The 144179-nt window shown below is 32.5% G+C and overlaps 9 protein-coding genes and 1 long non-coding RNA gene across 13 annotated transcripts; 5 read left to right on the plus strand and 5 right to left on the minus strand.

Annotated features, from left to right (window-relative positions):
• Positions 1-19281: 19281 nt before the first annotated feature.
• Positions 19282-22511, minus strand: LOC132725314 (uncharacterized). The gene is made up of 2 exons (XM_060710421.1): positions 22312-22511; positions 19282-21988 (listed from the first exon to the last, which is right to left on the minus strand). The coding sequence occupies exon 2, from the start codon at positions 21547-21549 to the stop codon at positions 20329-20331; it is 1221 nt and encodes a 406-aa protein (XP_060566404.1). The 5' UTR covers positions 21550-21988; positions 22312-22511; the 3' UTR covers positions 19282-20328.
• Positions 22512-33901: 11390 nt separating this feature from the next.
• Positions 33902-47521, minus strand: LOC132725315 (UDP-glucose 4-epimerase-like). The gene is made up of 10 exons (XM_060710422.1): positions 47220-47521; positions 46211-46345; positions 45824-45921; positions 44936-45049; positions 44080-44256; positions 43205-43385; positions 40003-40088; positions 37907-37984; positions 37060-37174; positions 33902-35176 (listed from the first exon to the last, which is right to left on the minus strand). Exons 2-10 carry the CDS (start codon positions 46329-46331, stop codon positions 35064-35066), a joined length of 1083 nt encoding a protein of 360 aa, XP_060566405.1. The 5' UTR covers positions 46332-46345; positions 47220-47521; the 3' UTR covers positions 33902-35063.
• Positions 47522-47786: 265 nt separating this feature from the next.
• Positions 47787-65608, plus strand: LOC132725317 (DNA ligase 4-like). The gene is made up of 20 exons (XM_060710423.1): positions 47787-48110; positions 50544-50621; positions 51708-51809; positions 52301-52516; positions 53030-53122; positions 53401-53505; positions 53778-53884; positions 54750-54895; positions 55178-55379; positions 55876-56012; positions 56413-56558; positions 58778-58945; positions 59684-59821; positions 60634-60780; positions 61534-61651; positions 62062-62194; positions 62716-62848; positions 63423-63517; positions 64029-64181; positions 64545-65608. The coding sequence occupies exons 1-20, from the start codon at positions 47922-47924 to the stop codon at positions 64690-64692; spliced, it is 2754 nt and encodes a 917-aa protein (XP_060566406.1). The 5' UTR covers positions 47787-47921; the 3' UTR covers positions 64693-65608.
• Positions 65609-67577: 1969 nt separating this feature from the next.
• On the minus strand, positions 67578-72303 carry LOC132725318 (adrenodoxin-like protein 1, mitochondrial). The gene is made up of 6 exons (XM_060710424.1): positions 72115-72303; positions 70024-70078; positions 69612-69718; positions 68377-68464; positions 68017-68069; positions 67578-67703 (listed from the first exon to the last, which is right to left on the minus strand). The coding sequence occupies exons 1-6, from the start codon at positions 72266-72268 to the stop codon at positions 67600-67602; spliced, it is 561 nt and encodes a 186-aa protein (XP_060566407.1). The 5' UTR covers positions 72269-72303; the 3' UTR covers positions 67578-67599.
• Positions 72304-73877: 1574 nt separating this feature from the next.
• On the plus strand, positions 73878-80755 carry LOC132725302 (uncharacterized). Its single transcript, XM_060710403.1, has 13 exons — positions 73878-73976; positions 74377-74424; positions 74962-75041; positions 75966-76037; positions 76229-76331; positions 76698-76789; positions 77368-77433; positions 78038-78143; positions 78391-78534; positions 79177-79306; positions 79494-79636; positions 80019-80133; positions 80564-80755. Exons 1-13 carry the CDS (start codon positions 73961-73963, stop codon positions 80688-80690), a joined length of 1242 nt encoding a protein of 413 aa, XP_060566386.1. The 5' UTR covers positions 73878-73960; the 3' UTR covers positions 80691-80755.
• A 6407-nt stretch (positions 80756-87162) lies between these two features.
• LOC132725305 (uncharacterized) lies at positions 87163-87944 on the plus strand. The gene is made up of 2 exons (XR_009625029.1): positions 87163-87283; positions 87719-87944. It is a non-coding gene; the product is annotated as an uncharacterized LOC132725305 (long non-coding RNA).
• Positions 87945-88312: 368 nt separating this feature from the next.
• Positions 88313-92469, minus strand: LOC132725304 (serine/threonine-protein kinase mos-like). Its single transcript, XM_060710404.1, has 3 exons — positions 91825-92469; positions 90541-90729; positions 88313-89290 (listed from the first exon to the last, which is right to left on the minus strand). The coding sequence occupies exons 1-3, from the start codon at positions 92287-92289 to the stop codon at positions 88736-88738; spliced, it is 1209 nt and encodes a 402-aa protein (XP_060566387.1). The 5' UTR covers positions 92290-92469; the 3' UTR covers positions 88313-88735.
• Positions 92470-94155: 1686 nt separating this feature from the next.
• On the plus strand, positions 94156-103102 carry LOC132725319 (uncharacterized). Its single transcript, XM_060710425.1, has 5 exons — positions 94156-94416; positions 100383-100509; positions 100996-101126; positions 101419-101548; positions 102347-103102. Exons 1-5 carry the CDS (start codon positions 94269-94271, stop codon positions 102360-102362), a joined length of 552 nt encoding a protein of 183 aa, XP_060566408.1. The 5' UTR covers positions 94156-94268; the 3' UTR covers positions 102363-103102.
• A 4471-nt stretch (positions 103103-107573) lies between these two features.
• Positions 107574-118915, minus strand: LOC132725320 (uncharacterized). Of its 4 annotated transcripts, none has more exons than XM_060710428.1 (2): positions 118810-118915; positions 107574-113323 (listed from the first exon to the last, which is right to left on the minus strand). In XM_060710428.1, the coding sequence occupies exon 2, from the start codon at positions 110262-110264 to the stop codon at positions 107700-107702; it is 2565 nt and encodes an 854-aa protein (XP_060566411.1). In that variant the 5' UTR covers positions 110265-113323; positions 118810-118915; the 3' UTR covers positions 107574-107699. The 4 variants fall into 4 exon arrangements, with proteins under 4 accessions (XP_060566411.1, XP_060566412.1, XP_060566410.1 ...); XM_060710429.1 differs by lacking the exon at positions 118810-118915 and adding an exon at positions 118686-118790; XM_060710427.1 differs by lacking the exon at positions 118810-118915 and adding an exon at positions 113523-113689.
• Positions 118916-142427: 23512 nt separating this feature from the next.
• LOC132725307 (uncharacterized) lies at positions 142428-143507 on the plus strand. Its single transcript, XM_060710407.1, has one exon. The coding sequence runs from the start codon at positions 142428-142430 to the stop codon at positions 143505-143507; it is 1080 nt and encodes a 359-aa protein (XP_060566390.1).
• Positions 143508-144179: the final 672 nt, after the last annotated feature.

Genomic DNA, 144179 nt, shown 5'->3' on the forward strand with positions numbered 1-144179 from the left:
GGGACAAAGGCAGCAAGAGCTATTTCTGCATATTTTGACCTATTTCTTTGTTTTGATTGTAGATGCCGTTTGCAATGTGTAAACATTTTTTCTTTGTTCACTTCATAGTATTTTACTTTAAAGTACATTTTCAAAATTTTCATAAGAATTAACATGAAGCTTTAAATAATGTAATACATATATATAAAAGCTCATTTACTGGAAAACTTACTTTAAATTATTTGTCACCATAGTAACACGAAAATTATCATGATCTTGTGTACGTTAGTTAACAAAAAATAACTAACTAACTTAATATCCACGAGCGCAATAAGTGGAAATATTTTTCTATCAATGTAAACACTATATATTCATGACAAAACGATAATGATTACTTCCCTTTATCTGTAATATAAATAACAAGATTTATTATTATACAATACATTATCTCAAACCAATGATTATTTATATAGACTTAAATAAAGTTATTCACACTTGATAACCTTATAAATGACATTTTGAAAAGAAGAATTGAGGTCTGATATATAACGTATTGTGGTTTCTTTAATGATAAATATACATTCATCAGCTGTTGCTGACGTTTTCTTCGTTAAAGACCATTGGTTATGATAGAGTAATGCCGAATGGTACATTAAATGGATTAATTTTCTGATACAAAAAACGATTCTGTAATTATGGACAATATTTTCTTTTAAAAGTATAAAGCTTCGTGTGGGGGCGTGGCCAATATGTTAACGGGTCGGAGTGGTAATATAAGAATTGCTGGTCTCGTGAGTTCATAGCCCCTCAGGGCAAGCCGTTGTTTCCATTAGCAAGAAACTTTAATTCATTGCTTTCCAAGAATGGATTCGAGAGTGTTTCAATAAGCTCATAGCTTCCAACACAATATAACTAAAATAAATTCGTATAAACTAAAAAATAATAGCTTCCAACACAATCAAACTAAAATAAATTCATGAAACTACTAATGTATAGAGCCAGGACAGCCATAATTTTCGTTGCTACCGAGGGATCACCCTTTTTTCATATTCAATAATGTTGTCTGACCAACTTGAAGGGGCGTCCGCGCCAAAGTAGTTAAGGTAATTGACTTCAAACCACTTTTCCGTCAAAGCTGTTGGTTCGAATCCCTACGGGGACTTTGGACTCTTTCATGTTAGGAAGCTATGCAGCTAGCTTACGGAACGTCGGTGGTTCTACTCAGGTGCCTGTTGGTGACTGATATAATGCACGGAAGGGCACATGAGGTATTCCTCTACCCATCGCTATAACACCTATACTGTGTCGGTGTGAAGTTAGACCCAGTCAAACAAAAAATTCTTTTATTTGTTTTCGACTTGGAATTCTATTAAGATGGTGTCGCTGGATTTTAATAACTGCAAAAATATGATTTTACTCTACGGAGTTAATTAGCTTTATTATTATTGTGTCTTCTTTCAAAATAACGGGGCCATTTTAAAAAGACTTTTTAAAATTTCCTCTACTGACGCACGCTATCTACTGTTTTTACTCTACTCTTCCTAAGACTTGTTATATATCTATTTCATCTATTTATTTATTTATTGATATAGCTGGCATATACATAGAAACCCAATTAGCGTGGTTAATTTATTGACAGGGTGTTATATTATAAAAGTCATCTAATACAATTGATAGTCATAAATTGTCATTACTTTTCACACCCAATCTAAATGTCAACGCCACTATTTCTTCACACTATTACAAGCATTGATCAAATATCGTCGACTGAAATAACATTTATATTTGCCTTGTCATTAACAATCATTAAAGAAAGACATTGTACTGTGCGATGAGTAAATATATTTACAAATTTACGGAAGCTGTTCAACGGTCACCATCGATTTATCTGGAAAATTTAACTTTAAACTGTCAGTATCACATAAACGTTAATAGAGGGGCTAAACAATATTTGAAATAACGATTGTAATGTTGTATAACACAGGATATAAAAGTCACTGCGATCGCAATATTTTATTCTAAAACATCGCCTGCCTCTTAAAGTACAAAACAAAAATCTCCCTTATATCAAAACAAGGCTAAAGAACCCCTCTGTTCATTTAAAAACAAAATATTTAGCTGTAGCCAGAGTGCCTGCTTAAAACGTGACAAAGTGAGATTATGATATAATTGCAGTTATTTAGACAATAATCAGTAGTTAGTGGTACTAGAAGTTAATCACCATATTGATCTTTGATCTTTTTGCTACTTATATGTACTACACTAATGACATTATATTGTACTTAAAAGGTGAAATATAATCCACAATGTAACATTCAATAATCGTACGGATACTATACATGTTTCGTTTTTGAATCACTCGATTAGCATTGTAGCCTATACCATTAATTAGCAATTAAAAGTATGTTTGCAGTATATATTCCTTTTTATATTCTTACGTATGCATTAATAGTTAAGTCATTTTTTTCATAAGAGAACCAGATACTTGCAGAAAGAGAAAAAAAATCAAATTCCCTTATATACCGTGAAAGTATAAAGCGAATGATCCCGCCAGAATAATTTCTCCAAAAATTATAACGATAATTAGAATTGGTGACGACAACGACGATGATGATGACAGTTTTCGTGAAGATGATGAGGACAATGATAATAATGACGATGATTGTTGTAAAGATGACGATGATGATCACGATAATGATAATGGTCATGGTAATTGATAAAGAATGTAATTAAATCAGTACCTGAACGTAAAAGCTAACGCAATAAATACATCAGGATGGAAAATATCGATCAAATACTGAATTTATGTATCAAATACAAAATAATATTATATTATTTTGTAAATAAATTGTGTACCGTCAAAGACATTAATCAGATAAATATTGAAGTGTAACAATGTCACAAAGGGAAAATGTAATAATGCAAAAATGCGACAATGCGACCATGCGAAAATTAACTATGTTAACTATGCCAAAAAGCAAAATTGCGACACAGTTGACTTTGTTGCATCTTTGAGTTTTGTATTGTTGTATTTTCGCTGCGAGAAAGCAGAGACACGACATATCTTCCTCTTCTATTACTTTGGCTAGCAATCGTTCACTGAGCGTGGGTTTTAGAAAACGTGATAGTGTGCTAGGCATCAAGATCCACTCTGTCCTTCCAAGACAGCCTAGCGAACCTAACAACTTACAATGAAACCTATATACGAGGGATGTTCGAAATGTATTGCTTATTTCTATCTGGAGACTTCAAATTTCAAGTTAGCTCAAAAGTGTTCATTTCATGCCCTCGAAGTACTCCCCGTGGCTAGAAATGCAAAGTTACAGCCGATATATCCACTTCTTGAAGGCGTCACGGTACGCTGATTTGGGCACAGTAATAAGGTACTGATAAATGGCAGATCCAAGTGCCTGTCGGGACTTGTATTTCCGCCCAGCATGGAAGGATTTCAATTTCGGAAACAAAAAGAAATCACATGGGGCAAGGTCTGGAGAATACGGGTAAAGGGGGGGGGGAATGAGGCAAAACAGTTACTTTTACTTTTTTCAAAAACGCCGAAACTATTGCGGAGGTATGAGCAGGGTCATTGTCATGTAGAAGACGGATATGCCTAAAACCAGTGACAGGGTGCCGTTTCTTATAATACTTTTTCAGTTTCTTAAGTACAAGGTCCTTGTAGTACTTCCCAGTGATACTTTTTTACCGGCACCTTTATTGCGACTCCTTCACCAGAGAAGAAAATTGCACTCAAATACCGTTTGGCAATTATTGGGCGTTTGTTGTGTTTAGTGGCCCAGATTTTGTTGCTAACTTTTCTGACGGGCCCAAAATAATGGACCCAAGTTTTATCACCTGTGACGACATTGGCAAACTGTTTTTGTCATATTTTGGAAACATTTGAAGCAGCTTTTTGGCCACCTTAACCCGTTTCCTCTTTTGTTCATCTGTCAACAGATGTGGCACCCATCTAGCAGAAATCTTTCTGACTTTCAAATGTTTCTTCAAAATAAAGTGAATCGTTGATAGTGATATGCCTACCTTTCGTGTAATATCACGAACTGTAAATCTAGCATCACCTTCAATGATATTCTTTATTTTGGAAACGATTTCGTTACGAGATGCAGATTTTGGCCTGCCTGATTTTGATGCATTTTGATACACTCTACACAAGACTCAAATTTCTTTTTCCATCGTCTAACTGTGTCATAAGGCACACAAAAAAGCCCATAAGCAGTAGGACTGCTTCAAAGAGCCACCCAGTTTTGAGCGAGCTTTGATGTAAGCCCGTTTTTCATCTTTTTTGTCGACGCTTCTACCAACCATATTTACCACAGTGGTGAATGACTGCGTGTATTTAAATGGCAAATTGTATGTCTTACACTTAGTCTAACATGTACATTTATATACCGTTGTGTAGGTTTTGAATTACCCTATACAGGTATGTATTGGTTGTTATCGTGCCCCACGTGGATCACGAGATAGAGGACAATAAGCAATTCTTTTCGAACAGCCCTCGTATACTGTACAATATGTTCATGGTTTTCGCGCAAATCAAAAGCAGTAAGTACGAGGGAAACATGAGAAAAATACTTGTAGCATCCAAAGAGCATGCAACCAGCGGTGACCTGAATCCTGAGACTGTCTTATCGCAGACTGTATCATAGAAAAGTGATTTCCTCAGGTAGACAACAGATAGAAAAAAATGAATATTTATGTCATTTGATGATTATACAAGAGAGACTTGATTCTAGTAATGCATTGATTGTCTAGTGTATCGCAGTAAGTGTTGATTAATATTTATTACTATGTACAATAATATTGACTATTTTGTAAAACAAAACTTACCTGTTAGTTGTGCGCCTCTTTTCTATGGATTGAAACTTTACTGATGGCTATAATGCTTATTATGGTGTTGGTCCTGAGATTTAGAGTAATTGTTGGTGGTGAACATGACAGCGCGTTTTTAACTGATTCACTCGTATCAATATATTTTTTGTGATGGTGGTTGTACATTTTAGAGTTGGTCTACTAGATTTTTATAAGCAGCTGACTTAGTTTCTGTATATTCTAAATAAAATTTTCGTTTGAGGAGCCCTTAAATCTAGCTTCCATTACTTTATTTGTATGTGCTGGCCAGGCTGATATGACATACTTTCAACTTCCAGATAGAAGTTGATTGACAATCTGAAGAAGTAAATTTCGTAGAGTATATTGGTTTAAAAAAGATTTATTACAGCGACTAGTAATATGCATGATATGGCATTTGTCAAAGGACATCCTCTATTACTGCCACAATTTTTCCAGATTGTCTTAGTCCTCTTGTAGCTTTGTAGCATCACTGGCTGATCCTTCCGCACTGTAGATGACACTGAGGTAACATTTTGGTCTGACAGCGCCAGGGAAGTCATTAATGTAGAGCAGAAACAGAAGAGGTCCAAACACAGATCCCGTTGGAACACTTGATAGAACTGATGCCTAATCTGAGTAATTTCTACCAAGTTCAACTTCTGGAACATTATGTTCAGTGGTGTCAAGACACAGAAATGCACTTACCCACTGTAAAGAGTTACCTTTTTAATGTCAGTATGTGACAGCTTATGTACATCAAAGGCATTGCTGAGTTCATGATGGCCGCATCAGTCTAGCTTTTTTAAGAAGACTTAGCAAGGTTTCGAGGGGTGTTCAAATATGAATGTAACTGGGTAATTTCAGAAGTGCTTAACAAAGAGTGCCAAAATAATTATCTCAATCCTTCAAAATACTCACCACCATGTGATATACAAACTTTTAGTCTTTTTTCCCCCCAATTTTTAAATGCGTTTTCATAATATTTCGAGGTATACTGTTCAGACACTGGAAAATAGTCGAACAGAGATTTTTTCGCGTTTGATATTTACTTCAAGCAAGGTGTTTCTTTTTTAGCCTTGGAAATTGGAAAAAGTCACAAGGGGCAATATCTGGCGAATAAGGAGGGTGAGGAAACTCGGCAACCTTTTTTTGTTTCAGAAATTCTCGTAAAACGGCGGCTTTGTGTGACAAGCATTGTCATGCAACAATCTGACACCACAGTTTTTGAAATATTTCTTTAATCTATGAAGGACTTGCCTTTTTAAAACTTGGCTTTTACAGATTTATCCTTTGGTACGGCAATTTGAATAGCAGGACCTTAATTGGAAAAAAAATTACATACAGGACCTTTTTGACGTCCATGGTGCGTTTGCTATGCAAGGTCTTTGACTTTCTTTGACAGTCCATATTTTGTTATGTATCGTTAGCTTGGGCTAATTAAACTGAACCCAAATCTCATCGCCAGTGATGATATTTGCGGAAGATTGATTGTTGCAATTAGTGAACTGTTGCAACAATTGTTTGGATATTCTTACCCGAGCAAGTGTTTGCTCTTTTGTAAGGAGATGGGGTTTCCATCTGGCACTTATCCTTGTCATATTTTAATCACGTCTGAGAATTGTATGAGCGGCTCCTACAGAGATACCAACGCATTTATCTTTATACCAAGTCGTAAATCTTGCATCAGTAGCTATTGAATCTTTTACCTTTTCAACCATTTTTGGCGAAGTTGCAGTTTTTGGACGGCGTGCATGAGGTGCATCTTTTACTGAATCCACACCACTTATAAATTTCTTACACAACCGTGTGAACAGATATAAAGAAAGTTCATTGTTTTCATAATCACGACATATTTCATTAAATATGCCTGTATACCAAGAATACAGCGGTTCTTGGTATAGGACCGTAGTTGGTCAGTAAAAGGAGACCTTTTCCAAACCATTTTAGCTTTAGTATACACGAGTAGATAGCGTTAATAGAGCTATTGTCTAGACTGAAATGATTAACCAATTGAGAACTTAACCACCTATGCGATACATGTACATAGTTCGTGCAAAACGTGATAAAAAAGCGAGATTTTGGCCTTGTTGCATTCATATTTGATCACCCTTCCTATACCGGTATATGAGCCCAACAAAAGACATGCCCGAAAGGAATGTGGATTGCCAAATCACGATGATCAAGGGTGTCACCATGATATGCTCCTGCATTTATCAACACATACAAGTCAAGGAGACTTGTCTGTAACTAGTTTATCCCTTTTAAAATATAAGATAGACAATGCCTGTTTCCAAACCAGATAAAAACACTTATTATACATTAATGTCAATATGAGTGCAATTTCTTCAGCACATTCTTATAGTATTATAGGTATCATTCCATCAGGACCAGCTGTCTTACTGCGTTTAAAATAATTGAGAAGTTTTAACATTTTAGTCGTTTAAGAGGCACTGGAATCTAACTTTTAGTACTTATTTTATTACAGCAACAGGAGAAGTATTTTATATCTTTCATTTATCAGTATAAATTGGGTTTTTTAATGCTGGAGTTTAACAATAACATGTGGTGCTTCCCAGACTCTATTTTAGATGTAATGCAAAAACACGAACCAATTCATTTGTCAAACCGTATTTCTGCATGATTTTGTCATCCTACCGCCTTTACAATGAATTACAAGACTAGAAAAATGCATTTATGTTAGAGAAGAATACGTTAAATAGTTTAAGTAAAAACCCATTGCGAGTGTGTCTCGCGATACGCCTTGAAAAACTCCAAAAAATAAAGTTGAATGAATGCCACTCGCACGATCTTGATTAGACATAAATGTGGTCCAATCTGATGGCCAATTTATCTCCTATTTAATTTGTTATAAACTTTAAAATTAAATAGAAAGTAGCCAAACATAAAAGATAAACAGCAGATCTACCAAGTGGCTGTAAAATATTATCAAATCTAGATTGCAAAGAAGAATCATATCTTTCAAGGTCTCATATCACAAAAGCCGCCTTTAATATATCATATAATTGTGAAATGATAAGATTAAATTTATTTTTCATCTACATTTCTGAGTTTGTCGTCAAAACATGGCAATCCCGGTAGAAATGGTCTACTGTAAACATCTTGTTAAAATCATTTTTTCATATTTGAATAACTTCATACATACTTATCCACTCAAGTATTACAATATTAAACGGATAGATTGAAATTAAAGTAAATAATTTCGTATTCCCTAATCCTTGTAGACCACCTGTTGTTGCTATTTGGTTTCACAAGTGCAAATAACAAATCTGTAATGAAAATATTGAAATACAATTATTCTAATGGCAACATGAATATTAAAAGCAGACGAAAATTTAATTTTCACGCTTTGATTTTGATAGCAAAGTATTAATGTTTTCGTTACAGGATACAAATAGTATTTAACTTTTAAATCTATTATTGGTATTTATGAACAAAATGTTCATATAAAGGGGATTAAATAAAATTAAATTGACGATTAAAAGTACAATTATTGCCACCATTAGAAATTTAAAATATGTAGAATTAACTAAGCAAACCATAACCTTTTAGTACGAGGCTGTTGAATGATTTTACTTTAAAGCTGCATGCCTCCAGACGAGCCCAAATATTTCCAGAGAATCCAACTTGAGAAAAATGTACCAACATTTGAAGAATAGTAAAAGAGATTCAAGCTTCAAGTAATAATTTACATGTAATGTGCGGTTAATGACTGATTTTGCAGTATTTATGTCCATATTTGAAAGGGTTATTTTTGCATATTTTGACCTCTTTTTGGTACTTTGCATGGATTGTAGTGCCGTTTTCAATGTGTAAATTACTTTCGTAACAATATTTTACTTTGAAAAAAAAAATCAAAATTGTCATGAACATTAATTTAGCACGGATCTGGAGGCATCTGAGGCATGCTGCTTAAAAACTTTATTGGGTTCTTTTTGACTAGATAAATTTTAGTATTTTTTAAACCTTACTGACGATGTTACTATATATGATTTAAATTATGTGATATGACGGAGCAAAATGTATTATTTATTTCAGACAAGTGTGTCATTTATTTATTCTGTATAAAAGTGTGGAAAGTAAACATAAAATCAAATGCAGTAATCATCGGTAATCATTGAAAGTTAAATCGGAAATGATCACGCAAACATTTCTTCACAGCGAGGATTTCAAAAGAAACCACCATATTTGTGTAAACCTCGATGAATGTTTACGCCTTATCCTTTATAACTCAAGGCAGCATCTAAAAAATCCAATTGATCATTTTTTTTCTCATTTCAATGATTTCAAATTAGTGATTAGAGGAATAGTAATTAAAAAATACCTGATAACAACGGTAAAAAAAATCTAACGAAATTGAATTAGTGATGGCTATACAATAAATTAGGCATTAATTATTTGCATACCTGCATATCTGCATCCCTTGAATGCTTTTTTTAGGGCAAAAATGTATTAAAATGTGAATGTAAGTTTCCAAAATATAGAATGCATTACTAGTACATGTATATACCTTTTTTTTCTTTTTTTATTCACTTTTGTCATTAAATATGCCTTAGTTTCTTATTGTTACAAAGTCCTTTGTTAATTGTGTTTGCTAATTATAATTATGCTTAATTATGTTATGTTTTAGTTCTATACATCTTGTACAATATCATTATTATGTGATTATATGCCTATAAAAGCCCATGATTGGAAATAAAATTTATTTTATTCTATTCTATTCTACCGTTGCCTTTTGATTAACGAATCGCATTTGAATTTTATTTTTATTTTACGTTCAATGAATATTTGGTCAAATCAACTGGGATACGAAGATATAAAGCATCTTTGCGAACGGTAAATGACTAAATAACATCTACTTTGTCAATACAATACAATACAACATTCTTTTATTTCGTCAAGGTTACATTTGTAACAACAGACATTACAATAATCAAGTAAATAAATACATGCGTGGGTATCAAATAGAAAACAATTACATGTTTCACGTCAAGTATGATAGATAATCAAGCGAAAATTAGTACATGTAATCACACCGTACAATCAAATGGGCAGACAGCTGTTCCAGCGTCCACAGCTGTACCAGTATATACATGTCGGCGCGGGGAATACAATTGACGTACGGTAAGTAGTCATCTATTTTTAACATATCCCAACTATATTCGAGTAAATCAATGTCATGGATTCATAGTCAACATCCAAAGGAGCATGCTAACAAATTTCTGGCCCTGTAAAAGCTTTACTTCACATGAACTTTGATTTAAAATAACCACACTATCCGATGAGATGCGGTATTTTTAGTTTGAAGTCACAAAAACTTATATTTTCTCATGAAAATTAATCATTTTTTTCATACGATTAGTAAACCTCAACATTTCGTCATTAAACATTCCAAACTATACCTTTAAAAAGCTTTTCTGTTAAAGTTATAAGGTATTTAAGTTTGTGTGTCATCAAAATTTTAGTAACGTTATCAGCTGTTCGCCTCTTTTTAATGATAACATCGACAGCAATTCATCGGCAAGAACGAATAACGCTGAAAGCTGTACAAAGAAACAATTGCATGTATTTACAACAGCGCTTTTGTCTTACAGTAACAAGGAAAGAGTAAAACTTTTTTATTAATTTAGAATATTACTTTATTCATGATACTTTCTAATTATATTATTTTTATTATAACTTTCTATTATTTGTTATATCTTAGGTTAGAGACCTTGAACTCCATTTACCGCACTGTATTTCAATATAAAAAGGTAGCAAAACCTATTAAAGGGACTCCACTAAGTTTTTTTGACATGACTGGACTGGAAATAATTTTTTGAGATTATTTCTCCATTTGATGAAGATCTATACTAATAACTTATATGCAAACTTTCCGATCATTAGCTTGTTCCGTTTTTCCAGAATATTATAATAGTGAAAAAATGACCCAAACTTGAAAAGAGTTTAAATAATGTATTTCTCCTATATTTCTTGGTTATATTTTATTAATATTTATGTTTTAGTGCTCATGATTTTTTATGTGAAAAATTTTTTTTCATGTTTTTAGGCTTATAAACCTCAGTGGAGTTCCTGTAATAGGTTTATGAAATGTTTAAGTCAAAAGGTAAAGGCAAATTTAACGCTTAATATGAATATTCAGTCTTGTAAATGAAGGCATCCATCAAGTGTTATTATAAATAATTCATATAATGGACAAGTCCTATGCAGCGAATGGCTGTGTAACCCGAGATATGAAAGTGCATGGAAAAACATGTTGTTATTTATCCTTGAAATCTGTGTAAATTTATAGTGCAATAGAAATAAAAACCATTCTTAAAAAATATTTAAATTTTTATTTTTTAAATAAATCATTTTATATGGCAGACAGCTCTGGTTACACATCCATTTACTGCATGGGACATGTCTACTATATGCCATTATTTATAATAACACTTGATGGATTTAGTTATAATACAGAGTATTCGTATTAAGCGTTAAATTTGCCTTTACCTTTTTTGAATTTAACATTTCAGAAACATATTAATAGATCTTGCTACCTTTTTATATCAATAATATAAATTATTAATAATATAAATATTATATTATTCAATATTATTTTTTTTCAGTACATATCACATCATATTCAACAGCTAAAAAGTCCATATTTGTATAATATTTAGAATATTACATTTCATATACTTTCTACAGACAATTTGTTTTAACATATACGTATATTGCATCATTCGTTCGTTTGTTCATTCGTTTGTTCATTTATTAATTAACTAATTAATTAATTCATTCATTCATTCATTCATTCATTCATTCATTCATTCATTCATTCATTCATTCATTCACTCACTCATTCATTCATATGAACAATATCAATATTGAAATACAGTGCGGTAAATGGATATAAAGGCCTCTCAGCTAAGCTACAACAAATGATAGAAAGTAATAATAAAAATAATATAATTAGAAAGTATCATGAATAAAGTTATATTTTAAATGAACAAAAAGTTTTACTTTTTCCTAGTTACTGTAGGACAAAAGCTCTGAAAATTGTTTCTTTGAACAGCTTTCAGCGTTATTCATCCTTGCCGATGAATTGCTGTCGATGTTATCATTAAAAAGAGGCGAACAGCTGAAGACGTTACTAAAATTTTGATGACACACAAACTTAAATACCTTATAACTTTAACAGAAAAGCTTTTTTGAAGGTATGGTTTGGAATATTTAATGACAAAATGTTTACGTTTACGAATCGTATGAAAAAATGATTAATTATCATGAGAAAATATAAGTTTTTGTGACTTCAAACTAAAAATACCGCATCTCATCGGATAGTGTGGTTATTTTAAATCAAAATTCATATGAAGTAAAGCTTTTACAGGGCCAAAAATTTGTTAGCATGCTTCTTTGGATGTTGACTATGAATCCATAACATTGATTTACTCGAACACAGTTTGGATATGTTAAAAATAGATAAATACATATCGTACGTCAATTGTATTCCCCGTGCCGACATGTATATACTGGTACAGCTGTGGACGCTGGAACAGCTGTCTGCCCATTTGATTGTACGGTGTGGTAATACAACAAGAAACATTTTGTTTTTAACCTTAAAACTTAATATAAATTTAAGTATGGGGACAGCGATATTTAACTGTCTAATTTCTATAGGAGATAAAGTGGAGCACGTGGAAAGCGTGAAAAAATTATTTACGTCATTCATTAGTGTTACTATGGAATGTCATTGACGGAGTAAAATACTATTTCAAAAAGTAAAACTAACGTGTAAATGTGTTCATGATGTGCGCTATAAATATACTAAGATTTTTTAGGATTTCGCTGTTACTACTTTTAAGGAGTTCTTGGTATTTAATGATATTTGGATATCTGTGAAAATAATTTGGAATAAGCTGCTTTCTTTTTTCGGTGAAATAATTACAAACCATCAAATAATGGAATTCATCACCTAAGTCATTTTGGCATAGTGGACACTTCTATTAACATATGAGATATTAGACCAACGGCCAGTTTCAACAGGGAATTTATGATTTGCAGTCCTAAAACTTGAGAATAGGTAAGTATAAGTGTTTTGGCAATGATGTCAAAAATAGTCTTCACGCTCAAACTGATATTTAAACAAGTTATAGAGTTTGCCTTTATTTGATAGTTGCATTCTACTAAACCAGTCGGTAATAAATTGATCAATCAGTGTTGTTTAATTAACAAATGAACGTTACATAAGTTTCGAAGAATTTTGATTTAGGAATATTTCACTGTGACCGGTTAGATTAAGGGTAGATTTAACATAATCAAGCCATTTGAATGTATAATCACTATTTAACATAAATTGTAGATAAAATTTGAGTATTTATATTGATGAACTTGCACTAAATTTTTCAAAATTTTAATAATACGTGTTTTGTAACTACTTCAAGCGGATATCTACCTAATTCGCCATAGAGCATGTACGCAGGAGTACTTTTTCTGCAATTTGTTATTTTACGCAAAAAATTCAAATATGTACTTTTTCGATGTCTTGAGTATTTTCTATTCCCCATATTTCGCATGAAAATAACAAAATTGGAACAATGGTGTTATCGAATAGTTTGAGTTGTAAATCAAGAGGTAAACAAAGATTATTTATTCGTTTGTACAAAAGGTGCATTGCTTTTCTAGCTTGTGTAATTAAATGATCTCTTGCTTTCTTAAATTTCCATTAGGACTAAACATAACGCCTAAGTATTTATAACTATCGATTATTTGCAGAGCATTTTCATAAGCGTAAATGACATATTGCGTACCCCACGTGTATTTGAACCAAAGATAATAACTTTGGTTTTGCTAGTATTTATTTTAATTCCCATCTTTGACAATAATCGTTAAAATCATTTAAACATTTTTGGAATTCTTGCGGGGTTTTTGAAATAAGAACCGTGTCATCTGCAAAAAGTAACACTAATATACTTAAAAAAACTATCAATATTGTCAATTTGGCATTCTAAAGAAATTCCGCCATTACATTTAGATTCCAGAAAATCGAGTAAGTCATTAAGAAAAAAGTGAGAACAAAAGAGGGGAAAGATTTTCCCCTTGTCTCACGCCACAGTCGCACGAAAACATGGAGGAAACTTCCCCATTTGATTGAACACATGACTTAATGTTACTGTACATGTTGCGAATATTCTTAGGAATTTGCCATCAATACCATTATCGATCAATTTTTGAAAAAGTTGGGCTCTATTTACATTGTCAAAAGCTCGGGAAAAAATCAACAAAAGCTACAAAAAGCTTACTTTTTTTCATACGCATTAGTTCTATCAAAAAAATTTAAGGTAAATACATGATCCATAGTCGAGTGATTTTTTCTAAAGCCTGCCTGATTTTCATGAATAATGTTATGAGTTTCTACAAATTTAGTCAACCTATCATTTAATACTGAAGTAAATAATTTTCCGAGACAGCTCAGGATCGTAATTGGCCTATAGTTTTCCGGTAAATCAGTATTTCCTTTAAAAATTGGTATAATATAGCCTTCAGACCAACTATTAGGAATAATTCCGGTATCAAGAATAATGTTAAAAAATTTCGTAAATATTGGCAACATAATGTTCTCTGTAGATTTAATATATTCGTTAAAGATATTATCCGACTTACTAGCTGCTTTTCCATTTTTGCACTTTTTTTATTGAATTAGAAATTTCATTTTCGGTAAAAGGGATATTTAAAATGCTGTCGTTATGACGTAAATCAGTCTCATTGGTTTCGAACAGGTTTGACTGTTCATTGTTCGAATTTACATTTTACGCCTTAAAAAGCCCCGCCCGTTTCTCCATCAAAGTTGTGAACAGGCAAATTACAATGTCTGTGTACCTAAACAGTAGAATATTTTATGTAGTTTCCTATATGTTCAGGTAAGTGAGAAAAATAATCAATCACTAGGTTATTTGGAGGACTGGGGAAGCCTTAACCCTCGAGCAATCTCTTACTTCTGGTTTGTTCTCGGCTGAACCGATCACCCCAAGGTTGGGATTTTCAAATCCCCTATGAAACCAATGATATATTCTGTTATTCACAGTTGTCCTAATGTCATACATTTATAGTTGTATTTACAAAAGTAGAAATATTGTAGCGGTCGAACTTAAATTCACAGTATGATAAACAGTATATATTAGGTGTTACTTAGGCATAGTATCGGCATATCACGGCACATTAAAATGGATAATATATTTATATGTGAAAAAATATAGAACTGCATATGATGTTAACGTTATATAAAAAAATAATGCGCCCAAAATGTTACAAGAGAAGACTAATATCCTACGGTGTTCCGTTGGGGCCATCACTTCTTCGTTTCCTAACGGAACACCATAATTTCAGCCAAATTGTTACAAATATAAAGTACACTGTAAGTTCAATTGCATGATTTATATATATCTTGTACAGCTTTATGGTTAAAGAAAGTTTCAATGTCGAGGACCTGTAATGCCATATAATGGTGAAGAATATAAAGTTTATGAAATTGGAGTAAATAAGTTGTTATCTAAGAAATTGACTTTTAAACATGCTTGTCACGCAACATGTGGCCATCATGTGCGTCACATCTAGCCATTATCTTGTCAACGTGCACTATTGTTTCAAAAGAAAGACGTGTGATTTAGCTTTATATCTGATTTTTTTTGTTTTCAAAAATATATTGATACTTTTACAACGGTAATATGACTAAAAAAATTTAGTGCGAGTGAAAACAGAATGTCATTTTGTATCAGTTAGTGCAAAAACAATAAGTGAGCATTTAGAAATATTCAGAAATTACAATAACATCCTTGTTCCATTTTAGTTATTCATAATGTTTAGAATAAAAAATGCATGGGTAGATTGTTTGACATTAAAGCAAATGAGATTATTATCCCTAGTTAATAAGAAAGTTTGAAGTACAATGTAAAGTGAATATTCTGAATCAATTGTCAGATGTTTTGGTCTGTCAAATAGAGGCACAAGTTTAATAAAACGTCCGCACAGTATGCCGAAGAGAATTGAGGACACAAATATCCTTTTAAGTCTTGTAAATGGAAATCAGGGTGAGCATATCTTAACAATGTGTCTAATATTAAAGTGCCACTTTTACTTATTACCGATGTCAAGGAGAGACTATTTAATGGAATATCTTACTGGATATCAAAGGTGTTCAGGTCAACCGCCACATACACATAACTCAAAACAACAAAAATACGATGGTGAAAATTCAAAATAACGAAACCACGATGGTGAAAAGTCAAAGTCTCGTAATTTCACCATCGTACCTTCGGCTTTTCACCATCGTTCCTTCGTTCTTTACACCATTTCAATTCGCCTTTATGTTAAGCATGCGCACTGAATGAAATCTTTATAAATATGTCATCCGATTCTGAAGAAGTTACGTATTTAAAGGGTTTTTATAAAATAGTCTGTACGATGTCTTTATGATCTTTTGAAATTGAATCAGAAGTACATTTAACTCTAAAGTTATACTTCAGATCTGTGTTCTGAAAAAACTACTATGAAGTTAAGTCGGATCCACGATGAAGATAGGTTGAAAGTACAATGGTGGAAAGTGGACACCACGATGATAAAAAAGTCGAAGAAACGATGATAAAAAGCCGAAAATAAGATGGTGAAAATTGGAAATAAAGAAACTCCGAACCCATGATAGTAAAAGGTCGAAAGTACGATGATGAAAACACGAAATTATATCAAGTTTACAACATCGTGGTTTCGTTATTTCGACTTTTAAATATTTTTTTTCTATCTTTCATCATCGATCCTTTGACTTTTAACCATTACGTTACGTTATTTCGACTTTGCACTATCGTAATTTAATGTTTTCGTTGTTTCGAGTTATGTGTTGTTCGCCTTAACGGGACACCGTAGATATATGTTATGACAATCATTCACCATAAATTGTGTATATCATTAGGTTTTTACGAGATACATAAACTTTTATTAGTAGTTATTTTCATCAATTTGTATAATTTTTAATCTAAGACTATTTTGTCATAATAAACTTTACAACGAGTTTTTGCACTGATGAAATTGTAGAGAAACTGTTTACTGGTATACTATAAAACCACTTTACGATTATGTTGATATTTTAAATACTTTTACGATTTACCTTTTATGCCTAAATAATTGGATAGGAAATGGCAAAGGTTAAGTTAAACGACATTGGCAATAACACTTGAAATTAAAACTTCATTTATAAGAAAAGTGATTGAGGAAACTTTACAATGTCAAATTAACTTTTCATAATCAGAGCTAAGCCTGATATATCCACTTTCCTCTAAAAGTCACCACCTAAAATACCGGATTAACCCCAGAGTAGAAACTAGATCGATATCTTAAAACTTAGAGTAGATGAATTTCATGATTATAATAATGTTTCCAATTATTTGGGTTGTATTTCAAGAGCTCTTATTCGGGATATTTCTGAATGAAGATTTACACACGGCCTTCTCGTCCATTGTATTTTACAACCCACTATACAAAGTGAGCCAACATGTAATTTCATCAGGTACTTTAACATGATAAATTGTTTTAACAACAGATTGCAATTTAAGTGTTCTGTATTTATTTACTTGCTACATCAAGCACGAAGATCATAGGGTATTTATGCTGGTGTTCCGTTCCCTCATATTGTATTACGTTTGCCTGTATATATACCTCGGCTATCTTTATAACAAGTTTGACGGAAAGGACCGAAAAGTTACGATTGCTTGTATACCCATTAACGGGAACGCAGTCTTTTCTTCTATTTTTTCTTTCTTTTTTGTTTGGTCAGTCTTTGTTCCGATTAGGTAGGGAAGGTGAAATATAGCTAATTGTCAATAGTTTCATATACCATGAGTTTAGAATATATTGAATTTCTTTCACGAGGATAGATAGGTTAATCAGCTCGTCAGGGCAGCTGTCTTTTCTTCTGTTAAATAAGTTTGAAGATTGTTGTACATTTTACAACTTAATTGAAATCCAACTATCAAATTCAATTGAACATCCTAGAAACATAATAATAATCATTTTGATTTGAATTATATCACAAGATCCATGTTTTATATCTTTATATAGATTTATATACCTTTTGTAGTTCAAGAAAAATTCAATCTTGTGAATATTTTAATATTTCATAATAAATTCGATGATATCATCACGATCAAGCTTTCTGTCGTCTGTAAATAAAGTACTTATAGATGACAATCAGACTGGGACAGTACTACAACTATAGTTTTATTATTATGTACACCCATACTTCATCATACAAAACATCAAACACTCAAAGATCATAACTTAATATAAAGAGCTTGTCATTCATATTTTATGACCATTTTTATCATAACAACATTGCTAGACTAGCCATTGATGTAGACTAGCTAGTTAAAATGGGTGTCACGAAAAAATAAGGCCAGCAAATTAATGTTCAAGTCTTGTATTTGTCTACGTATTGTCTGAATTCCCAGATACAAGAATCTTTATTCGTTGTGGAACTCGTTTAAAGGTTAATATTACATATTTTGAAGAAAAAAAAAATACTTAAAAACCAGCTAAAACAGTCAATCACGCGTATTTAGCGAAATATGCTTGATCAATTTACATAGTTTATGCATTTTACTAGAAATATGATATGTCAAACATAAGCACTTAATTTAAAACATTAATAATAATGGGACACTGCGATGAATAAATGTACTGTTATCTGATTTTAATTTTGATCTATAATTTTAATACACATGTCTTTATCTGAACATATCTTCATTAGTGTTGAAACATAACTATTATCCGTATTGATATTTGTACATAGATCATGAAGATTAATCCCTCAACTAAATCCTTTGTAAGATAAACAGATTAAGATAATGTAGAGATTTAAGGGCACTGATTCCATCAGAGAGGATTAATAGTTAATGTATCTGAAAACATAATAAGGATATTTTCTATATTTACCGTTTTATGAAAAGCGGTTTTACAGCATGTTCGTCTTATATCTTACATCATTTTAATATATAAGCTTCTACAATTTACCATATTTATATATGTTACATGATCAACGAGACCTAATGTCCAGCATTAGATTATCCTAAATACTTGATCTTACCTTAAATATAGTTACATACGTAATTTATATGAAACATTATACCATTTAGCAAAAAAGACAAAAATTTATGATATATGGTTATGAATGATATATATATTTTTTCGTACTTAAAATAAATTTTAATTTTTTATTTGCAAAGTAAGAATATTCTGCTAAACTTAAATAAGTAACAAGGTTTTGTAAAAGTGAAATGCGAGAAATTACCGAAGACAAACTTTTGTTTCTTTATCGATAAACGTAGTCTTGAAAAATAGTACAGTCTTTGAAAAAGTTATTGATATTCCAAAATAATTTTATAATTTATAACAATATAGAGCTTTTTTAAGTTCCGACAATATTACTGTTTATGAAATATATATGTCGTAGTTCCCACGAGATTTCTTATTCCCATGAAATCTTTAGTTCAAACTACAATAGATTCATTAGCAACTATTATATTGTAGTTTAGATATAGGTCAAGTAAAACATGAACTGAAAGACTATTGTTTTTAAAATCTATCGTTTATTTTGACTAACGAATAAGTTACTTTGTACAATAATGAAGGATTGCACAAAATAATAAAGCGACTTCTAGCGGTCTATATTTCAGTATGATACAGTATATTTTATATAAATAAACAATTATTTAACTTTGTACAGAGCTATTTAAACTATTGTATCTAGTGACAAAATCGATTTTGTAACCTGTTGTTTCTCACACAATGCTACAAATGATTTTCGTTCTTTTATGAAAATGTAATATTGCAAAATAATATACAACTTCATGATAAATTAAGCATACTAAAGTAACAATGTGCGCTCGATTTAATCAAAGGAGCCACCAGGCCCGAATTCTGCATTAAAGGCACATTATGCCTAAAAAAAAACAAATAAGTTTTTTTTTTCTTGAGAAAGGGCAGACATGAGTTTTTTAATGTTCAAATAAGAGTTTTAGAGCATCTTACAGGTTTATCACATAAAGAAAGAAATGCTGAACATAAAACTATTTGTCATAAATCTAACAAAATGTTAATAAATTACATAGTTTTTTGACTTCCATACAAAATACCAAATTAATATAACTTTATTAATTTCTAAAAGCAACATCAAAAGATGGCGCAGATAATTGGCCATATACCGGTAGTTATCTTTTGCTTACTAAAACAGGACACCAAAAATAAAAAGCGTTTGAAAAATAAAAATAAAAGCATTTCTACATTGGGCCTTTAAGCAAGAATGAAAAATACTTTCATAAAAGCACTTTGGTAGCACAACTTTCGAATGAAGGTCTAAACATACTAAATAATATCAAGTTAAAATGAACACTTGTCAATATTTTGACGTCATTATATCCATCGGTTTGTACAATGTATACAAGATTATAAAAAGCGTTACGGTTTAGCGGTCAGTGGTCTAAGTCTGCCCCGGCCAACGTTGGGCAATTTTGCGCTTTTAGCACCGTCTCTGTTAATCTTTTGATACCCGGTCTGCGATCTAGACCGTAAGTGAACTGGGGGAGGCTGGTAACTCAAGGGTCGTTTGTTGTCACTTCCCTCTTTATTCCTACCATAAATTTGAGCACGAGCGCGTTCACTTAACATCCGGTTTTCACATACAGTCGTTCCATCAGGCAACGTGGTCGGCACAATACCGTACCGTTCGTATAAATCCTGCCTTGTTCTTTCAACATTACTCATTTGTTTTAAAGTATGCTGCAGCATTGTCCAATTTAGTTTCGTCGATTGTATCTTTTGTTCCATAGCTGTTTCGTTCACCTCTCTTTTAAGAATTTTCCAACCTCTTTTTGCAAACACTTTAGTAACACTTTCCGGTTCGCAACTAGAATCATTTATAGTACCATCTACGCTCTCTTCAGCATTTAATTCTTCAAGTTCTCTCTCTTCTTGACCCTTTTCTACTGCCGCATGCATCATACGTGACGCCAGCATCGTTGATCGTGCCATGTTGTTAAGTTTTTGTTTTAAAAGAGTATATCCCTTAGTATTACCATATTCTGTATTACCATACATGTCTACCATTACTTTTTGGAAAGTTCCACTAGAAACAAAATTTGGTTTTGGTTTCTTCACAAAATATTCTGGACTACTATTATCAATATTTTTCACACAATTTTCAAATGCTGCCCATGCTTGAGATGGGTTATATCTTTCTGTTTTCTGAGAAGTTAACACTTCGTCATCTGAATCTAGATTTAAAGTATCCAAGTCGTCTTTTTCACTAAGTGCAACACTACTTAAAGACACTCTTGATCCACCGCGAGACTTTGTACTTTTAGCAATTTGTCTCGGACTCGTTACGCTGTTTCTATTTCGCACTTTGCTAGTTGTTTTATTCATTGCCATAATTATTTCTATTTCTACGTTGTTATCATCAGTTCCTCTTGTATCAAATTCCAAATCTGTATCATCACTGTAATCTACTGTCGTCCCATTAGATATAATTTTATTGCCCGCGTCAATTGGCCCAGCATGATTTATGAACTTATTCAGCGTAAAGTGGTTTTTTATTCCTTGAATGCCGTCTCTCTGCGGTACATCACACTCGGAATTCTGGTCGCGAACACTCTTTAGACGTGCCAATAAACCCTGCATTTTTATTTATCAACTCGACTGGAACACGCAATGAATTAAACCATTAAAATTGCATGAATGTAGCAATAGCTAGCGGACATCTTAATTTACGGTCGTTCTGTAGTTTGAGAAGAGTAATCCATTAATTCCTACCATGACAGACGACAAATACAATAGAAACTGTTTAGATACATCCCGGCGGAGATATATATAATAAAGGGACTGAAGAACGTTCTGTAACATATACTAATGAGCGCTGCCAATCAGATTTTATATGAATCTGTATGATACTTCAACGGATTAAAATAAAATCTTTAAAACTTTATAAAATCCGCTTCCAATAATTTCCTTCTGAAAGCGTCTTTACTTTATGGATAATTTCACAAGTGGTAGTTGTCCATCTGTTTCCATAATTTTTCTCATTATATCTAGCTGTTTCTTTTTTCCAAATTAGTTTTATCTGAAATCATTTCAAAATATTTATTTCAATATATACACAAACCCAGACATATATGCTACGCGACTAGAATCTGTTTTTCATCAATTTTCTGTCTATCACTATTTTAATGAATTCAACGTATTGTTAAGTTTAAGTCAATGTTTTCATACATTACGAAACTCTGTGATCTTTGGTTTTTACCTTATCCAAACTATTAGCCAATACATTACGATACTGTCAAAAGTACATTCGCCATAGCTAATATATATAACTATTGATAAATTAAATTTTCCTCCGTTACTATTTGACAACGAAAATCTTTAAGAAAAATAATTATATCATACCTATAACTTCAATTTAACTTAAAACTACAACGTTCAATAATTATTCCATTCATTGTAACCATCCAAAGTTTATTATTGACCACCACGCTGGTCACGAATATATAATTACAAACTGGCTTGTTTAAACGTATTTACTTTCAGAACAGTGAAACCCAATATTGTATCGTAGTAGAAAATGATATTATACCCCCATGAATGGAATTCTTATAGTTTCAAAGACTTAAATCATTTACAATGACGGTGAAATTTACAAATCCTGATTTAAATAGATGTTCTTAATCTATTCTTACGATTAATTTTATTATCAATGTAACTTTTTAACGGATAAGGACGTTCTTCAAACATATTTTTAATAACTAAACATTACATAATTATATCAAAAGCGCATGTTGTATTCAGTTCGTATTTACATGTGTTCGATTAGAATTGATTTGAAATTTAATGATATGTTGTTATTTTTGTATATTTTTTTTTTTTCGTTTTTATCAAAATGCTTAGTATATTGGGTAATTTACGTGGGTGAAGGAAGTATAAGTAATAGAAAGAGCACCGAAACACGAGGTTATCTGATTTGTACGAGGGGGCGTAGCCCCCCGAGTATTAATCAGATTACCGAGTGTTTTGGTGTTCTTTCTCTTTTGTATCATACTCAAACATAAAAACACGTTCCCTGTTGTTACAATATGAAACCCCGGCAAAAATGAACCAATGAACGAGCATCTAAATATGACATTTCTGTCGATTTCACTTTCACTGCCGTCACAATATGTAAACCCCAGCAAAAATGAGCCAATCAATGGGCATGCTCTGGAGTGCGGGTAACTAATACCCGCACTCCAGTTAACGCACTGTGCATGTATATGTAAACGATTTAACCCTGACACATTTTCAACAGAAAGGTCTCCAAACTATGATACAAATCACTGGTTAGACTCCTTTACATCTAACATACTTGAGTTGGTTACTTTAGTAAATGTTATTTCAATGAAAAGTGTCAATTTTCTCTGATAGTCTATCTTACAGTATAGACTATACCAATAGATCGTTGATACTAGTTGAAATCATTCAAACCTATAGTAAGTCATAAATAAAACATGTAAACACTACTCCACACCGCTGCCAGGTGCTCTCAAATGACGTCAATATATTTCTCAAGCTTATTAAAAACTTAGATCTTTTTGATGATTTAATCTCAAAGAAGTCTACTTTTTTAATACCTGGCGATGAAATGTTGATTAAAGCTACAGAAAGTAATCAACTTTAAATGAAACTTTTTAATCTTATTCTGAGACTAATGTAGAAATTACAAAATACATTTTCCTTTTAATAAAATATCTTTTATGGATATTTCATACAGTTTTGAAAAAGGGGAAAGTGATTAATTTTTTTCTGATGTAAAAATAACATATCGCTTTCAATCTTTAAAGCGGTTATATAATGATATCAACAAAATTTAAGTTATTAATACCCAGATCATAACTGAAGTTTATTGATATTGAAAGTATTCATGATTATCAGTATTCATGGTCATGTATAAAATGTTCTTTTTAAGTTTAACAAGTTTACTGACACAAAAGAAAGTTTATAATTGCACGGATTTATCAAATGATCCGATTTTCGAGCATTTAAAAAGGGACCAAATTATTCTACAAACGTTTTCAAATAAATATAAAACATCTTATGTACAAACGCAACGATGATTTTCAAAATATCGATCTGGTTTATATAGATGTAAGAATGAAATAATAAGAAATTTGAAGATCATTAATTGAATGGTTGATCTATCAAAACGTATCCTATCTCATACTTGGGTCTTCCCACTCGAGTAAATTTGGTTTCGTGCTTTTCACAATATTCTAAAGAACGATTTAGATCGGCTAAACGTTTTTTAAGCACCTTCAAATGAGGGTGACAATTTAAGTTGTTTATCAAGTCTAGTCTTGATAATGTTGTCATAAATTCGTAATCAGATCCACAATATAAACAGAACGTGCAAAAAGGTTGAGTATATCAAATCGGCAACCTTTTAAATCCATACAACTTGTGCAGACCAAGATCAGCCGGCATATCCGTGCCGCCGAAACATGGTCTGCACTGTTATCTATCCAGTGAGAACTTACCTAAGTATAATGTATGGTTTTGTCCAGACTGAAAGATGGACATGTCCATTAAAGATATACAGCGTGGTAAATGTAAATATCGCGTGTAATTGTAGCTAAATGAAGAACAATTTCGAACTTCATGTTCGACTAAGTACAGGAAAATCAATTTTCTGTTGTATAGTGAACAATACAATGCTGGGGTCTATATTTATTTAAGTGCTGCTAACGAAAGACGGAGGTATGGGAGGAAGTTTTCATGGTGGAATTTGTTTGATTTCTTTCTAATTGTACTATCTTTGATCTTCTAGGTTAATAATAACATCATTATAATTATAGAAGAGATTTTCAACTTTTTTTTCCCGTTTTTATAACATGAAAATAATGTAAAATATCAGAATAATATCACTAAGCTTGTTTAAAATGACTGACGTTTGTGTGGCGTTTTTTTAAAAAAAATCAATCTATTTGAACAATAATTTCAATGCCTCGACGTAATGTAAATAAGCGACGTAATATAAATTAACGACATAATGTAAATTTACGACGTAATGTAAATTAATGAGGTTATGTAAATTAATGTAGTGCTGAGAGCTTTTGTAAAGCAAATAGTTAAGTATTGCAAGCTAAACAAAAGTCCCCTACCGGTAAGAACGCAACAAGAAGTATGCCATTACTTTTTGAAGGGCTCTGGCCATTCACTTATGCCATAATATACTTTTTGAGTTCTTTGGAAAATCTTCAGGGTTTGTCTACATCATCCGGTGTTAAGTTTCAATGTCTAATAAGGAAATTATGTTTACAGAACAGGCCCGGCTTTAACTAACGTTCTCAAAGTCAAAATATCAGCTCAAATCCGAGATATATTCTCAACTCAGAAACTGAGATTTGTCTCAGTTTGAGAACGTTAGTGAAAGCCGGGCCAGATAATCAAAAGACCAAATTTTCTCAGGGTCACTATCTATAACTAATGTTTTAACTTAGGTGCATTATTTCAGACCCAAACAAGCACCTGGGCAGAACAACTTCTGTTCCGAGGGCTAAATGGATAGCTTCCTCATAGGAAAGGATGCAAAGTACATGACCATATTTGAACCCCAGCATTGTGAGGCAAGTGATATTAACATGACGATACCTCACCCTACACTAAAACTGTTTGTCTTCTTTATTTGTTTACAGATAATATTCATTCACTGACATACAAATTATTTAATGGAATAACAGAAACAACAACAATATTACTAACTGAAAACACAAATTAATATAGTTTAATTATTAAACACAAATTTTCAAAACAAAACACATTGCACTGTAAAACAAGAGCCATGTCAACATGGCCATCCCCCGCCGAATGTGTTTGCTCATTGGAAGAATGTATATGTAGTAGAGCAGAATAATTTCATTTTAAGAGGTCTTTTGGTAATGAAAACTGATGGCTATAGTGATTACAGATTTGAAACCTATGTGAATACTGATGGCTGAAAATAACAAAGGGCAATTACTGAAAAATAATGCAGGGTAGGTTATCATTCTTGTGTGCTGCATCCCTCCTCAGTAAAATCTATCCACCTGTGAAGTTTCAAGTTGATACCTCAAATACTTTTGAGAAAAAAATTGAATTGAAAAATTAAGTATGAAAAAGAACAAAGGGCAATAACTCAAAAATTATGCAAGGTAGAGTTATCATTCTTGTGCAGTGCACTCCTCCTCAATGAGATCCATCCACCTTTGAAGTTTCAAGTTGATACCTCAAATACTTTTTGAGATAAGCTCTGGACAAAATAGCATGAAAAAAAACTAAAGGGCAATAACTCAAAAATTGTATAGGGAAGAGTTATCATTCTTGCACACAACATTCCTCCTCAATAAGATCTATCCACCTATGACATTTCATGTTGATATCTCAAACACTTTTTGAGTTATGCTCCATTCAGGTGAAAAATTAGGTATAAAAAATAACAAAGGGCAATAACTCAAAAATTATGAAAGGTAGAGTTATCATTCTTGTGCACTGCACACCTCCTGAGTGAGATCTATGCACCTATGAAGTTTCATGTTAATATCTCATAGGCTTTTGGAGTTATGCTCTGGACAAAAATCAATTTTGAAAAATAACAAAGGGCAATAACTCAAAAATCATGCAAGGTAGAGTTATCATTCTTGTGCACTGCACTCCTCCTCAATGAGGTCTATCGTCCTATGAAGTTTCAAGTTGATAACTCAAATACTTTTTGAGATAAGCTCTGGACAAAATAGCATGAAAAAAAACAAAGGGCAATAACTCAAAAATTGTATAGGGAAGAGTTATCATTCTTGCACACAACATTCCTCCTCAATAAGATCTATCCACCTATGACATTTCATGTTGATATCTCAAACACTTTTTGAGTTATGCTCCATTCAGGTGAAAAATTAGGTATAAAAAATAAAGGGCAATAACTTAAAAATTATGAAAGGTAGAGTTATCATTCTTGTGCACTGCACACCTCCTGAGTGAGATCTATGCACCTATGAAGTTTCATGTTAATATCTCATAGGCTTTTGGAGTTATGCTCTGGACAAAAATCAATTTTGAAAAATAACAAAGGGCAATAACTCAAAAATCATGCAAGGTAGAGTTATCATTCTTGTGCACTGCACTCCTCCTCAATGAGGTCTATCCACCTATGAAGTTTCAAGTTGATAACTCAAATACTTTTAGAGATATGCTCCGGACAAAAATGTCGGACGGAAGGACGGACGGAAGGACGGACGGACGGAAGGACGGAAGGTCGGACGGACGGAGACTATTTCTATATCCTCCGCCGAAATTTTTCGGCGGGGGATAATAAAGCTTTAGTTAAAAAATAAGCATGCCAAGAACAAATAAATGTACCTGAACAGTGTTCATGTTTAGCAACAACTATTTAATATTATCAACTGTGACTGACAATTTCATAAAGGTAACATTTTAACAATAAAACAACACAAAGTAACATTTAAATAAAAGTAAATGACCCAGAATGAAAGTTAGCAAAAATCAATAAATAATAGCCTGAACGAAAAACAGCGGGACATTTTGTCTACATAGCAGACAACCTGGAAAATACACACACAAAAAATCACTATATGATCATTGAAACCTGTTGACTGAAGACATATTTTTCAATTAAAGGCCCATTATGCCTCAGAAATGCTACCAATTTTATTTGTAAAAAACTTATAATTTTTTGTGTATTGTTACAGTTTTCAAAGTAATACTCATCTGATATATACAATAACTATCTTTTGTTATTATGTTGGCAATAAGTATTATTTCAGTGAACAAGTTTTTTGTATGGAAGTCAAAACACTACTTTGTTACATTTTGCTACATTTATGACACATGACTGCATATTCAGCACTACTTTCTTTAGTTGTTTAACCACTAACATGCTCTTTATCCATAATTCAAACATTATTTAACACATGTTTGACATTTCTATAGAACTTAAATTTTTTTTATTGATTTCTGAGGAATAATGTGCCTTTAAGTAAATAATAAATTATTTTAAAATTCAGCGTCCCTTTGACATTACCAAGTTCTCCTGCACCCTATTGGGGAAAAAAGAACACAAAGAATAACTTTTAAAGAAACGTAGGAAATAACAGATATTATAAACCAATAACTATCATACTATTAAGATTAATTATACACATTCTCATAAAAACTTTAATACCCTATTATCACAAAAATATTACACTTTACCACTGTGATAGTCACTGATTATTTTAAGAAATAAAATTGGAAAAACAAGAGCGATCAGTGATCACATGTGTCGCCTCATGATGGCCAATTTTATGTTGGGACAAGTTTTGTGACAGACAGACGGACAGTGCACAACTAGACTTGGTACTGATCATTCCTGTAAAGTTTGGATAAAATTGCACCAGTAGTTTATGAGGTGTAGTCCGGACAAGCTTTTGTGTATCTGGCAACACACAGAAAAAAACACCATTTTATCAAAGGGCCATAACTCGGCCAAAAATCATTCAACCGGAAAACCCGTAAAATATGCGCAAGGACTTAAGCTACAGATCAATCCTGTAAAGTTTCATTGAAATTGCATTAGTGGTATAAGAGGAGTAGTCCGGACAAACTTTAAAAATAAAAATTATTAAAGGGCCATAACTCTGAAAAAATCATTGAACCGGAAAATGCTGACAATATGCACAACTAGACTTGGTACTGATCATTCCTGTAAAGTTTGGATGAAATTGCACCAGTAGTTTATGAGGAGTAGTCCGGACAAGCTTTTGTGTATCTGGCAACACACAGAAACAAGAGCTGTCGGTAGGACAGCAACGCTCGACTATTCTTAGTGCTTGATAGTAAAAAAAATGCTTGATACAGTTACCTCCTCCTGTTTACAGGTTGGGGTCATGATGGTGAACAAGTGTGCAAAGTTTCAAAGCCATATGTCAATGGACTTTGAAAATATTTGAACTATTACAAAAACTTTAACGTAAATTCTAAGTCGAAAAAGGGGCATAATTCTGTCAAAATGCTTGATAGAGTTACCTCCTCCTGTTTACAGGTTGGGGTCATGATGGTGAACAAGTGTGCAAAGTTTCAAAGCCATATGTCAATGGACTTTGAAAATATTTGAACTATTACAAAAACTTTAACGTAAATTCTAAGTCGAAAAAGGGGCATAATTCTGTCAAAATGCTTGATAGAGTTACCTCCTCCTGTTTACATGTTGGGGTCATGATGTTGAACAAGTGTGTAAAGTTTCAAAGCCATATGTCAATGGACTTTGAAAATATTTGAACTATTACAAAAACTTTAACGTAAATTCTAAGTCGAAAAAGGGGCATAATTCTGTCAAAATGCTTGATAGAGTTACCTCCTCTTGTCTACAGGTTGGGGTCATGATGGTGAACAAGTGTGCAAAGTTCCAAAGCCATATGTCAATGGACTTTGAAAATATTTGAACTATTACAAAAACTTTAACGTAAATTCTAAGTCGAAAAAGGGGCATAATTCTGTCAAAATGCTTGATAGTGTTACCTCCTCCTGTCTACAGGTTGGGGTCATGATGGTGAACAAGTGTGCAAAGTTTCAAAGCCATATGTCAATGGACTTTGAAAATATTTGAACTATTACAAAAACTTTAACATAAGTGGTTACGCCGACGCCGACGCTCGGGTGACTGCAATAGCTCTACTTATTCTTATCGAATAGTCGAGCTAAAAAACACCATTTTATCAAAGGGCCATAACTCGGCCAAAAATCATTCAACCGGAAAATCCGTGCAATATGTGCAAGGACTTGAGCTACAGATCAATCCTGTAAAGTTTCATTGACATTGCATTAGTGGTATAAGAGAAGTAGTCCGGACAAACTTTAAAAATAAACATTATTAAAGGGCCATAACTCTGACAAAAATCCTTGAACCGGAAAATGCTGACAATATGCACAACTAGACTTGGTACTGATCATTCCTGTAAAGTTTGGATGAAATTGCTCCAGTAGTTTATGAGAAGTAGTCCGGACAAGTTTTGTGACGGACAGACGACGGAGAAGTGATCCCTATATGTCGCCACTACTCCATAGAGGCGACACAAAAATAGTTACCTGCTCAAAGAAATGGTATAACAATTCTAAACATTGAGATATAATATACTTTCCAATTTTCAAATTACAGCAAATTTTTATTATGAAATATTTGGACTATAAGAACTATGCAATGGGTGCATTTTTGACACAATATGATAACAAAAACACTTGGAGACTATTCTGATGCTGCTGATCAATATTAGACATCCCTGATGATCATTCTTTGTTAAATATGTAGATGTAAGTCAAAAATTGAAATACCTAATAAGTTACCAATAATAATGTTATTATCAATAATATTTTCACATTGTGTAATGTTGAAAAGTTTGTATAATAAGATAGGTCTTGACTACTTATCTCCCTTGGCAAAGTAAGGTAGTGTATATGATCTCCAAACCAAGACAGAAAATACATAGACAATTCTATACTTCTTCTAAATTTGTAAAAATGTAAAAACAAAAATAAGTTTTCCCAACAGTTCAAAAATTTTTAAAACAATATTTATGAGGCGAAAAAAAATCATAGCATTATGAATTTATGAAATAATTTTAGAATTATTGGTAGGCTTTAAACTGATACATGTATAATTTTATGAAAATAAAGCTGAGACGTATATTTTAGGTCCCAGAATAAAGTGACCTTCCATTCTGACTTTTTCAAACATTAAAAAAAAATTCTGCAGAGATTGAAATTGAATATATTCATTAACTTTATATAACTTTAACCCTTACACTGCTAGAACCAAAAGTGGTAAGACTAGAGCCAGTCAGTATGATCAGAGTCTACAATGTTAGCTAACTTACTTTATATTTTCATCTTAATATCCATGGACTTACAATGGACAGATCCAAAAATGGAAGCTGGACAAGGCCATTTGAGAAATTCAGCAGGTTATGGGTTTGTTATATAAATATTTACATTGATAATGCATACAGTATCAAAATATATGAACATTTTCACTTAATGTAATACAAACCTTGTTAAAATAATACTTCAGAATTACACTATTTAGAGATCTTTTGATAAAATAGAAACACAAATCTGACTTAGCTCTAGTGTAAAATTCAAGTCTTCTTATAATAAGTTTATTCCAGTAAAACCTTTACAAAATTACATCCTTGCATTCCTAATCATTTTATATAATACGAGTTTGTAAAGGAAATAAATATTTAAGAAAAAAAGTAAAATTCACTTTTAGAAATAAAGACTCCATTTTGATTCATATCAACAAAGTTTGTTTATATTAACGAAGTAAAAAATGACAGTAAAGTCCACAAACTGTTTGAACATACCTCATACATTTTGATTTTTCTCTGCACTCTTTGAACACAATTCTTTTAATATAATTATATAACACTGCACAGAAACAACAAAAACTATTATCAATAAATGCTAAATGTTATAACAAAACAATATTTTAATTAGACTATAACTCAAATAAATCTGTCATGATATTGCTTTAAAAAAAGAAGATGATTATTTAAATTATAAGTAACAATAGGGTGAAAAATAAAAAGTTGTCAACATGTTTCAGAATAAACAAGCATTTGATAGTATTGCGGGCAATACAGTAGTCCCCTACCGGTCCCTCAAAAAGTTCTTTAATTTTCATACACTCCTGTGTATTGCCATTTATAATGAATTTGAGGATGAAGTCTGTATTTGAAAATATCGACCACAAAACATAATAAAATAAGTTTGTTTATATCACAGTAATGTGTTAAGTTTCCATGCTTAGTAAGGAAATTATGTTTATACAACCTTGTCATATTATTACGATGTGGGATTTTAAAGTAAATCCTATAAGGAATGAAGAAGTTGGAGTGAAAATACCAGTTTCTCGAAAAAAATCTAAGTTCAAGGGGGACATAATTCTGGAAATAGTCTTGCTAGAGTATTTAACCTTCTCAAAAATGTCGAGTGATAATAAGAAACATATATATGAAGTTTGAAGTAGATACATTAGGAAATAAAGAAGTTATTTAAAAAAGACAACATTTTTTCCCCTAAAAAATCTAAGTTCAAGGGAGGTAATATTAATATTTTTTGTGCTAGAGTTATAAACCTTGTCACATATGATGTGGTTGATGACCAGGAACTTATATTTAAAGTTTGAAGTAAACACCTTAAGAAATAAAGAACATATAGTGAAAAAGCTGAAAAATTTAAATCAGAAATCTTGAAATTCAGGCTATTTGTTGCCATAGCAACCAGAATTTTCAACATAGGAAGAAAAGAAAAAGATGTGCATAATCTCCAGACTGCCATCTACCCATATTTCAAGTTTCATAAAAATATTTTCAGTACTTTTTGAGTTATCACTGGATCCAGTTTATGTGTTAAATTTGCCATATTTTCAGACTATTTGTTGCCATAGCAACCAGAATTTTCAACATAGGAAGAAAAAAAAAAGACGTGCATAATCTCCATACTGCCATCTATCCATATATCAAGTTTCATAAAAATATTTTCAGTACTTTTTGCGTTATCGCGGGATCCAGTTTTGTGGACGGACGGACTGACGGACTGACAGACAGACAGAGACAGACAGACGGACAGACAGACAGACGGACAGACGGACGGAGGGTAAACCTAAAGTCCCCTCCGGTTAAACCGGTAGGGGACTAATAAAGAACATATAGTGAAAAAGCTGAAAAATTTAAATCAGAAATCTTGAAATTCAGGCTATTTGTTGCCATAGCAACCAGAATTTTCAACATAGGAAGAAAAGAAAAAGATGTGCATAATCTCCAGACTGCCATCTACCCATATTTCAAGTTTCATAAAAATATTTTCAGTACTTTTTGAGTTATCACTGGATCCAGTTTATGTGTTAAATTTGCCATATTTTCAGACTATTTGTTGCCATAGCAACCAGAATTTTCAACATAGGAAGAAAAAAAAAAGACGTGCATAATCTCCATACTGCCATCTATCCATATATCAAGTTTCATAAAAATATTTTCAGTACTTTTTGCGTTATCAATGGATCCAGTTTATGTGTTAAATTTGACATATTTTCAGACTATTTGTTGCCAAAGCAACCAGAATTTTCAACATAGGAAAAAAAAAAAAAGACGTGCATAATCTCCATACTGCCATCTATCCATATATCAAGTTTCATAAAAATATTTTCAGTACTTTTTGCGTTATCGCGGGATCCAGTTTTGTGGACGGACGGACTGACGGACTGACAGACTGACAGACAGACAGACAGACGGACAGACGGACAGACAGACAGACGGACAGACGGACGGAGGGTAAACCTAAAGTCCCCTCCGGTTAAACCGGTAGGGGACTAAAAAAACAACACTATAATTTACTATTAACTGTCACAAAAAGTTCTGTTTATAATACACAACAAAATAATTTACAACATATCTATATCTATATATTTATCACAAACAGCACTGACTATTTTATAAGCAAACAGACTAGGATTTGCAAAAATCAATTTTTGCAAAATAACTTATTATAAGAGTCAAGTAAATATTATTTTAACACAATTCCTATAGAGTTACCAGTTCTGCTAAACACCATAAATATATACGTAGTAGTATGTCCCACCAAATTTGAACATTTCATTTTTTATCAAATATAATAGTAATCAAATTTAATGTAATGTTAACCCTAGAGTCAATATCTCTAGGCATGTTTTACATTTTTTTCCCAAAAAGTAAATAATATGGTCAAAATGTTAAAATTATATTTTACCTTGTTGACTAACATTGTAACCTGATGTGACGTCCATTTAAAAATGGCGGCGTCCATACTGATGTCATTAAGGGTTTGTCTCAAAATTAGCATGAAACTTTTTTGGTAATTATAAATTTTGATAGTAGTATGGCTGTAAATTCAACTGTATTTGTAAATTTGATTTATACTTTTAAATACTAAGTAGACACATTCGATTCTATATCTATGATTATTTTCTCAAAGGCCTTTATTATTTATGCATTATGAAAGTGACTACCTGAGATCAATTATTCACGGATTTTTGAAAGATTTTGTGATTTATTTTTATGAACATTGTGATTACCGGGTCCCTTTGATATTAACTAATAAAAAACAAAAAAATATTCCTAAACAGATAGCAAATAGTAAAATGAGAATGAAATGACTCTGACTTTGATGTTTCTCTAAATTTAAAGCGAGTGGTTTTTAAAGTAGCAAGTACCAACTCCTATTCCATAGCATTTAGTAGTTAACATGTATAGCAAAATCTAATTCTATAAACTATTTCCCCACTCTGACACTTTTTAAAAGTCATATGGCGACATTCAAGCTTTACTGGTGGAGGATTAGGCCTTAGGTGCCCCTCTATGCATTTTTTCAGGCACAATCTGGCACCTTGCAGAAGCAGGAGAGCTTTTTAACATGAAATTATTTAATGAACTTAGCGGGACTCAAACCCAAAAAGGTGAGGGGCAAGTGAGTTTGTAATCACTCAGCAACAGATGCCCCGTTTCTGTAAACTTCAAAACCATGAAAATGTGCTTAAATGATATGAATCATGAGGAGGTAAACATAGAGAAATGTATTGTTACTTACAGTGAACATCCAAATGTATATATTGATCATAAAAAAATCATGATATTTTCTAAATACATATATACCCTATATCCAAAAGCTTAGCAATATTATTGATATTCATAAAAAGATATCTTTGAAACAAAAAACAAAAAAGCATTCAGACGAAAAGATATTTTTTCAATGAACCCTTCTCAAAACACATATATGCACATGTTAATTGTTTATTGGCAAGAACAGGACTTAAATTTATTGAAATCAACAATTATTTTAAAAAAAATAAAAATTAAAAAAAAAACATTTTGTAACTTTTAACTAAAAGAAAAATTAGTAGAACTTAAATAATGATCTAAAACTGATCATAGTTCAAAACAGAAAAGTTCAATATACAACAAATATCCTTAAAATGAATATGTCAAGTAACAACTGAGTTTTGTTAAAGATATGGTAAAAAAAAATCCACTGAAACTTTGTGAAAATTAGTTGCCATGGCTGTTTTTTTTTTATTACATATAGTATGATAAAAAGCAATAATATCAGGACTACAAATGTGTATCATTTTTGATATCTGTCTGAGGTAGATCTGTATGGTTTAAATGTTGACTGGTTTTCTGTGTTGGGGACTTTGTTGTCATCCAGTTCCACATGTCCTCACCTGAAATATAACATGATTATATGACCAGTCTGTATTATTTTCAATATGATTTGCTATATCCAAACAAACTTTTGAAAGTATACAAAAAATGTACTAATTTTGGGTTTTTTATCCCTATTTTAACATATTTTGTTCATATATTAGTCAGTCTGCCAAACTGGCTTTTCTTAGGTTATGAGGAATTTTTCTCAACTCAAACTCAGATTTCATGTTTTTGATTGGTCAGAACAAGCGACTCAAGGATTACAAATCCTATGCTCTTCCTATATTACATCAACATAGAGAATTATTTATTCAGTTATAACCCTATACCTAAAGTATTTAAACCACAAAAGCATACTACAAATAATAATGAGGTAGTACACTATCCTATGATAAATCAAGAGAAAACTTAATTTATGAAATAATTTCTAAGGTTGGTTACACAAGGCTCATTATGATGAAGTCTTGAGTTAAGAATGAAGTTTTTTAAGGCTGCCATATTCAGCCAGGTTAGCTTTACAAGCACTATCTACATATAATGGTAAAGGTAAAATCATTAAACAAGAGGGCCATGATGGCCCTGAGGTCGCTCACCTGTATATAGGCCTCCCTCCCCCCCCCCCCCCTGGCAGGGCCAATTTTAGTCCAAGGGCTTTTATTTGAACAAACTTGGTAGACACTCATAAGAAGATGTTTCATGCTAAACATCTAAGCTCTGAGCTCATTGGGTTTTTTCAAAGAAGATTTTTAAAGTTTTTACTATACACATATAGTTGAAAACAATGACACCACTGGGGCGATGCCAGTTTTGACCCCTGGGCTTTTATTTGAACAAACTTTGTAGACACTAACTAGAAGCTGTTTCATGCTTAATATCTAAACTCTAGCTATTTCGTTTTTTTCACAGAAGAGTTTTAAGTTTTTGCTATACACATATAAGGAAAATCAATGACCCCCGGGGCGGGGCCAATTTTGACCCCAGGGCTTTTATTTGAACAAACTTTGTAGACACTCACTAGAAGATGTTTCATGCTTAATATCTAAACTGTAGCTATTTGGGTTTTTTCAAAGAAGATTTATTAAGTTTTTGCTATATACATATAAGGAAAATCAATGACCCCCTGGGGCGGGGCCAATTTTTACCCCAGGGCTTTTATTTGAACAAACTTGGTAGACACCCATTAGAACATGTTTCATGCTTAATATCTTAGCTCTAGCTCTTTGAGTTCTTTAAAAGAAGATTTTTTAAGTTTTTACTATGTGCATATAAGGAAAATCAATGACCCCCCGGGGCGGGGCCAATTTTGACCCCAGGGCTTTTATTTGAATAAACTTGGTAGACACTCACTAGAAAATGTTTCATGCCAAATATCTAAGCTATAGCTCTTAGGTTTTTTTTAAAGAAGATAGCTGAAGTTTTTTCTTTCGGTTGCCATGGCAACCAGAGTTCTGCATGGAATTAAATTCTTTGAACAATTTTTAAAGGTGACCACCAAAGGAACATTCCTGTGAAGTTTGGATGAAATTGGCTTAGTGGTTTATGAGGAGATGTCATTTAAAGTAAAAGTTTACGGCCGGACGCCGGACGAAAAGCAATCACAAAAGCTCACCCTGTCACTTTGTGACAGGTGAGCTAAAAAAAAGTACTAAGGTATGGCCATTCTAATCATCAGACTAATGCATTACCTCCACTTTGAAGAGTATTCAAATGCGCAATACATTAAAACTTAGGGCCTAGGGTTTAAACCCCAGATGTGTCAACTTTCTTTTTCTTTTGTTAATTAAGGAAACTACTTTTATATACAACTACTATACTACACAAAGGTACTAATGAAAGGGCGACTTTACAACAATAGCAAAACACTTGTATTTCTTTTATGCTTAAAATTTTATAAACTTACACATTTGTTTCAAAGTTCTATCAGTTTTCCAGCCAAGTTCCTGGTGAGCTTTAGAACTGTCAGCAGAACACATGGCTATCTCCCCTGGTTTTCTATCACATAATTCTATAGCTACCTGAATATTAACAAGGATGTACTGTTTTAAAAATATACAAAATCCATCCTTTAAGACAGGGTGGTAATTTAGGTAGATCTGTACCACTTGTACAGAGCAGGGAATTAGTCTACACTCTGTTGCATAATGTTGGCTGTATGATTCTAGAATTTTATGTTAAAATCCCCTACTTTAAATTAAACAAATCTGACACAGGCTGCTGTTTCAGAATATCTGAGAGGTTAACTTTTGGGTAACTGTATAAGCCAGTTACGAGACTCTTTCTTGAATATTACATATCAAATATATATACTTTGAAAAAGAATAATCAAAGTAATAGTTTCATGCAGTTTATTTCCTTACAGCAGTGAATGAATTTACAACTTTTTTTTATAATGGCAGTAGAATGAAGTCATTTAAAGCATGTAACTAATTTAACATAAGGGGTGTTCTTCAACTTTTTCAAGCACTAGTACAAACACTAGAAATTCAAGTCTTAAATTCTGAATATCTTGATTGCACAACATTAATTTCTAAAAGCATCAAAGACATCAATAGACAACTTGAAATGTGTTAAAAAGACATGGTGGCAATCCTGCCCTCTTCCCTCTAATTTATAAATTAAATATTGAGGAATATTGTCATAATTAAGAACATATTGAATAGTGTTCTGTTTAAGAAATTAAATGCTGTATATTTTCCCAAACACAATCAGTAAAACAGAAATGGTATATTACAATAATTACACATTACCTTTTTCCCTGAGATCTGTTCAAACATTTTGACCATATCAAGTATTGAATAAGTTTTCTCAGCACCTAAGTTATATATCTGTAAAAAATAATGAAGAATTGAGATAAAACATTTTGTATAAATGACACCTGTCACAATCTCAATCTTATATCATCTATGAATTATGAGTGTTAAACTAAAAGTTGCAAATGTTTTGTGTCCAACAAGTAATTTGTAAATCATTTATCAAAACGTGGAGAATACTTCACAACCCACTGGCATTTCTCATATAAAGAAACTTTTTGTCATGCTTTGCACATGCTTGTCTGATGTTATTTGACAGTTATGTTTCCTGGGCCATCAGTGCTGTAAACTTTTGTGACACAGTGTCCCGTGCCATTCATATTAAAAAATGTGCAATAATGCAGCATGCTCCCATGATTTTATCTGTTAGTTTTCTTCTCTATTAATGTATACCTGCCTCCACAGTTTTAAGCAATTATAATGGGTATACTGCTGAATTTGTTTTTTTTTATTCATCCATTTCACCACATTTTTTATCATAGCTCTGTCGTTGGTTAAAGTAACAGGCAAAGTTTCAATATATGCTATTACACAGTTTTTTTCTCTGCCTGTATGTAACAGTAGCACACTCATGTCTATAACTATTAAAACAAGCAATTATCATAGTATTGCAAGCAATCCATAAGTCCCCTACCGGTAAGAGCCCAAGCAACATTCTGAAGGGCCATTGGCCATTCACTTATGTTTCTATTTAAAGTGATCACAGTGAACAGTTTTTATGTACAGACAGACAGACAGACTGAAGGACACTCTAAAGTTATTTCTTTAACATCCCTGTTATCAAAATATAACATTTTCAAAGCAAAATTTAAAAAAAAGGAGATAACGATGTCATACATGATGTGAGTGTAACAAAGAACAATTAGTAATGAAGATATGAATATTGAATGTTTATTTTGAATCTGAAGTAAATGAAAGTTAAAAGAACGAATAGGAAAAATAAAAAGTTTAAGGAGGAGATAATTCTGGAAATATGGATGCTAGATTTATAAACCTTGTCATATTATTGTCATATTATTATGATGTGGGAGTTTGAAGAAAATCCTATCATAATTAAAGAAAATTACCAATTTCTCAAAAAAAAGTCAAGTTCAAAAGGGGCATAATTCTGGAAATAGTCTTGCTAGAGTATTGAACACTCACAAATGTTGTGTGATAATAAGAAACATTTATATGAAGTTTGAAGTAGATACGTTCAGAAAAAAAGAAGTTATTAAAAAAAACAATGTTTTTTTCATGAAAATTTTAAGTTCCAGGGAGGTAATTCTGATAAATTTTGTGCTAGAGTTGTAAACTTTGTCACATATGATGTGGTTGATGACTAGCAACTTATATTTAAAGTTTGAAGAAAATACCTTAAGAAATAAAGAACTTATAGTGAAAAAACTGAAAAACTAGAATCAGAAATCTTGAAATTCAGTCCATTTGTTATCATAGCAACCAGAATTTTCAATACAGGAAGATAAGAAAAGAATGTGCATAATTTTCATACTGCCATCTACCAATATGTCAAGTTTCATAAAAATATTTTCAGTAATTTTTGCGTTATCACTGGATCCAGGTTATGTGTAAAATTTGCCATATTTTCAGTCTATTTGTTGCCATAGCAACCAGAATTTTCAGCATAGGAAAAAAAAGAAAAAGATTTGCATAATCTCCATACTGCCATCTATCCATATATCAAGTTTCATAAAAATATTTTCAGTACTTTTTGCGGTATCGCGGGATCCAGGTTATGTGTAAAATTTGCCATATTTTCAGTCTATTTGTTGCCATAGCAACCAGAATTTTCAACATAGGAAAAAAAGAAAAAGACGTGCATAATCTCCATACTGCCATCTATCCATATATCAAGTTTCATTAAAATATTTTCAGTACTTTTTGCGTTATCGCGGGATCCAGTTTTGTGGACGGACGGACTGACGGACGGACAGACGGACGGAGGGTAAACCTAAAGTCCCCTCCGGTAAACCGGTAGGGGACTAAAAAAAGATTTCATATGATTAACAAAATGATATCAAAACATCTCTCACCCTATAGTTTCCATTGTTATGACTAGTTTTTAATGCTGCAATATGACCTTTGGCTAAATCTACAACATGTGTGTAACCCTTCATTGCTAAAATATCAATAAAATTCAACATAAAAACAAGAGGGCCATGATGGCCCTGAGGTCGCTCACCTGTATATAGGCCCCCGGAGCGGGGCCAGTTTAAACCCCAGGGCTTTTATTTGAGCAAACTTGGAAGACACCCATTAGAAGATGTTTCATGATGTTAAGTTTTTACTACACACATATAATGAAAAACAATGACCTCCCCCCCCCCCCCCCTTTGGCAGGGCCAATTTAAACCCAAGGGATTTTATTTGGACAAACTTGGTAGACACCAACAAAAAGATGTTTCCTGCTTAAAATCTAACCTCTAGCTCATTGGGTTTTTTAAAAGAAGATTTGTTAAGTTTTTACTATACACATATAGTTAAAACAATGACACCTCTGGGGCGGGGCCACTTTTAACCCCAGGCCCCGTGTTCACAAAGAAAAGATCAGGATCAGGATCAGATGATCCTGATTTTATTTTCATTGTTTTATGTAACTAAAACTGATCGTATTATGCTATAATTAAATGGTACATTTTCGAAATATAAATAATTGTTTATATGCAAAGAAACCAACCTATTTTTGGATAAAATCAACAAATAACAAAACAAATACAAAAATAATTGGATCAAAATGAGGATCAATTTTAGGATCAAGATCAAAATTTGGATCAACTGTAAAATGCTTGTATCTTGTAAATATGACAATAAATTTATTCTATAATTTCATAAACATGCTATTTCAAGTCCAGTTTTAGCAAGTTAACACTTAATTTTTAATCTATGAGGATAAATAACGTAGAATATTTGAGTTTTTAAATTTGATCTTGATCTTGATCCTGATCCTTAAATCTTTGTGAACACGGGGCCTGGGCTTTTATTTGAACAAACTTTGTAGACACTTACTAGAAGATGTTTCATTCTTAATATCTAAACTCTAACTATTTGGGTTTTTTCAAAGAAGATTTTTAAGTTTTTGCCATACACATATAAGGAAAATCAATGACCCCCGGGGCGGGGCCAATTTTGACCCCAGGGCTTTTATTTGAACAAACTTTGTAGACACCCATTAGAACATGTTTCATGCTAAATATCTTAGCTCTAGCTCTTTGGGTTCTTTAAAAGAAGATTTTTTAAGTTTTTACTGTATGCATATAGGGAAAATCAATGACCCCCTGGGGCGGGGCCAATTTTGACCCAGGGCTTTTATTTGAACAAACTTTGTAGACACTCACTAGAAGATGTTTCATGCTTAATATCTAAACTCTAACAATATGGGTTTTTTCATAGAAGATTTTTTAAGTTTTTGCTATACACATATAAGGAAAATCAATGACCCCCGGGGCGGGGCTAATTTTGACCCCAGGGCTTTTATTTGAACAAACTTTGTAGACACCCATTAGAACATGTTTCATGCTAAATATCTTAGCTCTAGCTCTTTGAGTTCTTTAAAAGAAGATTTTTTAAGTTTTTACTATATGCATATAGGGAAAATCAATGACCCCCTGGTGTGGGGCCAATTTTGACCCCAGGGCTTTTATTTGAACAAACTTTGTAGACACACATTAGAACATGTTTCATGCTAAATATCTTAGCTCTAGCTCTTTGGGTTCTTTAAAAGAAGATTTTTAAGTTTTTACTATATGCATATAGGGAAAATCAATGACCCCCTGGGGCGGGCCAATTTTGACCCCAGGGCTTTTATTTGAACAAACTTGGTAGACACCCATTAGAAGATGTTTCATGCTAAATATCTTAGCTCTAGCTCTATGGGTTCTTTAAAAGAAGATTTTTTAAGTTTTTACTATATGCATATAAGGAAAATCAATGACCCCCTGGGGCGGGGCCAATTTTGACCCCAGGGCTTTTATTTGAACAAACTTGGTAGACACTCACTAGAAGATGTTTCATGCCAAATATCTAAGCTCTAGCTCTTTGGGTTTTTTAAAAGAAGATATTTAAAGTTTTTTCTTTTGGTTGCCATGGCAACCAGAGTTCTGCATGGAATTAAATTCTTTGAACAGTTTTTAAAGGTGACCACCAAAGGAACATTCCTGTGAAGTTTGGATGAAATTGGCTCAGTGGTTTATGAGGAGATGTCATTTAAAGTAAAAGTTTACGGACGGACGCCGGACGGACGACGGACGGACGCCGGACGAAAAGCGATCACAAAAGCTCACCCTGTCACTTTGTGACAGGTGAGCTAACAACATTAAAACAAGAAAACAAAAAGAGACTAGAACTGCCGCTAAATACCCCTGCATGCCACTTTGCCACTGGGGTATCATTTAGTGTCATATCGATACATCATAATTATTTACATACAGTTATGCTCTAGAAAAAAATGCATTTTTCCTCATTCGATTTATCCATGTATGAAGTTTCAAGTTTATGCCCCCTATAAGTTTCAAGTTATGCCCCAGACAAAAATTACAACAGGTAATGTTTCTTGGACCCTGTATACTGTCCTTAAAGTTGATACCTCCAACTGTTTACTTTGTATATCTTTAATTATACCCCACACAAACAAAACATGCTGGGTGGATGGCCGTTGACAGACAAGCTGATTCCAGTACCCTGTCACAATTTTGCTGTGTATGGGGTATATAATAGATGATTGTTATCTGTAATTATGTTTCTTTGCACATTTGAAAAATGTTTAAAATTATCTCAAAACAAGTAAAGGGAATAACCAACTGTAGAGTCTTGTCAGACTGCACAAATGTCCAGGACTGGTCAGCTCTATACTGGTGTATAAGGTAAGTTACTGGTTACCTTCATAACATAAGTCTGTCATTACATTCTTTGCCAGTGTTAACTTATTACTGCACAAGCTAGTGCAAACTTCTCCAAATAATTCAGTGCTGACAGTCAGATGATATCACTACAGGCATATATTCCTTGAACAAATAACCATGGACTTAAAAGTCATGGTACATCTTATAGAATACAGAACAAATATCTGTGGACTCAAAAGTCACGGTACTTCTTACATAACTAATATCCGTGGACTCAAAAAGACATGGTACATCTTATAGAATACAGAACAAATATCCATGGACTCAAAATTCATGGTACATTTTACAATCTTTCTGTTTAGCAAATAATGCAGGCATTGTTATGTCAGAGACATACCTGTTCCATCAGGAGTATCATAATCATGTCCAAATATGGTCAATGATTTCATCTTTCCTTCAGCAACATGACATATACATGGCATTAAATTTCTCGGCTTTTCAGATTGGTCCTCCCCTAGAATACCTGAGTTGTGAGCACCACTTGGATTGAAATATCTTAATATTGTCACATTCCAATTCTGAAAAATTAATTCATGTATAATAGTTTATATCAAACCAAAATAATGATTATGGTCATTTCAGTTATGATGCTTTCAAGTAAAGCAGTGAAATAAAACAATCAAAATTGTAATAAAACAGGAAAGAAAAATGTGTCTAATATTCTTAACAATTTCTATTGTGAACAAGAGCATCACATTCTGTCTAAATGCTTGTCTGTTAAAAATTCTAAATTAACAAGAGCTAAAATTAACATGTTGTCTTGATGTGGTAGACATTTGTGCCAAGTTATTTTTAAATCCTTCAATGCATGACAAAATGATAGTCCACACATGAATGTACATGTATCTTCAAACTCTTCTTGTGAGAATGAGTACCTTCAAACTAAAGTGTGACCAGGGGCGTATTTTTTGGAGTATACGCCAAGATTAAGTAAGGCATTAAAAGGGGCATAACTAAAAAATTTGCTTTAGATGCCCTATATCAAACAACTGCACATCAACATGATAAGCTAGTATTCCAATTTTCACGATGATAGCTTTTAAAATTTGAAATATTTAAATAATGGGGCTACATTATTAGTTTTTGCACAACAACATCACCACAGCAATCATAATAACCTGACTTTTTCTTTGAAACAGACAAGCTAAATATACCTAACCATCATGTAGGAATGAGAGGTTTTTATTTAAAATATAAATAAATATATCATACAGCATTGGAAACAGTTAGATCATGTAGTATATGTTCAACCATATGTTTTGTTCTACCATAGGGATTTGTACAATTCCCTGTTGGATGTTTCTCATCTAATGGAAGGTATTGTGGCACTCCATACACTTTAGACGAACTTGAAAATATTATGTTATATACTTCATGGTCTTCCATCACCTTTAAATACAGAAAAATAATATCTTAATACAATTACATTGTCTAATGAACAAAACCTTAATACTGTAATGATATTCAGGGGATCTCAAAATTTATCATTATATCCTGATATAGTTAAATCCAAGAGGCAACCAAGTTGAAAATAAGAGAAGGGACCGCGGCAAAGGCATTGTTATAAGTGGTAAATCTTTATAAGCGATATTGTAAAGTAGAGTTTACTATAACTAGATATATGAGATAATACTTAACTTTTCAATGTTCAAATAGATGCTTTTCATTATTGAAATACAATTATAGACTATTATTAGTACATTATAATAATGCACGTTTGTAACGTTGCTTTTCACTGGATAATTGTAATGTTTATCTAGTTTTATATATGTGGCTGCTATAAATTTATGAAGAAAGATCATGTGTTTCTCTAAAACAGATGCTTGCTGTATTATAAATTTCAAAGCCAAAATATATTACAAATTTGTATCACAAATTAAAGAAGAAATTTCATGTTTGACTACATAATCAGCTGGAGTAACTTACTTCATGTATCAATATCAATATACATATATAGTTTAATTATACCAGTGTGATTCTAGATAATTTCATTTCACACTTGTCATCAAGCACACAATGATTTTAATGTGACTATAGATGGTTTTATATTTATAGATAGTGAACGTACCTCTAGCAGGTTGATGGTACCTATCACATTAACATTATAATATATTAGTGGATTTCCTTGTGATTCCCGTACTGCTTTTAGACCAGCTAAATGAAACACACAGTCAACTTTCACCTGAAATAATAATACGGTAAATGTAATGTTAAATGTTTTCAGATTTTAAGTCAAATCAACACCATTGAGGTTATGTCAAATGTTCAGGTATAATTGTGATGGAACAGATGTACATCATTCCATACTTCATACAAGAACATGTGCCCAGGTAGAACCACCAACTTTTCTTACTCTGTTTGGAAATCACACATGAAAGAAATCAACAACCTAAAGGTCACAGCTATGATTTGTTTTGTTTTGTTTGGTTTTATGGCACACCATCACAATTCATGTTATACATGTATGGCACCAAAAACAGGAGAGATGATTTTGACTTACCCAGGTATTACAAAGTTAAAGCAACACCATGGGTCAAAACCACCTCACCTGGAGCTAAGAGATGTATAGACACCACTAATTTGAACCCATTTACATGGCTGTGACAATCAAGTGAAATAATTTTTTCATGGTTCTGTAATTTTGTCAAAACTTTCAAATTTACATCTGAAAGATCTAAGAAGCATTATATAAAACACTGGCACATTTGACACCAGATCACAAATTGATTACAACCTCCAGGGTATCATAGTTATAACAGGATAGCTTTCTAAGTCTTTCCTAAGTGAATTTAATATCTTAAAGTGAAACCAAACTGCCTACAGCAGTGAAATGGAAATGTTTCATTGTTAGTAATCAAAATAAATCTTCAACAGAGACGCCATTAGTAAATATTTAGATGAAAAATATGTAGAATACAATGTACATTGTATATGCAGAAATTAGACATGTACAAACCTCATCAAAGACTTGAGCTATACTCGATTTGTCCAGCAAATCCACACAGTAAAACCTTAACTTATGTCCTGTTATCTGGAATATCTTTTGTGCTGCATCTAAAATCATTAAAGAAAAATGTTTTACTACAACTAGAAGTAGATGTAATTAAATACAATACATCAATATCAATATTTTTGAAAAAAGTGACACATTGATTATTCTGGCAACAACACTGCAAGATTCTACATGTTGTTTATTGTGGAGTAAATTGGTGACAAAATTATGTTTACAAAACATTGGGGGAAAATTACATACCACATGTGTGCAAAAACAAATACCATCAATCCATGATTAATAAATAGAATGTTTACCTGTATATTAATATTGACTAAAACATAGACTAACCTGTTAAAGCACTAGATCTATTATCTAAAGCTACAGGAGAATAGCCTGCTTCAATAAGTTCCACCAACACGTGAGTACCAACATAACCTGCAGCTCCAGTTACTAAGACATGCTCATCCATTTATGTTCAATATTCTATAAAACAACAAATAAAATGAAAATACATAATTGGAAAAATTAAAGTATTTTAAATCAGTAAGTGACTAAAATTAGAATAAGCTTGCACTAATTGATTTTGATAAATAATGAGGTATACAAAATTTATATCTATAATCTATTATCATATCTTGCAGTAAATTTATTAAATTTACAGGTAGTTATAACTTAAAATCCCCAGGGTCTAAATACAAATGGTTGAGGGGCGTCCGTGGCCAAGTGGTTAAGGTTATTGACTTCAAACCACTTGCCCCTCACCGCTGTGGGTTCGTATCCCGACAGGGACTTTCTTTCATGTGCGGAAGCTATCCAGCTAGCTTACGGAACATCGGTGGTTCTACTTCGGTACCCATTCGTGCCTGAATTAATGCACAGAAGGGCATCTGAGGTCTTACTCCACCAGTAAAGCTGGAATGACGCCATATGACCTATACTGTGTCAGTGTGACGTAAAACCCAATTAAACAAACAAACAAGTGGTTGATATAACATAATAATGTCTTGCACACAATTGACAGGATCAAGTTAGGTGACCATGATATGATCGCCCTAAGCTTTTTTTACAGTACAACACTCAGTTTTCACTTGTTCCAAATTACCTAAATATATAAATATCTGTTTGTGTTTATTTTTTCTACATATCTTTTCTCTCAAGTGAATGAGATTCAAAAAGACTTTTGAGTATTGGTCAATCAAAGCCAGGGTAGGATCTAGGTTACAATAACTAACAATATATAGTTAAGTTTAAGTTAACACATGACATTTGTACTGTTGTAACAGGACAAGCTACTGAAAATGGCAATAATTAGTAGGTGCGGACGTCTATATAGTTTACACTAATTTACACTCATTACCTGAAGGATCCAAACCAAATGGACCTCAACTGTCTGAAGTGTGCTATCTCTCTTTTAATCAAGCACACTAGTCCTCATGGTTTAAAACTGTTTAACTCCAGTGTAAACAGTAAAACTGTAAAACAGAGGATGTGTTTCTGACAGAGAATTTATGATCTCCACAGTGATGTTTTTAAAAATCTTCTAAATAAAAATTAAACAATTAAATTTAAATGAATGTTTTAAGCTATACAACATAAATTCAGAATAAACCTATAGTTTGACAGGTGTGCTGCAGCTGATCAGGAAGACAATTGCAGCTTGTTTGATTACAGTTGTACGTTTGAATCACTTTAAGAACAAGTTCATAAGTATCTGAATTGTAATTGTAATCAGATACTATAATTATATTACATCCAATACAGATAATTAATCAAGTAACTATTAAAATTATCTGCAATTTAATGCCCTTTCCTAAGTCAAATACAGGTATGTAAATTATCGCAAAGGTTTGAATTTTATTACAAAATTTCATAAGTTCGATTCGATTCTAAAAAAGTAATAAATATAGAATCAAGTTAAGTCAACGTACTCTTCAGTGGAGGTGTGAAAAGCCAATGTTTACGCTAGCGAAATTGCTGAATTTCATCATGTTATTTTAAATCACTTTTTAGTCTTATCTACACTCGTTCTTTTGTTGTAAAAAGTCATAATTATTGAAATATGGACGACGCCAAACCGGATTCACCAGCTGTCACGGTTGCATCAAAGGTCCATTTCTCAGAAATGTGTGGGTTGCTGGAGAAAATTTCTAAAACGCAAGGAAATGACAAGAAAAAGAGAATTTTAAAAGATTTTATAGATCAATGGAGAAAATCACACCAGGTTGTCCATGGATCAGAAAAAACGACAGTAAGTGTAACAATGTTAATATGAAAAAGGCAAAGCCTCAAAGCGAGCTCGATGTACTTTTTACGTGAAATAGTATGAAATAATTGCTCATTTTTATTTCAAATGCAGTAACGAGTGCGTGTGACGTCACACGTACTTTGTTAAATATGGCTCCGCCCCTGTCGTGAAATGAATAACGAGTTTTGAAAACGTTGATAAAACTTTGTTTATTTTATTTCACTCTATAATTTTTCAAGCGAAATAAAGATTATTTAAAGTGAAATAAATGTAAAACTTAAAACGTTTGCGACATTAAAATAGCGTACTTGATTTGTTTGTTTTGCACGTGCTGTTTGGCGCTACATTGTGACGTCACGTAAACAATACTTTAAACGTCTGTACAGCGTTAACGACTGAATAAAAGATATTGGTGTTCGGATTCATTTTCTTAGTTAGACCATTTTCTTTCATTCTAGATAGTTTTCACAACAAAATTCGACAAAAAATTGTTTTTATTTATCAGATTTCAAACAAAATGGCGCCTTCGATTTTCATTTTTTATACACAGCTTCCGTTATTCTGGTTCCCTGTCCAATTATGGTTCCCATAGACGTGCGCGGGTGACCAGTCTACACATCCGTTTTCAGTCAGAATTCCTCAGTTTTTATCGTTATCTTTAAATTCGAAAGGTTGCGATGTGTCCAATTCGGTACTTTGGACGAAAGTTTTCAAAACCATCACTTAGCAGGTACTCGCGTTACCGTAAAGCTCACTTTGCGAGCAGGCCCTTTGGGCCAGCTCGTCGAGCTCGCTATTATATGTTATAAGAATTTTGCATCATAATTACAACTTTTCTGATCTCAATAATTAGCCCAGACAAAATATTTTACTCTAGTTCAAATTTTGTGTTGTGTTACATATACCATGTGCAGTGCCTAATAGGAGGTTTCGACCTCTAAATGAATCGGCCTCAAGGTAAAAAATTGACTGTGGTTGAAAGACCCTTTCTTCAAGACACATATACGCCTAAACAATAATTCTCAGCTCTAAGGCAGCAAGGTCGAGTGGTTGACGCTACGTGGATTCAAACCCCCTTGGGCAAGCGGTTGTTATCTTGAGCAAGAAACTTTACATTCATTGCTTAAACCCTTTGTCACACTAGGGTGGCGTTCTCATGATGTTCAAAGGGAATTCAGAATGCTGAGGTGAGTGCAGTAAGATCACAAACATAGCAACAGCATCATAGTGGCATCACATAGAACACCAACTGTCGGTACACTTTTTGAGCATGCCCAAACAAACATCGTCATCACTTGGCGTTCTGATAAGAGCGCAGTAGGATCAAAGTTATGACGTCATAGCAACTCAGTAGCATCTCTTACAATGCAACAGGAGCCCCATGAAAGTGCAAAAGGAATACCAAATGAAAGCAGTGGTTATCCACAGAGATTGTGCGGCATTTCATACTGAGTCACAGTGCACAGCGCTTTTACAGAGCTTTTGGATTTCAACGCAGTGTTAGCGCTGCGAGTGTGCCAATGTGAGTGCTGTAAAAGCACAGTTGAAGCGCAAAGAATGCAGAAGAAGCACAGACAATTGCCAATTAAAATGTTGTGGAAACTCTGTAGCATAGCCATGATCACCCTGAGGATAGTATGAAAATGCCATGAAGTCCCCATGTCATCAAAAATATCACATTTTTTATTTCGATCTTGTGGCCCTTTGTTAAATTTAACAACGCTATGCAAATTTAGTGAAAGCGCAGTCTAGTGTGACAGGGTCTTTAGTACTGGTTTGTTCCAGGAACTGATTTGAGAGTGTTTAAATAATCTTATAGCTTAATTAACTAGAATAAATTCGTATAAACTAAACTAATTCTCAGCATAACTGGGAGAACAATTATTACATAGGAAATGTTCTTTGTCCTTCTTATTTGGTAATTTCATGATATATCTAAATTCTTGAATAACTTGAATATCAATATTTCTAAAGTTTTAAAAGAGTGGACATTGTGAGAATCTCTTCTGAAGTCTAGCTGAATCATTTTGGCATTAATGATTTGACACATTTCCCTACTCAGAATTTATCTCAACTTTTTCAAACTTTGGCAAGTGGAATATTTTCAACTAAACATATCTGACATTGACATGCCACTTGAATTTTTTTGTATAATAGTTTACAGTCTGACAAATTACTTACATGTCACTGTGTAAACATTAAATATTAGTGTTAAACATATTTGGCATGTTTTTAAACAGTAATATGTCTGACACTTACATTTCAATTTTGATGGCACTATCTGTTATATTATCAAGAAGAAAAACTTTAAAAATGTACATGTTATGAACTTATGATTACTTTGTCTTTAAATAAGTAATCAAATGTACAGTGTATGATCAACTTGTCTTTCTGTAAATGATCTGATCATAATTTTCTTTCACTTTTTTCTTTCAGACAGATTCATTTTATCCTGCTATGAGACTGTTGCTTCCACATTTAGAGAAAGAGAGAGTTGCTTATGGTATAAAGGAGGTAAATCTTTGTTATATTTTCTGTTTATTTATTTGTTAGCTGAAAGGTACATAATGATAAAAATGGCAATATTGATGAAACATGATTTTTTTTCATTTTGCTATAATAGTCTAATTAGTCCCCTACCGGTTTAACCGGAGGGGACTTTAGGTTTACCCTCCGTCCGTTCGTCCGTCTGTCAGTCCGTCCGTCCACAAAACTTGATTTTGCGATAACGCAAAAAGTACTGAAAATATTTTTATGCAACTTGATATATGGATAGATGGCAGTATGGAGATTATGCACGTCTTTTTCTTTTCTTCCTATGTTGAAAATTCTGGTTGCTATGGCAACAAATAGTCTGAAATTATGGCAAATTTAACACATAAACTGGATCCAGTGCTATCTCAAGAAGTACTGAAAATATTTTTATGAAACTTGATATATGGATAGATGGCAGTATGGAGATTATGCACATCTTTTTCTTTTCTTCCTATATTGAAAATTCTGGTTGCTATGGCAACAAAAAGCCTGAATTTCAAGATTTCTGATTTAAATTTTTCAGCTTTTTCACTATAAGTTCTTTATTTCTTAAGGTGTTTACTTGAGACTTTGATTATAAGTTTCTGGTCATCAACCACATCATATGTGATAAGGTTTACAACTCAAGCACAAAAATTATCAGTATTACCTCCCTTGAACTTAGATTTTTTTCTAGAAATTGTTATTTTTTAGGCCAACTTCTTCATTCCTTATAGGATTAACTTTAAAATCCCACATCGTAATAATATGAGAAGGTTGTATAAACATAATTTCCTTACTAGGCAGGGAAACTTAACACATTACTATGATATAGACAAACTTAGAACTCAAAAGATTTAAGTTCATTCATGTCATTCATTTACTGGTAAAATTGAATGGCCAATGGCCCATCAGAATGTAGCTGGGGTTCTAACTGGTAGGGGACTTATGGATTGCTTGCAATACTATGATAATTGCTTGTTATTCTTGTTTTATATTGTTTCAGTAATCATAAATGTAACAAAGCAGCCTTATACTGTTATGGATTTTTAAATTTATATTTAATTTTGTTATAATATTTTACAGCACATGTTTGCCAAACTGCTGATTGAAGTATTGTGTTTAGGAAAAGACAGTCCAGATGCCCATAGGCTCCTTAATTATAAGGCTCCAAAGACAGCTAAAGCAGTAAGAAATTTTGCCATCACTATAAGTATATAATTTACTGTATCAGGAAAGGTATTAATAGCACTGTTATGATATATTCAAATAAAATTGCTTCAGTGAAAAAATGCTTGTGTTCTGTTTTAAAGGGACTCCACTTAGGGATCTGATATGACAGGACTAAAAATATTATTTTGAGATTTATTTTCCATTATCTTTAGCATATTTTTCTGTTTTAAGTGCCCCTGCTCATCTACATAATAAATTCAAATTGTATGTTTCAGGCTTTTGTGGAGTTCCTTTAAGATTAAAATGTTGAAAAAAAATTATGGTAAAGCTGTTTTACAAAATATGATCAAAAGGAAGGATCAGCTTACATATTGAAATGCGTTCTTTTTTATACAAAAATGGCATTTTATTTTGTAACAAAATTTAATCTTTTACATGCACATGTTTGTGCAAGTTATTAAAGATTAATTTTTACTACTTATTTAAAAAATGAATTAATTTTACAGGATGTAGGGGATTTTGCTAGTGTTGTGTATTTTGTTTTACAAAACCGCTGTCCAAGTCGAGGCACGTTATTCATCGAGGAAGTAAACGATTGTCTGGATGGTATAGCTACAAACAATGTGGCAAAAAAGAAAGATGCTGTCAGGAAACATATTGTAAAGTTGATTACAAATATGTCTGCTCTAGAACTGAAGTGGCTCACCAGAATGATTGTTAAGGTTGGAAATATAGTCTCTTTAACAGTTAATATATCTTTGATGTGATTTCTCATTACAATTGATCTCGAACATTTTAGTTTAATAGTCATTTGTCTCTCACCACTTATTCAAAAAATGTGTGAGATTAGAAGTCAGTCATTTAGGGAGAAGTTGGTATTTACTGGTTAGTTTTCCAGGAATGATAGTTTGGTGAAACAACCACTGAGATGTGACCAAAATTTTTATCAAATCAACTTAAAAAGCAGGAAAAAAAACTTTTGTTCATGCTGCATTTACATAGCTGTTTGACATCTGTCATCACCTTCTTTATGTTTCCTGTGCTTCAATGAAAACAGTTAATACGTAATTTGACATAAAATAAATAGAAAATTTGTTGGGGGTTTTTGTGGATAAGTGAGAAAATTTGCAATATTTTCACATTTGAAAATGTGATAATTATTTTATTTCAAATATTCCCTTTCTAACAAATATTATATAAATCTGGTTATAATCTGTCTGATATTTTATCTACAGGAACTGAAGATTGGATTAAGTCAGTCATCTGTATTGTCAGTGTTCCATCCTGATGCTGAAGAATTCTATAATGTTAACAATAACTTGGAAAAAGTGAGTAACAATTTCTATTTCTGTATCTCAAACACTATCTAATATGTTATTAATCTGTTCTTAAATTGAAATTCTAAAAATTGAAGTTATTTAGGCCATAATTTTTGTGATGTTTACCATTCTAATATGCCCTGTATATCTTTATCTTTTGTATTATACTATTGCTTCAGCTGATGTCACTACAGGTGATGAATGAAATGATTGAAGTAAAAGTAGAAGATTAAATACGTTTTTTCTGGTATAATAGTATTATAATTGTAGCAATTGTTTTATATCAGGTGTGTAGAATGATGCACGACCCATCAGTAAGAATCCATGAGATTGGTATATCAGTATTTTCTCCATTTACACCAATGCTTGGAGAGAGAGCTTCACCTGATAAGGTAAGGTGTATCATGATAATAATGTTCTCAAGTGGTTTGACTTTTGTAAATTTTACTTGGACTTATTACATTTAGTGAGATTCTGGCCTAGTAAAGTCCACTTGAGTCAAATCCAAAGTAATGATTAATTTTCCACTGGTATAATCATTTTTCTACTTGTATGATTAGTTTTATTTTTTTATACGATAAAGATTATTAACAAAACATCCATTGTTCTTGATTGTAGGTAATTTTCAGTTAGAGATGGTTCTATTTTTGTGTTCTATTTATAGGTTGAGAAGTTAATGGAAGGGAAACCATATTTTATTGAGACTAAATTTGATGGGGAAAGAATGCTGCTACATAAAGATGCTGGTGAATACAAGTTCTACTCTAGAAGGTTTGTGTGACTTGTAATTCATATAATGACTTGCATGAAAATGTTTTTACATGGAAAAAGCTTTTGTTTAAAATTTTGACATTTTTATTCATGACATGGTGACAAAGAGAGAAAAAGTTGCTTTGATATAATTTAACTAGTATAATGACATGTTTTTAAAACAGGGATATACATGTATATTAAAGTGTATACTGTAAAATCATTATTATTCGTGGGGCACGAATTTTAATGGTTTTTCGTGGGTAAGTCAATCCACGAACTTGAGATCCGACAAAATTTTATCCCAACAAATACTTCTTGCCATGTCTCTATTCTATACTTTATAAACATTATTTATTTCTTCAATATGTCAAAGACATTTGCATATATATATATATATATGTGAGAATGAAAACTGTTTTATAGAATTAATTTAAACTTTGAGTGCTCTAATAATAAGCAGAAATTCCTTCTGTAAGATCATGCAAAGTTTAAGTAAATTCAATGGAACAGGTTTCATTCTGGTCATATGTCAATATGAATCTCTAGCTCACATTTGTAATTAGTCATTTTGATTTGTAGCAACCTCATTAGCTGATTGGTTATTGTCTCTGATTTGTACATATTTTCCACTCACTTATATGTAAGTTAGAATCCTGTTAAGTTAAAATCTTTCATGCATCTTGCTTCTTTACAGAAGGTCAGTGGTTTTACTAACACTCAAACTTTAAGACTAAATTGATATAAGGTGTAGTGTCATCAATGAAGGTGGAAAGATTGACATGTAACTTCATGTAAATAGCATTAGTTTGTCCAAAACCCATCTTAACAATCATTTTTGATTTTAATCCGGGTTTAATAATTTGTAACTTGGTATATTTTACAGTGGTAATGAGTATACTAACATATTCGGATCAAACCAGTATGACGGCACATTAACACAGTATATACATGATCTATTTAAACCAGATGTAAAGACTTGTATCCTTGATGGTGAAATGATCCTGTACCATCCTGAAACAGAGACATATGGTACAACTTTTATGTTTTCTAATTTTAAATATTAAATGAAATATACTAGTTCTACTCATATTTTCCTAAGTGAGTATTTTATCTGAAGATGATTGATTTTATACTAATAATTTATATGTAGAATAGATCTAATGATATGTTATTATTTATTGATTACAGGTATAATATACTTAGCAACTATCATTATGATGATGTTTTTCTTTGTAATGGTTTTATTGTACTTTTGTTTTCCTTTTAAAAGTAAACTTCAGATTAAGACATTTTGATAATTTGTGATTTCAGCAACAAAAGCGATGAACACAGATGTGAAATCAACTAATCGTGATGGCTTTCAACCATGTCTACATGTGTTTGATATTTTATTTCTCAATGATAAAGTGTTAACTAATCTACCACTAAAGGAAAGAGTTAAATACCTGGAAAAAACTTTTAACACAGAGAAAGGCAGACTTATCATCAGTGAACATAAGGAGGCTAAAACTAAGTAAGTTACTGTCATAAAATATCCATTCTGGTTAATATTTGTTGATAATTTAAAGTAGAAGTTAGGGCGCTCAATAGCCAATTAGGTAGTGACTGACTTAGAATTTCTTGCTCTTCACCCATGCGGTTTCAACTGCTGCCAGGGGCATCTGAATATTGCTTGTGAGGAAGTTGCCAAAGAACATTCAGAAGGTTGGTTGTTCATGTATGAAATAATTCATGAAGCATCCACCACTAGCAAAGGTACGAAGTTGTGATATCAATAGTGTTGTTGTGACTTAAAACCCGGACCACAAATAAGCAAACTAACTTTTGTTTTTCATGTAGCAAAAGAAAAAGGATTTTTCATAATTTTTTAAAGAACAAAAGTGCACTACTCATTAATCTTTAACATGTTAATATGTTTGCAAGTAACATAGGCAAGACTCAATTTTGCAATTATTCATTTAAAACCTGATTTTGTTTTAAATTGATTTGAAATGAAATACAAATTTCAGTCAGGACTGTGCTGATGCTCTGAATGAGGCTATAGATGGTAGGGAAGAGGGTATCATGGTGAAAAACCCCGAGTCTGTATATAGACCTAATACAAGGAAAGGAGGCTGGTTCAAGGTCAAACCAGAATATGTAGGAGGTTTGTACGGCTATCATTTACTTCCTAATTAGTGACTTATTAGTATCTTTTGTGACAACATCTTGATGTGGAAATTAAGTTACACTGGTTTTTGCTTTTGTGCAAAATATTTGTTTGTAATTAACATAACATCACTTCCTGTGTGCATAAACATTTAGTGTTAATAAAGGAAACAAACCTTACACAACACCTTGTTTACTCATAATTATGTCCTCACAAGGTCTTTACTTTAGAGACGGTGTGTGCTTGTTTTTAAATGAATATTACAAAAGTACTTTAAAATCAAACAAAAAAATTCTATATTCTGTTTAAGTAACATAAGTATACATGTAATATCTAACAGTTACTAAACTTTAGATGCAAATAACATTTTACGCCATGTATATTATGTTTGACACAGGTTTAATGGATGAGTTGGATGTACTGGTAGTTGGTGGGTATTTTGGTGTTGGTCACAGGGCTGGTATGATGTCACACTTCCTCTGTGCTGTAGCTGTCCCACCGAAAGAAGGAAATCAACCAGAAATTTTCTACTCTTTTTGCAAGGTAATTTCTTCTCAAAGAAAAGAATTTTTGAGTACTTGTGTAATAAAACACCAGGCTTGCACAACTCCTCAATTGTTTGTGACAGGTCTATATTTTTTGGATAGACCTGTTTAAACAAAAGAAAGTCCGTTATGAGGTCTATCTTTTGCACGTGCACAGGTCTGTTCCAGTCAGACAGACCCGGTCATGAAATACATGTGAAATTAAGACCTGCCTATGAGTAGAAAAAGAAAACAAGAAATGCAATCAAAAATTGAAAATGTAAATAAATGATTGTCATAATATTCCTGTCAAACAAAATCTGGATACATTCTTTTAAACAAGATAATGTTTATTGCATGCACTTAGAAATTATTCCAACATCCCTATATTAAATTTTTGAATAAAATAAATGGATAGCATATCAAAGTTGGGACACATTTAACAATTTTCAATCGCGTCATTTTTTAAAGTAATAGTAATCTAAGCGCTTCTTCTATTATTAAGTTCACATTATAACAAAAATGGATGCTTTAAGTTTTCTTACATTTCTATGAAAGTATAACAGTTATCATCGCATACTAATCACGATTCTAAATCACATCCATAAAAAAATCATAGTACATATAAATTGTACCAAACATTCATATCGAAAAAATATAACAAAAATATGCCAGTTTCATTTGTGATTCAAATAACGTCCATTTGATATACATGTACGCTCTGGGAAACCGCAGCTACCCACAGTTCATAGAAAAGTCCCTGGTAACAGTCCCATCCTCGGGATCAATCAGATTGTTAAATCCCCGTTCCCCCCTCTTTTAGTTAGGCTTTATCCTGCCTTTCTATTCAACCCGCGAAAAATTAAAACTGATTTCTCCTGAAAACCTTCGAATCCAGGGCTTAGGTTCAAAGAACGTTAAAGATATAATCCAAACCTTGCTTATAGTGACAAGCAGATACAAGTACTCAAAGTGGATTGGTCTACAATGGACACATCTCCCATTAGTTAATTAAATATCGACAAAACCGATCAGGATATTATCAAAAGAAATCTAGAAAAAGAAATGTTAATATAAAGTTTAAGTGATTTAGTATAAACATTTATATGATGAGCGATCATTTTTATTCTAGAACACTCTACAATCTGTTATATAAAAAATAATTTCGGATCATGTATCTTACACTTGTCATGCAACAATATACATATGTAAGTCTTTCGTGGTCTGCTGGGTATCATATCTTTTGAAGGGTTGGACATTTGCCATCCCCCCCATGTTTTAAAAATGGTTAAAAAATATAATTTTTGAATTGTTTGTTGTAAAAAAATAAAATTCATCGCCTATTGTCGAAATTCTAATGCTTCAATAAACAAAAACTCTCGCGCAAATTTGTGAAAACAAATTAGCATCCATATTTAAAAAAAATAAAATACATAAAATATATATACGAGATGACCTCTGACAAGTTACAAGTCGCCACAGCAAAAAAGGGGCAAACATCCGAGAGGGAAACTGTTCGGGGTGTGTGGCAAATGTCCTAGATGCATTCTGTTACATAAATTCAATTATAGACCTATTCACTTTATTTTTATTATTGACAAATTGCACATTTAGCCTTTTTATTATCATTTTAAAGGAAAAAACAAAGTTAAATGCAAAATATATACTAAATTTAAGCAGAACATTGATAAAAGCTTACCTGTTTATGCGCTGTGTTAAAAATTTATCTTTGTGCATTACATCAAATGTTTCGGATCAGCCATTGCTCAAGCCAATAGTTTGACGGTGTGAAAGTTGGATATCGGCCTCGTACATAGATCTTTCTGTTTAGGAAAGACCTGATCACGAGTTTCATGAAACACCTCGAGCGCTATGCGCTCTCGGTGTCACATGAAATTCGTTGCCAGGTCTTTCCTAAACAGAAAGACCTCGTACTCGGTCGATATCCTATACAGACAGACAGAATGGGAATTGAAAATGTTTAAAGGTCTTGATATTAGTTTGTTCATAAATTTATAAACTTCTTGTATTTTTATATGAAAGCTTCTTTGAATTAAGTTAAGATGTTTATGTTTTTGTTGCTGTTATTATAATGTTTATGATTTCACAACTTTTCTCTTATAGTCTGAATTTAATAAGAAACATTCTTGTTTTGACTGAAAATGTCCATTAGTTTGAACATGGTTATCTTTAATTTAAATCAGTGCTTGTGTTTGATGTCATGTTCTGTATATACAGATAGGGTCAGGCTATTCCAAGAAAGAGCTTCAAGATTTCAATGCAAAGTTAGTGGATCATTGGCAAGCATTTGACAAGAAGAATCCACCCAAATGTATAGAACTAGCAAGTGGATTCAAGGAGAAACCTGATGCTTGGATAGAACCAAGCAAGTCTGCAATAGTACAGGTATGATATTAAAATGTGATTATTTTCTAAGATGCTATGATGAATTTTGGGACATACAATAGGAAGAATTTCTCAGCATAGACAAAATTTTGTTATTTCAAATGCATGTCTGTTCAAAGCAAGTTTTCTTTAAGGCAGCAACATTTGTAAGTTAGTTTAATTAACTACAATGTATGTGTTTCTGAAAAAAAACTTCTAAAATCTTATTACAAGACTTAATGCATTAATATCAGTAGTTTTAGATCATATTAATTTTGTTCTGTCAGCCATTTAATCCCTGTGTGGATAATTTCAACTTACAACTTTATTAGATAATTTACAGCCTTCATTCTTATGGAGTTAAATATTTCTTGACAGGATAATGAAATTTCACCTTGCCACCATAATTTTCAAAACTTCAATAACTTCGTGATGTTTTTTTAAGGGCACACAATTTGATGATTTTAAAGTTTAAATATTTATGTATCGTTTATGTGTATGTCTATTCATTTCATTTCTTGGATATGTTTTGAACCACAAATGCTGATTATGTATTGTTTTTTTTACATCTAGATTAAAATCAAATATTTAAATTAGCCATCTTTATTTTGACTTTGAAGTAGTCGATTATTATTATTAATAAATAAATAAGATAGTAATATATTTTTTCCAATTTAGTATCTTGAAGTTTTTGCCTATATTCTTATGATACATGAGCTATTAGAATAGAACATTTACTTGTATTTTTTTGTGCTGTAGATAAAAGCAGCAGAAATTATTGACAGTGATAGATTTCGGACAGGGTCAACGTTAAGATTCCCGAGGGTAGAGAAGTTCCGTGATGACAAAGAGTGGTATGACTGTATGACAACAGATGAGATAGAGCAATTAAAACAGGTACCAGTCCATTCTTGATTGACTTAATTAATGCAGCAACTGAAACAAGTAACAGCCAATTTTTATGCCCCAAGTTACGGGGGCATATAACTTTGTCCTTGTCCGCCAGGCTGTCCCTTCGTCTGTCTGCAGACTGACAAAACATCGGAATTTGGGGACATCAATGTCCTATAGATACATTTTTACTTAATTGATTACATTAGTAGAGCAAATAAAACAAGGACCTATCCATTCTTTAATTATTATCATATTAATGTACCAGTCAATACTTAATTTATTATATAAATAGAACAATTAAAACAGGTACCAGTTCTGAGTTCATTCTTTTGGTTGGTCATACTTGTCAATTCTTAATTTTATAATATCTGGTGTCAATGAGAAATTTGGTTTCAATATCAGTGCTGTACCAAGAAGTTACTTAAGAATAAATGAAACCTCACCTGTTTTACTAACAGTATAGATCAGGTAGTTGATGATGTACATGTATTTCAGAAATCCGGTGGTAAGTTAGCTGGTGGTTATGTTGAACTAACAGTATAGATCAGGTAGTTGATGATGTACATGTATTTCAGAAATCTGGTGGTAAGTTAGCTGGTGGTTATGTTGAACTAACAGTATAGATCAGGTAGTTGATGATGTACATGTATTACAGAAATCTGGTGGTAAGTTAGCTGGTGGTTATGTTGAACTAACAGTATAGATCAGGTAGTTGATGATGTACATGTATTTCAGAAATCCGGTGGTAAGTTAGCTGGTGGTTATGTTGAACTAACAGTATAGATCAGGTAGTTGATGATGTACATGTATTACAGAAATCTGGTGGTAAGTTAGCTGGTGGTTATGTTGAACTAGGAGAAGAGCAAGAACCAGCTAAGAAAAAGAGAAAAATTGTGTCTCGTGCAGTGAGGCCCACCCTAGGTAGTCAGTTCCGTGCTGCAGATACTTCTTCTGTACAACAGGTGAGTGTCATGTGACTTTTATATACAAATTTATCTATTATGAAGTGATACATGGTTTGATTGTTTGTGTATATATTTCACAGAGAAATATGTTTAAGTTGTAGTGATGTTGGAAGATGAACTAACAAAAAAAATAGTATTTGCAAATAAAATGTTTCATATACAGGTATATATATAATCTTGATTAAAGTCTCATCCATACAAAACATATACAACATTTCAACTATAAATTGTAAATCACAAAATCATAAAGGTCAAAGAATTAAAAGAGACTAAAACATAATGAAAGGTGAGACAACTCCTCAGCCCATACTGCAAATATTTTCAATATGTACTGAAGAGTTGCCTCTCTTTTCTATGCTTATTACATTATGACAATTGATTTGTATTTAGAAACCACTGCTTGCCTCGTCCAAAAGGAATTCCAATGCCCATAGCAATTTTGGAAAAGAACATCCTGGCAAATTTCTTTTGTTTTAACCAAATGTCAAAAAAATTTCTAGAACTGATTAGCATCTGTTTCTTAACAAATGAAATCTTATCAAAGTATACCAGACATTGACAAATATTATACATATAAATCAGTGCATTGTCCATCTGAATAATTCCAAATATGAGATTAACTTTGAATGTACCATTTTGTTATATACATCATCTAAATATCAAGAGCTGAAATACCCTTGTTAATCTATACATGTATTGTTTTTGCAAAAAAAAGAAATATGCTTGAATTGTATATTGTACATTTATTAGGTGTCTAAACTATTGGAGGGCAAGGAGATATGTGTGATAAATGGACCATCCTCATGTCCTAAACAAGAATTAGAGAAGAAAATTGTAGAATGTGGTGGCTCAGTGGTACAAAATCCAGGTTTGTTTATATCAATTTACAAGTTTATCACAGTTAACAAAATAAAAATATTAGAGGACAATAATATGTAAATTGAATTTTCTACATCTTCAGATCATTAATGGTTGGTGCTAGTGTTGAAAAATTTATTGTAATGAGAAATGTTCAAATTTTGTTGTCCTAGGAAGATTGCTTGCAAGTAGACTCATCCTGGTAAATTTAATTGTCAAAAGAGTAGCTTTGATGAAGTATAGCTTTTGTGTTTATTGGAAACATGTGAACATAGAATGTATCAGATGGGCATTAGTTATCGTCAACAAATATTTATATGTATAGAAATTCACAATATGATTATTATTATAATATATTATTTATTGTGTAGAAATTGACATATCTGTAATTTATTGTGTATGTATTAATTGATTGTGTAGGTATTGGCACATATTGTGTAGTTGTTGAAAAGATTGTATTCAGGGTAAACAACATGATCAAGACAAACCACTATGATATTGTCAAAGCTGATTGGTTAATAAGATGTCTAGATGCCAAATCATTGATACCATGGTATGTATTAAATTGTTCTCCACATTTTAAAGGCATTTCTTTGTTTAAAGTATTTAGATATTGTACTGAATACTCAGATTTTAAATCGTTCAAGAAATCCTTTTTGGGAATTTACTATTTTAATTTTGCAGTGAATGGTGAGAATTTTTGCTCTGTTTTTTGTCCCTATGATCATGATGTACATGTACCTGTGGTATAGAGTTGGCCTTGTATTTGGAGGTTTCAGATTCATTCCCAGGCAGTGTTACAAAAGAACATTATAGCAGTGGCACTAGATGCTTTTAATTGGGCCAGTATATTTAGAGGAAATAATAGGATTAGTCAGTCTGTTATCCATATATTGTGACTGTAAGTTGTACCATGTCAAACATTTTGTTATCTTGACATTTCTTTGAAGCTGTATTGTAAAGTTTGGTATTGTGTTCATGGCCACTTGTTGAAACAGTAGCTTATACAAAAAATATTGATTGTAACTTTTTCTTTCTGTTTGTTCAAATAAATGAATTTTAATGTGTTTACAGGTCACCTGGAGACATGATCAATGTTTCCGAGAAGACACAGAAATTATTTCAACAAGATTTTGATGAGTATGGTGACAGTTATGTTGAGGAGACAACACCAGAAAGATTGGCTCAAGTCCTCGCTAAAATACAGGTAAATATAGACCCTCTATATCTGAAATTATAATGCTTTAAATGATTGATATCATATAATGGATGTTGTAGACAAGTTTATTATATAAGTTATTCTCAAAACTTGATCAAGGAAAAAAATGCATTCCACAGTAAAAAGATGAAAAAGTAAAACATTATGACCGTTTAATAAAACTTCAATGCAGTCAGTTATGACAGATATTTCATATCTCAAGAAATAATCATAACATAATAAATATTGTTTTGAATGAGAAGGGCCTTACTATGCAAGCTTCCCTTTAGTTTATTTTCCAGGTAGTTCATAGCCAGACTTTTGTAGTTCAGAACTATTATGGTTACTATTTAACAAGCATATTACTGCATGTATTACACTTGTACAGTAATTTTTGATGTTGACTTTGCTGTTTCGTGTGTCAGGGCAATCAGCCAGGGACAAATTGATTTTATTTTTAGTTGTCACAATTTTCAAATAAAAAATCGCTTGTGTTACATATTTTGGATTTAGACCACTAAATGTTTTGTTAGGTATTAGACACACACTATAATGGTGATAGTTATGAATGTTTATATTGTAGGAACCTGATAAAGTCCTTAGTAAAACAGAGATAGCTGAAATAGAAGATAAATATTTCCCTGATGAGTCTCCATATGGTCTTTTTAGAACGTGCAAGTAAGTTACATTACTTTAAATACTTAACATCTAGTTATATTTCATAATTGACATGGTCATTTTTTTCTTCAAAATACAGCCTATATCAAAGGGTTTGGTGTTTGTAAAACCATTTGGTGAATTGTCATTTTGGTAAATATCCATTACCCAGGTTAAAATGCATTACAGATGCTGACATTTGATTTGTATGTGGTTTTCATTACCATTAACAAATCTTCTTTATCTGCCCTTCAATCACTACACTTCAGTAATCCTAAACATGGGATATTAAAATCACTTAACTCGGAACATCATGGCTGTTCTATTTCATTAACATACGTACACAATGTCGTTCCCGAGTCGAGCGTTATATATCCGCTCAGATAATCCGCATGGATTAATCCTACCACTGACTTACTATAGTTTAAATTTGATTTCTATTACGTTTTATATGGATTAATGCTATCACCGACTTTTAGAAATATGTCTGAATTTTTCAATTTTATTTCAAGCCATTGCTTGCATATTTCAGAATTTACCTCGACAATAACTTAGTAGTGGGAGACAGATCAACTCATATAAAAGACAGTAGTTTAGACTTACTGGCACTAGAGTTACGGTTCTTTGGAGCAGACATGTCGAATAAACTTACAGCAGATGTCTCTCATGTAATGGTGGATGAAAGGTTTGTACAATTATTGCTTATTGGTGATACAAAGACATCTATTATGTAAAATAATAACAATTATTATATGTTTTGTGATCATTATTGCAGAATATCTCCTTATTAACCCTAAAATACCATGTTTAACAACCTAAGTGGACATGTCTATCTTTCAATCTGGACAAAACCATTGATCATTTTTAGGCAATATTTCAATATAAGTACTTACTGAATAGCCAATAGTGCAGACCATGATCAGTTGACACAGATGTGCTGGCTATATCTTGATCAGAACTGGTCGCTGCCAGCAGGATAAAAGTTAAGCACATCCAAACTCTTCAGCCACTAATGTATATTTATCATGTTGTGAATTTTATATTTCAGTGATCTCAGCAGATTATCAGAGTTGAAGAAAGAACGCAGAACAAGACATAAAAAGTTTCATATTGTTACACCAGCATGGGTTAAACAGTGTATGGAAGAAGGTGGTGTCATTAACGAACGTGCATTTGAACCAATACTTACATCTTGAAACATGTCAAAGTTTTATTCATTATTAACAAAGTTGGTTCATAAACTGTAGTGCAATTGTTTGAAGACATTAACTTGCATCTACTATTGTTACTAACCAAAATTATGTTGTAGTATGTATTTTTAAACCATGCATATGCATAGATTATGTTGTTAATTGTTGATCATACAAAAGTATCAAAATGTTAACTTTTGATTATTTCCATGGGGCCAGCATACATGCACATTTTTTGTTGTAAAAAAATCTTTTTCTGTTATTGTAGAGTAAGATGAAAATATTTGTGTGAAGTATATGCAGTATCTGTCAATAATTTGTTAGTGAAAAATATCTGTCAATAAATATTAGCAATTTGTGAACAGTAATGTTACTTCATTATTCTAATATAATTGAGTCATGCCAGGAAATTAAAGCATATCAAGCTATACATTTGCTGTCTGAGGGTTGTAAAATTATCGTTTATTTGTGATTAAAATGATTACAGAATACCATAGAATGAAAGAAAATTTGTCAGTATCTCTTATTCAAAGTCAGTGGTGGGATCATCGCCAAATCTACTTAAGATAGGAGCAGAATATTTTGTTACAGAACTTTTTATTTAGTTTAGGAAAAATACTCTTTTACGAGTATATTAAAATTACATAGAAATTCTATAGCTTTTAAGAAACCAGCATTAAGCTATGAAAATTACCATTTTACTGTTTTTGAGTTTTTATAAAATATTTCAACAGATATAGCTTTATACATGTTAAGGCAGCTAAATTTTGATGATTTATTATTTTTATTAGAAATTAAATGTATTACATGTACTTACTAGAGATTAGAAAAATCTAAAATGGTACTTAAAGTAGAATTGTTTTTAATATTCATGTGCCATCTCTTATTTATTTTCCTTTAATAAATTATTTATAAAACTTTACATTTTTGTGTTTATATCTCTTTATTTGTGGCCTTGTCATTAAGCTTTGAAACTACCTGAGTACCTCATGTGATTAAATAAATATGGCGGTTATTAATTCAAATTTAACTTAATTCTTGAAAAAATGTGACCAAAATAATTGAGTAATCAAATCAAGTACATGTATTGGCATTTTAGTTTGTATGGATTTATTTTAGTTTGATTGTTTTTGAAGCTAGAAGTTTATTGAAACACTTTAATCCTTTCCTGGAACCAACCAGTACTAAGCAATGAGTGTAAAGTTTTTTACTCAAGGAAACAATGGCTTGCCCCTGACTGGGTTTGAACTCGAGCGACCAGCTTTGATTACAACTACTATTGGCATTTTAAGACATCTGCTACCATATGGATATGTAGAAATAACATGACTGATACAGAAATTAAAGATAAACTCACAAAAATATATATAGCAATTTATTAACCATATAAACAAACATATGATAAATGCAACAATATAACTTCAATAAATCAAATTAAAATTACACTGCACAATACCATCATGGAACAAGCTAAATTGTTTACTGAAAACATAGTTGATCCTTTCAAAACAATTTAAACAACTGTACCCATATTGTACATGTTTTAAATTAACAAGTGATATATAAAAGTACACAAACTAACCAAAATAAATCACAGATTAAAAAAGTAAGACTCGTGGAGTAAGAAAACCAAAAAGCATGTTCAAGCTCTCAGTTGTAAATGTAAGAGACAAAATTTTCAATTCATAAATCTTACTTTTGATACAGTTGAAATACTTTCTACAGTATTTTGATTTCTAAAAACAAATTTATTGTTTAAAATTCTTTCTATTCTTATCACCATCTAAAGTATCTGTGAAATGACTATAGAATCTGTAATCAACATACATATTTCCTAAAATTCGTCCACATGAGATTGTCAATTTCTGACTAGATTCAGTTGTCATTGCTACAACAGAAATAAGTCATTAAACATCCTCCTACTATAAAAGGAACTTGAGTCTGACAAGCAAAATTGTACCCAAGATTCCAGTCTAAAATTACATACTTCAAGTGACCGTTTTTGTTTTGTTTTTCATAAAAACAAGATCTTAACTTATGAGGTAGAAATTAATGCAATATCTACTGGTAAGTATGTTGAATCACATCGACAAAAAAAAATTCTGCAAACTATACATGTATAGTATTTTTGGTTTATTTTGTTTTAAATATATTAAACTAATTTCTATGACTTGAAAGGAACTCCACTGAAGTTCAAAGTCCTAAAAACGCAATGAGCTGAGTCACGACAAAACCAACATAGTGCGTTTGCGACCAGCATGGATCCAGACCAGCCTGCGCATCCGCGCAGTCTGATCAGGATCCATGCTGTTCGCTTACCATCTCTATTACAAGAAGAGAAACCGATAGCGAACAGCATGGATCCAGATCAGACTGTGCAAATGTGCAGGCTGGTCTGGATCCATGCTGGTCGCAAACGCACTATGTTGGTTTTGTCATGACACGGCTCAAATTGAAAATCTTACAAATATCAATTGAAGGACTTCAAATCGAAAAATCTTTAAGGATAATAAAGGAATATACTCCAAATTAAATTGAAAATGATTTTTGAGCTTTTCATAGCCAGATTTGGATGAAAGGTGTTGCAATAAAATGAATATTCTGGATCTACAGGTTGAGGGAATGGGCTGAAAATTTGCACACAAGCTTAAATGTTCCAGACAGATAAGAATTGGTAAACAAATCTCAAAATCATATTTCCAGTTTGCCATACATAAAAAACCTTAGTGGAGTCCCTTTAGATAATTTGATAAAAAATACTCCAGTAACAAAACATGCAGACAACTTTAAATTTGATACAAATCTACATCCATAAACTTTACCACCTTATACATGTATATAGGGGAAGCTATGGGTAGGGTGATACATAAAACGGAATCGTTATCTTATTCTGTTCATAATAGTTAGTAGATATTAATGAGGCTGTGGTACATGACCATCCACATAAAAGTTTCGAGTTGCAGCAGGTAATTTTACTTCTATTCCATCCAGGTCTTTAGATAGTACAATCTGACAACCTACAAATATACATAAATTATTTACCTGTTAATTTATTTTTTTAACATCAACAACATGAAGAACAGGTATCCATTCTTATTATATACAAAGTTAAGAACCAAGCAAATGTTTGACGAAATACTTTTAATCTTGTATACACATAGCATTAGTAATGATACAATTTAACCGACTTGTCTCACAAAATGTATTCCATGTATGGGAAGTCTTTTATATAAACTTCAGTTGTATTTACTACTACCCAGAAGCATCAAAACATACTAAAACAAACTAGGTAAAATGAATATACATTATTGTGCTAACAAACAAACTAACCTAATCTTGAATTTACTTTCAAAAAAGGTGCCATATCTAACATGTCGTCTTCCCTGAAACATTCAAACAAACATTCAACTTACAATTTATAATTTTTCTACAAATAAAAAATCTTGTTTTACTTACAATAATGACAAACATAATGGCATAAAAGAACCTGATTAAGAAGATTAAGTGTTGTAATTATTTTACCTCTGGTATTTATATAATTTGATTGGTAAATGTTGGAAGGTGGGCATACTGTCATCATTTTTTTTTTGATGATTTTCGGCAGAATTATGAACATCTGTTATTTTCAAATACTAAGTTTCCTTTCACATGTTAAAATATTGTAACATAATAATAATAAGAGTCACTTACTCTTCCTTTGGATCTTGTATTTTATCAAAATAGTTCTCATCTACATAAACATGACATGTAGAACAGGCAAGAGAAGCTTCACAAGCACCTGCAATATCAATTATATATTATACCAATATTATAATAGGTGAACAATGCTGAAGTTTTGTTATGTGATAAACTATAGGGTTATTATAAGAGAATCTTGGTCTGAAACCTATATTTGACTCATGTGGATTTTACCAATCCAGTATCTTTCAAGGTGTATAAGTGCCAAGAGTGATTTGTTATAATGTTAAATCTAAGACAGTCAAATAAAGTACTATAATTATCAAGATATTCTTACAAGTATAATGAGCAGAAAGATCATTTCTGATCACATTTATATTCAATTCTGACTTTATTGCTGTCAAGTCATATTTGTGCATGTAATACATGCAGTAAATATAGCATATCATGTGCAAGTATTGTCAGTTTTCTAATAAAGATAAAACTACACATCAATCTATGACCCTTTTTTAAAACAAACATAACACTAAAGTTAATAGCTAAATCTCCATGTGTGTGTCAGACTACTTTAACCTTGAATTTATCATACTGGCCAGTGGTTTTTTTTTGGTTGATTTTGACCCCGAAATAAGGCCTCTTTACAATGCCAAAAAAACATAAAATATTCACAAAAATGTGTAAAAAAATTCACAATTGCCAGGATTGCTTTTCAGTACCAAACAAAATAATGAACTGATAAATGACAATCTTGAGAATTTTATTGATATATTTTACGGAATAAAAAGAAAAAAGCTGAAACTATGAGCATAATTATTAAATGTATGAATAAAGTGACTACAGGTGATGATTTATTCTTGTTTATTTTTTCACAATTTGATAGATTATTGTGCTAAAACTTCACAATTTAGGGGGTATGGGTTGTTGTGAAAAAAGTAAAAAAAATCACTGCTGGCTAGACACAAAATAAAAAGAATATTTCGTTTTTGTTTCAAGATTTGTAAGTTTCTGGTTTAGTTTAATGACCCAAATACACATGTACATAAAAACTTGATGTCAACATTTTCTGTTGCATCATCTGCATTACAAATCTACACAATCAAGTTGATAAAGCATGATGCGAGATTAGATAATATTTTTTTGTTCAATAAATGAGTGAAAGACTTTTTTAATTTTAATCATATTTTCTTTTTATTGTTGTTCAAATTCACATTACATGTATATATATATTTCAAAAGAGAAATATTTACCTTCTAACTCAATACCATATCTATGAGCTAGGTACATCACATTATCACCAACTTTTCCCTTTACTGCAATTTTTTCTCCACTTCTATCTATGTAGGTTATATTTACACTAAAAATGAAAATGTGTTTACATGAAAAATTCAGATCAACATATAAAGTATCCTGCTCTGATAACACATTTTTCCCTATAATAACCTTTTTCTGATACTTTGACAACAAATATAACAAAATAATGCCATTAAAATAAATGCAAAAATTATGTATTAGTGTGCCTGGAAATTTACTTCTTTCACTAAATTTTGAAGGACTGATAACAATGATATAAGCTGATTTAGTAACTATTTATTTAATTTTTATGAAACTAACTTATTACTGAACTTTGAAATAAAATTATAAAGAGTAATTCAAACATACATTTCATCATCTGATTTAGGTTCCTGATATTCATACTCTCCATGTAGTAAAGGGTCTGAAAATATACAACAAAATACAAATTTGAAATTAATGTTTACTTCAAACAAGGAATTTGTTGAATTCATAACTCCCTACTTTATAATTAAATACAATACAATACAGTTTATGTGCTTTAAACATCATACAATGTTCTAGAAGATTCTTCATAGTATGACCTTGTATGAAAGAAAGCGAATGTGTTTTTACTCATCACACAAAATTCACAAACCTAAGAAGTGTCAAGTAAACTGACTAACCTAAGAAGTGTCAAGTAAACTGACTAACTGTTCTACACAATGTGAAATTGTGCTATTTTGTGTATATGTGCAATATCTCCCCTCTACAATTGAAAGTATTTAGAACTCTTTAATAAGGATGCGTTGCAGGAATAGCTGACAAAAGATTCTGTTGTCTATGCCACAATGGCATTGGTAGGAACCAGTTTCTGACCCAGAACAAAAATATTTCAGAATCTCGCTTTGACAAATCTTATATTTTGACTAGCTCTTGTAATAAAGGACACCATTTTGAGATATAACATAGTGACCATAATTTAATCACAGACATATCAAGTTTGAGTATTTCGTGTACAAAAGTAGTACCTGTTATTTTCATAAAAACTCTTGATTTTTACTTGTGTTCTTTAAGCATTACACACACTCTAAGTGTCAGTTTGGCGGTAGGTACAAGAAGTTTTCTTTTTTAATCACTTTCTACAGACAATGTGTTGTCAAAACTTGATCTTGTAAACATTTGGGGCTTGTCTCCTTTGATGCAATGCCATATAAAACAGGATTTTTCAAGAAGTCCACATTTGTACAGATAAGTGGACAATATTATTAAAACTTGTTTAAATATCAGAACTTATATTATTTCATTTCTTTAACGAGTAAAATATCACCAATACAAGCACATCATTGCAAGTGAATGTGGGGGGATACAATATCTGGTACTAGATACCAGCATTTAGTTCACATTGTATTTCCTGAAATACATTTATTTACCTCTGGTAAAATGGTCCTTCCATCCTCGTTTATAAATGAAAAATAGAACTGTCACAATATTATAACATTGTATAATTATTAATAGGTTATAATTATTTTATGTATTAAGGAACTGCTTATCATCATACAAAATGGGTAATTTCAGTATCAGGCCTGACATAACTAAGAGTTATTTAATGTTCTGGATTTCCATAATCGTGCGACAAGCCAAATATATGTGTATTTATCTATCTACATGTATCTCCCATTAATGTCAAACCCCTCACGGGGACATTGACTTATTAGACTAGTCCAACTAATTGTACTACGCGACAAGGTTTGTGCTATTTTGTTTCAGGGCAATATCTTGCCTCAAAGACATAAAAGCGAGATTCTGACCCAGCACAAAAATATCCCAGAATCTTGCTTTGGCACATCAATATATTTTGACTTGGACTGTGATAGACATGACAATTAAGACTTCACAGACAGCTATGAGATACAAGGGAATAAGGGAATCAGTCCCTAGCTCTTATTGAATAGGACCCATGGTTCTTTTACATGCCCAGTGCATAGCACTGATAGATGCGAGGATTACCTGGATTTCTTACCAGGACATCTCTAGGTAGGTGGGAAACACTGATAGTGTCTCTGAAAAATCCCAAGGGTGTTACCTAGGATCAAACCCGGGACCTCAGGAATGACTGTCAGTGGTTAGGAAACACAGCTATTGCGCCATTTATTTATGTGTAACAATAATATTTTTGGGAGTGAGCGCATTAAAACTAATTTTTCAGTTACTACGATTTTTGTATCACCAGTATATCCTGCTCAGCATCAGTTTTTGTTGTATATTTTTCACGAAATGCAATATATATCATGCAACGATTGTCATGGAAAGTGCCGATGTTTAAATCTATATTCATCAACAGTGAATGTGTAATCAAAATTTGACTTTAAAAATTTACTATATAATTAAACAGTGTTAAATATACAGGCCGAAAAGAAAGTGGGCCGAAACCAATGTCATTTGACTTGTCAATTAAATATTCGGCTACATAAAACTTACTTGTGCAAAGACGAAATGTTCTCCTTTGTTGATGCAAAAAATATTTCATTTTAGAATATGTCTGAACTGGCATTTGAAGTGACAATGCCGATTTAACACAGGAAATGCAACGATTTAAAGAAACTGATTTTGCAATTCGCATGGGCGCAGCCATGTTTGCAACTGTAATATGATATTTTTGTGAGAATTTGCATTTTAGATAGGTCTTACACAACTAAATGAGTATACAGTTAACCGTATATAGCATTTACATGTTATTTACATTGTATCACATCTTCATGGTACTGTTTTACAATGATTAGCAGGAAAAATGTTAAACAATCACGTTTGGTATATACTAAAACTCTTTGAAATCCAAATAAATATGCATTTTATTTGGATTTTATTGGCGTTTTGAGCTCCATACCTCAAGTGTCTGTGTTGAAATATGAAATATATATATGTTAAGTAAGATACATGTGCTTGGATTCACAAATATGCATTTTATTTAGTTTAAATAATATTTTATTTCCATTTTAAACATAAATATACAGTAAGGATTGGAAAACAAGTCAAATGTGTTTTATGTAAATTCCTTTCCAAACATAAGGAACTTGCAATAAAAATATGCACATATTTGGTTAGAATAATACAGAAAAAAAGGAAGTCAGATAGATAATTAAAATGAATAAATTTGTTAGAACATTATTATCTAGAGTAGTAGAATAAGAAAAATTTTGTTTCAAGATTGTTTCATAATATTGGGAGATTACTCCAAACAATTTCTATAACAAAGTAAAATATTGTTTTTAACTAGTATTCAATTTAGGTATTTTTTTCAGATGATTTTGTTATGTTTCGAAGAAAAAAGAGACAAAAATATTTAAATAAAGTTTAGATTAAGATAAAGAATAGAGAATATATATCTGCACACAATATTAATATTGCATTTTATTTGGATTTAAAAGGCGTTTTGAGCTCCACACCAAGTGTCTATGGTTGAAATTTACGAAATAACAAAAGTTTTTACAAGACAACGAGATATTATATTCGAAAGTGCTCACACAGTTTTCATTAAAATAAAGGCTATTCTCATACAGATTAACAGCTTTACTATAGCTGTCATTTTCATAACTATTCCTAAATTCATTAGCTTTGCATAGATCTGTAACTAGGAAGACATATGTCGTCTTTCCAGTCTACACTAACAGTCTAACACCAAATACATAAATTAAAGAAACAAATTAAGCATTCTTGAGTCATTCTGGGACAGAATATAAGTTGTATATTATGTCCCAGAGTCATTAGATGAACAAATTATATATCTCAATGTATCAATTTAATGATATTTTCATATTGTTCCGGCATGTTCGAGACAAATGTAAGGCCGTAATATATACTGCAAATTAAAAAACCGACGAAACAATTATAATGTGTATACTATTTTAATGGAACTCTACCAGGATAACAATATTATAATCCTACTGACCTTTTATTTAATATTGAACTATATATGAGCCGCGTCACGACAAAACCAATAATAGTGCGTTTGCGACCAGCATGGATCCAGACCAGCCTACGCATCCGCGCAGTCTGATCAGGATCCATGCTGTTCGCTATCAGTTTCTCTACTTGTTATAGATTTGGTAAGCGAACAGCATGGATCCTGATCAGACTGCGCGGATGCGCAGGCTGGTCTGGATCCATGTTGGTCGTAAACCAATTATGTTGGTTTTGTCATGACGCGGCTCATATAGAGAAGTGCATCCCGTACGCCCTATACAGACTACACCCTCATTATCTGATAAGATAAGAAACTAATATAACAAAGATTATACAGTCAGAAACTAGTATATAACTATCAAATATGGAGTTCCTTAAAGGTGAGTTATTACATTTCAATTTTTTTCTTGGTATTATATGTAAATAAGATATTTTTCGAACGCCAAATTAAATTAAGATCAATTAAATGCTAGAAATTATTTTCTTCCGTAAATAAATCACCATCATGGCAGCGCTACGTGCATCACTGATGCACGAGTAAATGGTTTTGTTACTCAATAATGATTTATTAGCATTTGTATGATTCCTAAATATAGCGTAGTACGAGCATTTAAAGAACGTTAATTTATCTTTCTTTGTATAATTAGGGCCTCCTCTTTTTTTTCTTATACGTAATTTGGGACTTAACATGTATCTTTCTGTCCCAGACGTAATTAAATTGCACTGTTATAGTAAATTGTTTTTTATAATCAAACTTTTTTTTATATATTTATATTGCAGTGTTGCTGTTTATGTTAGTAGTCTTGATATGTTATTTAGAACAAACAGGTTAGTTAAACAGTACTCATCTTTTGTTAAGTAACGAAATGATATATTTACTATGATGACCTCTATGTTTATATCAATAAATGTATTGCAACGTTATTCATTTTATCGCTATAATTATTAAATTGTTGGATCGATATCGACTCCATCTTACATGAATCTAATTGAATATTTTTAATCGTCAAACTAATAGATGACTAACCTTGTCCATTGTAAATTGTGCATTTCTTTCAAGCAGTTTTCTTTCATTAAGGCTTCGTTAAAACTTCCAATGATAAGATTAAATGAGCCGCGTCACGACAAAACCAACATAATGGGTTTGCGACCAGCATGGATCCAGACCAGCCTGCGCATCCGCGCAGTCTGATCAGGATCCATGCTGTTGGCTTACCAACTACAATACAAGTAGAAAAACTGATAGCGAACAGCATGGATCCTGATCAGACTGCGCGGATGCGCAGGCTGGTCTGGATCCATGCTGGTCGCAAACGCACTATGTTGGTTTTGTCGTGACACGGCTCATTTCTTTCTTCTAAATAGATGCTACAATGTGCTACAAATGTGACCATGTCGCACATCCACGTGACTGTGATAGAGTGGTTCAGTGTAAAGAAGGGGAGGTAGGTTACTTTGATAATGAAAAAAGTGCCTTCTTATAGATCATGACCGATTGAGTGCACGTGAACAAGCCATTGAATAGAATAGACATGTATAAAGATAGAGATGACAATGTCTTTCATTTGTTTGCAGAATTCAAATACAAATGTATACAGTGATGATTAATATGAACGACACATAAAGACTTACATGGTATAATTTGGAGATGATGTGTTTACAATTTTATTACCGTTTATAACTCGTGCACAAATGAACAAGTGATATAAAGAAAATGCTCATTAGTATCACATAAGTTTATAACAATGTAATGAATATAGTTTATACTTCTAAAGCACAATTCATTTGTTACCTCAGCCTTATCCGGGACATAATGGGAAAAATGAGGCAACTGTTCTTAAGCCTGTGTGCAACTTCCAACTAATTGCTTTGTTTTCATTTGCTCTCGAGGGTTCTTCACTTTTCTATTTTTTTATACTCAAAACAGCAGGTGTCAAGTGCTGTGTGGATCAATTTAATGGCCTTGAACTTCATCCTTGTGTTGTAATATTTTTCCTGCTCATTGATCCAATACTTAATTTTAGTGTAGAGATTGCATACCAACTTATAGCCGGTGCTACGGGGCGTTGTACATAATTACGCTGCCTTTCAACAGACTCGATAAAACCGTGCTCGCAATTGTTAACTAGAGAAGCTAATTATTTTTATTGTACTAGGGGGTTATCTCTCTCTCCCTCCGATCTTTGTACCTCCCATGTGTCAGAGTAAATACGAGGGTTTTATTTGGCACCATTTGAAGTAGCTGGAGATATGTCAAACGTACTATGCGGGGTTATTTATGCCCTGAATGCCCCGTCCGTGTCCTTTGCAAGGCCCTATGGTAGGACCTCAGGCTAAGCATTCAAATGAATGATATTGTTGTTTTTCAGACGTGTCACGTGATAAGTTATGCACAACCAGATGGACATTTTTACTACGTTACGGGTTGCATGGCCAAAGCGGTAAGTATGTAATTCAGTTTTGGTACAACAAAATACATGTATTACATTTTTGCAGGGACATTTCATTCAAAATGAACAAATTAGGATGTTTCAATAAAGTACAATTATATATTCGTATTTTAATGAAAGGAAATGAACTGATGATTTTTTCACATTTAAACTACATGTAGTTTTGTACTTTGTTTTCAAAGTCTTGTCCCGCTGGAGCAACTGGTTTTGGTAAACGTGATATAGCTTTCTGTAACAGATGTTGTCATGCTGATTATTGTAACAAGGAATTGTGTGATGGACCACGTACGTATATAATATATATTACTATATACCTTGCACATATACAAAATGTACCCTCATAAAAGAAATCTATATAAGCACCATATATACTCTTACATTTGCATTGGGAGTCTAAAGAGATTTGATTAATACATTTTTCTGTGATAAACTCTTAAAACATAATACAAGATTTGTATATTAAGAGGACAAATCTCAGTCTTACTTATCATTTAATGTATGTGTTATTTTACTCTTGTTTGAGCACATCATTCAGCAGTTTGATTCGTTCAATTAAAAACGTTAGTGACGGACCAGTCTAATTAAACTGCACGAGAACATTTGTACCGACTAGTTTCACTTTTCAATGTAAACAGTAATTTCAATGTTTAGCTCCAACGACACACGGACCTAGATGTTTACAATGCAGCACAGTGGAACATCCGACACATTGTGGGGCGGTTACAGAGTGTGCTAACGGACAGGTAAATCTTTTACCATAGTGCATTGTTCCAATAATTAAAGGTTGGGTATGACTAACAGTTATTCGAATGGACTCAGTTTTGCCTTATGGTTTGAAGTAGAAGATATGACAATATGAAGACTGAATTCTGACACTCAAGTGTACGCACAAAGTATGGTCGACATTTCCGAAAGGGCAATAGAATCTAGTACAGAAATAAGAGCAGTATGCCCCAGAGATTAAACCAGGAACAATTTATATATGTTACTTATTTAACGTACTAAAGTTCATTGTCACTGTCGCCTTATCTCTAGCTTGTATTGTCTATATGGTCTTCAATTATCAAATTACTTACATTAATAGAAAAATAACAAACCATAGTCAGTCTACATCATATTTGATAACATATTAACAAAATAACAACGAATTAAAACAATATGATTGATATACAATGTTTCAGTATACATGTACATGTACTATGAACAAAACAAGGTCATAACTCGGATAGCTTGTAGGCTATTTACTAGTATAAAACACATGTACATTAGACATGTTGCACTTTATTAAACATTCGGTACTGTATTAATTTTATATTTAAAGGTATGCTTTACAAGAGAAAAGTACGTTTTTGGAGAGCTCAGGTACCAGCTAGGATGTGCCGATCAAGTAAGTTTAAATAATATAACTTTTAGGACAACATAGAAATAACAATATGGGTGTAAGAAAAGAGAGACGCTGTGGGCAAGTTGTTATAGAAGATTTGCCACTAAAAGTGCCACCTGAATGTTGATATTTGAATTTTGCCAACTTGCATATTGAATTCTTTAATATAAGTATGCTTTAACGAGAGGTCGGTGGTTTACGAAAATGGGCATCAGGATGTCAAGGCATCTTTTCACGAGTAAAATCTGTAATTTCTTGTTGAATGCGGCTCTTATGCAGGGAACGTTAGTTCGACCCATGTCCAGTAGCTGCATAGCTACAAATGGTTTTGTTTTGCAGGGCTGTTTAGTTAAAATTGACTCATAACGTACTTCTCATTGATTATCCTTACTCAATTCAATACTTTACATCATTGCAGTCAAAAGTTTAACAATTCCAAGCAGTAACCGAGAACTGAATTACACGTTTATTTTTTATTTCTGTAACGTAGACAAAAAGCATTCTTACTGTGTTGGATATCTTTAACCAATGAATGGCGGAAAAGGCCAACAAGTTGCGATTGCTTACCCCATTATAGCACTATATATTTACAAGGACTAAATTTCAGGGTTGTACACCACAGACGTATCGCAGTCTGGTAGAGAGACAAGCAAGTCAATGCCATAAATGTTGTACAGGAGAAAATTGTAACAGAGATTTGTGTCTAAATACAGGTACACATACACGCACTTACCTGTTTCAATTTTCTGTAAATAAACTAATTAGATATCAAATTATCATTGACCTGACACAGTTTTTCATCTTATTATGATCTAAATCAGATTATTATTTTTCGTAATGTTAAAGAAGGCTTCTCGTGTTTACCTGATTTCTCTTTTTATCCCCCCCCCCCCCTTTAGCTTTATGCATTATAAACACTGCAGATATTTTATGATTTTTGATTATATGTAACAATGACAGGATCTCCATTAACAAAGGCCCCAGCAACTGTAGCCACTAAAATACCGGTAACAGAACCTCAGACACAGCCACCAGTAACAGCTCCCCAGACACACGCTCACACACATGCTCCTACAAATACGCCATCTAATTCACAGACTACATGTGAGATATTATTTACAATATACATGTATGTGTACAATATTATAAATCTGTATACATGACATGTTAACAAGTAGCTACATGTATACCGTACTAGTAATATGGGCGGCATTCTAAGAAGATTTTAAGTGTTAGTGCAAGACACGTGTCGATATTCTAGAAGTATCATTTTATAGGGTTTCCATTCTAGAAGTAATTATATCATCATCTTCTCCATTATATAGACTCTCATGTTTCTAATTTATAAAAGTATTAAAAGAGTATCAACAACAAGAACTTCCATTCTAGAAGTAACAACAGGAAAAAATTTAATTCTAGAAGTCACGTGCAAACCAAGCGTAAATCACATCCGTAAATCAAATCCGTAAATCACATCCGTAAATCAAATCCGTAAATCACATCCGTAAGATTTTGAAGTCTCATAAAAACATAATTTGTAGTAGTTTTAATGACGTCATTAAAGGTGTGTCCTCGTACCTGTTCTATCTTAATTGATTACTTACTTATAGTTTTTATTCAGGCTTTCAATTTTTAGTTTTGTATTTCCGCAAAAACCTCTATTTAATTGTGTTAGTTCCTCAAAAACCTCTATTTAATTGTGTTATTTCCTCAAAAACCTCTATTTAATTGCGTTACTCTATCTAGTTATATACAATCTGAGGGGATGTCATTACAAAGGAAAGGTGTACCACAAGGGTGACACGTGGGACGAGGGCTGTGACTTTAGATGCACGTGTATTGATGATAGATCTGGTAGATACACGTGTCAGGATATGTAAGTTAGAAGATATGATACTTACTGTACATTGTATATAATTATGTGTAAATTCAATTCTGTATTAATTGAAATTTGACAAGGAGAGTCGAAATGATTTCAAACTTGCAAAATAAACTCTTTCTTGAATTCTCAGTTATTATAAGGATTTTCTTCAAAGGCTTAAAGAATGTGTTTTATTTTAAAGATGTCCAACATACATAAATGTACCAAAAGAATGTTCTATGGTCCGTGCACCAGGAGAATGTTGTTCACATCCGGACTGTCATGGCATACACATACATTATACAAACTCTACTTCCACCAACAGTACTGGCTTTACCGGCATCAGTAAGTTTCTTTTATTTTAGTTATACACATAAATATGCATAATGTAGTTTATTTAAAAAGTTAGTTCATCAAAGGACCCTTATTATTCGTTGCATTTGAACATGTTGATACCACGTACGGTGTTTTTATGCCGTTCTTTTAAAGCTACTATCCAACATATTGTAGTTTAGGGCGTTTTTGAAGTGAAATGTCATCAAAGGAAGAAATGTAACCTTAGGTTCGTACATTTATATGGAACTGCATGGATGATTAATAAATACATGTCTTGTCCGACGGAAAAAAAACAACAACAACATCTTGAAAGTTCCTGCTATAATTTTAAGCCGTTGCAACGTTTTATTTTGTAAATATTGACTTAAAAGGTACGGTTATATATTTGCAGACGAGTGTTATTATAAGGGAAATACATATAAACAGGACGAGAAATGGAGGGACAGTTGTGAATACGAGTGCACATGTGTAGAGGCCAACAGAGGGTATTATAGGTGCTCCTCTTTGTAAGTCAATGATGCTTAACTTTATATTATACGTTTCTTTATATCAGTGGTAACATAATAACAGGATGACTTGTGCATGTAACGCTAACATGTCTTTAAAATATATCTTTCAAATTTGTTTTCATGCCCAAAGATTATTTCCATCATCATTAATTAGAAACATAAATTCAGTCTTGAACGTAATGCATATGTTCTAAGTTTGAAACAGTGTTTCATTTCATATACACCTTGAATCAAAGCATCATTTCGCTCCTTTACAATAATTCTTATCCAAAATGTAGTTAAAGTTTATTAGAAACTACACTTTCCTACATTTTGTTGTTAACAACAAAATTAGATTTGTTTCCAATTTGTTTCTTATTTAATTTACCATATACATTTTATATACATTGTACATTTATAAATATAGATATATGTTAATATTTCACAGATGTTATACATGGAATCTCCCCGACAAGTGTCACCTTGACCCTCCTGCAGCAGGAAAATGTTGTAAAACCCCCAGTTGCCCGGGTGGGTACGTGATCAATTATCCACAGGGATATGTTGCTAACTGATACACCATGTGTCCTTCTTTATGTTTTTGTAACGCAAATACATGTTTGTATTAAAATATATAAAACGATTAAAACTTTTTTTCCTTTACTTCATAGTGGTGTTTAGTGCAAAAAGGAACTATAAAAGCCCGCTCCCCTACCCATGCTCGAATTCAACTTTAGGATATATGCTAGATTCTATTTAAGATACATAAGAGACCATTTAGATTAGAAACCTGTTTTTATAAGCTGACATTCGAAACTTCAAGTTCAATGACATATTTTATTTAACTGAGATTTCATTTTCGCTTTTTAAATGTGATACTATGGACAAGTTTCAAATTTGCTTTACACTAATGTCATATATTATACCAGGCATATCTTTTGAGATTCCTGCATTGACTGCTTACCGTCATTGAATTTGATAAGATACAAAATAGACGCAAGAACAAGAACGACCATTATACAAAATACACGAATCTACGACCATGATGTCAATCAAACAAAGCAAAAAACATGATGCAAAAAAAAAAAAGACAAAGCAAAGTCCATGATACAGAACAGACGCAACAACGACCATGAAACAAAACAGACGGGTCAACATCCATGATGTCAATCAAACAAAGCAAAAATCTTGATGCTAAAACAGACGGAGCAAAGTACATGATACAAATATATCCAAGATCATGAAACAAAACAAGACGGAGCAAATACCATGAAACAAAACAGACGCAACAACGGCTATCATACACAAGAGCTGTCGGTAGGACAGCAACGCTCGACTATTCTTAGTGCTTGATAGTAAAAACAAAATGCTTGATACAGTTACCTCCTCCAGTTTACAGGTTGGGGTGATGATGGTGAACAAGTGTTCAAAGTTTCAAAACTATATGTCCATGGACTTTGAAAATATTTGAAGTATTACAGAAACTTTAAGGTAAATTCTAAGTCGAAAAAGGGGCATAATTCTGTCAAAGTGCTTGATAGAGTTACCTCCTCCTGTCTACAGGTTGGGGTTATGATGGTGAACAAGTGTGCAAAGTTTCAAAGCCATATATCAATTGACTTTGAAAATATTTGAGGTATTACTAAATCTTTAACGTAAATTCTAAGTCGAAAAAGGTGCATAATTCTGTCAAAATGCTTGATACAGTTCCCTCCTCCTGTCTACAGGTTGGGGTCATGATGGTGAACAAGTGTGCAAAGCTTCAAAGCCATATGTCAATGGACATTGAAAATATTTGAACTATTACAAAAACTTTAACGTAAATTCTAAGTCGAAAAAGGGGCATAATTCTGTCAAAATGCTTGATAGAGTTACCTCCTCCTGTCTACAGGTTGGGGTCATGATGGTGAACAAGTGTGCAAAGTTTCAAAGCCATATGTTAATGGACTTTGAAAATATTTGAACTCTTACAAAAACTTTCACATTGTGAAACAGTGGTTACGCCGACGCCGACGCTCGGGTGACTACAATAGCTCTACTTATTTTTATCGAATAGTCGAGCTAAAAAACAGACGGAACAATAACAATAAAACGAAACAGACACGAGAACGACCTTGATACAAAGCAGACAGAACAACTACCACGAAACAAAATAGGCGATACAACGACAATGCGAGCAGAAACTAACCGTGTAACGAAAATCATACAAAACAGACGGAACAACAGCCATGATACAAAACAGACGGAACAACGACCATGACACAAAACAGACGGAACAACGGCCATGAAACAAAACAGACGGAACAACGACCACGATACAAAAACAGACGGAGCAACTACCATGAAACAATACAGTCGGAACAACGGCCATGACACAAAACATACGGAACAACGACAACGAAACAAAATAGGCGATACAACGACCATGTGAGCAAAAACTCACCGTGTAACGAAAATCATACAAGACAGACGGAACAACCGCCATGATACAAAACAGATGGAACAACGACCATGACACAAAACAGACGGAACAACGGCCATGAAACAAAACAGACGGAACAACGACCACGATACAAAAACAGACGGAGCAACTACCATGAAACAAAACAGACGGGTCAACATCCATGATGTCAATCAAACAAAGCAAAAACCTTGATGCTAAAACAGACGGAGCAAAATACATGATACAAATACATCCAAGATCATGAAACAAAACAAGACGGAGCAAATACCATGAAACAAAACAGACGCAACAACGGCTATCATACACAAGAGCTGTCGGTAGGACAGCAACGCTCGACTATTCTTAGTGCTTGATAGTAAAAACAAAATGCTTGATACAGTTACCTCCTCCAGTTTACAGGTTGGGGTGATGATGGTGAACAAGTGTTCAAAGTTTCAAAACTATATGTCCATGGACTTTGAAAATATTTGAAGTATTACAGAAACTTTAAGGTAAATTCTAAGTCAAAAAAGGGGCATAATTCTGTCAAAGTGCTTGATAGAGTTACCTCCTCCCGTCTACAGGTTGGGGTTATGATGGTGAACAAGTGTGCAAAGTTTCAAAGCCATATATCAATGGACTTTGAAAATATTTGAACTATTACAAAAACTTTAACGTAAATTCTAAGTCGAAAAAGGTGCATAATTCTGTCAAAATGCTTGATACAGTTCCCTCCTCCTGTCTACAGGCTGGGGTCATGATGGTGAACAAGTGTGCAAAGCTTCAAAGTCATATGTCAATGGACATTGAAAATATTTGAACTATTACAAAAACTTTAACGTAAATTCTAAGTCGAAAAAGGGGCATAATTCTGTCAAAATGCTTGATAGAGTTACCTCCTCCTGTCTACAGGTTGGGGTCATGATGGTGAACAAGTGTGCAAAGTTTCAAAGCCATATGTTAATGGACTTTGAAAATATTTGAACTCTTACAAAAACTTTAACATAAGTGGTTACGCCGACGCCGACGCCGACGCTCGGGTGACTACAATAGCTCTACTTATTCTTATCGAATAGTCGAGCTAAAAAACAGACGGAACAATAACAATAAAACGAAACAGACACGAGAACGACCTTGATACAAAGCAGACAGAACAACTACCACGAAACAAAATAGGCGATACAACGACCATGTGAGCAAAAACTCACCGTGTAACGGTAACAAAACAGACGGAACAACAGCCATGATACAAAACAGACGGAACAACGACCATGACACAAAACAGACGGAACAACGGCCATGAAACAAAACAGACGGAACAACGACCACGATACAAAAACAGACGGAGCAACTACCATGAAACAATACAGTCGGAACAACGGCCATGACACAAAACAGACGGAACAACGACCACGATACAAAAACAGACGGAGCAACTACCATGAAACAATACAGTCGGAACAGCGGCCATGACACAAAACAGACGGAACAACGGCCATGACACAAAACAGACGGAACAACGGCCATGACACAAAACAGACGGAACAACGACCACGATACAAAAACAGACGGAGCAACTACCATGAAACAATACAGTCGGAAGAACGACCATGACACAAAACAGACGGAACAACGGTCATGGCACAAAACAGACGGAACAACGACCATGACACAAAACTGACGGAACAACGATCATGACACAAAACAGACGGAAGGAAAAACGGCCATGATACAAAACAGACGGAACAACGACCATGACACAAAACAGACGGAACAAACAGCCATGAAACAAAACAGACGGAACAACGACCACGATACAAAAACAGACGGAGAAACTACCATGAAACAATACAATCGGAACAGCGGCCGTGACACAAAACAGACGGAACAACGGCCATGACACAAAAGAGACGGAACAACGGCCATGACACAAAACAGACGGAACAACGATCATGACACAAAACAGACGGAACAACGGCCATGAAACAATACAGTCGGAACAACGGCCATGACACAAAACAGACGGAACAACGGCCATGACACAAAACAGACGGAACAACGACCACGATACAAAAAACAGACGGAGCAACTACCATGAAACAATACAGTCGAAAGAACGACCATGAACAAAACAGACGGAACAACGGCCATGGCACAAAACAGACGGAACAACGGTCATGAACACAAAACTGACGGAACAACTACCATGAAACAATACAGTCGGAACAACGGCCATGACACAAAAACAGTAGGAACAACGGTCATGACACAAAACAGACGGAACAACGACCATGAAACAAAACAGACGGAACAACGGGCCATGACACAAAACAGACGGAACAACGGCCATGACACAAAATAGACGGAACAACGGCCATGACACAAAACAGACGGAACACGATCATGACCAAAACAGACGGAACAACGGCCATGAAACAATACAGTCGGAACAACGGCCATGACACAAAACAGACGGAACAACGGCCATGGCACAAAACAGACGGAACAACGACCATGACACAAAACAGACGGAACAACGGCCATGACACAAAATAGACGGAACAACGGCCATGATACAAAACAGACGGAACAACGACCATGACACAAAACAGACGGAACAACTGCCATGAAACAAAACAGACGGAACAACGACCACGATACAAAAACAGACGGAGCAACTACCCATGAAATAATACAGTCGGAACAAACGGCCATGACACAAACAGACGGAACAACGACCACAATACAAAAACAGACGGAGAAACTACCATGAAACAATACAGTCGGAACAACGACCATGACACAAAACAGACGGAACAACGACCACGATACAAAACAGACGGAACAACGGTCATGACACAAAACTGACGGAACAACTACCATGAAACAATACAGTCGGAACAACGGCCATGACACAAAACAGACGGAACAACGGTCATGACACAAAACAGACGGAACAACGACCATGACACAAAACAGACGGAACAACAGCCATGAAACAAAAACAGACGGAAACAACGGCCACGATACAAAAACAGACGGAGAAACTACCATGAAACAATACAATCGGAACAGCGGCCGTGACACAAAACAGACGGAACAACGGCCATGACACAAAAGAGACGGAACAACGCCAATACACAAAACAGACGGAACAACGATCATGACACAAAACGGACGAACAACGGCCATGAACAATACATTCGGAACAACGGCCATGACACAAAACAGTAGGAACAACGGTCATGACACAAAACAGACGGAACAACGGCCATGACACAAAACTGACGGAACAACGGCCATGGCACAAAACAGACGGAACAACGACCATGACACAAAACTGACGGAATAACGATCATGACACAAAACAGACGGAAAAACGGCCATGATACAAAACAGACGGAACAACGACCATGACACAAAACAGACGGAACAACGGCCATGAAACAAAACAGAACGGAACACGACCACGATACAAAAACAGACGGAGCAACTACCATGAAACAATACAGTCGGAACAGCGGCCATGACACAAAACAGACGGAACAAACGGCCATGACACAAAATAGACGGAACAACGGCCATTGACACAAAACAGACGGAGCAACTACCATGAAGCAATACAGTCGGAACAACGACCATGACACAAAACAGACGGAACAACGGCCATGAAACAAAACAGACGGAACAACGACCACGATACAAAAACAGACGGAGCAACTACCATGAAACAATACAGTCGGAACAACGGCCATGACACAAAACAGACGGAACAACGGCCATGACACAAAACAGACGGAACAACGGCCATGAAACAAAAAACAGACGGAGCAACGACCATGACACAAAGCAGTCCGGACAATGTCCTTGATACAAAAAAACAAACGAAACTGCGACCAAACGTCTTCTTGAAACGGTTACAATATGGACTTTTTCCTGCGCTGGCAGGAGCCAATGAGCAAATTGGCTCCAAAATTATTAAATTGGCTCAAGAAAATCATGATTGGCTCCAACTTACGAAAAGTATGACTTTTGGAATATCCAGTCTAAATTTAGCATTTGCTATTTTAAGAATGGAAAAGTACACATTTGGTTTTCCATTTACAACTTCCGCTTTACCGCTTCTTATCACAAAACACTGCGACACCGTCTGCTTTTTGTGGGGTCATTGACTGGTCTATATTTGTTACTTCCCTTCCAAATAAAATATCGTTATAAACAGTAACACAGTCTAATACACTGACCTCATGGTATGTTTACATGTTTATCAGCTGATAAATATGACACTAATTGGTGTGAATCACAGACATTTGGGGTTTGGAGCTCAAAACGCCTTTAAAATCCAAATAAAATGCATATTTGTCAATCCCAGCACATGTACTGATCATATATATCAAAAAAACTGAATATAAGCCGTTTTGAAAAAAATTCATATTTCAACATCTATAATTATTATAGATGTTGAAATATGAAATTTTTTCAAAACGGCTTATATTCAGTTTTTTTGATATATATGATCAGTACATGTGCTGGGATTGACAAATATGCATTTTATTTGGATTTTAAAGGCGTTTTGAGCTCCAAACCCCAAATGTCTGTGGTGTGAATTGTTGAATGTGCACTGGATAATTGGTCTTTATATTTGATATGAAACAATAACTAGCAACATCTTAAGATTATCGCCAATCATATCAACAGCTTGGTTATGAAATGAACGACTTTACGGTAAGTTTGCAATCATATAATTTTATTGTTGTTGATAAAAAGATCAAAGGAATTATGAGTTATAGAATAGAAGTTGTTTTTTTTTAAATTGCAAATTAAATCTGACCTAATAATGGCTCCAAAAAAGCATAAATTTGACAAAGAGTAAATTTGACAATTAGTATTCCTGAAAAAAAAAATGACCTTACTTTGTACATAACCTCTATCTGGAGCATTCATTTACAAATGGCATACATGGCTGTGAAATGTTTATGGAAAATTCAAGAAGCATACAACATATTTTTAGGAAACTTATGCTAATTACTTTACTCTTATAATGAATATTTGGCTTTTTTCCCCCTGAATTATGTTTAGTTAAGACCTTTTCAATTTTTTTTTCATTAATACATGTAATTATTCTTCTTACTCTCAAATGTTTCTGTTTTATAATTTCAGATACAGATAGTCCTCAAACCAAATCTTTGGCATTAACCAAGCAAGCTGAAGCAGCACATTGGAATGTGGTTCTGATGTCACTGTCATGCCACTAACTTAGATTTTATGAAAACATTGCTGACCAAATTAGCCTGGAAAATGTTATTCTTATAGCTACTGAGCTGCAAGCTTTTATGATCAGTTTTAAAGTGATTAAAATGTAGCTACCAAAATAAAGTTGGATATATATGTAGTTTATGTTTTTTTTCTCTAAATATCTCATGCCTTTTTAAGGTGTTCCATATATGAACTAATGCTATACATTAGTCTGACAACTGAATTCTGGTTATTTGACAGTACCATTGCCTTCTTGAAAATAAAATACAGGAACGCATTTTTTGCCGCGAAAAATTGGCTCAAAGAAAAAATCTGCCAGTGCTAGCCCTGCTTATACATTGTTAATGTACGTTTAATAACATGGATAAATTGATATAACATATTATGTAATATGATTTTTTTTATTTCAACAAATGTAAACATATACAACAAATTGTATATAAAATATAAACTACATGTAGATAATGTTATTTATTTACCACATTCCTAACGGACCACGAACAAAAGCCTGTTCTTGTAAAAAAAATCAAGACTTTTACAGTGACCCCACTTAATACGAATTTGTATAAACTTTTCAACTATGTGTATATTCTGTATAATTATGTACAAGCATGTAAATTTATGTAAATTTATATAATTTTGACATATAAATATTTTTTTTTTCATATTTTTTGCAATTTTTATTAGACGTATGAAGTAATGTATAACAATAAAACTGTACACTGTACATCGAAAACAAGGCAAAAACGCCATCTCTTGTATAACATTATGACTGTACAAAATTTGTAAACATGTATATACATCTATATAACGTTCTTTGACAACGAAATGAAACAATATTCATAACTACTAGTATGTTTATTCTTTGATGGCCAAAATGCCACAAAATCCATTCACTGTTGTCTTACAAATGTTCTGCTATTATACATTTTCCTTCCAAATATTCAATAGTTCAACAAGTTCGTGCGCAGACGGACGATCAAGCGGGCAAGCATCCCAACACTGGGTGTATAAATCCTTATAACTCAGCTCGAACGGGTCGGTGTCAGACGGCTCAGGATCTTTAGGTCTTAACCCATTAGCAACAACTCCGAATATAACCACGTGCTGATTCTGATTGGTGAACGGAGTTTCCCGACTCCTCATTTGCCACATCGTGATTCCATACGAGTATATATCCGCCTTAAAAGTGGGCGGTTCTCCGCGGAGCAACTCCGGTGCCCGGTAAGCGAATGTCCCTGTAAGAATTGATCGATTTGTCGGACTGACAATGCCAGTGTCGAACTCAACTCTCTGAGAGCAGCCGAAGTCGCCCACTTTACAGTCGTCTGTTGATGTGATAAGAATGTTGGCGGGTTTCAAGTCTAGATGAGCAACTTTTTGTGTGTGAGCATAGGCAAGAGCGCTGGCCACCTGGATCGAGTACTTTAATCTTCTCATGGAGTCAAAATGTTCGGCCGGGTCGTTAATAATTCCCTAAAATAAATTAATGAAATAAATTTAATCAATTACTATTGATAAAATGATATAAATGTATCGTTAAGCATTAATAATTCAAAAATATTTGTAATTAAATCATAATTTAAAGCTGTATTGTTATTATTATGTGAATAATTATTATTAATTTCATCAAGTCGACATCCAAGCTAGATAAAAAAAAAATATAGTCTTGACAGTAAATAATTGTTTGCTCAAAAACGCAACATTTTCTTTCATTATTTATATGTACTATTATGAGTCGTTAGTTTAAAGTGATATGATTCTAAAAATTATGGTGATACAGATCTCTTTAAATAAAAACTATGATACTTTTATTTCAATGATACTTAAATTTTTTATCTTAACTTAAACAGTATTTCAGTCACATAATAATGATCTGTTAGCCAGTTCCTGTGTATATGTGACATCGGAGATATTTTATTTAATACATGCTCACGTGTTAGCATCATGCGAGCACGTGTTAAAGTGACATTATGCCTATCCATGGGTATAGTGAGTGAACGAGTGAAGATCAAAATAAGTTTTCATTTGTTCATAAATCCTTTCAATTTAATATTTAAGTTCACTTAAACAATAAATTAAGCACAGATCCAAATGAAATTTCTGTAAAGATCTATTAGAATTTACCTATAACGCTTAGTTTATAAAAAAGAGTGGGGCAGTCTGTTTAAATTATAGGCAGATTCAAAATTTTATCCTAAACGGTTTCTAATATCAACTGTTGGTCAAACACCATTTTGACAGTCAATCTTTTGAAATATAAAGACAATTCAGCTCAACTTAACTATGAAAATATGAGCATAATGTCACTTTAAACTAGTTGCGTACGTATGTGTAGCTAATACGTGCACGTATCGACTATGATATTCGCATTTAATAGGTAACGAGAACGTACGTAACTGTATAGTAAACACGTGCAATGTATCATAATAGTTGGGTTGCCTTTTTAAGGGTTGGGGCATCAGAAATGCGGGGAATCACTCGGTTAAACTCATGCAAGAATTATTGCTTTTGATAATGACCTACACTGCTGATGAGTTGGGCAAAGATTATATCACACGAAGTTGTTCACACAGTCTTAGTCAAGAGTAAGACTAACTTCTAAATTCATTCAATTGTCTGAGAAGTCAGCTTACAAGGAAATATCTGTTGATACTTGCACCAATTGCGGGTAACATGCCGTGGTGGAAATAAAACCGGATAATAAACATAATTATATTATTTACCTGTAAACTAGATCTGCCAATGTACTCCATGACAACCCAGGCACCATCATCAAACTGGTCAATATGAGTAGCAGCCAATGTTTTCACAATATTTGGATGATTAAAACGCATCACATGTAATTCAGCCTTGAAACTTTCAAGCTGGGCGGCTGGATTCTTCGTGTATTTGTGCATAACTTTTATAGCAACCTGTAAAACAGATATATATCATATTAATACAAAATATTATAATAACCTCATTGTAACAGTATTTGCAGTTCTTGTTTGTTATAGCTGAGAAATATCAATAAGTAAAATTTAACAGTCCGAACAAATAATTCAAATTTTGTAATACTGCACGTTTGTAATGTCGCTTTTCATCTGATAATCGCGACGTTTATATTATATTGTGGTTGTTTGCATATATGATCCGAGCATAACCGTTTATATACGTCCATATAACCCGTCTTATATAACCACTTTATAACACAGAAAAAATCATTTTAAGAGACAAGATTTTTCATAAAATGACAAAAGACGTGTATATCATAAGTTATAATTGTTTGGACATGTTATATGGTCTTAACGGTTGTTTGCATATAGAGCAGTCAGAAGCAAGCGCTTTGAACTCATCGATCTAAAAACTTAATCCCGGATGCCCAGGTAACACATTATTTTGACATTGATTTTAGCATTGTTTAATCAAGAAAGGCAATAATAAATTTGTTAACATGTACGGAGTCCTATAAAATCAGTATTGTTGTCAACAACGCATAATGACCTCTTTATTTCTCTTTTTTTATATTTTGACAGAACTTTTAACTTCAAGTACAATCAGGAATTGATTCAATTTTTTTGACCCTGGGCTATATGGAGTACGATATGGATTTAATAAAGAAATTTTTCACTCTGCAAATGAAAACGAGGCTATGATAGGGTGTGAATGAACGTTTTCGACTCTGGAAATGGAAACGAGGCTAAATTGATAAGATTGCATCCGATAATTATTTCTATTGGAACATCACTCGGTTCAAGCGCTGAAAGTATATTGGTTATATTTTATTGAGGTCGAATGGAACAATAGTGATCACATTTCAAATTTAGATTATAAAAAAGGAAATAGGTCAAAAAATTTATACATAAGAATAATAAAATATGATTTTCAATTTTCAATTGAATGTTATAATTCAGTAAAGATTATTTCAAATTATCAAAATTTGTTCAGTTAAAAAAATTTTGCATTTCATTATATCTATTATCTTTCGATAATGTATTTTCTGTACATTTGGCCATGTAAATATTTACCGTCTGACGTTTAAAGTTGCCCAGATACACGGACCCGAAACCTCCTGCACCTAGGACACGACCAAGCTCAAACTCTTCCTTGTTGATGATCTTTGCTGTAATCTCGGAGTCGAACACAAGGTTGTCAGGCATGGAGTAATTTTGTACTAGCTGATCACTCTCACCACCAATACGACACTCGGTATCACAAACTTGTTTTATGGTCAAGTTTTGGAAACTTTCGATAAATCCGAATTTCGTATGCTTCAATAGCATACGACTCAACTTGGCACTAATAACTTTTTCACCGTTATTGTTTACTTTGTCCTCTACTTCCTTACAGCTGAACAGACAGACGGATGTTCTCTGCTTTTTAAACAGATGGCGAGATTTTTGTCTCTGTAAACAGCTATGTCTATTTAGATGGTTTTTATTGTAAGTGTGTTTTGGCGATATTTGTCCTATAGAATTGTGTCGCTCCAGCATTTTGGGGTTTCAACTGTTAAATATGTCCCCAAATTGTCTATATATATCCCCAAATTGTCCATTTATACACTATATTACACTATATCCAATATCTTATAAGTCTTAAGTAACACGCAATCTCAATATAAGTTCAGAAAAGTATGTATGTTTGACTTTTGTTAAACGTTAAGCAATACTGTAAGCACGAGAAAATTGTCCTACCCGGGGCTGAAATGGCGGTAAACACTGGTCAAGAAAGACGTTAAAGATTAACACCTCTCGATAATCCTTATTATGTTATTTTAGTCATGAGTCAATAAATCAAAGGATCGAAATATGATCGTGATGTGGTCAATTTTCATCGATGTCATTGTATTTTGTCAGTCTCTTATGCGAAAAGAATCCCGTATATCATTTTTATCTCGCATGTTCTCCTTTTAAGACAATTATTGGCATCATTTTTTTTTATTTTATCATTTTACTGTCACGAAACGCTATTTGATGGTTATTTTCAATTTAAAGGAAATCTGTCTACTTTAAAGCCTCACTATGCATTAAAAAACAAATATTTTTTTTCCTTATTCTAGAAGGGTAAACATGAGTTTTATAACGTTTAAATAATGGTTTTAGAACATGTTACATGCTGATCACCTGGAGAAAGTAGTACTGAATGTGATGTGTCATAAAAACAACGTAGTATTTTGACTTCTATACAAAATATTAAATTACTGTAGCTGTACTGATGTCCAAGAGGCAACAGAAGTAAAAGATGGTTAAGGTAATTGTCCATTAATTAACATTTTGGAAACTATATCAGGACACGCACGCACGCACGCACACACCACACACACACACACAAAATAAAAATTAAGTCACTTCTGGGGCATACTGGGCCTTTAAGGCGTGGTTCTCAAAACAGGTGCCAATGTTGTATAAATTGGTATAGAAAAAGAAGAAGAAGAAGAAGAAGGATACTTGAACTTGACGATTTAAATCAAGTTAAGCCTCTCCTCTATGTTTCATGTTTTCTATACAAATAATATCCATTATTTCCTTGTGGCCACGACTATATTGAAGTTGCATGCACACGTGTGCGTGCAACTTTGTATAAATGCTATGTTTTCCTTGTTTTGTACCAGGCTAAAAGTACATGAAATGAAATGAAATAAACCTTATCTGAAAAACTAAACTGGAACTGAATTGAGGCTGATACTGAGACATAACACTTAACCGAACTGTAAAGATTTGGAACTAATCTAACTGTAAATATTTGGAACTAATCTAAATCAAACCAAACCAAAACCAAACCAAGTTGAACAAACTAAACCAAACTAAACTAAACAATATGATACACTGCGGTATTGCAAATATTTCCCCAGCCTTACATTACGATATTTACGAGTGGTAAGGGACAGTTGCGAGTTGCGTTAATGGTTTAGATGAAATAAAACTAGGATTAATTCTCGCTGTGAATACATTACCTGGTGTTGATTTGATTTATGTGATTCCTTCTACTCAGCCAAATCTTTTTTAGTGCATTTCAAGATGAATGTAAAAAATATTTATACATAACGTTAAAAAAATCTAAATTTGTCGTGTGACCTGTACATTTTGTCACAATCATGTGTAGGATACTAGTATGTTACAACTCATGTTTACCATATAATTACCAAATTCGTTCCAATTGTTTTGATGTTAAAAAATGATAATATTCTAAAAATAAACATATAAATCGATTAAAATTTGGTATTTGTGCGTCAGTACAATTATTTTTTTTTTACAGTACACACACCAAAATGCCTTAATTTTATCTTTATATGAAGGGTACTTCATATCTTCAGATGAATCAAAAATCAATACATGCCCGAGACAATACTCTAATCAACTTAAGACAGAAGCGTTATATGTATAGGAGTATCCTCTTTCATTAAAAATTAAAGGCACGTATATAAAGGCTATATATTATTATTATTGTTATTCGTATTGGCCAGGATCCGAACATGTCGGATAAAGATTTACCGTTTATTTTAGTGCGGATTTTTAGCATATTTTTTGCTGTTTTAAGTTTTGGTTTTCTCTGTGTTAATTCAACAAATCCATGGATCCTTAGACCTGTAGAGGTCGCCTCTAAGACAGTGTTTCCTGCCGGTGAGTAGGAATAGTTTTGTTGTTGTTGTTTTTTAGTTAGATTTCTCTACGAAAAGGTTTATCTTCCAACATCCATTCTATTAAAATAAAATGACTGAATAATGACGTTATGATTAAAATAGCGATCACTTTCAACAGTAAAAGATTATTTTGATGTTTACTTTATTCCGATTTTCATGATATACAAGAAATTTTTTTATATATACAAGAGTTTTTGAAGTTCAGGAAGCTATGAAGTGTTTTTTTCCTCAAAACAGTTACTTAAACATATTATTTTTATTTGATATCAATGTCACCTTAAAATATATGATATCTTTATATGGATTGTATGTGTTATTTAACAAATAAATGCTTTATGTCATTTTCAATTTTGCAAAATTATAATTGGAAAAAAATCATTTGAAAGACTTTGATCATTTTAAAAGTTTGAATTAAAAAGAGAACTAAGTTCTTACTAAGTTCTTACAAATGTGTCAGATATTGAGTATTCAACATTTTTATTATTAAATATTAACAGTAATAAACTATGCCAGATTCTCATAATACGAGGGTTGTTAAAAAAGTAATAGGACTGAGAGTCTTGCATCTTCATATTCAATTCAATTTAGAATATTTTCATATGTACAGCGATCGAAAAATGTTTTCTTCAATTTAAACATAAAAATATTGAATTCTTATTCTTCACGCGTGTTCCCTGTGTTATTGAATAACCATGGTAACACGCACCCGGCGCAGCACATAGAAAGGTTATCGAAGCTTAGTTGAACTTTTATTTTATTCATAATTTATTTTCTTTTTTCCCCCATTTATTCCACCAACACAATTTATCATATTTAAGTGACATTATGCCCAAATTTGACGTCATTCAGACATGAAATGGCTAAATCATTAAGTTTTGAACAGCAGTGGTCATAACGTTAAATGTAGAAATTTGACGTTCGTTAAAAAACTGAAAATGTGTGCGATCGTTAAACTTTGCCAACAAATAGGCGATACTCCTTCAGATACATATGAAAACATAACATTAACACAGTACAATTAATCGGCTATCAGGATACTCGTTCGCAGCTTGCGCAAACAACTCAAAAACTGCACATACGAAATCATAAACAGGAAAGGATGAGAATGATAGCCGGAAATTGACGGGACGTTAGTGACGTCAAATGAAAAAGCGCTACAAAATGATCGACGGTAAACAGTCCATGAACTGTCCGGCATGTTTGATTTCTGCATCGGGTCTGCATCATTCAGTTCTGCCTAAATGATTTGTTTCAAACAAAATTCTATTTCATTTATATAGATATATGTGTTATCAATAAATTAATATCATAATGATTAACGGTAATTATTAATATTTTCACCGATTTTCTTTTAAAAATGATACGCTGTTTTTAGTAGGAAAATATATCTTTCAGATGATAACTATTGTTATTTTTCTTACATAATCATTTTGTTTTAAGAACGTACGATGATATGTGTAAAATAATTCTATTAATCGCTTTTTATTAACATCATAAGTTAATGCCTGTTTAATCTTTATTGATTACTATAAGATACAAGAATAAGAGAATAAGCGGAGAGTGGCCGGCTATCGGGCTTTTTTTTCTCGGAGAGTGGAACAAGAATGTGATCGTTTTTTTTCTCGCTTCATCTCCACATATGAGGTCTGGTCAAAGTTACATGATTTAGACACCTAGAACACTAGGGGTAATTCTTTCAAAGGGATGACGCTTGATACATTTTGTTTTTATTTTACGACGTCATATAAAGGTCATTTATTGTGCTGTTAGCGTGCGCCGGGTCGCGTACACCTTGTCATTTGAAATTTTCACAGACTCGTTATTTGTAAACATATTTTATCGATTTTTTCACTGTATATAGAGGATATATTCCGATATTATTATCTTGTAAAATTGTGCACGTAAATTGAAAAATGTGAACAGTAAAACTGCAGTCCTATTACATTTTGAACAACCCTCGTACACATACACATGTCATAGGCATTGTTATATAAATGTTTGGTTTTTACACTCATTAAATGAATGCTTTTATAAGTAAGTAAGTAAGTAAGTAAGTAAATATTTTATTATAGTGACATGTGTATGACAGTTTACAAATAACGAAATTAAATAATTTAACATAACACCCGGCCCAATGGACCAATAAGTCACCTGAAACATATATACATTATAAATAGTTCACATGAAATTATTATACTGTACACATCATCAATATTATAATAATATGATAAATATTTCAACGATTAAACAAGGATTTCTTTCTTTTAAGATAAGCATTAACAAGGTATTTAGCTACTTTTCGTGGAAAACTTACAACAAGATATTTCATTTTCATATCATCGTTCATGTTCATAAAATCTGCATTCATAAATTGTTCACTAAAAATGTCTACTCTGATGTTGTTGTAAAAGGGACATTGGACTAAAAAGTGTTTGTATTTATATGTATGTATTGACCAATCATATGTATGTATTGACCAATGGAAAAGATTTCGCTCTCTTTGTAACAATCAGATGGAAAATGCCCCAACTATATGACCCCCCCCCCTCATCGTGAGTTTAAAAAAATATGCTCCACTATTTTGAGATTTTTTTAGAAAAAAAACGGGTGTCTCGGTCTTTTTTCCTAAGTTATCTGCCCCTGAATAAGCCATTATTGTTTAAGGCCATTTTCATGAGCAGATAACTCAAAAAATGTGACAAGCAACTCTTTATTTGATTTAAAATTTCTTTTTATTTCTTTATTTCTTGGCACTATATAAACTTTGCTAGTATTCTAAGGTAGATATTTCATTCTGACATTTTCTCCAGTTATGCCCTTTTTTTGAAGAATATTGTAGTAGGTTAACATATTAAAACATTAAAAAATAGATATTTTACAAAATTAGTTCCAATTATGATTTACCGGTATTCTAATCATGCAAAGTTAAAAACATTCTGTTCCCTTGTTTAATGTTCTTTCTTTGTCGATGTAAAAAAAATGAATAATTTAAAGTAAACTTCTTTAAACATATGAATATTATGAACATTATTGTTACTCTAATATATTACATGTACTGTGTCTAAAAAATATTGATCTGACGATACTTTCATCTTCATGAAATACCAGTAGATCAAAAGGTTTAACAAGTCATTATGTATAGGATAGTACTCCTTATATCCTCCTGAAAAGATCATTATTCAATCATCCTAACTATTGCATAAAACCTGTGCACGCTGGCATGCACTAATGGGCACGTTCTGTTTTTGCACGTTTTATATATTAGTTTCAGCCAAGTTACAGTTATACAGTCAATCTCTTTAGAAACACACTAATATATTGAAGTCCTCGGACTTATCAAGTTATTATCCCTCTAATATTTTATCCCTCTAATATTTGTCAAGTTATTATCCCTCTAATGTTTGTCAAGGAATGTAGATTACAAGACACTACAGTCCCTTCACCTTGTGTTCTAAATCTTACATCAAAATTCGTGTTATTTTCTTATGCGACATATTTCAAAACAGTCTAATATTTGAAAAGAGTATTCCGTAACTCGGCAAATGTAGAGTTTTCCTAGCTAATCTCAGGGTTCAAACAGATGTTTTCAGTAACAATTTGGTAAATATACCGATTTTAAAGGGAGACACAGGCAAATTTTTCTTTTTTTTTTACCATTCATTATTATGTAAATGTCTCCAAAATGAATACAGTAGGCAGTCACAAGAACAAAACTTTTCTCCTTATAAACGGGGGTCAGGTTAGAGCGTTAAGATTTCACAATAGTTGTCACAGTAAACGTTTAGTTAAAGATTATGTCAAATGAATGACTTGGACTTGTTTTAATCATACAATATCAACTATATCTATTATTGTAACTTCCAGGGTTTGTTCAAGTCACATTACTTGTTTTAAAACTACTCGGTGATTCTGCCGGCGTCTAAATTTCGTTCAACATGATATATTTACGATTCAATCCTAAAATATATAGAATTTATACAAAAATTTATGCCGTGGCTTTAAAAAATGTGATTTTACATAAAATCATTTTAATATTTTTGTGATTAATTTGCCTTAATATCCCTTTAAGCGCAAAGCTTTGACAAGTTTATTGAGAACGGTTGTGCATCGTGCAGCCGTTCAAGTTTTTGTACCCCGGGACCACACATTTGCAGATTTCCGGATTACATCTTTTGAAAGACTGCAAAGTGTATAAAAAGTTGGTTATTTTTATGTTATAATAATTATAATGTTTCTCTGACGCCATTTTTGAGAAATCATCACCCAATTGAAAGACAGTTGCACCATCTAATTAAAGTTTCATAACAGTAAAAATTGCAAACCCAAATTCTCTTGATTAAGAATCCCTTTGGCTTTGAGAAAACATCACTGTTTTCATTAAACCAAACAATCATGGATACTAGACAAACAGTTGTAAACGAGCCTAAAAAGCAAAAACTTAACGTGAAATGTCATAAGTAAATAATTTGAAATGTACTTGAATTTGACTCCTGAATACTGTGTTGATTCTAATTAATAGGACACTCCGTTCGTCATATTTTATGACGGGTTACCCGTATAGGAATTGATATAACTTTTATGTGCAAAGCTCGAAACCAGTGCGAGGACTCACTTTAAATTTGATATTTATCGTCTTCCGGAGATTATTCCGAAGGGTTGCAATAGAAAATTGTAAAATATTTGCTATTTTGTTAAATCTATTGACCATATCGCATTACATATTAACCAACCCTCGTTTATAGCTTACGTGTTGATTGTAAGTAACATCGTATACTTCTAAACAGAATCACGTAAGCTGTAAATGTCAAGATGCTGCATATCGTTGTTGTAAGATAGTGATCATAATCATTTGTTACGTCGTTGAGATGAGCAGAACTATTATCGCTGCAAATGTGTTTGTTGCAACTACATGCATAGTAATTCTATCGATACTGAGGTAGAGAGAGATAGTGATAATATTGTTAGAAATGTGTATAACGTGTATTTCGATTGCGACGACTACTTCGACTATATGTACGGCTAGGATTACGGCAACGACTTCTATATCTACGGCGACATTAACGGCTACAACTACTTAGACTGATAAGAATACCAGATACGACTATGACCACGACGACCACAACCATGACCATAACTGCAACTTCTACGATTACGAGTACACCACAAGAACTTCTACGAGTTCAACCACGAATAATATTTCTACGACAATGGCAACTACGACTACGGTGACTACGACTTTGACGACTACGATTTTGACGACTTAGACAACAATGATGACGATGAATACGACAACTGATGACTATCACGACGATTAATACGACTTCAACAACTACGAGGACGACTGACACAAAACCAATATGTATCATTTTCTGGCCATCACTGACCTCCCTAAGTTATAATGAAACCTTTCACCACTGCGTTAGGGAATCGATTCTTTATCTCACTTTGCTATAGCGTTGGTACTAGCTATTGGTTATAAGCAGATGAGAGTTGGTATTATCCCTGTCGCGGAGGGATCTTTTCTGATGAATTTGCACTTTTCACTTACGAACAAAAATTGTTCGAAATGTAAACGATGCAGTAATCCAGCGCTGTTCCTAAAGCCTAAGATTAAGTATTTTCAAAATTCCAGTACAATAGTATGAGGTAAAATCACAATTTTAATATGTCTCTTGAAAAAGTATCATGACGTCATAGCAATGGAAACCTTAATTGTTCTGCATTGTTCATATTGCGCATTCATGAAACAAGACATTGTATTCGTCAAAATTTGAAATTCAGATTTTAATTGAGACATTTTACGTGAAACAGATGCCTTTATTAAAATGAATTCAAGCCATCTCATAGGGTAAAAAGGAGAGTGTTTTATGGCGATTTATTTTTTAGCATTAAACAAAACTTATGCTTCATTAAGCCTTTAATTTCTCATCGTTTTATTCACATCAGATTGTGTTGATGGGGACGGAAATACACGATCACATTTACAGAACTGGACAAGCTCAAGCGGATCATGTGATAGACGTGTGTGCTATGAAGGGATGCTAGAAACATTAAAATGGCAAATCAACTACGAGTTAGTACATTGTGTGACTTTCATTAATCTTTTAATAACAAAGATTTATTGTTGCAAATATCATGTACGGTGATCATTCACAAAGTACTTAGAAACTAAACTTACAAACCACGGAGCCGTTAATATTAATGCAAGATGGTAACATCAAAACAAAATCCAAATCTGTTACGGAACCGATATTAAAATGTTTGCTATTATTAAACACAGAGTATTTGTAGCTGATAATTTGCCCAGTGTATAAGTAGAATTCAAACACTTTTGACTATGATTATGATAATATAGTTACAAAATTGTCAAAATGATGAGAGTCACGTGACCGGCTCGGGATCATAATCGGTCCGCTGAACACGAGTACGTGCATAAACTGAAACAATAACGTCAAATTTTTCGTCATCACAACAGCTGACTGTAAAAGTAAAAGTAGGTTTTAAGCACGAATAAAACTTTGTTAGAGCAGTTTATTATTATATGTTTATTTGGTTTTAGTTGCGTTGGTGAGCACGAGTTACCAGATGCAATTAACTGTGAGTTTGTGTCTGAAACGGCCTTGACCTTTCCACATTGTTGTCCATATCTTGTCTGTAACAATGTATCAGCTACAACAACAACACCTGCTCGTAAGTACTGTTCATTCAAGACAACCTATCTATTGACAATTCAATATATCAAAATATTAATTCTTATTCTCAAACACTTCTAGATCTTTAAACTGAGTACTTTTCGAAACTAAAAATAAAAAGGCTTTGAGAAGTAAAAATGATAGCAATTTTGAAGCATAATCTTAACGATTTATGAATATGTTTCTATATGTGTATGTTCTTTAAGATGTTTTATTCCCTTTAAAGAGAATACTGTTACTTAGATTTGTGATATTTTATTGTATAATTTTATTGTATTATTATATTGCAGCATGTTCCGATCGGTCTCCACAAAAGGCATGTGAATACTGGAGGAACCAAACCAACTGTGTGGACAGTGATGACAGTTTACTGACTGTATTGTATAATTTTACAGTGGAGAACTGTGCACTTACTTGCGGGTCTGTACTTAATTACTTCTGCTCAAATATCCTGACGTTCTAAATAAAACTCATGCAAAGAATTAATACTTATTTGACCCGCGCCATGACAAAACCAACATAATGGGTTTGCGCAGTCTGATCAGGATCCATGCTGTTCGCTTACAAACCGTATAACAAGTAGAGAAACTGATAGCGAACAGCATGGATCCTGATCAGACTGCGCGGATGCGCAGGCTGGTCTGAATCCATGCTGGTCGCAAACCCATTATGTTGCTTTTGTCGTGACGCGGCTCATTTTATATATTAATCAGTTAATCGAAATATAAAGGAAACATTAGCACAGGTTAAGTAATAATACAAGTAATTGTTAAACTTAAGTATCCCGTTAGTTATTTGTTAAGCAACAGCATTTTAATTAGGTCCGAAAATTATTTTTAATACAATGCATATAGGAATGCTGATATGATAACATGATAAAAGCTTTAAGCAAAATTATAAAATTTTGATCTGAAAAAAAACAAAAAAACAACCAAAATACCTGCATGCATTATAAATTTAGGTAATTAACTTATTTCGAGTTTTCTGCGTTTTTTTTAAAAAATTTGGTTTAAACTGTTGAACTGGTTTAATATGGACATTATGATTATGTACAGAAGTTTTATGACTGTGCAAACTTAAACAATGTTAATTTCAGTTCTCAAATTTTCGACAGTTATTTCCCTTTATATGTCATTATGAATGATTGACTTAATTTTAACTGTAGCATCCGTCATTAACATTTTATTCCAACCTGTTAATTTGATGATTTATTTTCAGGTTTTGTGCACCATAGGACGTGACAATTGCAAAAGAACTGGATATCGCCTTATTCTCATTTTATCGTTGTTGTCCATTGAAATAAGGGAGATAATCCATTCTCACTTATATTGTATAGTTTGCAACTATTACTGTTACCTCCCTTTGCACATCTAAAAAGCTATATGTTTACTAAAAAAAATGTTATTTGAATTCTGAACAAAAAAGATACAGATAAAAAAGAAAGAAAAGAAAAGTAAACAAAACACGCCCAAAATACATGAATGCAAGTCATTTTTCTTAAGAGCGAATGTCATATGTACGAAATCATTGTTAAACAATTAAACCCCTCTTCTGCATAATATTTTCTTTTGGAACATTTTATTCTGTTTACCTACACTTTTGATGTGTGTAAAATAACAGTGACATTCGTTGTTACAGCTTTTTCGAAAATCTAAATAATGGATATGGTAAACAGTATTTAACTGTTATAGTATATTATTCTATATTGTTAAGAAGGACACATATTGCTACTGTAAAAATGCAATCAGAACACAATGATAATTAGACATAACACTCCATGGCCACTCCTCTATCAAAGATCGATTATTGGAAATGATTTATAATATTTCTATAATTTCTAACTTTAAAATAACACAAAAGAAATCATTATATAAGAGCTTATTGTATTTGTTTAAACTATTTTTGTTATATGTAATTGTTATCATGATACAAAATTTCTATTTATTTTTGTAAGTAAACATTTCTTCATTTTGATCGTTGTTACATTTTTACTTATTTTTTTCTCATGTGTAATGTAGTAATTAAAGATTTCCATGAGTTCTGTGATATAAACAGGTTATATGTGTTATGATGTGGCAAATACTGAACACCATGTGTAATGTGGTAAATACATATTACCATGCGTAATGTGGTAAATACAGGTCATATGTGTAATGTTGTAAATACATGTTATCATGTGTTATGTGGTAAATACAGATTATCTGTGTAGTGTGGTAAATACATGTTATCTAAGTAATGTGGTTTAATACAGATTTTCGTTTAATATGTGGTAAATACAGATTATCATGTGTAATGCAGATAATACAGGCTGTCATATGAAAGTAATCATGCCTCAAACGTTACCATATTTTGAGCTGGACATTTTCTTATTTAAAATATTCGTACAAATACTGCAAATCATTTATTCGCTTTGATGAAAGTCATAGTATGTTGAAACAAAAATGGTTTTTCTCAAATAAAAGAAAAAAAGATATATATGGTTACCTATCATCGCTTTATGACAACAAAAAAATGACGCATTATTTCATCAGTTTGACAGATAATTCATAACTTGTATTCATTTTCACAAAGATATTTCGTTGCATACTTATCGTTTAGAGTTTCGTGTGGAATATAAACCTTATTTAAGAAACATTATCACCTTCATACAAAAACCAAATTGAAAGAAGAAACTTTTATAAAGTCAATGATTGACATAAAGCGTAAATCTAATAACAAAAGAATTTTTTAATAAAAGAAATGTTAAGCGTTTTAGTCTCATGATTTTTTTCTTAAATGTTTGTACAATAAAATTAAGATGTCAACGAACATCAATCTAATGGAGCCGAGTAGTTAAACATGCTGGTCTCGTATGACGCACTTTTATCGCTACACGGACGCAAATCTGACAAGTACTTCAAGCTGGCCAGGAAGGAAGAAGGTGGGATCAGGTTGTATTCCAAACGTACGCCCGTTTTTACAATTATGTACGAAAGGGCACAGTGAAACTTCTTCCACAAACAAAGCGGGAACATCACAATGAAACTTCAAGTCTACATAAGAATTTTAACGCCTCTTGTTTTATAAAGTGCTTATTTGTATTAACAGCATGTGTACAAATTTAAATCACATGTGTTTAATGTGATGTTGGATTTTTTAAGAGCTGACGAACTTTCAATTGCAAATTTTCAAGTACCCGTGTGTGTAAGCGCAAATGTCGACAAGTATTCTAAAAATCTAAAAAACATTTCACAAACTGCATGGTTACGTACGGATCGGACGGGCAAGGGCAAATCTATGTACCCTTCAAAATAGTGATTGCATAAAAACGCTTGACAATTTGTTCCTAACAAGACAGCAATACAGTGGCATGTATAATATCCATTATGTTTTGGTTTTTTTTTTTTTTAATTTTTTTTTCAAGAAATCGTATTTAACAAGATCGAAACGACAGCATTTTAACATTTGTAAAACCACCACGTTTGCTCTCACGGGAATCAAAAGAAAACTATATATTCTGAAATATATAACAAAAGTAACAATTATAATTGTGTTTCCTGAAAGAAACAACTCTCCTCTGTTAAAGATTTAAGGTAAATTTACAAATATGTTTTCATTCGGCGTTTTATATCATCACTTCGTGTCCTTTGTTTGAAAATATTTGAATATTTATGCATAAAATGTTTACATTACACGCTTATATTTTCTTTAATGTTTATGATGACACACCAGTTATCAAGACCCCATACAAAATATGAATTCGTCGACTTTTTATTCATTAAAATCTCATTTTCCATATCATTGTAATGTAAATAAACTGGTACACTGTTATTTATCACTAATTTAAATTGCACGGTTCATAGTAGGTGGTCCAGATACAATGATAATCCGGTATTTAATGGGTTGTAAATTATAAACACGAGGCCATTAATATGTGATGAGCTACCATGATAACATTCAGCATCAAATAGTTTTAAAAATCTTGAAAAATATGTTTAAATCGTTTGCAGTTTTCTGAAGGTGAACGACTTCCTTAAAAGTCAAAATTCAAATATATTTGAAACGTTTGTTTATAATTGAACAGGTGAACAAAAGCCCCCTCCCTGGTAGTTTTGAACAAGTTGACAAAGGGTCACTGTTAGGAAGAACGTTCTTGCCACACTATGAAATTCATGTGGCGACTATCCCACTTTAACCACAGGAGATGAACCATTCATGCCCCACTGTAAGTAGCCTGCAGTTATAGTCCAAATTGTAAATACAGCAAATCTATGTGAAATGCACAATGCGATCTATTTAACAAATGGTCTCTCTATAAAGGTAGTTTTACAAGTAAATTGAATAAAATAATTTTTAGTGACAGAGATTTTAGTAAACAATCGTCAAGGGGATGGCTTTGTCCAGTCAGTTTCATATGCAAATTTAGAGGAGAAAGAGAGGTTTTTTTTTAAAGATCGTCTTTTATATCAATAGGAAAAAGTAAACCATTTTAAAATGACTTAAATATAGCACATTAAATCGTGTGAACAAGAATAATATGGCGGAGGTAACATAATCAACCCGTCAGTGTTTTATCTGGAGATCTCGAGGTGTGTAGCACATCATGACTCTAATCTCGCGAGATCTCAGTCCGTGCTATTATAAAACCTTGATCTTTATCTCGACCATTACACCGCTTCAATAATAGACAAGTAGAGATTTTGATGCTAAAGCATCAAGTCGCCGGATAGAAAATGATTATATTATCATTAATATAAGAAAATATAAGTTTAATTAAAGGAAAGTAAAACAATATGTTGAGTAACTGTTCATTCACAATAAAACATCATATATGAAGCAAACTTGCTTAGCAATATTGTCAAGGAACTGCTATGATTATTAAATAAGCAAGTATACGTATTGTCTTGCAATATTAACCCGAGACTCATTAATTTTCGGGAGGTGTTTCGTTAGTTTACGTAATTTATTATATGATTAATGCTAAAGATTTTATTGATAGTAAAGATATTAAATCAATTGATATTGCTCGATGGCCTGGTGGTGGCAAGTATGACGAAGTTGTGACCTAGTAGGCCAAGTTCGAATCTTTGAAAATCCCTTTTGCAGTTTTCATAAAACTATTTTTTTTATTATTTCTTTTAACTATATGAAACATAAGTTGATAAATCGTGTTTCATTTCTAGCATTTTTTTATTTCATAATTTTGATTAATTTTGTAAGGCGAGTGATATTCTTGTAATTCTACTTGTAATTCTACCTTATACATATACCGTTATACCAGACATCGAAATCCGTATTGTATACTTCAGAATCCGATAATTACCGCCAAATAATTAACGGTCATCGAATATTTGAAAATATATATGTTTTAATTATTGCATGAAACAATGCAATTCCACCGTAAAAGTGGTATCTGCATAAAAAATATTTTTATGCGCTATCGAAAAAATAAATTATTTAGTTGAAATCAATATTCCTGTCGTTACATACGATATAGTTAACGTTTAATTGCCTTTCAGTTCGATAAAATATTAACAAAAAGATATTTTATTAGTTTTCTTTATTATGTATCTAATACGATTCCGAATCCCTACCGTCATACCGTTTTGGTAACCTGCGCGACAGAAATCGACGGAATATAACGAAGACGACGATTACCACTAATGTGCCTCTTTAGCATAAATCTATTTTGTGATGTTCAACCTAAACTAAAGTATTGAACGTTGACAGAAAGCCAAGTTTAACCCTTTACCAAGAAAAAACGAAAAGGTTTTGAAAATGTGTAAATTATGAGTATCCAGACCTTTCTAATGATATAAAATATGAAACTGATTAATGAAAGATAACTTTGTAATTATTTATACATTTGCATCTAATCAGGCGCCATACCTTTTCAACTATTCACAAGTTACTAGTATGTCTTATCTGATCAGCAATCTGTTACTATTAATAGATTTTATAACAATAACATACGACGTGTAGTCACGTGATTCTACAGGGAGAATCTGTTTATAATTAGATATAATAATGAAATGTGGTAGGTCTCATAAGATATATATATATAAAAAAATTTAATGTGTCATTTCAAATATCATTCATGATTTATCAATCATAAAATAGCACCGCATGACACTTAGAAAAAAAGTAAAAGTATCCCTAAATTCAATGACTGGTCCATATATAGGGATACGTTATTAATTCATTTTATGAAAATTGTAATGTTGCTTTTTAAGATGTCAATATTTGTATATTTCATTTCATTTAGCAACGTTACTTTGTTTTTGAATTTTTAAGATTATGAAAAATAATTATGGTCCTTAATTGTTCAGTAATTGATTTGCTTTTATAATCAGATTTTAAGGCCTGCTCCTACCATAGATATAATATTAAACTGTTACAAATATAGTCGCCGGTTTCTACCGGCGACTAATTAAAATTATTTCAGAAGTAATGAAGGCCAACGATAGCAATTTCGATAATCTATTTTTATCAACAAATATAATCTAGATAAAAAATATTCGTATCAAATTTAATACATATTTTAAGATAATGGACATATCTTATGACATGAACTATGTTAATGAATTTAATACTAAACAATAGATTCTTGAACACTATCGACCGGTAATGGCATGGTTGGAAGAGCGACTGTTCCATTATTGCATTGAGCCATTGATACCTGCTCTACCTGCGTATCTTTATATGCCGTATTAGTTAATCTATCATCTAGGCCCGTTTCCCTTTTTAATGGGTACGGTCTATTGTGGTGGCTCTTCTCCTTTCCTTTGTAATTCAAGCTTGAAAACTTTAAGAATAATCCTTTTGGTTTTGACATTAATCTTTTAAATTTCTTTTTCTCTTTTTTAACCTCAAAAGTTTGCATTGCACTTAAACTTATATCTGTATCACTAGCTATAGAAGGCTCGTGAAGCGTTGAAAAAGATGTTTCATGCCCGGATCCTTCCATGTCCATTGTATCTAACCAATGCATGATGTTTTCCGTGGAAGAGTTTTTGTCAGGAATGTTGTACATTTTGAGCAAATTCGCGGTATGTGAAGGCGGCCAGGTTGCAGCGCCGTCTGACGAGGAAGAAGAGGAACCTGTCCACGAGCTAGAATCTTCCATTGAGTAGTCATTAAAACTGAGGTAATCCGAATTTGAGACATCCGTTGAATAGCCGTCACGCGATTCAAAATGCCGGCATTTATTTCTTATCCGCTGACGCTGTTTACGCCAGTTTCGTTCATTGGTGTCCGTATATGATGACATACTTGACGTGTCTGACGTCATATAAGGATATAGTTCTGATGAATCTAATGAATAGTCCATATTTGGCTGATATTTGTGATGAATATGTCTGTGGCGATGATTTTGTTGGTGATAGTTATTCGACCTAGAGTGTGTTCGTTGTTTATTTAATAATTTCTTTTCCCTATATGGGTCATCAAATCCGTTATAATTATAATGCTGAAAACTTCCATTCAATGTATTGGTATTTCTGCTATATCTACTATTAGATGATGCGAGATCTGCATTGTTTATTTTTGCTAAATGTCTTGGAGTTGGAGTTTGTAATTGTTGCATTGTTGCATGTTTACTTGTGTCAGACACGATTATCTTTGGTTTAAGCGGTAGTTTTCTAGAATCTACTGTTGAATATGGATCTGCTACATCAGTTGGGAGTTTATGTTTTGATTTAGAAGGTCCTTTACCTCGAGATCGTTTGGTACTACCAGCAGACGGCTCGCGACTGCCACGTGATCGATTCTTACTACTATATGATCTATCTTGGCTGCTGCCTGATAAAGTTCTAAATTCACATGAAATATCAGCACCATCAGAAGAATGTTTGTTATCACTGCCTTGAGATCGTTTTGTACTGTTTAGAGTCATTTGTGAATGTAATGAAATATTTCCCTGAGATGTCACAAAAGCATGGTTATCATATTCTCTAAGACGACTGTTTGACGACGTGCTTGAACTTCCTTGTTTAGAATGCTTAGATCTAGTACCCGGTGTCTCTACGCTTCTTGAAATCACTGATATACCAGGCCCTTGTCCACTTTCCTCAGGGCGAATTTCATGAAACACAGTATCACTCTGGTCGACAGTATTTGTAGTAGCTTTGTCAAACTTGTCTTTTAATTCATCTTTTAATTCCGGGTTGTTAAATGCATCACTTAAAATATCTGATTCTATATTGAATATACACCCACAACTTGCGAATTTAACAATTAATCCAACAATGAAGCACATTAGTATCATAAGCACAGCCAGAAGTTTGAATCTCTCATCAAACGATGACGTTAACATCCAATACGAACTGAACACTAAATTTTCTATTAATATTAAACTGTAGAACAACACATAGGAACACTTTACACCAGTATAATCTCTCCCAACCATGTCAAACATATTAACAAAAGATTTATATACAGCAATAGCTACCTTATATAAAGTATTATCTTCATAACATTTAAATTTGCATACTTCAATGCAAAGATTTATGAAATAATGTAAAGACAATGGCAATATAATCCATAACGGTTGAACAACAGCAAATAAAACAATAGATGCATATCTAGACAGCAATACTGAAAATGTGCTGAGTGACAAGAACACAATACAAACATGTTTCTTTATAGAAAATGGTCTATTTTCAGTGTCGCCTGCGTCATAGAGAACATTCCCTGTTCTATATATAGTCAATGAAATGGAAGCTGATATGAGTGTTACAACTATAGTTACAATATCCAGCGCTGCTTTTGTTTCATTTATGAGTATACTACAAGATAAAACTATACTAAATGGAAGACTTTGAAACCCTGTGTGAAATAGTCTCATATTTAAATAATCCAGCCAGTCTTTATGATCGAATAAAATCAGCAGTTTTAAGGCTCGCCACACAGTACCAAGTTGGAAGGAATGAAATACTATGCATATCGCCCTACCGAAACTTTTCCCGGTGAAATCTTGTGTCCTCGTGACTTGTATGGCCGACACGAAGTTTATCAGTATTAAAGGTCCCATCACAATGGCTAGAAGCACTACAAACAATGCCTCGGAACCTTTGCTATGTGTTCCAACTACACACAACTGTAGTACAGTCTCTAACATAAATAATCCGGCACCTACTATCATATAAACAGTACCCATCGCACGGAATTAAGGATAAATTCGCTATTTGATTTGTACTGAAACACACATGTTTTTTTTCGCATCTCAAATCCGAACGCCGCTTTCTTTTATTAAAACGAACTGTTTTCCATTATAAGCTCCAGGTGAGAACGCTGACTGTATCCATATCTTTATTCAACATTTCTTGTATTGACAAAGTACATTCTTTATGTTTTACAAATGACGATATGCATGTTATAGCTCTTGCTGAATTGATCCGTGGTTTATGTGTGTTAGATGTCCCAGTGTAATGTCACCGTTCAATAAATGTTTACTGAATGAAAGTAATGTATGAAATCAAGGGTGTTTATGTAAAGACATAAATGAGGATTCATTAATTCAATATTAATCCACAATCACTCAGTAACCTTTATGAAACTTGTATCCAGTATTCAGTGAAGGGCGCCTAGCTTTGTTTGTTGATATTTCTCTTTGTCTATAGCCAATATAGTCTTTTTTGTTTCTCTTTGTTTCCTGACAACTGTCGACTTTGATGTGTTTGATACAATCTGTTCTGTACAAATTGTCTTATTCTATATCTAAATGGAGAAACCAGGTTTAATCAATATATACGATTCAATAATGGTCAGGTGAATGACAAGAAAATTGCATTTTTATTGCCGATCTAACAACTTTCCTTATTATCCAATTCTCGTCAGTTTATCTGGAAACACGTTAAAATGGTGTAAAATTCACCGAGGTATCCAGTCTGATATAAATAATTCAACACAATTTTACAATTAAAAGTAAATGTTTATCTATCCGAATATTGATTTGTCCAGATTATCTAACTTTTCATTGCCCACACTAATTGTAGTATAATAGGCGTTTATGTCAACTCCGTCGTTATTTATACCTTCCGGTTAAAAATACCATGCTGTTTATTTGTGTTCCGCAATAGAAATCCAATTTCAGTGTCTAATCGTACTCCTTATAGCCTGTAAATAAGACCCACTTTTTTCAATAATATTCCAAATTATGCAGATATAACGTTTAGTTTCATGTAAACTCCCCTTATTCTATTCTTGTCGTTATCATTATGTGGTTTTCATTACCATTAACAAATCTTCTTTATCTGCCCTTCAATCACTACACTTCAGTAATCCTAAACATGGGATATTAAAATCACTTAACTCGGAACATCATGGCTGTTTTATTTCATTTACATACGTACACAATGTCGTTCCCGAGTCGAGCGTTATATATCCGCTCAGATAATCCGCATGGATTAATCCTACCACTGACTTACTATTTCTATTACGTTTTATATGGATTAATGCTATCACTGACTTTTAGAAATATGTCTGAATTTTTCAATTTTATTTCAAGCCATTGCTTGCATATAGATCTAACAATCCTTGAATTATAATCTTCACATTGAAGTAAAGTATATCTCTTAATTGTTCAATTATCTATATTGAACTGCTTTGATATATTTCGCTTATCACATGAAATATGACATAGACATGTCTATCATATCTAGGTCCGATTATTTAAGAAAAGTTTTAACACTGCAGATAAGTTATGTTAGTTACATCAGACTAGATATTATTCAAATTTTACTCTTATCTTTCAAATTTCAGGGTTTTAAGTACGCGAATGTCTTCCGTTTATCAATACACGCATATTTAATAAATGTGTAATATCTAAGTAGATTTTCTCAATATATAAGGAACATTTAATACTTGCCTAATGTTAAAAATTGTACATAAACACATATCCACAGATCCCAATTTCAATATTTCGTGTGACCTTCACGGTTCTTACTTTTGAATATTTTGTCGCTCAAAAAATCAAAAATTGATTATCACGCATTGCTTATATAACACATGCAAAATAGTGCAAGATTCGTTAATAAATAAACAACCGAGAGGTTATTACTTTTCCCGTTTGGTTAACATATCTTGAATATAATCTTCACAAAATATTTGTGTCTTTGTTTCCATGCAACGGATAAATCAATTTCCTCAAAATCTGTTTTATCATACGCTTCCAATTGTGTTCCGTTTGAGAAGTGTATATTTGAAAATCAATTTGAGCCTTTTAAAGAGAATCAGTTGTGTGTACAACCGCGAGCTAATGAAAAGGATAAGAACATGTCAAGTGGTAGGTGTTGAGGTCCACTTGTCGTCTTTAATGTCTCACGCCGAAGTTAGAACACACAAATTGGCTTCATTAGAGTTGAGGCGAAGATTTGACATAGATGTTCAATGTCAGTGTATTTATTGAACTTTTCGTTTCAATAGATAATTTATGCGACGTGAGACCGAATGGTAATCTAATATCCAGGGTACCTGAATAACCCTAATAATTTTCTCACAAAAATCAGCAAAGTGTTATAGCTGTCTTTCACGCAGTAGCAAATCGATTTCACATCTAACAATTAAATCTTGTAATTAACTGCCAAAGAAAGTAAAGCAATAGATGTACCTAATCCATATAGTGATTTTATGATCATGATTTTAAAGAAACACTTGTATATTATATATTGATAATAAACAGGTCACTCCGGTTAAATATAATGCCGAACAACTATATTCATTTCACCCTATTGACTTAGTTATAATACCATGTGAATTGTAAAAATCCATTTCCTTTACTTTTCAGTCGAATGTTATCAATAATCGGGTTGTGTCTAATTGACTCGGCTCCGAGACTTGTTCTGAAATATTGTTTATTGTTTACTTTATGTTTAGTTGAAAATATTGCCGTGTAGATCGTGATCAGTAAGTTGAATAGCCTTATCTCTGTCTTCAACGTTATCAAACAATACATCAACAATGTCCGCCCAGGCCTGCCTTAAACCTCTTGTTGTTTCAAAGATATTAGTCTTTTGTTCGGCGAAATCTTCATTCAAATGCACTAGCGAACACGACTGCCTTTGAAGATTTTATAGATAATTAATAACCATCTCCTCTGTCTTTGTTTACACATCCGATTTACGAGCTTTTTGTTGGGATCTGGGATCTTTACTCCGCAATTTTATCTCACGACACTGAAGTATAGTGTAGAAAATATCCGACCTCATGTATATAAATCTGAAAAAAATAGAATGGCAAATTTTTAACCAGTTTTTGTTATAACAACATCTGTGTTTGGTTGCATGTTTTAAATCAAGTGTAGCATGAAATTATAATGAATCAAATTACTTGCTCCCAAGTCTAAACCTAAATTTAAGATAGAATTTCTTCACTTATACATTACTTAAACTTTTACCCACATACCACGTTAACTCACAATATCCTAAATCAATTTTATCTTTAAAGTTCTATCACTTTTCACACGCTAGTCTCTACTATAAAAGTCATAATCTATTTATATCGTTATATTGCCTTAAGAAGCAGTATTTCCTAACTGTAACAAATTATTATTTAATAGCCAATATTTTGACAAACGAAAGATAAACATTGACAAACACTAATGTAAAATGTGAAATACCCGTAATTACATTTCTACCGCTAGTTATGCTCCATATGTTAAAAGTACATATTTACACGGTTTTACATCCTCGTATATAAAACTAAGATTTTATTCAATCGTTGAGAAATCGGCGGAGTAAATAGCTGAAACCTAAGACGTCAACAATATTTGCATTGCAAATACTGCACAATAGGCGACCATGGTCTTCTAATTTCTCATACAACGAGAAGAAAGATTTGCGAACAGTTAGCTGGGTCTTGTATCGCTTAACAGCTAAACTTGAATTTCATTTACAATGACTTTGTGATTGTGGTTTTGATATTTATTTAATTTTGAAAGGAGCGTTAATTCATGTTTGCAATGGTCGGAATACATGAAAAAAGTAGAGATGATATCGGGATTGACGTAACTATCTCAATATGTCCAGTCATGCTCGATTCAACGCCACACATTCTTGATAATAGATACCCGTGCAAAATTTGATGGTTTTGATAAGTTGCAGTCTGTCGATGCAATCATAAACTGGGAAATTTCGGTTATTATGTCGTGCATGAAAGCAGATAAGAACTCGATACAAATTAGGTAGTAATAGAGATGCACTTATTTACTCCCATTGCGCTTATTTTATGCCCCCGAAAAGGTGCATAGTTTGATAGTACTCGTTCCATATTTGTTCCATATTTGATAGAAATTTTAGACTGAGAATGTGCAAAGCATTACCCATATTAGAACAGTTCAAGCAAACGTGTGTGTTAACATTGTATGGCTAAATAGTTATAACTTTTACCAAATGACTTATGAATATACGGCAAACCTTGTTATTTTCTATATTCTACATTTATTTAGTATGCGTTAAGTTTGCACGTTTTTGTTGCTTCAGTGATGTTTTATCACCGAAACGATTTTTGAATATTGATCTATTTTATTAGGGCTTGCACAGTCATTCAATCGTAGCACTGTCTCTCCATGTCATATTAGTGTCTGGGTGTGTGTAATGGTGCATGCAACAGGCAATACAGACATATTTTGTTGTCACTTTTAAATGACATCGATTTGTTAATTTGAGATACCAGGTGCATGTGGTTGCTAGATATTGATATATTACTGAAATACAATTCTATTATTTATTTGCATTTAAGTCATAATGAAAATTTTAATGTTATTTACACGTCTTTATAAAATACCCACTTGAAATTATGCAAATATGCAAATATTACATTTAAATGAGTCATTGCATAAACGCTTTGACAAATCATTTATTATATAATACTTTCTACGCAAGCAAAGCAATTAAGCAAATCCTTTACCTGTTTACGTAAGCATTATTCTTTACATGTTTACATAAGCAGTACTCATACATGTTTACATAACCATAATAATTACATCTTAACATAAGCATAAGCGTACGCCTTATCTGTCTCTTTTTGGCAAAGGGTGAATAAAATTAGACTACATCTATCAAGTAAACGATTTGCACGACTATGTAGTAGTGTGTAACATGAAGAATGGGCGATTCCTTGTCGCTCTTTGCCATTTTCAACTTATGGCTCTATAGGTTTTTTTCTTCAGGATCTAACACAAAACACAAAGCGTCCATTTATCATTCGTTAGTATGCCCAAAAGCATACAACAAATCATTTACACGTGCAGACGATATCTTTTAAAAATTAATTTAACAGCGTTTTTTTTTCTTCGACATTTACAATGGCATTTCCATTAACTAAATATAAATGTGTCATTTCTCTATAACGAGCGAACAGACTATTTGTGAAAGTTTCATTAATACATTGTCGGACTAAATTTCGTTCAAATATTTACCCTGACAATTCACAACTTTTCATGATGATTATGCAGCTTTATTTTCAAAAGATGAAAAAAGGTTTCAGAAATTATTTTTGACGTGTGATGTATTGACTACTCAAATACTGAATGAATAAGCCTGTTAAAAATTGATATTTATTTTAGGTGAAATAGATCAAAGACTTATGCTTTAGACAAGAAAAGCTTTAACATTTATAATGACAAGGGCGTACAGATATGATTGCGTGACGGTAGAGGGCATTGGTTACAATAGAATGTAACATAGTCATTGCCTTGACTATCACTTTCTATATCGTCGTCATTGTACATCAGATATGTTATTATCTCGTCAATATAGCATGCTTTACAGACTGCAGACTTATCCTATGAATCTTTGGCGTCAATGGTTAAAAAAACATATCATACCAGTACAGGACATTTGTATAAGCTTGTGTTATAGTTACAAAGACCACTGTTTAAAATATAATACCGTTTTTGATAATAAACTCAGTCAAGTTAAAATGAAAGTTCGTTAAATTCAATTTATTGCATGCAATGACAGACCAATGTTAAAAGCACTTATGACATATCAGCATATATGTCAGCCACGTTTTAAGTGCCTTTTAGATGTGTTTCAGTGTTTCATAATTGCTTTTTTTTCATGACGCCATCCGTTAAGAAATATTATTACAAACACTACAATTTGATACACAAACAGTAAACCAGGCTATAATCTTAAACTAAAACGGTTTGTGTTCCGTGACTTCTAGAAAATTGTTTTACTTCAAGCTTATTTCAACAAGGAGATATCAGGTTTGCAAAATGAGCGACACGGTACATATCAGAGATCAAACATTAAATGCCATACAACCAGTATACAATAAACACCATTGTCACAATGGACTTTGAGAGATCAAACGCAATACTTTAAGGTCAACAGTAACAACATATGGCAAATGTTGTAGATATATGAATGAGAATGACGTACCTATCATTGTAACAACATTTGAATATCTTCGGTATAGATTAGGGGATGTAAGCGCTTTGAACAGTTTGATCCACGGGCACGAGCAATAAGTTATCAAAATATCTCACAAAAGAACGTCGTTGCATAAGGAATAAGTTAAGAGCAGTATTAGCATAATCGTATTGTAATATTGAATTAAAATTCAACGAATGTCGTTACTTAACCACAGGACATGAAGGCTATGTCTGTATTATCTAGTATGACCCTATTGTATCTATTTGAAGCATTTATTATCTTAATTCCATCATAATCCCTTTAATTCTATAATTGATGACCTATCAACATAAAGCTGCATCAAAGACTACGGGATATCACAGCTGGATAGATCCCCACTTTGCGACAGTGACACCATGGTAAAATTTCACTGTGAAAGTAATTCGGAATCTTGGATTAAAGATGATGTGGAATTTATGTCTATTTTAAAATTTTATCATCAAACGCACCTGTTGATTTACTTTTCAAAAACAAAGAATTACAATGGAGCATTGACATACCTTCTCCAATAGGACAAAACTATGGTTGATAAAATAATAAAAAGAGGTTCATTTTAGTTCCTTTATTCTAGACCATGTTTCGGTTTTAATCATTTATGCTTGTCATTTGTTTTTCTATACTTTCATAATCTTATGCTTTTAATGCTCTTCAGTATCGCCTGTGATTCAAAAAGTTCATCTCCTTTGATTTCAATGCTTTAATATAGTCAAACATAACTTTACGGCTTTGATTTGATTCAAACTAACGGAAAAAAGAAAAACAACGCATATAACAGTTACATGTACATGTATTTATTATCGATTATACTTTAATTTCGCATTGCCTGTGCATTATTTACTTTATTTCGATCTTTTGGGACACACTCAGTTTTTTGTATTTAATGTATCAAAGAGTTCAGATATACTGTGCATTGTTAAAATAGAGACACGTTCATACATTGTTGAAGTAAGATGAATTTCTTTGTTGCTATGAAACGTTTTCATAATAATATATATAGGGAAGCTTGTAGCAAATCATATAGGAGTTATTCATACGGCCTGTATACATAGTAGTTCTCATGGAATCATTTAAAAACATGTCATTAAGATTTCTAATTTTCTTATTAAAACAAATGGATGTGGTTACATCATTATAAAGTTCCGAGAGTTTAGGAGAGTGACCAACGTACAAATTATAACTAGCAGAATGCTAGAACGCTAAGGTCTAATCAACTTTTAGTCTATCTGTTTTAATCTCCTAAGTTAATTTAAAAAAACGACTTTAAACATTCGAATGATAATATCTTCCATTGATGTATAAAATATCCTTGTATTCTGTGGCTATTTCAAAAGAGATGAAGTTCAAAAGTCAATTTAAACTATCCCAAGTCCACTCCATGCATTGTGTATTTATGCATGATTTATCCATAATTATTCATAATTGACAGACATTTTCCTATAAGATTACAAGGTAATTTCAGAGGTTGGTATGCGAACATTTTGTAACGTATATATTATCAAATTAAAGTATCCCTAACTTTCATCAAGATATCGGGTTGACAATGTTTATCCATGCAAACTATAATAACAGTATATTTGCTAAATTGATACTTTGAATGGCTTGGAGAAGAAAGAAAGGTAAATAACAGATTAGAGTTTAAAAGTCCGCTAGAGGCCATCATCATAGACTGGCGACATGAAATATAGAGCTTAAACATGAAACTATTCTCTATGTCCCGGAACCTTAAACACATTAATATCAGTCTTTTTGAAATGAGGAAGTACATTTAGATTAAACAGCTTATAATAATATTGTTAGTATAATTATGCTTTATGGCAAAAAACAAATAAAAGATGTGCGAAGCTTAACATTAAAGAAAAAACGTTTGACGAATATATAAATCATTATATTCTTTATATCTGAATCTTTTAAATATGATAAAACTGATGAAAATTGCAAATCGTAGAACAGAACAGAACAGGAAATTGATTCAGATTTTGCATACACAGAGCATTCACAACAACAAATATAAATATAATAGCATGTTTATGACAATAAAACATAGCAATGTTAATACTTTAATATTGTAAAAGAGTAATAAAATTAATGAAGAGATATAAGAAGTAAGAAGTAGGTTATTAGAAAAGAACGTGACAAGTTGCACGTGACAAAAGCGCTACCTGGTATCATTATCCTTTACCCCAAAATAAGGCCGACACATTAAAAGATATTCCCATTTTAGTAACTCTTAGTATCTTCTTTTTTCCCGAAAATTTGTTCAAATAAAATAATATTACAACAAACCTTATCTCGAAATTAATTTCCGTAATTTAAATATACATCAATATAGTCGGCGTTTTATGTGAACGCGGGGTAAAATTTGACATTCGGTGTGTATAATCTGTATTCTTTATAAAGTATCTCATTTATAAAAGATTATTGTGTGATAAATATGATATTAAACCCGATTTAAGTGGTACAAACATCTGATAAAGTCCTCGTAAATCAATATTCCGACATTTAGGGGCATAAATGATATTGTTATTGTATTCTTTTGGTGAAAATATTATCTTTGTTAAAAAACAAGAAAATTGTAAGTTTGTCATATATGAAAAATAAACTATATATACAAAGCATGTCAATATCTTTGCTGTACAAGTTGATCTTGTGTCAATATTGAGACGATAGTGATATTTCTTTTTACAAAACGTGAAATAAAAGATTGAAAGATAATGCTCTAGAAACAGACTAATTTAAAAATAATTCAAATTATATCATCTAACGATCTAACGAGTTCTAAAAAGTAGTAGTGCTTTCATTACATTATTTGTGTTAAAAACAAACTTTGTTACGACTTGTATACTGAAAAGATCCTTTTACAAAATGCCACAACATATATGTAGTTGTACATATAAAAGAAAGTAACGAGATATATATAGTAAACCAGAGGACAGACAAGTGTTTTTTGTTTATCTTAGTCCTTCAAACTTTCAACAATTCTAAAGAGAATAAATATGTTTCATGATATTGTGTCCAACTATTAGATTTCACTATTTACAGAGACATTTAATTTTAATTGTAAAATAATGAAGTGGTATCACAGATGTGTTTGACACAAGACATGTGCATGAAAATATGTCTGAGATAATAAGTCTTGATATCAGTATGTAGCTCTTTCACTTGCCCATAATATCTTCTTTTCTTTCAATTTATTAAATATTCAAAGAACTATATCATCCCGTTCATCATTTATAAAGAAATTGTGGCTACTTTGATCTATATTAAGAGACTTGAAAATCAACTAAATTTTCTCCTGTATGTATAAGTGTAACAATTTTCGAAAACGAAAACTACTTCAGCCGTGTGTGTTATTAGTTGCAAAGATTTTCGACAGGTTATATGTTCCAAAATAAACGTGTGTTTGTATATCGCTTATATTGTTTACTAGTATAATTATACAATAATATAACCCGTCAATAATCTTTATAAGAATTCAGAATTCATAATACTGGAGAAAAAAAGAAATAACATCATAAATCAACTGCAGCCGTTTAAACCTCACGATCACCCAATGAAAAACGATGTTACAAACGTGCAGTATTATAAAGATTATTATAAACATCACGAATATTTAATGAAAAGCGACGTGCAGTTTGTTAAGAGTAATTATACCAGAAAATAATTTAAAGTATTTTTGTTCAAATTGAAAGGATCGGCAATCGTTTGATAGGTTTTCTTATTAAATTACTAACTTTTCTTTTCAATCATGCATCTGTTATAGGTTAACCGTTAATTAATTTTCTGTCAGTAGATGACACATATACAAAGTGTGCCAGGCCGAGCAGCACCGCCGTATTGACTTTGTTTTTTAACATGATACGCGATAATACAACGAATTCTTTCTGTACACTAACTGAACGAATATAATTTACACTATCAGCGTGATGAACGACATAAAAAAATAAAGGTAAATAAAACATACACACGAACACATACAAAATAATAATAACATATCCTTAGCATTATACGTGTATACTATTTTAAAGTTCCGTTATCGTGCATATTGCTATGTAAAAAGAAGATAATTTGTATCATTTTGATAAGTGACTCTTGAAAGAAAAATACCTTGATGTCATCCCAGTAAGGAATTCACACCGACCCGTTATAGGATAGAATATGGTCATTTAGAATTTCGAAGTGCCCAATTTAAAGTCACCCTCAGATTGACTGGTTATTTAAGTACAATGCACTTTATTGTAATTGTGTTCATCTAGTTTTCTGCAAGGTCACACTTTTGTGAAAAAGATCGTTATTCAATATACCTCAGAATATTATAAGCATTGCGCCTGAATTGTAAGTAATTTGTTGCGATCTGAACTTCTAAAATCAAAACTACATTACAACAAACGAGCTGAAAAAATATCTTATTTGCAATAACTTTACAAAGTTCTTCGAAGCTTTTGAAGCAAATGTTTATGTTGTTTTGTTCTGTTTTCCTACGTTCCTTTCGTAGGTGATTTATTAAATTCAGATAACGTACTTGAGATTTCAACAACGGATTTACGGTATATTTTACGGCGATTTGAAGAACGTAAGGACACTCCACATTATCATGTTTCCATTTTCTGACAAAATAAGCTTATATAGATTATCAAATTTGACAGAGTCCATCGACTGGAAATTTTCTAATGCTATCTGAGATGTTTTCTCTCTTTAAAACGTCTTCGCTGAAAATGATGGAAAAAAAACATGGCCACCATCCATTTAAATAAGATCGTTCAGGATTTCAAAAACTAAGTCAAACGATTAATATTTCTAGTTAATTTTCTGATCTTATCTGATACATTTTGATTGAAATAGTAGTACAATAATATGATTTTGCATAAAGTTCTTAGCTGTCATAAGAACAGAATATGACACATATAATGACAAAACCAAAAATATCAGAATTGTTTCATTTAAATCTGGAATAAAGCAAATTATGTGTTTCTAAAGGGTAGTTCATTTTTTCTATCATCGATATTTTACGGTCAATTTATATCGAATTGTTGTTGGAATTTGATAACTGAATTGAAAGTCCCCTGACTACTTGTTTCTTGGATTATTATTTTGGCATATACAACATTTACAAACACATAAACAAATTCATAAAATAAACATCTAAATACGAGAAAAGCAGAAAAGCAGAACAGCAACAAAATATAATAATGAAATAAGTTGGATATCAATTGACATTAGTTTCCAGTTAATTTTCTAACTTAATTTTCAAGATAAACAAATTATGCAATTTATGTATATCATGTTGGTGCGAGTAACTCATTAACATCTTAAAATTTTGTATGTTTGGTCAAAACATTTCTTATTTGGTAGATTTGGTTAAAACATTGATAATTTGGTAGATGTTCTCTTAGATCAACCTAATACAGACAGCCAAGTGAAAACGTTCTTCAATTTCCACAACGTTCATACTGCAGATTGGTATGTTTTATGTTATAATCAATCAACATAAACAGTAAAGGAAGTTGGGTTTCTTATTAAGATACTTAAGACATCTGTTTTGTTCGTTTTATCTTTTTCATGCACACGTCTGAGTAAAAAAGCTAACTGTGCATCTTTTTTCAAACATTTTGTATATTTCAACCGATGTTTATTTGCATTTATAGAATAGCTGAATGCATCATTCATTGTTTCCAAAAGACAGAACATGACGTTGTTGCGGTTAACATAAAGGGGGCTAAAGTATGTATTGATTAACAAAGATACTTTTTAATATAAACATTGGAACCTTCTTTGAAGGGTGTTAAATGACGTAAAATGATAGCATTGAGGAAGGCAATTTATAAATTGATTAATACATTTATATGACATTCTGACAAATACGTGCTGTAATGCTGTAAATGAACTAAAAACACAAGATTTTCGTTTGACTTGATAATACATTTTTGTACTTGTACAAATGACTTTAAAATTAAAGCTTGTATACACTTGCAAGTTTTTTTGCAAACGAGATGTCTGTGATTTCAAAAATGTTATGTTTGTCTATGTATAAAAGTATAATTTATTTCTTAAACACATGGTTTTGCTTGATTTAAAGTAAAAACTTCAAGTATGTCGTCTTGACCGAAATAGTAAGGGCACCTTTCTACATAAAGCTGTGCAATGGTTTCAATATACTCCCCGGCTACAGTTTAATATATTTTTAATGTAGCGTAAATTGATATATTTCATTTGTTACGGTTATTCAATTTCCTCAATGTGCATGTTCTATAAGTGCGACATAGTATCTCAGTGATCTAAATGATACAGTAATAATTACCTACAATTCAGAAAATGCATTTATCATTTACCTAACGACATGTTAATGATCAGAAATAGTATATGATTAAAATGTGCATAGATCATTTTATATATAGCTTTTTATATCATTGCCTTGGTTATTGTCACTTTAATTTGGGTAATTCATAGCATACAATTTGCTCTTAAACTATGAATAAATGGCTCAGTTATAAAGAAGGTAAATTATTGAAATGTGATTTAGTACATTCACTAACATAAAGTGTTCAAGACGTTTTGTCCAATGTATTTGTTTGCAAATTAAGTTATTTAAATACTTATTCAAATGTTATGAAATGCGATAAAAACTTGAAATTGTCCCTACCTTTAGAAATTTAATTTTGAACGCTTTGAACTTTGACTTTAAGGTATTATATCATTGAAAATACCATTGTTGTAGTTTACTTCTTTATTTAAGATATGTATGCCAAAATTCCCAAAATTAAATAACACTTTCCATATTCCTGCAAAATGTTCTAACACTAACCTTTGCTGTTTTACCCCAGATGTTTTGAAACGCTGTGTTTACATTGTATTCAATAGCTTATTCGTGCTAATTTCTTTAAAAATGACCAAAGTATTTCAAATTACATGTAGCCATTAACATTGACCAGTTAATGTGTCATATTGTGTCACTGTACAAGTAAAAATCAATACATTTGTTCTTTTAGTTCTAAACATTGTCATTGGATGGGAACCCTTATTGCTCTTTGAAAACTGAAAGCAGTATCACGCCCTATAAGGATTATTTCGATTAGAATATCAACATGGAGCTCTTTTTGGTGAATTGCACACCATAAATTTGACTAATTCATACAAAAAGAAAGATTGTCTGCTCGTTTAGGCCTATGATTCGAATAAGTTTAAAATCATTTTTTTAAAAATTTGTTGTTGTTTTTTAAATAGAAATTAGCCGGGATTGGCAACAGACTGACGGACAAAAATCGATGTAGTAACAAGACCAAAACTGTTTCAGAATGATCTTTAACAACCACGCATCGGTTTTCTGGAACAAACACATACCTTTTGCATTTTGAACTGCTTTAAAACACAAAAATAATGTAAACACACATGTCAAGTATAATTATAATAAGCATATGCTGTCTAAATATGATACTAAAAATGAAATATGTGATAAACGATATGTTTTCCTCTTAAGTATGTTATTTGACACGTATATTTTGGCACAAAACTAAACATCACACTTAACCTGCCTGTATAAAACAGGGGTATTATTTTTCACCAATTCTACAAATACAACAACCACTCGTATTAGATTGTTCCGATGTTTACCAGTGTTCCATTGCTTACAAGCGTCTCTTTGTTTACCAGGGGTTTGCAATCTGCTGCTTCTTATGTTTAATCAGTCTTTAAAGATTCAGTTATTTGCTCGTATAATGAAATAACCCTTTCATTGCATGTTCTGTGTTGTCATCAAATATAACAGCCGATGTGTGCTTTGAACGTGTAATATCTGTTTAATAAAAATAGTTATATCAAATGAGGAAGGGAAAATGGCGTAGAGGTAGAGCATGGGACTTCTAATCTGAGGTCTTGGGTTCGAAGTCTGTAGGCGGTAGTTATTTTTTATTCCCTTCACCAGCGGAGAGCTGCATGCATAACACACAACATTTACATAAGATTCTCTATCGTCTTCCACATTTCACACTGCCTGATAACTCGTTATGACACCGGGAAGCAGTCAACTGGCGTGGTCTAAAAAGCATGTTTAGGGCCAAAAAAATTGGTTTGGCATAAATGGAAAAACAAATATTTGTACCACATAAAGTAGGATTATTACAAAATTTATCAAAATAACCTATGTAAAGTGGGCAATTTATTAATAATACACTACTTTATAACATATCTACAGTAGTGTAACATAAAAATGTTTATTGATTTGACAATCATAATGTTTGAATTTTTTTTCTAAAACTAGATATATAAATTGTCATGAGTTTTGTATAATTTTCTAGTTATCAATAATTGATAATAAAACACACTAATTAATTAAAAGATGTATTTTCTAGTTCCAAGTTTCAAACAAAATTATCATACTTAAGTATGTCTAGATCATGATCTTGGCAGAAAAAATGACATTGTAAAATAATGTCTATTGTTTAGTGATCCTTTACAAGCACCACAATTTATCGGCTATCCGAACACATCTGAAATTTTAGGTTTGTTGTTATTCAATTTGCGGCGCTTGGATACGATATGATGATTAAGTATTTTAGAGTGTACATACAACCAAAGTGGGCCAGGTGATCTAAAGTCAGGTAGTTCTGCGGGAGATCCTGATCCTGTGAAGACAGAATAACAATTCGGTCAGTTTTTCAGACTCTAAGACAATCATTTAATGCGAGATGATCCAGATGTTATCAGCTCTAGCGTAGTTCATAGAATCAGGAACATTTAATTCTGTATATAAATGAGCAAAACTTGAATAAGTTCATTAAAGTCCTTGACTATTCACTAACATTTGTGTCTATATATTTTCATTTACTTGCAAATGTTTTTTTAAACTCGCATCTGTAGATAAATCATTTGTGTCTGGTATTTAGCAACCGACAAAGCATCACAAGTTGTAAAAGATTATAGAACATTTGAATAGATTGGTGATTGCTTTTAAAGCAAGACTTTATGGCACATCCGAGGACGCTTTATTGTGGCTGATACAATGACCACCATGTTTAATGTTTAAATCACCACGATGGTCACTATAGTGTTGCAGCAACCGGATAGATTGGTCATATACTTCACTGAAACCGATATACTCGTATATATTGATACAATTACAAATACGATATTTTTTACCAAAAAGAACAAACTATACAGTGTTATATCATTAGTTAATTGATTTCATTAATGGCCAAAATAGTTTCTGTATCTCCCAATATTGATTACCTATTATTTCCTGCATTTTTTACGATATAAAAAATCGTTTTTATGTATTTCAAATCAAAATCGAAACAAAACGTTATAGCCCTGATATGTTCGAAGCAGTGTCTATTTCAGACACAAGTCAGACTTGTATAAGACAGCAGGACAATAACTTATGTCGAGTGTCACTTTCATTTAGTTGATTTTCCTTGTCGACGGAATGTATACCGTGGGTTCCGGCGAGGATGAGTGTTATAACCGGCTTTTGCTTATAAGATTTATGTATTTTAATTCTTGATATTTGTTTTGCAGAGTCCTTATTTCGTTTCTTATGCAATGAAAATAATACAAAAAAATGTATTTATTGCAGGTTAAGAGTTATAGTTGTCCGTTAAAGTGGGGTATAACATAGTTAGCACGAATATTTCGTGTTCGCCGGTCGTGATATGGATACATATTTGAAAGGCGGGTAGAATCGCCACTCGAGGACTTCGCAATGTAGTCAACACATCGTACTCCACCCGCTCACCCAGAAGCAAACCCACCCAAAAGCAATGCTTTTATATTAAGCCATATCATATTTTCGCATCCATTCATTGGTTGTTAGCGAAAAAGTGTTTGTTTTAATTGAATCAACTTGTAAATAATCGATATAATAGTTTATTCTGCAGGCTGTGAGCTTTCCAGATTGCCTGTCCAGAGACCATAAAACATGGATTCATTAAACTCACAGAAATAGCAGTTATTTTTTTATTGATTTGTAAACTATGATATTGAAACAATGCGAAGGCCTTTATCCTACTTTAGTGTTGTTGTTTATTTTGTCTCATAACCTTTATTTGGTGATGAATAATTTATTTCGGTTAAGCAGAGCGAATTAGAAAATAATAGCTATTGTAATGCAGAACATTAAATAATACATATGTATATGAACATTTATTTAACAGATAATGGTTACATTGATCAACGTTCATTAAATTATAGATAACTAAAGAATTTAATACGTTAATTGACAATTAAGGATGATCTTTATTTTAAAATTTGTTCATTAATATAGCAAAGTCAATTAAAAAATGATAAATTAAATAGAACATAAGGCTGGATGTCAAAATATACGATTGTGTCTGTGTTATCCCAGTGCGTTTTCCGCAATCGAAAAACCATTTTCATGTGTTCGATCATAGCATACAAAACTTACAAATCGACAGGTCGTATGGTCAGTACAAATTCTTGAGTTCTAATATGCAATGTTGTCTTAAACTTTAACAAAAAATACATAAAAAGATGAGCCAAATGTCTGCTAAATATTAAACAATAGATCGCCATTGTTGATAAAGTAAATCTATGTATATTCTCCTTTTGATGTAGTGTAATTAATATAAGTTTATTTCAGTAATGTATATTTTATTACCTATCACAATTTTAACTCACAAGTTCTCATAAAGTGACGAGTAGTTATTAGATGATTTATGATTTTATTTATCTCAAACATCTATTTAATGTATCTACTTTATTAACAAAATACTATAATAAATGCCATCTTCGTTTTTATATGAAATGTTACGGATTTAATATTAATATATTTTCCTTGAGAAAAACATCTTTATGTCAACGTATCATTTATAGGTTAGTGTTCATTAGTAAGCATTGGTCAAGAACGGCACACTAGCCAATTTAATGTTTGAAATTATTTTTATAAAATTGTCAATTTACTCGAATGAATTAATTTAGTCAATTAACCAAATTAAATGTGCTATTATTCGTTTGAAGTCAAGTCAAGTCAAATAGTTTATTTATGTCTCTTCATACGTACAACATGATATAAAACTGTAGTGTAAAACATTATAAGATACGTATGCCTTTCTGTACAGAAATATAAGAGACAAACCAATCTATACATTACTTAAAACGTTACATTGCATCTAAGGACCAAGTATTGAAATAATGATTTGGCCTAAAAAATTGTTAACTATAATTATACAATTATGTTAATAATGTGAAGTTTAAATGTATATTGATCATGAGGAAACTGTGTGTCCATCTGATACTAGTCTAGTATTATGTATCCAATAAATTTTACACTATTAACAAGTGTGTCACAAAAAAAGTTATTGACAATAAATTGATCCATTGTTAACTGTTATCTGAAATATCAGCATTAAGTGAAGTTATTTTAGAAACAATTATCCAATTTGAAATACTGCAATTCTATTGGGCAAAAATTAATTTCAATCACCAAGTGATGCAAACTCCGCGCTAATCAGTATCTAATCCTGTAAGGGGAGAACATTGCGTTGAAGATTGCATGTGATGGTGCCTAATTAAAAAGTCACCCCTAGTATGACTGGTTATACTGGTACAATGTACTTTATTGTAATTATGTTCATGTAGTGAAATTGCTGATGCCAACTTTTGTGTATTCTGCAAGGTTTAACCTCTGTCAGAAAGATTTCACAAACTTATACGTACCTGAATACATCACAATTATTACTTGTATGATTTACAGTGATTACGCAAATGAAAAATTGCCGAAAAGGCCAAAATCTTCTTTTTCTTCCCCAAGTAACTTGAATGTATAACGTTAATACAATCCGATGTTTATGCTATGATGTGACTAGTAGAGAATATTGAAGGCGAATAAAATGTGGACCGAAACCTACATATACATTAAATATGTTTTATTATATGAAAAAATGTTTACTCGTCATTTAGGCTTGAACTATTCTTAAATTGATTTTCAATGTTACCTATATACATTTTGACAAATATTCAGTAATGATAAGTATTGGTAAAGTTCAAAACAAAATTTTTCAAGAATAAACGATTGTCTACAAATTCCCGTTGTCCGTTACGTTTTGCTCTACTCGCTATTCGATATACCTCAGAACATTATAAACATTTAGCCATACTTGTAAGTAGTTTGCTGCGATCTGCGACCACATTACAACAAAAGAGCTGAAAAATATTTTATTTGCAATAACTTTACAAAGTTCTTCGAAGCTTTTGAAGTAAATGTTTATGTTGTTTTGTTCTGTTTTCCTACGTTCCTTTCGTAAGTGATTTATTAAGTTCAGATAACGTACTTGAGATTTCAACAACGGATTTACGGTATATTTTACGGCGATTTGAAGAACGTAAGGACACTCCACATTATCATGTTTCCATTTTCTGACAAAATAAGCTTATATAGATTATCAAATTTGACAGAGTCCATCGACTGGAAATTTTCTAATGCTATCTGAGATGTTTTCTCTCTTTAAAACGTCTTCGCTGAAAATGATGGAAAAAAAACATTGCCACCATCCATTTAAATAAGATCGTTCAGGATTTCGAAAACTAAGTCAAACGATTAATATTTCTAGTTAATTTTCAGATCTTATCTGATGATTTTGATTGAAATAGTAGTATATATTTTACAATAATATGATTTTGCATAAAGTTCTCAGTTGTCATAAGAACAGAATATGACACATATAATGACAAAACCAAAAATATCAGAATTGTTTCATTTAAATATCGAATAAAGCAAATTTTATTTATGTGCTTATAAAGAGTAGTTCATTTTTTTCTATCATCGATATTTTAGGTCAATTTATATCGAATTGTTGTTGGAATTTGACAACTAAATTGAAAGTACATTCTTTTTAAGTCCCTTGACTACTTTTTCTATTATTATTATTTTGGCATATAAAATATTTACAAACACATAAACAAATTCATAAAAATAAACATCTAAAAACGAGAAAAGCAGAAAAGCAGAACAGCAACAAAATATAATAATGACATATGTTGGATATAAATCAACATTAGTTCCCAGTTAAATTTCTAACTAAAATTGCAAGATAAATAATAATGCCATTTTTGTATATTATGTTGATGCGAGTAACTCATTAACATCTGTATGTTTGGTCAAAATATTTCTTATTTGGTAGATTTGGCTAAAACATTGATAATTTGGTTAGATGTTCTCTTAGATCCAGCCAAGTCAAAACGTTCTTCAATTTCACCCACTTTCATACTGCAGATTGGTATGTTTCATGTAAAAATAAATCAACATAAAACGGTAAAGGAAGTTGGGTTTCTAATTAAAATACTGAAGACATCTGTTTTGTTCGTTTTATCTATTTTCATGCACACGTCTGAGTAAAAATGCTAACTGTGCATCTTTTTCAAACATTTTGTATATTTCACCCGATGTTTATTTGCATTTATAGAATAGCTGAATGCATCATTCATTGTTTCCAAATGAGAGAACATGACGTTGTTGCGGTTAACATAAAGGGGGCTAAAGTATGTATTGATTAACAAAGATACTATTTTAATATCAACATTGGAACCTTCTTTGAAGGGTGTTAAATGACGTAAAATGATAGCATTGAGGAAGGCAATTTATAAATTGATTAATACATTTATATTACATTCGGACAAATGCGTGCTGTAATGCTGTAATGCTATCAACGAATTGGAAAAAAAAACAAAAACAACAAGGTTTTCGTTTAACTTAATAATATTTGTACAAAAGAATTTAAAATATAAAGCTTGTATACACTTGTAAGTTTTTGCAAACGAGATGTCTGTGATTCTAAAAATGTTATGTTTGTCTAAGTATAATTTCTTTCTTAAATACATGGTTTTGCTTGATGTAAAGTAAATACTTCAAGTATGTCGTATTTACCGAAATATTTGGGGTACTTTTCTACATAAAGCTTTGCAATGGTATCAATATATTCCCCGGCTACAGTTTAATATATTTTTAATGTAGCGAAAATTGATCTATTTCATTTGTTACGGTTATTCAATTACCCCAATGTGCATGTTCTATAAGTGCGATAAAGTATCGAAGTTTTACTTGATCTGAATGATACAGTAATAATTATTACCTACAATTCAGAAAATGCATTTATCATTTACCTAACGACATGTTAATGATCAGAAATGGTATATGATTCAAATGTGCATAGATCATTTTATATATAGCTTTTTATATCATTGCCTTGGTTATTGTCACTTTAATTTGGGAATTCATAGCATACAATTTGCTCTCTAACTATGAATAAATGTCTCAGTTATAAAGAAGGTAAATTATTGAATTGTGATTTAGTACATTCACTAACAAAAAGTCTTCAAGACGTATTGTGCTATGTAATTGTTTGCAAATTAAATTATTTAAATACTTGTTCAAATGTTATGAAATGCGATAAAAACTTGAAATTGTCCCTACTTTTAGAAATTTAATTTTGAACGCTTTGAACTTTGACTTTTAAGTATGATATCATTGAACATAACATTGTTTTAGCTTACTTTTTTATCTGAAATATGTATGCCAAAATTCCTAAAAGTAAATAACATTTTCCATATTCCAGCAAAATGTTCTAACACTAACCTTCGCAGTCCTATTTTCTCTATTATACCCCAGATGTTTTGAAACGCTGTGTTTACATTGTATTCAATAGCTTATTCGTGCTAATTTCTTTTAAAATGACCAAAGTATTTCAAATTACATGTAGCCATTAACATTGACCAGTTAATGTGTCATATTTTGTCACTGTACAAGTAAAAATCAATACAATTGTTCTTTTAGTTCTAAACATTGTCATTGGATGGGAACCCTTATTGCGCTTTGAAAACTGAAAGCAGTATCACGCCCTATAAGGATTATTTCGGTTAGAATATCAAAATGGAGCTCTTTTCGGTGAATTGCACACCATAAATTTGGCTGCACTATACGGCAAAAAGTATGCGAGACGTCGGATCGAACTCTTACGACTGATATAAGGATAGCAAAAGAAACTCTTATTCCCGATAAAAAAAGTTAGAGGAGGCCACTCCCTTTAATGAGATGGTTTCCGGTACATGTTTCATTTTGGTTTGTAAAACTAAGTACTCTTGGAGATATTCATCAGATATTTAATAATTTGATTAATTCATACAAAAAGAAGGATTGCCTGCTTGTTGAGGCCTATGATTCGAATAAGTTTCAAATTGTTTTTGATAGAAATGAGCCAGGATCGATGTGGTCACAAGACCAAAACTGTTTCAGAATGATCTTTAACAACCACTCATCGGTTTTCTGGAACAAACACATACCATTTGCATTTTGAACTGCTTTAAAACACAAAAATAATGTAAACACACATGTCAAGTATAATTATAATAAGCATATGCACTCTAAATATGATACTAAAAATGATATATGTGATAAACGATATGATTTCCTCTTAAGTATGTTATTTGACACGTATATTTTGGCACATAACTAAACATCACACTTAACCTGCCTGTATAAAATAGGGGTATTATTTTTCATCAATTCTACAAATATAACAACCACTCGTAATAGATAGTTCCGATGTTTACCAGTGTTCCATTGCTTACAAGCGTCTCTTTGTTTACCAGGGGTTTGCAACCATGTCCTGCTTATGTTTATTCAGTCTTTGTAAAATCAGTTGTTTGCTCGTATTATGAAATAACCCCTTTATTGCATGTTCTGTGTTGTCATCAAACATAACAGCCGATTTGTACCTTTATTGTCTAATATTTTATTTATAAGATTTATAAGAATAGTTGTATCAAATAGAGGTAAAATGGTGTGGAGGTAGAGCATTAAGACTTCCAAGGTGAGGTCGTCTGTTCGATCTCCGTAGAAGTATTTATAAATCTTATTATCTCCATCAGCGGAGAGCAAAACATTTACAAAGAATTCTCTTTCGGTTTCCACATTCCTATACTGCCTGATTATTGGTTATGACATCAGGAAGCAGTCAACTGGCGTGGTCTAGGTCCTAAAGAAATTGGTTTGGCATAAATGGAAAAACAAACATTTGTACGACATAAAGTAGGATTATTACAGAATTTATCAAAATAACTTATGTAAAGTGGGCAATTTATTAATAATACACTACTTAATAACATATCTACAGTAATGTAACATAAAAATGTTTATTGATCTGACAATCATTATGTTTGAAAACAATTTCCAAAACTAAATATATAAAATTGTCATGAGTTTTGTATAATGTAATATTTATCAATAATTATAGTTAAAACACCTTAATTAATAAAAAAAAAATATTTTCTTGTTCCAAGCATCAAACAAAATTATCATACTTAAGTATGTCTAGATCATGATCTAGACAGAAAAAATGACATGGTAAAATAATGTCTATTGTTTGGCGATCCTTTACAAACTCCGCAATTTATCGGATATCCGAACGCATCTGAAATTTTAGGTTTGTTGTTATTCAATTTGCGGCGCTTGGATACGATATGATCATTAACTATGTTAGAGTGTACATACAACCAAAGTGGGCTAGGTGATCTATAGTCAGGTAGTTCTGCGGGAGATACTGATCCTGCGAAGAGAGAACAACAATTCGGTCAGTTTTTCAGACTCTACGACAATCATTTAATGCGAGACGATCCAGATGTTATCAGCTCTAGCGTAGTTCGTAGAATTTAATTTTATATATAAATGAGCAAAACTGGAATAAGTTCATTAACTTCCGTGACAATACGTCAACACTTGTGCCTATATATTCTCATTTACTTGCAAATGTTTCTTTAAACTCGCATCTGCAGATAAATCACATGTGTCTGATATTTAGCAACCGACAAAGCATCACAAGTTGTAAAATATTATAGAACATCTAAATAGATTGGTAATTGCTTCCAAAGCAAGACATTATGGCATGTCTGAGGACGCTCTATTGTTGCCGACACGATGACCACTACTCACCTTTCATAGGGCATTAGTGAGTTTTATAATCATAAAATTGTGTTGCAGCAACCGGATAGATTTGTCACTGAAACCTATATACATTTATACAATTACAAATATTTTTTTTTAACAAAAAAGAACAAACTATTAAGCGTTTTATCATTAGTTAATTGATTTCAATAATTGCCAAAATAGTTTCTGTATCTCCAAATATTGATTACCTATTATTTCCTGCATTCTTTACGATATAAAAAAATCGTTTTTGTGTATTTCAAATCAAAATCGAAACAAAACGTTATAGCCCTGATATGTTCGAAGCTGTGTCTATTTCAGACACAAGTCAGACTTGCTTGTATAAGGCAACATGACAATAACTTATGTCGAGTGGTTGATTTTCCTTGTCGACGTACCGATGATCATTTACTTTGAACACCTCTTATCGATGACAGACGGAGATTTTTGCATTAATTTTGTTCACATGGTCGTCATTTACAATATTGCCAAGTGTTTGAATAATTTACACGGTGTCAGTCTACAGACCAGTACGTTTTATTAAATAGCCAGCCACTTACAAAACTTTAATAATTGTTTCTATCACTTTTGAAGTGACAACAAATAATTAATAATATAGAGGATAGGTTTCCCTTTCGGGAAATCGTTTGAAGTAATACTTGAGGGTTTTTAAAAAATGAACACTTTAGTAAATATTCTTTTGAAATATTAATTATTATTTGCACTTTTATAAATTTCTGCTGAAACAAGTGGCGAATCATCGCTAAGTTTATTAAATTTAACAGTTGAATCTTTTGTTAGGGGTTTTATTAACTAGGTTTTGTTATGTATACAATTCAATTACGGTATAATTATATAACAGAGCTACTTCATGTTAAAGCTGTTACCAGATATGACGATACAGTTAATTTGCTAGTTATATTATTAAGCGAAATTAAATTCCAATCCTCCAGTATTAAATATTAAAACATAAAACATGCTGCTATGGTAATTTTTCAGTAAATATATACAGGGCTTATGTTGCATATTACAGGAGATACTGACACTAAAACAAGATATCAGTACGGAAATATAGTGTAATCATCCTAATCTTTATAAGCATATTTTGTCAGAATATGATAACATAGCATTAAAGAGAGTCCTTCATAACTTTAAGTCTTCATAATATATACCACAAAGCCGTTGTTGAAAACTCAAGTACACCTCTTCACTCTTATTAATCACTTCTACAGAAACATCAAACCAACTTGTCGATTTGCTTTAAGAGACTCAGGCATTTGAAGAATCTTATATAAAGTTATTGAAAATTTGATATTCACCCTGCTCATTTGTTTACATATCATCCCTCGACAGACTTAATATTTTAATTCTACATCCATCCCTTGACTTTTTATTATAAAATGTATTTTAATTCATCTTCGGTAACCTAGGCTATTTGCCGTATGTAGTATATACGGAGTGTGTACCGGAATGTATACCGTGGGTTCCGACGATGATGAGTGTTGTAACCGCTTTTGCTTATAAGATTTATGTATCTTTTATTCTTGATATTTGTTTTGCAGAGTCCTTATTTTGTTTCTTATGCAATGAAAACAATACCAAAAATGTATTTATTGCCGGTTAAGAGTTAAAGTTGTCCGGTTAAGTGGGGTATAACATAGTTAGCACGACTATTTCGTGCTCGCCGGTCTTGATATGGATACATATTTGAAAGGCGGGTAGAATCGCCACTCGAGGACTTCCAATTGTAGTCAACACATCGTATCCCATCCGCCCACCCAGAAGCAAACCCACCCAGAAGCAATGCTTTTATATTAAGCAATATTTTCGCATCCATTGGTTGGTTGTTAGCGAAAAAGTGTTTGTTTTGTTTGAATTAACTTGTAAATAATCGATATAATAGTTTATTCCGCAGATTGTGAGCTTTCGACATTGCATGTCCAGAGACCATGACACATGGATTCATTAAACTCACAGAAACAACAGTTATTTTTTGTATTGATTTGTAAACAATGATATTGAAACAATGCGTGGGCCTTTATCCTACTTTAGTGTTGTCGTTTATTCTGCCCAAGACTGAAGGTTTCATAACTCTAATTAGGTGATAAATAATTTATTTTCGGTTAGCAAAGCGAATTAGAAAATAATACCTATTGTAATACAGTACATTAAATATACATATATATGAACATTTACTGTAACAGATAATGATTACATTGATCAATGTTCATTAAATTATAGATAACTAAAGAATTTAATACGTGAATTGACAATTAGGGATGATCTTTTTTTAAAATTTGTTCATTAATATAGCAAAGTCAATTAAAAAATGATAACTTAAATAGAGCATAAGGCTGGATGTCAAAATATACGATTGCGTCTGTGTTTTCCGAGTGCGTTTTTCCGCAATCGAAAAACCACTTTCATGTGTTCGATCATGGCATACAAAATTTACAAATCGACAGATAGTATGGTCAGTACAAATTCTCGAGTTCTAATATGCAATGTTGTCTTAAACTTTAACAAAAATACATTAAAAGATGAGCCGAATGTCTGTCAAATGTTAAACAATAGATCGCCAGTGTTGATAAAGTAAATCTACCTATGCATATTTTAAAAATTCTCCTTTTGATGTAGTGTAATTAATATAAGTTTATTTCAGTAATGTATATTTTATTACCTATCACAATTTTAACTCACAAGTTCTCATAAAGTGACGAGTAGTTATTAGATGATTTATGATTTTATTTATCTCAAACATCTATTTAATGTATCTACTTTATTAACAAAATACTATAATAAATGCCATCTTCGTTTTATATACGAAATGTTACTGATTTAATAAATATATTTTCCTTGAGAAAAACATTTTTATGTCAATATATTATGTATTGGTTAGTAAGCATTTACAAAAATAAATTGGTCAAGAACGGCGCACTAACCAATTTAGTGTTTGAAAATACATGTATCTTTATTCAATTCAATTTAATATTTTATTTGGCATTAAACAACATAAACGTCCATGAAAATACTTATGTTCCAAAAGATGAACGCTTCCCTTGTTGTTTATACTGATGTCATCTAGAATTGGTCAGTTTCATTTTTAGGCATTTTGGATAATAATTAATGTATTCATTAACAAGATCGACTATTAGAATGCTAATGGATTTCTAAACACTATCACATTGCTAATCAACGGTTAATACAATTTTAAAGGACTTTAAAACCCTTGAATGAAAAAAGAAATGAAATTTAAACTAAATAAATTGATCAAGGTGTTTATTTTAAATCACGTCATCATGAAATAACAGAGATTTGTCTATATGTAGTCCCTATTTGAACAAGAGACACCACATTGCAAAGGCACGCCAGTCCTTTTAAGTATTTATTGGGAGAATAAAGGGGTACAATTTAGAAAAATGCTTGTTCTTGATTTACATTATAACACTGGAAATATCTAAGGTAATACTATTCTTGCCGATACGATATTACGTCACAACCATCAAAGAAAGTTATTAATATTAAAATGGCATCGATCTTTGTTAATCAATACATTCAAACAGCAACTACGTGACGTTCTTCTTTTGGAAATAAATAAAAAATATATTTACATGTACATATAAAAATCATATAATAAAAAGGATAGGAAGAAATAAACAAAATCTCCAAACATGCACAGTTGGCGATAAGATAGATAAAAACGACCACAGCATATAACTTCTCGCATTTCTACATCTAAACTACAGTTTTCTGTAATATGTTGTGTGTGGTTTTTCTTTTTTATATGCACGAAAGGTCACTATTACCTTAGAACTGAAAACAGTTTCCGGAGCATAACTTAAGTTCTATTTGACCCACAGTGTTCAAACTTCATAGGATGATTGTCCATATTATGTAGAAGACCCCTATTGATTTTGGGGTTACAAGGTCAAAGGTCAGGGTCACTTTTACTTTAAAACTGAAAACAGTTTCCGGAGCATAACTTAAGGTCTATTTGGCCCACAATATTCAAACTTCATAGGATGACTGTCCATATTGGGTAGAAGACCCCTATTGATTTTAGGGTCACAAGGTCAAAGGTCAATGTCACTATTACTTTAAAGCTGAAAACAGTTTACAGAGCATAACTTAAGTTCCATTTGGCCCACAATGTTCAAACTTCATAGGATGATTGTCCATATTGGGTAGAAGACCCCTATTGATTTTGGGTCACAAGGTCAAAGTTCAAGGTCGCTATTACCTCAAAAATGAAAACAGTTTCCAGAGCATAACTTAAGTTTCATTTGGCCCACAATATTCAAACTTCATAGGAGGATTGCTATTTGAAGGAGGTAATACTTTACTTAATTCCCATGTCTTACAAATGCTTCATCCTTACTAAAAAAAAACACTTTCGGGCATATAATGCTCCGCCTAGCGGTGCTCTTGTTATTGGCATATAATGCTCCGCTTAGCGGTGCTCTTGTTATTGATTGTTTGTTTTTCTAATAAACAGTTTTTCTACTTTTATTGTTTTTATTTTACTAATAAAACATGTCAATAAACTGCACATGCAAAGCAATTCGTGTTTCTTTTGCTAATTCTCTTAAAAGCATGTTTACGTTTTGCAAAAACAAACTGATTTCTTGTCAATAAAAATCATCTCACTTTGATCACAGGAACATTCTTTAGAATATCAACAAATCTGTCAATTTGATGTTTGGAATGTAAATATAACAAAAAAGTTCTTTTGATATTTGCAAAAATTTCAATCACATGTTTCTGTAAGCATATTACAAACATGTGCTCGCAGTGACTCTCATAGAACTTGTAAAAGAATGATTATATATTTTTTCCTAAAACCTATATTATGAAAAATATAATGGAAAGGAAGATAGTGCATGAAAAGACGAAATTTATTAAAACGGTCATGATTTGTTACAAGATAACCACTGAGTAACATCTATGTATCTTTAATTTGTTATTTCAAATTCATTGACAATTTTTGTAACTGAGGAGGAATTCAGAATGAAATGCGATTTTCCAATAAAATAGACATTAAGAAAGTAATAAAAAATAAAGATTTTTTTTAAAGAATCAACAAGTATTGCATTATTGTAATTCATTCCAAGTTTTCAAAAAAAAAACAAAAACAAAAAAAAAAACAAAAAAAAAAACACGCAAATTATGTGCTCTACTACATATATGAATTCTTTGCATGTTATCTTTACGATACCTGATTCAAGGGACATAAAACGTTTTTAAAAATTCAAATTTGACTGTCTGCATTTACCTTTCCTACCGATTAAATTTACGAAACGCAAATATTTGTTTTGATTTTTCGATTTGATCAGAAGTTTTATATAATTAAAAATAATATTTTAATGCATTGGGGGGGGGGGGGGGGTTACAGATGTAATTGAATGCTGAAAAGCCTGCAAAATACCATTTCATAATAATCTGAGACGTAAATGACTAACTTGTCTGAAATATTCGAAGTGCATTGTACTGATAAACTTGGTATCTAAAATCTTGTTAAAACAACAAAGTGAAGGAGGACTTCTGAATAATCAATGTTAAAAACCTAGGGAAATACTGTGTCTGTTTCTTAAAAGCTATGTAATCAACAATATTTCTTAAGCCCAATGTGACTTTTTATCTATGGATAGATGAAAGTGTGTAGAGGTAAAAAATTAAGTTTTATATTTTTAAAAATAAATAAATAAATAGACTACAAAAGTGTGAATAAATGCATAATTAATATACCATAAACGAGTGTATTTCTACAACTTTGCTCAAAAATGACATTTAAAAAAACAACTTGCAGGCACGTTTTTCAATCTTACATGCCGCACACTAATGTTTTCTTAAGATTCACATCAGTGTTGTTATATTTTTCTGGTCCTTCGGAAAAATTTTAGGATTTGAAAATTGAGTACCGCTTAAGCCGGTGCAAGGGGCGTGAGTGATCTTGTACTTTTTCATTATCCCCCATGTACAGACTCAATCAAACCGAGTCGGCAATTTTAATGTAATTTTGCAGATTTTAATGCTTCCGATGGATCACCTTTATGATTGAAAATATGTCTGGCAATCAAAATCAATAAAAATAGCCCACTAATGTAAAATTAAAGAAAAAAAATGACTTGATGTAAAACATTTTGTATTTTCAGTGTCTACAACCATGATAATAAGTATATAAATAGTGTACTGTTAACTTTCGTATCTATAAATCTATCTAATTTAGGTGGACTTTTAATTAATATATTTGGGACAATAGTTTGTCAATTATTCAAATTTGTTGACATATAAAGTTCCCTAAGCATAGGTTAGACCAAATTACCGTATCCATTCTGGCGTGGTTCTGTGCATTCATATACATTGTGCGACATTTAACGTTACAGTTGCGTCATTTAACGGTAGTCAATTTTGCGACATTTAGCGGTGGCTACGACATTTAGCGGCAATGGTGCGACATTTAGCGGCAAGTGCAACATTTAGCAGCGTTGCGACATATAACGGCGCCACTACGTTGGCCCGGAAATAAGCAGCCACACATGACTTTAAAGAAATTTAATAATAAAAAACAGGGTATAAAACGGTATAAGAAGAAAAAGGCGGAGCAGGGAGGCATAACCAATAATTGCTGTAAATAAACAGAAAATGAAACCTTTAAAGATTAAATGTGAGCCTCCAAGGATCGATTAAAATAGTAAGGAAATTAAAGTGACGGAGTTATGAAGATGTTGGACGTTTAAAAAGTAGAGGAACGGGAGGAAACACTTAATTTAGATTCAATGCACATAATGAAAAAACACAAACGCAACAACTTTAAAGTCATTATATAACATTTAAGTCTATACAAGACATACATAAAGGATGCCTCTGGACAGTCTGTACAAAAACAACTACTGTTGAGTTTTAACACGTGGATTATGTGCACCGAATATCGTTGATCTCGAATCGGTTTTGTGAAGTAATTTTTGTAAAGAGATGCAGGGTTATAAAATTATTGACTAGTGAGCCATTGAATATGATGTGATATTCACCGGCAGATAACATATATCGCCTCGGTCAATATGACTTTCTGCCGGTGAATATCACATCATATTCAATGGTTCACTAGTCAATAATTGTTTTATTATATGAATATGCTAAGATTTTTTTTTAAAAATCACAAATGTACAACCTTATATACATGTACAAATTTTACCTCGTTGAACCGCGGGGAAAAAGGACGCACGTGTTAGGCGTGTAACGACTAGTACGCGAACGCTGCGCATACAAAATTAATTCAAGTTTATACTCATCATTGCGGTGAAGCCTTTAAGTATAATAGTAAAGTAATGATATTTTAATCGAGAAATATGCCATAAAGAACAAAAAGCGACACTTATTTTTTAATTAACACGTGTAATTAACAGTCTTCTGTGTATGATCATTGAATATGAGTCTCAATCTATTTTTAGACTGGGAAAATCCAATTCAGCCAGTGAATATGATACTACACCCAGTAATATGAGTTTATAAAAAATTCTGTTGACTACTGTTTGGACTAATGAAATTGCAGCTGTATTTAGATCATATAATAATTAAAAATAAACCATATCTATTACATTCATAATCTATTCAAGGTTGAGAATTATTCTTTATTTCACATGTTGAAAAATATAACCAATGTACTTTCGGCATTTGTGCTATTTTCTAATAGAAACACTTATCAATTTAGCTTTGTGTCCAAAAGTTTTAGTCTGAATGGTTAATATCAAATACATATCACACCCATAATGATATGAGCCGCTTCACGACAAAAGCAACATAATGGGTTTGCGACCAGCATGGATCCAGACCATCCTGCGCATCCGCGCAGTCAGTCTGATCAGGATCCATGCTGTTCGCTATCAGTTTCTCTACTTGTAATAGGGTTTGTAAGCGAACAGCATTTGACCATTATGTTGGTTTTGTCAAGACGCGGCTCATATCGTTTTCATTTTTGAGAGTCCAAAATCCATATCAAATCCTTTTTGTAATTGTTGTAACAAAGTCTGTCAAAATGTCAAAAAAAATGGTGGTGTGAGTATGGATTTTGGACTCTATTATTATTTCTTTTGTTTAATAATTTCTATATCTTAGCAACAGTAGGGTGCAAAAATCGAACAGTGTTATACGAAAACCGAAGTTATTTCTGCTTGAAAAAAATAACATTAGTGATCGTTCTTATTTTATCGTGTTATGCGGCGTTCACACAGTGCCGATTATGGCTCCCGTTTGAGATCAGACAGTGCTACGACACGAAAAGCGAAAAAGTCGGATTACTATCCTCAATGATCTGGAATGTCCTATCATTGTCTGAACGCAGTCGTATATGTTCGTAACAGAGTCCTACGGATCGGGAATGGTCCGGAGAGGTCGGCCAAGCACTCCCGACAGTTAGGTGCGTCCCGTAACATTCGGGAAACCCAGCCGATTTTGTGTAGTCTGATTACAATCGTGACTATGTCGTGACAGATTCTGCTGTATCGGATCAAAATCGTAACAATGTCCTGTGTTGTCTGGTCAGTGTCCTGTGGAACGGGCATGATCTGGAGAAATTTTGCATTGCCGTTTCCTGCCGATTGAGTCCAGATTTTGTCGAATGCGAACCGTCTTTGCCGAATCTGTTCTGGAACAGTTCTGTAATAAATACGAAATTCGGCAATAATACCCACGTCAGAGTCACGACAATTACAGAACACGATACGACTGAGTCAAGACAAAGGCGTGTGCAATGCGGTACAGCAGACTGTAATAGGATTGCGTTCCGGCAGTGTCCCGATCATCCCGAATATGGCAGTTGTAGGATTCCAGATACATGGATTTCCAGATTCGCTGAGCTGATCACGTATGGAGTATAACGTGTGTGTGTGTGTGTGTGTGTATGTGTGTGTGTGTGCGTGCGTGCGTGCGTGCGTGTGTGTGTGTGTGTGTCATTCATTGACAGTACTATGACCGGTCCACCATGAATGCTGCTCGTAGACGGAGACTTCTGCAGCAGGTTGCTCTCATGGAAATGGAAGAAGAAGAAAAAGACCTTCTGTTTGCCAATCATTATTTGAACAGAAGGGCACTGCGACCCGGTAGAAATAGAAGATACTGGGTCAAGCCCTGGATATACAGAAGGGAGCAGCTCGGCCAGTATGACACATTAATGAGGGAGCTGAGAGAAGAAGATCCAGAAGCTATCATCAACTACATGAGGCTGCCCATGGAACTATACGATGAAGTCCTGGCTCGGATCACACCCAGCATCACCAAACAAGATAACAAGATACCTGGTGGAGGCAAGCCCTTGATCCAGGACTGTACCATGCAGCATCTGGCATCCGGCGACAGTTACAGCAGCATAAAGTGGGCCTTCAGGGTTCCCAGTAACACCATGTCAATGTTTGTCCCTGAAGTCTGCCAATCCATCATTGATGAGTACGCTGCAGAGGTAATCGCCTGCCCCACTACCCCAGCGGAGTGGAAGGAAATCGCAAATGAATTTCTCCGCAGATGGAACTTCCCACATGTGTGCGGTGCATTGGACGGAAAGCATGTTGCGTGCAAGTGCACACCAAATACCGGATCTACCTACCATAACTACGAGGGCTTCTTCTCCATAGTCCTGATGGCCCTCGTAGATGCGGACAATAAATTTATTTGGCTTGATGTTGGGCCAGATGGAGCAGCTTCAGACGCACAAATATACAACGAGTGTGAACTGAAAGATGTGTTGCAAAACAAGACCATTGGCTTCCTGATCCTGAGCAACTTCTTTGTTGCTGACAATGCCTTTCAACTGAGAACTGACATGATGAAGCCTTTCCCTTTCCGTAACAAGACAGTAGAAGAAAGGATCTTTAACTACAGGCTGCCAAAAGCACGCAGAGTTATGGAAAATGCGTTTGGCATCTTGGCTCAGAGATTTCAAATACTGTTGTCAACCATGCAACACACTCCTGACAATGTGAGAATCATCGTACAGGCTTCTGTCTGTCTCCACAACTTAATGAGAACACGCTACCCAAACATAAACATCAACCAGGTTGATCGTTAAGATGTCGAGGACGCAAGGATCGTACCCGGAGAATGGAGATTGGGCCGAAACATGCTTGACGTTGTCAATGTTCAGGGTGCTAACCGTGCAACAATACAGGGCGAGAAGCAGAGGCAATATCTCAAACATTATCTTAACTCTGCCGCTGGATCAGTATCTTGGCAGATGAGGATGATCAACCCTCGCCGTGAATGAAGACCATATAATAAAATGACAGAACACTATGCTATTACAGTGTAACTTCCGAATTCCGGAACTTCTATAATCCTGAAACTTCTGAAATCCGAACATTTTTCAGAGTCCCGAAATTTCTCCTTCCGTTTCTATGTAAATAATACTTCTAAATTACGGAACTTCTAAATTCTGAATTCCGAACGATTTTCAGTTAAATTTTATGTTTTATCAATTCAAATTTACTTCCAAAATCCGGAAATTGAAAAAGGGGTGAAAGACTATTATACTTGTGAAACTTTAAAAAATGTCAATGTCTTCCAATTAACAGTAACCATTTATCTTGACACCTTTTAGAATCACAACCTGTCAAACTTGATTAAAGTGTGAAAGTGGTATAATGTGATGGATATTAAAAAATATTACAGGTTAATAGCAGGCAGGTACTACATGAAATGTACTAAAGGATAAATTGTGATAATTAACATTGAGCTATTGCAT

This window comes from Ruditapes philippinarum, unplaced genomic scaffold, assembly GCF_026571515.1.
Source record: "Ruditapes philippinarum isolate M1 unplaced genomic scaffold, ASM2657151v2 ctg351_1_1_1_1, whole genome shotgun sequence".
NCBI classification, from domain to species: Eukaryota; Metazoa; Mollusca; class Bivalvia; order Venerida; family Veneridae; genus Ruditapes; species Ruditapes philippinarum.

Excerpts from the sequence above, each read along its gene's own strand:
- LOC132725314 (XM_060710421.1), bottom strand. The coding sequence starts at position 21,549 with ATGCAGGGTTTATTGGCACGTCTAAAGAGTGTTCGCGACCAGAATTCC.
- LOC132725315 (XM_060710422.1), bottom strand. The coding sequence starts at position 46,331 with ATGGATGAGCATGTCTTAGTAACTGGAGCTGCAGGTTATGTTGGTACT. Across the intron at positions 45,050-45,823 it reads TAGCTCAAGTCTTTGATGAG|GTGAAAGTTGACTGTGTGTT; the intron begins GTTTGTACATGT and ends TTATTATTTCAG. Across the intron at positions 35,177-37,059 it reads TAGAACTTTGAAACAAATGT|GTGAGGACATGTGGAACTGG; the intron begins GTAAGTTTATAA and ends GTTATATTTCAG.
- LOC132725317 (XM_060710423.1), top strand. The coding sequence starts at position 47,922 with ATGGACGACGCCAAACCGGATTCACCAGCTGTCACGGTTGCATCAAAG. Across the intron at positions 51,810-52,300 it reads CTCCAAAGACAGCTAAAGCA|GATGTAGGGGATTTTGCTAG; the intron begins GTAAGAAATTTT and ends TTAATTTTACAG. Across the intron at positions 54,896-55,177 it reads TCCTGAAACAGAGACATATG|CAACAAAAGCGATGAACACA; the intron begins GTACAACTTTTA and ends TTGTGATTTCAG.
- LOC132725318 (XM_060710424.1), bottom strand. The coding sequence starts at position 72,268 with ATGGCTGCGCCCATGCGAATTGCAAAATCAGTTTCTTTAAATCGTTGC. Across the intron at positions 69,719-70,023 it reads CCTAAATCAGATGATGAAAT|TGTAAATATAACCTACATAG; the intron begins GTATGTTTGAAT and ends TTTCATTTTTAG. Across the intron at positions 68,465-69,611 it reads ATATGGTATTGAGTTAGAAG|GTGCTTGTGAAGCTTCTCTT; the intron begins GTAAATATTTCT and ends TTGATATTGCAG.
- LOC132725302 (XM_060710403.1), top strand. Across the intron at positions 75,042-75,965 it reads TTCAGTGTAAAGAAGGGGAG|ACGTGTCACGTGATAAGTTA; the intron begins GTAGGTTACTTT and ends GTTGTTTTTCAG. Across the intron at positions 79,637-80,018 it reads TACTGGCTTTACCGGCATCA|ACGAGTGTTATTATAAGGGA; the intron begins GTAAGTTTCTTT and ends ATATATTTGCAG.
- LOC132725304 (XM_060710404.1), bottom strand. The coding sequence starts at position 92,289 with ATGCTGGAGCGACACAATTCTATAGGACAAATATCGCCAAAACACACT. Across the intron at positions 90,730-91,824 it reads GCAACTTTAAACGTCAGACG|GTTGCTATAAAAGTTATGCA; the intron begins GTAAATATTTAC and ends TCTGTTTTACAG. Across the intron at positions 89,291-90,540 it reads TTGGCAGATCTAGTTTACAG|GGAATTATTAACGACCCGGC; the intron begins GTAAATAATATA and ends AATTTATTTTAG.
- LOC132725319 (XM_060710425.1), top strand. The coding sequence starts at position 94,269 with ATGTCGGATAAAGATTTACCGTTTATTTTAGTGCGGATTTTTAGCATA. Across the intron at positions 94,417-100,382 it reads TAAGACAGTGTTTCCTGCCG|ATTGTGTTGATGGGGACGGA; the intron begins GTGAGTAGGAAT and ends TATTCACATCAG. Across the intron at positions 100,510-100,995 it reads AAATGGCAAATCAACTACGA|TTGCGTTGGTGAGCACGAGT; the intron begins GTTAGTACATTG and ends ATTTGGTTTTAG.
- LOC132725320 (XM_060710428.1), bottom strand. The coding sequence starts at position 110,264 with ATGGGTACTGTTTATATGATAGTAGGTGCCGGATTATTTATGTTAGAG.
- LOC132725307 (XM_060710407.1), top strand. The coding sequence starts at position 142,428 with ATGAATGCTGCTCGTAGACGGAGACTTCTGCAGCAGGTTGCTCTCATG.